The sequence below is a fragment of the Cottoperca gobio genome, chromosome 7 (genome assembly GCF_900634415.1).
Source record: "Cottoperca gobio chromosome 7, fCotGob3.1, whole genome shotgun sequence".
Taxonomy (NCBI): domain Eukaryota; kingdom Metazoa; phylum Chordata; class Actinopteri; order Perciformes; family Bovichtidae; genus Cottoperca; species Cottoperca gobio.
In genome coordinates, this window is record NC_041361.1 from 6923181 (window position 1) to 7035777 (window position 112597).

Consider the following 112597-nt stretch of genomic DNA (forward strand, 5'->3'; position numbering starts at 1 on the left):
TATTACAAGGCGTGATCGCTGGAGCTACTGATGCAGCATAGAGCAGCCAGGCCCTTCCTTCCAGACACTTAAAATGCCCACATGGGGCCAACAGTAATATGTCATTGGAGCTCAGTTTCAACAGGAGGCTTGCAGTCAATGCACTTATGTTTCTGTTTGATGGATTACTGGGCTGCATTATGAGTGGTGGGAGTGGCGGCGAGGTCTTAAGAGGGTTGGTTTAGGGCAATTACATTTAGGATGGGGATGTTCGAAACAACAATTGTTTTTTAGAGGGCTTTGTGCGCCGCGATTATTTCAAGCCGAAAAGAAAAAAAAATTCCACAAAGGCTTATTATGAATCTACATAAAAGGTGTCAAAAAAGTATTTGGCTTAGAAAAATGGAAATAAATATACATTTACATAAGATTAGACACAAAAAACATCAACCTCTAAGAAAGGAATATGTTCTGTTTTTATGATATATACCTTAATACATACATGCAGTCATTTGTGTATTCTTACCTTTCCTATGATGCTGCCAACCTCCTAAAATACAAGATAAAGGCAATTACATACACCAAATATATATTTATAATCCTTCATTATTTATTATTTATATACATTTCTGTTTGATTTATGAGGCGGGGACAAATCTTATGCTTAAGAAAGCCCTGAAGCATGCAATTCATTCATTCATTCGTAAACAATGTGAGCAGGAGGCTGGTACCTTTCCGTGCATGAGCAGTCGTAGTGTGAGGGTCACTCCCAAGCCCCCGTCTGCAAAGTCCTGCTCACAGTTCATAGTGATGTGGGAGTGGCACGCAGGGAGACGCATGAACAAGGCTCATTCGCTGGTCACAGAGTCAAACGAAGGCCAGCGCTCGTCCTTCAGTGTCGCTCTGAGAAAGAAAAGAATAACTTAAGTTCAAATAAATTGTTGGTCATTTCTAACAAATGTCCATTCTGCCAAAGAAATGTGTGAATCAAGTCACAAACATATGCAACAATACACACACACACGCACACATTTTCACTGAACAGTATATGTGCCACGATTAAACTAATGGCCGTGTTCTAGTAAATGTCTCGGAAGCTGCGTGCTCGTACATTATCTAACTGCATGATAATTACGCAGATCAAAGACAAGAAAAATCGAACCCAAAATCAAATATATTTATACATATCTGTGTGAGGTGCTTCTTCATTAGTTTGATTCGATGTAATATTGATGAGGATTCATAACAAAGTCATAAAGTAGACCAGTGTGTGTGCAGGATATTGACCAGGAGCACCAGCAGTGTCAGCGATGTTACATCTCATCAGAGCTTCGGGGTCCTAACAGACGGTGGGTGGCGATCGATGACTAACACACTATCTGTGCGTCTTTCTTAACTGACACGCATTTTCTCTCACAGCGAGTTGAGTAATATGTGAAATTGGATTTTAAAAAAAGGAATAGAAAATGTCCTTTCCACCGCGCCTGGCATGAGTTTCATGCAAAGTTAATCAAATTCCATTTTAATTCAGTTTTCATAAAACTGAAGGTTTTTGGAATTTCTTTGGGGACCTTACTTCTTTCTACTCCATCTCCATCACAGTCAGTCGAAGAGGAAAAAACACTCTTATGGGAAGAATTCATACGCAGACAGCAAATGAGGAGCATCTGTGCTGATCCCAGAATGACAATGTGGCAGCGGCTACGTGCATGTCAATAATGTGACATACGGTATGATGATTAATGTGCGAGTCACCTGGCTCTCAGCATGATGGGTATAATTAGTTCATGGAATCATTTATGTTTCCTCATGATTTATATTTGCTTACATTTGTCAGCGTGGACAGGGGAAGTAGATGGGCTGCATAAATATAGCTACACTGTAGATGCTGTGTGATTAGCAGAACTTAAAACAAGGAGAGTTTCCTTATATCACACTTGACAAATGCTTACAAATGGTTTCAATTAGGGCTACAACTAACTATTGTTTTCTTTTTTTAGTTTCATTCTGTCAGAAAATATAGTCATCCCAGTATCTAGACACAAAAGGGGGAGTCTTTAAACTGAAGCTGCCGGTATACTCTGTCAGAAGTGCTAGTTGGAAGGTCGAATAGCTTTGGAATCCCTCTCAGTAGGGGTTCAACCAACTGGGTTAGGGTTAGCCACGTTTGTTTGGCTTATTTATGTTTGCAGGTGCAGTATTTAGGGATCATAGAAGGGATACATTACCAGGGAACCACAGGTTTTGCAACAAACCAAATCTGGTGGAGATATTTGAACATGTTTATCCTGCTGGATGAATCAGGGAGATTTATAATTTTGGAAACCATGAATGTCTGAACCAAATTTTGAGCCAATCTATCAGGTAAATGTTGAAATATTTCAGTCTGGACCAAAGTGGTGGACGTGAAAAGCGTAGGTAAAAATTGATTATTTTCTATAAATTGACTTGAATCGTGTCAGCTCGGCTTTCAATACTATAATAAAAGGCATTTGATTTGTATTATGCTTTCAGACATTTAAGATATTGGAGGAATTCTTTATCGTCATGGATCATGTTAACCACTCCTTTTCAATAACAAACTCTCCTCTCCTTTTTGACTCATCAAGGCCGCCTGTTTGTTTGCCGAGTGCATTCCAACCAGCCTACAGAGCCACGACCAGCCCACTGCTGCAATCCTACTGACGCCGCCTGGCATATGTTTGTGTCTTTTCTAAATCTACATGCTGTCTATAGATTTGGTGAGCTATGTGAGGAGATCATGTTTAATAAATGGGTGTTATTTTAGATGAGATCCAATTCCTGAGAGACTTGTTGGAGGCAGGTTTATTGCTTTTGTATAGTGCACAAGGCCACCACTGCTTTGCTGATTTATTCATACACTGGATGCTTGCAAAGAGACGTTATAATGCTCACACTCATCCTTCTTAAGATCCTACAGAGCTTGTCTGTCTGTGTGGGCTTCATATTCCCTTCCACGGTAGCAGCACAGTCTGACAAGCCAGCTCGTCAAAAATGTGGAAGTAAGTGGAGCAAAATGTCATTTTGCCGTATTAGATTGCACCAGTTGAAACTTCCTCTCCTTTTTTGAGAGAGATGCTCATTGGATTGACTTACAAAACTATCAGTTAGAAGCTCATCTCCATACAATTTCCATAAACACCCAACAAAGCCCAAGGGATTGACTTGATCAACAAAAAATGGAACATTTTGCTTGCTGTTAGCTACAGATATAAGAGCAAATAATCGTGACTTCAGGCTTGATCGATGCGTCCTGAACACGTGTTATCACAGAGCACATTTGTGCAACCCGTGGGCTAACTTCATTATGTTTAGGCACTGAAGAGCATGGCTAAAATGTTAGTGTTTTATTGCATTATGAGCTAATGGTTGGAGGGATCATTATGTTCTGCTCTGTGGGTTGATAACAAGGCATGTGCTCTGTGTCTGTGTGAGGGCGGAGAGTCTCTGAACTCCACATTTCCAGAATCCCAAGCAGCAGCGTTCCAGGATGAACAGAGCCCCACTGTTCTAAATTAGACCTGGTAACTCAGAACAGGGAATTAGCAAAATGCAGACTGCAGTGCCAGGCTGCCAAAATAGTCAGAACAAGAGAGAGATGCAGCGAGAACATCTACTGTCCTGCTCCTCTCTTACTGACTGTCTGACCTCAGTCCTGCTCTGCCTGACTGAATCCAGTATGCAGGAGTCACTGTCACTTGTTATGAGTCACTGCTTGTATTTATCTTTATATACACTGAATTAAACATGACTTTGTGAAACCAAACGACTGACACAGAAATGAATGGACATAAGAAGTCGTCGGTCTGCTGTTGACTAATTAAAAAAAATGTTTTTACCATTATTAAAGGAGAATAACCGTTTATTGAAGGGCTAGGTGATATGGAGAAGATAAAATATTCAAAATATAAATTCATATCTAGTCATAAAATTAGTGTATGAACGTCACTGATATTGCAACATATTGATGTAAATATGTGGGTCTTGCCAAAACCTACAAAAATAAGACCCGATTCGGTACCGAAAGATGTAATAAACTGGAATTATCTTTTAAGATATCAAGAGATGTTGACTTTTTTGTTATTACTTCCATGAAGCATACATCAAAGAAGTCTCGGATAAAAGCAACCAGCATTCATCCCTTGACAGCCACCAGCAATATTTTGCCATGTTTTCAGGAGCATTGACTCCAGAGAGTCTGTCGAGATGAAAAGGATGTTGTACAACCCGCTTGTCTAGAGAACTGGACACCTGTTCAGAGACAACCATGTCTCTCACACACAACAGACGGCTCTGGGTCGGCTTAGAGGAAATGAAGAAGGAATGAGGACATGCCTGGTCTCCATGGTGAAAGATAGAAACAGGGTTCCCCTCTGCATATAGTACATACAGGGGGTTGGGGGTATTGAGTGTCGATAAACACACAGAGGCAGAGAGGATACGATGTCCCCCGGGTGGGCACATATAGAGCAATAAGTGAGAGGGTGTCAACGTGTGTACACGCGCATGGCAAGGGCAAGAGGTGAGAGACCATTCACACACATAGAGACAGCCACATTCACAGGTCTGTGTGCACCAAAACAAAGCACACCCAAATCCACATACAGCTGCCGGGATGAAAGAAGGAAACAATTCACACACTAACACACACGCACACACCGGCAGAAATGGTCCTGTTGAAACACAAGAGCGAACAAGCTTTGATCTGCCGAGAAGCTCCACAGGAGGCAGATATCTGTCATGAACAAGCTCAAAGTACGGTCATGTTTGAGTACATGGGATGACACAATGAGAGCGTCATTTCCTGAGATGACGATGAAGGAAAAATCACATACAGCGCAAGAGAAGAGTCCTCTATAGGCTCCTCTTCGCTATTGGTCAGCCGGTCGGAGTCGTCTCCTCCAAAATAAAATAAGATCCTCGGTGAACAAGCGTCTGCACACATCCACACAGGAAACACACAAGGGTACCTACACAAACAACCCATTTGGAGCTTCTGTCTATGAATTTGACTACATATTGCAAGAGTATGTGTAGAAGATCTAAAAAAGAGTCTGAATCCTACCCTTTAAGCAGAATTACGACTTTATGCAGAGGCTTCTTGATTAATTAACTCAATTCTACGTGACATAACTATTCGTAGAGTGGCTGCATGTTTGGATAAGCTTTAACAGCATCACAGCCATAAGTCATGCTGGGATTCATCAGTAATATAGCTTTATGAGCCGAGACGCGTAGTGATTCTAACGCAGCTCACTGTATATGCAACATAAAACTCTTATACAAATGAAGCACAATTCAAACCTCCTCTGACACTTTCAGAAATGATATCTTATACTCTATCAGCTGTAGCTACAGTAAACTTCACAGAAAATGAAGAGCTAAATCTCTATTGAATTGAACACTGTATTGACACCAAAACTTATATTTTTCTGGGCCTTTAAGTTTAAGAAACTGTACATATATCCAACATAAGTCAACATCTTTAACACTTGATGTAATTATGTATAAAAAGGTTTCTTCCCCATGGCTGCACTTCTACAATCTCTCCACTCAGATGAGAGAGAAAAAACTAAAGAGAATGGAGGAGAGGGCTTTAGTTGTGAAACAGGAGAGGCTTGAAATTAAAGAGCTGTGTTTCATCTCTCAGCGTGTCTGTCTCAGCTCTGTCACGTATCTTGGGAGGGGTCAGCCCTCGGGGCAGAGGGGACCGTCCTCTCCGATCAGGCCCCAGGCTTCATATGGTGTTAAAGCATAACCGTGTCAGCCTGCAGTGCGAGCCGCCTGTCAACCACAGAGTCCCAGAGAGGGTTATCAGACCCCTGGGCTGCCTGCTGCTCCTGGAGCCAGCTCCACTTCCCTGCAGCCGAAAGGAGACCCACAGTTCACTGCAGCCACTTCACCTAAATGTGGCCTGACTGATAAGATTACCCTAAAGCAGTGTGTTTCTAATCCATAATCTGTCGCCGTTTTAAAGAGTGAATACAACTACAAGATTTCCTGCAGATTGTGTAAACAAATCTGCCGAATTTCAAAGTGTTTTGACTTTTACTGGTGTAGGAATTTCAAACATCTTCCAAAACTGTGTGGGATTTCTGGCTGACATGATGCATTTGGAGCACTATCGAGTTGGGTATTATACGAGGTTCTTATTTATAACAAAATACTGCAATATCTCCCTGATCCCCCCAAACATATTTTTGACTACATCAGAGCTAGAAGTGTCTTATCTTTACACCAAAGCAGATTATTTCTCTCCATCACAGCAGCTGTCATTTCACTTTCAGCAATGAGATGACAGCTCAGACGCCACAGATTATTGACATCAGAAACGGTTGCATTTGCTAAGTCTGTCACATCTCAAACTGGTGTAAATCAATACTTCTTGTCACGCCAATTTACAATCACGTCAATCTGGCTACAGAATCCTCATAATTACGAGTGAATTCAATAGCTAATGAACAGGAGCGTAATTGACACTCCATTATGGCAGTCTACCCTAAGCAATCACTTTCTGTGAGCGTCGGGATGGAGCAGTTTTTAGTTGGCTCTGGCTCAATGGTTATTAATAAGTGTTTACCCTTGAAAGAGCATGGCCACTGTGCGGGAAACATACATTGATCAAGTGTTGTTTTCACAAAGGATCCCATCTCCTCATTAGGTAAACCCGAGCTCCTTCCTCCTTTTCGCATTATTGCCAGCAGGGATGAAAACCACACAAACATACAGATAATGAACCTTACGGGGCCGTGTTTCTGGGCTGTCAATTGTTATCTCCCAAGTGGCTGCTGGTTGTAGACACGGAGTGACTTTAGTTAGCACAGGGACAGTGTGGCACAAGCCCACATGCTGCACACTTTTCATTTGGCTTTCTAAATATCAGTTTAGGGCTGATACTAAGTTTCATTGTCGACTAATCTGCAGATCATTTTTTGAGAATTTGTTTGGTCTGTAAAATATTAGAAAATATTGAAAAATGAGTCTTCAAATTCCTTGTTTTATCAAACAATACCCAAAAGCAAATATTCCAATTAGTATTGTATATGAAAAAGAAATGCAGCAAGTCATCACAGAGATGGAAGGCTTACATAGTTACAGGAACAATTTATCATTTACCGAAATAGTTGCAGATTCATTTTCTGCCGAGCGCATAATTGACTTATCGTTGCAGCTCTATCTCAGTTGCCAACTAGTCTGTTTCACATTATAGATCTCTTAGAGTAAATTTAGGAAAATATCTAACTTGCTTGCTCTTAGTACATCACATGCTGCAGTGCTGTTTGCATTCGATTATACAGTTTGAGTGTTCATCTCTCTGGACTCAACACTGGAATGTTCTGATCATTTGCCTTGCATTAACTTACAATGGCATGCTTCTTATTATTAGAGAGCTTCTATTAGAACCATATATCATTCTGAATGTTTTTTTTTGGCATGGTGGAGAATACACTTTGGCAGGGTATTAACTCTAGCTTTTATCCCATCCCTCTTGCTGGATGAAGGTCACTCTCTCTATCTGCAAAATGACTTTCCTCTCTTCCCTTTCATCCCTGCTTTGCTCCCATCCTCCACTCCAGGGCATGAGTCAGAGAATCTGACACCTCAGAGAGAGGAGAGGGAGAACAGTATAGAGAGAAGGGAGACAAATTGAGAAAGAAAGGGGGAGAGATGGGGACAGTTGCAGGGAAGAGAGACGAGTCGATCGATATTTCAGAGAAACAAGTAACCTGAGAAGATGTGGCCTGGCCCTGCTTCCATGACAAACAAGACACTGTATTAAAAACGTCAATTAAATTAATCAAAGCACAGATGGTACAGAAGTCCTTGCTCCGATTCACTGCATAGTATCCTTCAAAGTGGCGTACACTACAGCTGCAAAGTCATATTGTTTACAGCATCACTACACTTAAGTTAGCTGCGTCGCTGGCGTGTTATTTGGTATACAACAGTACCCGTGCACGTTGAGCTGAAACTACATATTACATAAGCTCCTCAACAAACCGAGCACAAACCCAAAAATAGTGCAGTCCCTGTTAAATATTTCAGGCACTCAGCAGCTGAAGAGGGGGATAAAAGGCTTCTCTCCTTCTTGGTCGCAACACAAAAACAGACACACACACACACTGATGCAGATGGCCCATTGAAAGAAAACCTCAATTTAGTATTTAGTATACTGTAGAGCGAAGCGAATTACTGTCACGAAGGCAGTCTTTTAGTTTACTGGCTTGATATACAGCACTTACTCACAGGACTGGTATACTTAACATACACCTATCCATATTTCTTGACTGAGTTTCTGTATGGTATAAACAGCATGAAAGCAGCTCTCTGAGTCTAACTTCTGAACTAAATAAATCACGCTCATGAGACTCTTTGCGAGACACAAGAGGAGAGTCATGGGGCCTGCTGGGTCAATCTTAGGAGCTTAACACAGAGCTATCTTTTCATAGCGGGGACAGCCTGTGGCTCTGTCAGCCACTGGGTCAGTCTTAAGAACAGCAGCGAGGGTCACATTCTGTTTCAGAAGAAAGGCTCTCCTCATAAGCAGAACAAGAAGGTCTGAAGCAAAGAAAACTACACTGTTCAATCAATAAGTATTCATGTGATTTAGTTTCATGCCATTCTCGTTCTACACAGTTTACTTCCTGGTAAAACATAAGGATACTGAACTGACATCTAATGCAATCGACAAAGCTGGAAAAGAGGGAGTTGAGCCTCAAGAGTCTGTAGTTATTAAATAGTGACAACCACAGGTTAATTACTCAAATGCAGGTTAATTGCTACAGGGGAGTAGTCTGAAATATTGGACAGGAAATTAATTTGTTTCACAACAACACTCCTGTAACAACAACTACTAAATGAATGCCTGAGTGAAGATGATACTGACATGTATGAGTCCAAAAGCACTACAAGTTATTACAGTCGACACAGTTTAGATGAAGAGCACAAAGTAATTTAGGACTAATTTCATATTGACATGATTTAAGTAGTCAAGAGAATAAAACATGTTGTAAGACGTTTTGTCAATTGAAACAGTCCTGCTGCACCGTGTTGTTAATGGAACAATGATTTTAGGAAAGCTCTTCCTCGTCAGTAAAACGTGATTGAATATCCATGATGTCTCTTTGCAGAACTGTTTATGGAGTCAAGCTGCTGCACTGGGCTGCATTTAATTGATGACTGCAAACTAAAACGAAGCATTGTGCCTGTTTTACCCCCAACCCCCCCCCCCCCCTTTACTCTGCAAGAACAGCATTTTAGTAGATGAGAGGGATTATTGGCAGTTTGCAGACGTTGGAGCAGCACGTGTCAGGTCTGGCTTCTGTTATTTATGAAGCCTCTTTGCCCAGGCCTCACTCTGCAGCAGAGATTCAGGTGGGGTTTCATTATTGAAGATGCTCTTCCACTTCTTATTAGATCTCTGGCTCTCAGAATGCATTAAGAAATTGCATTTGGACAGAGAGTCAACGATACACGATGGTCTGTGTCTGTGCCCCCTGGAGTTCCTCAGGCTGATGTGAGAGGCACACACATCTTTTAAATTTTCTGTCCTGTTCCCTTTTTAGGAATAGAGTAGTTGCACTTAAGCAGACGCCTCCATCACCACACACACACACACACACACACACACACACACACACACACACACACACACACACACACACACATACAGGATACAATTATATTCTTTATTGATCTGTGTTATGTAGTTGGGAAGATAAATCTGAATCATGTTCTCCTCCTTCTTCAGTAAAGTAGTCATACAATGAATTACACCTAAATGAATTTCCCCACAAACAGCTTACAATGACATCCTCCCTCCTGTAAGCGATGTGCAATTCTCCAATTGGGTCCTATTTCTCTCCATGTTTGTTTGACTGCTGCACATGCAAGATTCATGAGCCTCTCCAGGCAGCACGAAACATGATTTCCTGAATCAGTCAGCTGGTCCACTATGATCTGCCTTTTTTGTATTGATTCTTTTGTAGTGAAGAGTCTGAAGATTATCGGTCTCATGAATTTCATATGAACCTAAAGTGGATACATTTAGGCCACGATATGCAAAACACGAGTGTTATTAAGTGGACATCATTGATTTTATCCCAGCTATTACAATCTTACAAGAGAAACATTAAGAGAAACATCAAGACTCATTTGTATTGCAGCTTACAGTATGGTAAATTAAGATGGTGACAAGCCTGTTGTACCCTCTGTGCTAAATGAAAAGAATCCTTCTAACGACTAGTGTTTACTAGCTGTGAATGTGGAAATAAACTGTTTGGATTAATAAACACAACTGTCTGTTACAGTGTATTTATTTGACAACTAAACTGCACTTTGTCAAATGTGACTCTGAAATCTAATGGTAGAATTGAGTAATAGCATCACCAAGTAGCATCTGCACTGGGTTTTGGTTTTCATTCGGGTCAGTTTAACGAGACAGTTTTTCTGTCCAGTGTAAGACTAATGTAATTAGGAATCTTGGTGAATAATGGTGCTGTCACACACACTCGCTGCCTCAGCACCAAGCAGGCGCCCACAGTACCGGACTTGTTGAGAATGATCTTTGTGTGTTCAGGACTGGCCTGGCCAACGGGGTCTACTTTCATTATCATAAAGCCGTCAACACACAAAAGCCCAATTGTCTCCTCAGTCTTACTATGTCCCCTGCTCATATGGCAATGTTGTGCCATATGGCTGGATTTAACAACCCAGTCACTTTATGGCTTCATTAATTCAGCTCTATCGTATGAATCTAGCAATAAAGGATAGGATTTCAGTTTATAGTCCATAAGTAAAAACATAGGAGACTGTTGTGATTTTGAAGGACAGTAAGAATTGAAATAGTTAAAAGGGCCTCATTCTAGCTTTAATTCGGTGATTGTAAATTAAGAGCAGTTTGTAGGCTAAAATAAAAATAAATGTCTCTCTGTTTGGTTTAATTCGAGAGATAAGACACTAAATATGACAGTGGATAGCGATCAAGAATATCACCTACTGGATGAAAGCTGTTTGAAGTTGAATAATTAGGAACATTTCGTCCGAAAATGTGACCGAAGATGTGCCACTTACCTGTTCTCATGTAAAAGGTCGCAGGCTGCAGTTGCCACTAAAGTATCCCCATGGATGTGTGTTGTGACCGGTCTTTGTATCCACATAGAGTCCAATGACGCGGACGTGTAGTGCTGACTGTCCTCGCGGTGTGTCAGCAGACTGGAGTGCAGGGTGCCTGTGCGCTGAGGAGGGGAAAGACACGCACACACTGAGAGATGCAGGCGGCGACCACCCCGCTCACCCTGATCAACCACTAACCGAGGCAGCTCGTGGGAGAAAACCGAGTGCTCTCTGGGTAAAAAGTCCTTTTTGGCTCAGTTGCTTTTGAGACTCCAGTAGGATATGTTTGTATCCCCGCCTCGGCCGGTGTGGTGCGATCGTGGCTGTCCCTGCAGGACCTCTACTGGGAGCGCAGCGCGCTTCTCTCTGTGCGTCGCAGATTGACACATTCGGGTTTATTGAGTTTCTGCGTTATGAAATCATAGCAAGACCGGGGAAATTAATTTTGCGGAATCAATCAGACTGTTCAGAAATGTGCGGCATTATCTTGTCTCAATTAATAGTGGGTGCTTTAGTGGAGAAATGGGCTGGGCCTATCGGGGTGCCCATTGACATTTATTGTATTCCAAAATATCACCACTGCTTTTAATATCCTTCACTATATAATTACTATATACCCATGTAACTGCAAGTCACATACCCCACACCTCTTGAGAAATGATCACAGTGTTCAGGCTACTGTTCGGACAACAACACATGAAGGTCTTATACAAATCTTGAGCCATATTTTAAAATGTACGGTGTAAAAATGCATTGGCCTAAAGTCGGCGTTGAAATGTGAAATTGAAGCTCTTGGCATTTTCTTCTGATGTTTATGGTGCTTTTGAGATCTGTAACTTTCTCTCACATAGCGCCATCTAGTGTACTTATCTTGATATTGCGAATGTTCCACAATCACACGTTTCTAGAATAGAAAAAAGGCTTATTCATGGATGGATGTTTTGTAATATTATTCATCATTATTAAATCTTATCCTGCACTGGGTATGAATTGTAATATTCTTGTAAATGATATATCAGTCACAATATAAAGTCAAGGTATCCTTATCAAAGTGGCTGGCATTATTTCCCTTTGAGACATGTTAAACAAACACCATTAAAGGAACATAATGACTTGAATCCGTCTTTTTCACACAAAGCATAAATGTGATGAATTCTCACTTGACATCACTGTACAGGACGACATCTACAGACACTGGTCCCACTGCTTCCTGTGTGAAGGAGGGAGCGTCTGGGTAATTTGAGCATGACATCTCCATCCATTTCACAAATAATCTCTGTTGTTTCTCAGGTGCCTCTCATTCATGGCAAGAGGATGAATGTGGACTTGTCAATAAAAGGCCTCTATTCATCACTGCTTGACATCTTTATTACTGTCTCTGTAAGCTGTTATATTCTGTTGCTTTGTCTGTCAGACTGTGACATTTTCTCCTGGCTGGGAGTCAAAAGAGAACCGAGAGGCTACATAAAGTAAATAAGTAGATATTTACAGCGGATACATTCACGCAGTTTGTTATTGTTAGCTGTTTATTTCCAGAATTTATTATGAGAATTATGACTCAGGGGGCAACTGGGTTTCCGCACACTTATTGAGACGAAAGGGATGAAATGATTTGGTATGATTACTAGAACCCTTACACAGTGCAGTGCCACCAGGCGAATAAAGCCATATTAGACCCTAACCTTGAGGGAAGACACATTATACGATTACGTCTTACATCTATTGATAGGGAAACATTACTTAAAGCAAGCTATAGAATAATAATGTGGCCTGTTATTGTTTAATCAGTCATCTCTATGGGAGCTTCTACATAACTGCACCCTATGAATCAATCACTTAACCATATAAAAGCTTTACCGCATGAATAACTTGCTGTGGTCCATCTGGTCCAGTGTCAAAGTGATATGTTGATTTTCAAACAGTAGGAGGTGCTGTGTCATTTCAAATCCATCTTGCAGAGTGTTTTTGTTTCAAAAAAAAAAAGAAAAGAAAAGAAAAATGCAACCACCACTAGGGGTGTGTGGATCAGTCATGTTGATGTGGCTTTAAAACAGCTAAGGTGCACTGCACTTACACTGCAATACACTTGCCCCATATAAAGTAGGAATATAATAAACACAGTGAGATCTGCACTGAACCACGGCTGGACAAGCTGAGGGAGTGTAGGATTTCTTACAAATCAGATATCCCCTCCTGTGTGTGTGTGTGTGTGTGTGTGTGTGTGTGTGTGTGTGTGTGTGTGTGTGTGTGTGTGTGTGTGTGTGTGTGTGTGTGTGTGTGTGTGGATATTGTAATTGTGTAAAGAATGTAAAGAAGATAGACTTGCATATTCTTTTTGGTTTAATCTTTGGTTTGGAATCAATTTTTATTGACTGAACCACACACCGGGGATATGCATCATGCATTAAGCCTGAAGGGCTCGCATGTGTTTTCACTGTAACGTGATCATCTTCTAAAATCGAGTCGAGCTGGAAATTAGACAGTGATGTCAAATTCACAAAAGCCTTGCTTGTGCTGATTTCAGCCATAGTATGTTCACAGACCCCCCCCCCCCATTTGTTTTGGCAAACACAATATATATCATCCCTGCTTGTCTGAGAGCATTCAAGCTTGACAAATACCTCTCATACTAAATGGCACTGAAACAACGAGAGATGACACAAGGGTGACAGCTACAATTACTCAGCTGTGGAACGTCTCTCTTTTTCTCTCCAATCCTCCCATACATAAACAAACATGGCTTGAAAAACCATTGCATTGGATTTCCCAGCGTTTCTTAACTTTGCCCAAAATGGTGATTGAAGACATATTTTGCTTTTGTCTGCTTCCACAAGCAAGAGCTTCAGAGTAGCTCATAAGAGGAGTAGCCTTTCATTAAAGTTCTGCAGTAGCTTGATCTTCTTGAAAGCTGCAATAGTCTTTGATTACCTCCAAAGCTAAAAATTGTTTTATTGATGTTTACTTCTCAAACATGAAAGAGATTTATTGTACAAACGTAACTATAACTTCCTTTAAACTTCGCATGATGAAGTCTACAGGTGTTTCGATGTCCGCTGTACCGCCTTAAAGAAGGACACAGACCCAGACATAGGATGCTTGCACAGACACATGCACAGTTGATTCCTATATAGTGTGGCATGATTTGCATTTAGATGCAGAATGGGGATGTTTATTCTAAATTACATTTCCATATATCTTCCTTTGAAGATGGCTTTGCTTTGAAGTGAGTATATTATTTTGAACTATGGGTGTGAAGGAGACATTGGATAGTACAGACTGTAGTTGGAATACTAATAGGAGATTTTGTATTAAATAGCTTACAGAACAAGGATTATGTTTGCCATGCTCTTTAAGTGTTGTTCTGTTTTGTATGTACTGGGCACTGAAGACATTGAGCTACCATCTGATACCATATTTCCATTTATTTTCTACAAGTGACCTGAAGTGTGACGTAATCAAATTTCCCATCTTATCCACCTTCATTAATGCTGTTCATACAAATACAGTAATAAAAAACGGAGTGCAGAAAAAGTAATAAATAACCTGCAAAGACAGAGAATGAGCAAACAAATGAAGATGAAATTAAATAAGGGAAATGAAATGACAGTTTAGGAGACAAGGTTAAAGCAGATACATAATCGAGCAGCATTTAAAAAAAGTCTAGTGACAAGCTTCCTCTGTAGATCCACAGGGGGGCTGTTCCTTGTGATTTAAAGGCACTTTTAGTTGTCTGCTTGATATTTGTATCAAAGCTGAGATCACTATCGAAGAAAACCATCCGATATTCATTTCATCATTTAATGTTTTCTAGCTGTCAGTGACTTCATTTGTGTGATGAAGTTCTCTGCTTGGCCAATTACTTAAGCCACTATAATCAATATTCTTATATCAAAAATAATGTGATAATATTCATTCACTCGCAGTGAACCTAGGAAGAATTATTACCTGAATCTGCAGCTCTGCTTACGGAGCTTTACAGAGAGTTTCAGCTCATTGTTTAGCTGTCCGGCTTCAACTTTACTGTTTTGGTTCAAGCTTCCTGCTCTCATAGCCTTGTTTTTAGCTTTAGCAGGCAGTTGTTTTTAGAGTAAACTCTATAAAACCCACTGTACACTACCTGCTCAGCACCAAACAGAAGACAGACACTAGCTAGTGAACACCGTTGAGCACCAAGCAGCTGAAGAGACAGATATTTCCCTCAGGAGTGGGTAAAAGAACAAAGACATAACTTAAAAGAGAGTAAATATTGGATTTAAATTCATCAGTTGGACAGATACACGACTCCAAATTAATGATAATGGTGCCATGTAAATGCTGGATAGACTAATTAAGTAGTTATTTGCTATCTACTTAGAAGTTAATGATGTTGAGCTCTTTCGACAGAATTGAAATAGTGTTGTATTCCTAAGGAATTTGACAGGAGTGATCGCAACTCTTTTTCTGCTTCACAATGGACAAAAATATCAGAATATTGAATATATGAAAATGACAATGTAATCTATTTAAGTCCTTACGTCTTCTGGTTTCTATGGAGCAGCGATGGCCTTCTGGTTACAGAGACAGTGAGATCAAATACCAGCATGGCCAGTAAAATATCGGTAAGAGTTCATTATGAATGCTCTTGCCTCTTGGCTATCATCGATGTATCCTTGAACAAAGCATCAACACAGCGTGAACACAATTTAAAGCTGTAGCTATAACTGTGTGCAATTTGAAACCTCAGTAGATATTCTTTCCTGATTTCTGCAACCATACAGATGATCAAAAGATAATATCTTAATTTAAGGCAGCTTCAATAATTGTCTCCACAGATCTGAGATGACATTGTTTTAAGTGTAATGTGACACCACTTAAACATAATTTAAACCTAAAGATGAGACTTTAAAAGGACCGTTTAAGAGTCTTGTCGATGCAAGACTTCTTGTAATACCTTTCCTAGTTTTATAGAAGAGAAAGATCACAACATCCGTTTCTCTTTCATTAAATAATAATGAGTCTCCTCCTGCACCCAGATAAATGAAGCTCTGTTCAAAACCGTGTTCTAGTTTTATTTGAACCACTTAAAAAAATGGAAATTTCATGCAGGTCCTATTCTAAATTTCTATGATCATGCAGCAAAAACGAATATGTAACTGTTTAATATCTTAATAAAAGGACCTCGGCCTTGGACCTGGATCTTAAGTGCCTTACATTAGTGTGCGTTTAAAAATACTGAGGATGAGATCATGGCAGATGTGAGAGGAAGTGCTCCTCCAGGCTATGTCTCGAGCAAGCCAAAGGATATTGTGTCATTGGCAGGTGCACAAATATGCAATGTAGGCAACTTTATTACGGTATGGTTTCTAGAGTTGTGGTTGGAAACAGCCTGTAGGCAGGAACCTGATCTCATAAGTATGCTGGAAACTGTGGGAAGTCCTCGCATAAATTTCAAAAAAGGTGCAAAAGAGGGAACAAGAACTTTAAACTAGCCTACATGAATAGAAATGAAAATAAGAAAGTGTCTTTTCTTTTTAATTCTTCCCTCAAATGATCTGATTGCTGTAGAGGAAAATATGAAGCAGATTTAATATTGTAGCTCAGTAGTGAATCTTCTCTTTGCATTTTAAACAGAAAAGTGGGAATTTAACTTAACATAACTTACTAATAACTTCCTATCCCAGGGCGCCATCAAAGCTCTTGACGGTAATTTCAGAGACAGGGTTATCTGCTGCGTCTCATGTAACAGGTATGATGAGTAACTTCAAACAGCTTTTGATCTTGAAAAGAGAACCAAGGTGGAGACACAGGTAATGAGACCTGTGCTGGAGCACAATACTGTAATTGTCCACAACACCACAACAGTATGGTAGTACATTTTGCAACTTTGACAAAGTACTGAAAGTTAGCAGTTGAAAGAGAGACTGCATTTGCTGACATAAACATTGAAAGGAATTTGCATACCAATATTTAATTATGAATACATACTTAACATAACATAGCATGACAACATAAGATCAGCAACTGGATAATGAGTTCCTCGTAGTCTATACTTGTTTGTGTCACAATTATTGAAAGCAAAGGACAAACATTTTGTCCCGTGTCAGGCCTCCATCAGTGCCAGTGAAAAAGGCCTGACATCAAGGATAAAGGCTAAATGTTTGGAACTATGCAGCTAACAAAAGGATGTAAACAATTAGCAAGAAACAATCTGTTAGAGACCCGGTTAGCGTGCCAGTTTGTGCCTGTTTCTCTGCCCTGGGCTTTAATTATTGAAACCATTGTTTATTCATCGTTTTTTAACCCTTTGTTGTCCCGCACGGTATGTTGCTGAGCACACGTTCGGTTGCATGCTTTCAACTAGAGGCTAACTAGCATAGCCACTATGCTCAGCTGTTGGGAACTGAGCTGCTGAACTGGGGATTAGTGCTGGGTATTAACCTCAATATTTTTTTGTTATGACCGAAATGTCTCAGTAGCATCGAGTAGAACAATTGCAAGTACTGTCAAGTTGTTTGATCAGATAGTCCACGATTTAAATAAAGCCACTTTATTTCGGCAACATTCCTGTATGTCTGCTAGTGTAACATTTGAGAACTTTGCCTGGAAAAAGTAATGTTTGGCATTAGTGTTGAAACTCAGGTATTGCACCGGCATAAGTATTAAACATTTTCAGACAATACCCAATTCTGCTGGGGATCTATCTCAGAGGCATATTGACTGTGTTGCTGATGGAAGAAAGACTGGTGACCTCCCACTGACTTGTTGTTTAGGATATCAGCGTCATTGCATGGATTATTTTCCATCAGGAAGTCTGAGCCCAGAAGTCTTTCTACAGTAGTATGCTTCCACCCATGTTGTAAATACTCAGAATTTCCAGTTGGAGTACTACAAACAGTTTTGTGTTGGACACTGAGTAACTATACTAATACAAAAGGCTGTGTTGCTTGGAGCTATGCTTGTGTAAAAAAAAAGAAAAAGGAAGCGATGGGTAATTTACATCTGTTAAATTAACAAAAAACAATTCAGGCAGATAAATAGAACACATGCATTGTGATTTACATTCTATAACAGCACATCTTAGCCTGAGGGGATAAAGGAAAACGATCCTTTAGGTTGTGTTTGGTTCCACATGCCTATACACATCCCAGGAATGTGGAGAATGGCGAGCGAGCGACAAGAGATGCCTTGTATTTGTAGGTCTATCTCTTGCCCACCCTGTAGATTAGCCTCTTATCTGTTAAATGAGACGGTGCCGATGGATTTGGATAACAGGACTTTGGCATCGGCACCATGCTCCCTGCACTGAGGGCTCTGCTGTATCACAGAGAGTCCCTGTGCCAGAGCTAAGCGGCACAGACAGCCTTGGACCAAGCAGTGGGTGGATATGGGGAGCCACATAATAGGCAGCTTCAGATGCTGCCATTCCTTCTCCTTGAGCGGAACTGATGTTTTTCTTCTTCTCCTGGTTGGCTCTTATCATAGATATGACCGTAACATGGGATTATGAGTGATACACCCCAGAGTCTAGATTCAATTCACACTTTCCCACATATCACCTGGATGAGTGTGTGGCTGTGATTCCCACCACACACTCATTCCATCTCAGTCTGTGCTGTTATCATGTGACTAGCCAGGCAATAAGGCAGGCTGAAATGCATCCTCCTGCTCTGACTCATGATTTGATCTGACTTGTATTCTCTCTCACCCCTGGGCCGGAATTTATAGGTGGTTTTAAGTGCACACCTGGGACCCGATGTTGGGTCTCCACACTTTTTCCCCATTTCCTTTGCCCCTAAGCCCAGGGCCTCAGACAGATATTAAGTAGGAGTACTGCTCCACAAACTTGGCAACCCATGCAGGCTTACCGAGACAGAGCTGCCTGCCACGTTAGGCGTGAGTGCCAGTCACCGTCAGGTTCAATGGGCGAAACCTGGAGCACATTCCTGAAACATTACACGCTGCTTGCTAGTTAATGTTTGATGTCCGGCAGTCAGTAGGGGCTTGGACTGTGAGCCGTAGGGTTGCTGGTTCACCGACCAGACATAAAAAATGGAGTGTGACTGTTACTTGGAGAGGTGCCAGTTAACCTCCTGCCCTGCTGTGGTGCCCTTGAGCAAGGCACCAGACATCCCCCTTCCCCCATCACTCCCATTGCTCCCCGGGCGCTGTCCTATGAGCTGCCCACTGCTCCTAGTACTAGACTCCTGGTACTAGGATGGGTTAAAAGCAGAGAACAAATGTCACTGTGTGTGCTGTGTGCTCTGCATGTGTGACCATTAAAAAGAGGGTTTCATCCCTCCAAATCTTAAGTCTTAAATAAATCTCTTTAAGCGCAGAGGACAGAAAACTCAGGAAGGTGATGATTATCTAGACCAGAGAGGTAACAATGAACACAGAGTCAGGTTACACTGAACAGGCTTGTCACTCTGTGCAGAAATTTGACTCTCCCAGATTCAAAGGGTCTCATGAATGTCTGAATCAAGTTTCATGACAATCCATCAAATAGTTGTTTGAACAGTTCACTAAAAGCCAAAAATGTTAACCTCATGGTGGCTCGAGAGGAAAAGTCATCAAAGTCAGGAGGCTTCAACCTCTGATGACCACAAATGTCTGAACCAAATTTCATGGAAATCTATCTGATAGTTGTTGAGATATTTCATGCTCCTTGCGTGGCTAAAATGTTTTATATTTAAGTAACATGTCATATCACAGTCCCATCATCGTAATCGTGGCAGTCACTCCATTCAAATTATTCCTTCCAAGAAGAATTACAGTCACGACTAAACGAACTGTTTCAAATGTCATAGCTATTAGACTCATTACTTTAGTTACTAAACTTCCAAATAAGAAATTGATGAGAACCACTAGGTGAATATGGTATTATAGTTCAAATGTGCTAAGGGTTTCGAAGGACTAAAATATATTACTGTGTAATCACATTATAGCTGCTAAAGAGTCACAGTACACGCTATTGAGTATTCAGTAATCAGGTTTTGATTTGATTTCTTCTCTTTATTGGGGTCATCCTGTGGCCATGCCATTTGCTGAATTCTATATTTGCTGATGTCTTCTTGATGCGTTTTATAGTCATTAGGCCTGTTTGTCTCTGATAAGAACACTATTACCCTAGTCACAGAGCGTATTGGGGGCTTTTCCTCAAACTAGCGTTCAGCATAAGGTCTCCTCAAGAGCTGCGTGTTAACCCTTTTATGGAGTGGCCTGATCTGCATGTGGTCGAATGTACTGCTAATGTCCAATCCCCTGTAATTGCCTTCGAGGTCTCTGATGGTGGATTAATTATGCAGAGTAATTTGCAAATTATCAGCTAACTTGCCTCAGCAAGACTTGGATTGGATAAATTTACACTACATGTAGGACATACTTGGTAAATAATTAGTTTTTTTGTATTCTAAATAGGATGTTTTCTCAGAGCAGTAGCTTGCTAACAATCAGTTTCAACATGAACAGCACCAGTGATGATGGTACATCTTGGAAACCCTTAGTTGGGCTGAGCAGCGTGAACAGATAACTGGGGGCAGGCACAAACAGGAACAGTACTCTAGTCTAAAGGCACTGTGCTGAAAGGAAACCCTCCTTCTTCCTGTTCTAATATCAGCTCAGCATAACAAGTGACGGAATAAGCAGACACCCACTGCAGACCAAAACCTAAAGTTACCAGAACAGGTAAATGACGAGTTTCTTAAACGTTCTTTTGAGCGTTTCAATGCTGATTGTGACGAAACGGCTCTGCAAATTACTGTAGCCCTGTGAACGGGGGGTTCAAACAAAAAAAGATATATTACAGATATTCTGAATTATGCTCCTGACAAGAATTGTGAGTGAAAAAGAGAGATCTGCGAGCAAAACATATAAAAAGCAGGAAGTGTTTTTTGTTATTGAGTGAAACCGAGAAGGGTTGTCTAAAGTAATTTACCATTGTGAGAAAGGGGAGATTGGCTTTATTGAGGGTCTCACTACTCAGCCAACCCCCCTCTGTGGTCCAACAGTCCGCTCAGAATAACCCTTCTAATAAGTCACTTGGAAGAAAATGTGGGGAGTCAGCTGATTCGTAATCCGCTCTCCTTCTCGCTCTGTGCTCACACATCAAGAATCAGATTGATATGTGCAATCACATGAAAGCCCCTCTGCGGTGGGGCCATCATGGTCTAGTAGGCCTGCAGGTGTTTTTGTGTATGTGTGTTTTGGCAAAATAAGAACTAGCTGACGCATTTGCAATGGAAATCCCTCATCCATAATATGCCTCAAGTGTAAACAAAAGGACAAGAGAACAGCAACTGCTAGGAAATTTATGTATTCTCCACTGACATTGATACAATTTGCATTTTAAATCTGTGCTGATGGTGTATTCATTAGATTTAGAGATGATTAAGAGCTATAACACAGTTACACAAAGTTTCTCGTTACTCTGAAGGTGTTATGTAATGCGTGAAAGATTAAGATTAAGAAAGTAATCTATGTGATAAATTCTTTACATGTTTATATAAATTACTTTCATCACTTGTGCGTGTTCACTTTGAATAGAACATTAATTTAGATTTCGACTCAATTTCCCATCTATTATCTCAAGTCTACATGCATATACAACATGCATGCTCTTTGTTCATACTGTCGCCTTGCAGGGGTGAACAAAGAGTCAGGGGGATTTGGGTAATTGACAGGTCTGTAAACTATTACAGACAGGTTCCGTTTCTCTAACTTAAAAAATCCTAATCATGCTTGCCAAGGGTTTTATTAGTTATATTGAGGCTTTTTCTTTGTTGCCCTGAACATCCAGTCAATTCTTTCACAGTTTATAGTTTATAATAATGTATGATGATGGCAACACATAAATGGCATCACATATTTCACACAAATATTTTCTGTGGAGTAAAAGCCGTCTAATCTTTTGTTGGCAAAGCGAGTGATAAGAATGCCCATTTCCACGGACACATTTGGCAATATAATGAAATCTGTGATTGTGGTCTGATTTTTTACTGTACTGCTTCCTTTTTCTTCAACACTTGCTCACAGTCTGTACGACTGTTCCTCTTTCTTTAAACTTTTCCTTCCTCTTTCAAGTATTTCTCCCAATAGAGCTCGTGACCTATATTGAAAACAATAATAATGCAGGTTAATACAGTACAGCAGTCATTCATGTAAGCTCACAGAGATATTAACAAAGAAATGTCACCTTCTTTGTATGTGTCTGTACCACCTTAAAAGGGGAAGATATGAAGTCGTCCATTTGAAGAAAAGTAATCTCAAGGAATATTTCTCAGTGCAGAATGTGGGAGAGCAGGACGTGGATTGAAAGGCTGCTCAACAGATTCACAAACCAATACAAACTGTACATTTATGTGACAGATGTAGTTATTATTTACTTTACAGATTAAGATTTTACAAACAATATATATTTGATTTACAACATTTGATCCTGTGCTAAAGATTCAGCTATCCAACAAATAAAAATGTACTTTAAGTACAATTTTCTGATTATACTTTATCATTTTTACTTAAATCTTAAATGTAGGTATTTCACTTTTAACAGATTATTTTACAGAGCGGTATTGATACTTTTACTTAAGTAGAGTACTTCTTCCACCGCCCTATTAAATTACATGTTTTGGAGTTAATATATTAAAGCACGGACTGGATATTAACTAAATATACTTTAACTATATTCATTTACCCTGAACATCCTTGAATGTTCAAACTCTTGAACCTTTAAACAACCACATGCTTGCATCTTGTGACTAATATCACAGTTGCCTTCACTCAGCAGCCTGAATGCACTGATGCAAATGCACATTATTGCCAACTGTGTGCAATACTGTTGTATGATAAGCCTTCTGTGCTAAGATACCCTACGCACCTTGTCAATAAAATCACACAATATTCCTCATCCAGCTGATGTTTGTTTCCTCTGAAGTTTGATTTTCACCTATGACATTATGAGTATTGATATCAAAGTCAATATAGAACCCTTGAGTTGACAAAGCAGCTTGAATTTAGAAAAGAAATGGGATGTAGAAATGTTTTGAAGATAAGATATAATACAAACATCATTTTTAACCTGCAAAAAACAGAAAATAAGTTACTAATTATTTCAGCACAGTTCAACAAATATAACCTTTAGACAATGAATGGTCCACATCTGAACTTTGTGACTTTGACTCCATGTAGCACAGATAGAGGTGTAGGGAGATCTCTTCAGGAATGTATTTACCTTTTGTTATAAAGGACATTAAAGTAAATAGATACGTATCTTCACTGTCTAAGTTTTAAGTTTTTATTACAAGGAATGCTATGAGGTTAGATTTTACGACACCTTTAGGCCATGTGTGTCTTTCAAACTTGCTATTGTGCGTCTTGTGCTTTGTTTAATTCCTTTTGTTGCATTCTGTTCTGTCTCATTTTATTCTGTGCTGAGTTCTTTTTGTTAGATCAAAGTAGGCTCATTCTCTGTAAAGTCCTTTGAGATATACTTGTGATGAAGGGCTCAATATTTTTTGACATGCCATGATTATATCTACGTGAACAAATTAAATTATCTTTCATGTAATGCTTACTGTATTGTGAAATACAAACATAGGTAATGTGTGCGCAGGAAATAAAACCACAAAGGTCCTGGTCATAACTGTTGGCTAATAGTTGCTGGAAAGTCACAGGAGAAGGAAGCAAGTATTAAACTAAATGTATAGTCTAACTGTTTGTCATCTTAATATGAATAAAAACACAAACATAGACACCCATGGTAACCTTTTTACGTCCAAAATGTTAATAGAAATATTATTTCTAGAGTTGTATATTACATTTGTATAACCTTAAAAATGAAAGAATTATGCTTATGTCAAGGTCATAGGTCAAAGTCCTAAAAGTATGTCACCCCACCAGTCTACTTGCATTCATGTCATGAGAATTCAACAGTAAGTAACTTTCTCAATAAAGGTTGTAATATTAAACTGTGTATACAATCGTGAGATTTACCGACACAGTGCATTCCAACACACAAGACTCGAGTGACATTTTATCTTTTCACCTGCATGTCTCCAAATAAAAGGGAGGCGGAGTCATGCTGGCACACACGACTGGCCTCAACCTGTAGACCTGTCTGCGAAGAGGACAGAGGCAGCAAGGGAGGGGTTGCTGCTACCGACATAATTACAATACAGAGCAGTGAACTATCTGTAGACTAACTTAACCAGAGACGTTTCTGTTCCACTCGACTGTGCCCAGATACTCTACTTTCTAAATGCTAGATATCTGTCTGTGGCGTTGAGGGGAAAGCGCATGTTTAATGGCATTTTGGAAGTCTCCGCGGCGCTCTCCGGGTAGAAGAGGAGGCATTACGGCGCGAGTTAGCTAACGTTAGCTCGCTAACAAGGTCAGTTTGAATTGTGTTCTGTCGCTGTTTTAGCAGTAGCATCCTTAAAAATGACACCCTTGTCATCTGTGCAAACTCGACTCATTTACAGAATTAGCTCGGATCCCTGTCCGCTGACAGGACAGGTAACAAGCTATTTTTGTCTTCGGCATTACTCTCTTGACGTTAGCTTGTTAGTTAGCGTCACTCGGTGGCTATCATTGATCAGTCCATTTGCTCTTATTCGACTTTGGTGCTCGACGTTTGAAAGTGATGGAGCTTGCTCACGTTAACACTGCCTTTTTATAGAGGTTATTGTCAAGAAGCAAGCTTTTGTCAGTAACCGCAGCAGTAGCGCAGCCTCACTGAATATTTTGAAAGAGCTAGGCATTTGTGTGGTGGATGCCCCAGCAGCAGCAGCAGCAGCTCGTTGCTTGTTTCCGCCTAGAATAAAACAGGTGCATCTCTGCGCTAGCGACGGACAGATGCAGGATAGCACTTAACGCAGCTAGTTACTGAATTTGCAGCTGTTCGTTTTCAAGAAGTTTTAGAGATTCATATTTTCATAAAGACATAGTTTACTTAGTGTAGGCTGTTAAATGATTTATCAAGGTTGAACGGCGTAGGTGACGTTAACGTTTACAAAGGCCTCGTCTACATACTCCAACTGAAACGGGGGCAACTGAAACGGGCCCGGCAGCTAACGTTTCAGTTGGTTAGCTAACTGTAGCCGTTACACGATAACTGGCTACTAGGACACAAATGTCAATCCTAAAACTTGTTATTACGATAGCAATTATTTTTTTGTTTAATCACCCGATAAAAACGTAATTTGTTGTTATCAACCACAGGGTCTCTTTCGTTGCTGATGTTAAATTGGGAAGGGCTGGTTTAGCCTAACTTACTATTTAGTTAGCGTGGACATGTTTAACCGTAGTTCCAGTAGCTTGGCTTTATCCTTATGTTGTCATATAATATAACGAGTTATAGTATGTGTGGCTAGTAATGTCAGTCATTAGCAGTTGGTCATCTAAATCAGTTTATACGAAATAAGAAAAACAATACATCTTAACGACGGCTAATTTTCAGATATAAATGTCACTTGTTGGGAAGCTTTACAAAGCAGAGATTTAGCGTTGCCATTGTGTTACACTTGAAACTTTACTTTTGCTTCATGCGTTAGATACCCATTGAATCACAGAAAAACCAACAAGAGATTTGTTGACTTCACACACTGTGTTTTGACAGCATCTAGTAGTTTTCCTGTAGCGTTAAACGAGGTGCTCTCGGGTCATCATGCCAAGTTAGACTTTCACTCGGCCAAGGCCGATTTGTGTTTTCTCTCCACATATTTCATTACTTGGTTGAGCAGTGTGTAGAGGGCAACACAAGGGAAACATCCAATTGCAAAGCAAGCTTGTCTTGTGGATATGTTTGTTATTCAGCTCATGCACTATCTAGAGGCTGCTGGATGTGGTACGTCAATTGAATTGGCCCTGAGTGCCACTGTGCATCGGAGGCCTAATTATTTTTGATGATTTTCAAGTTTTAACTACTGTTGAACTGCAGAAAGCATGGAAACCGTGGTTGTAAACTGTTTCGTGCCCTATCAGTAGTGCAGGGCGTCTTTTGTGAAATGGGCTGAAATCATCCACACTCAAGCCTGTGTCATTGTACTGTTTACCATACATAAAAAAAGGGCTCATCACAGTAAGATTTTAAAAGGTGTTCAGTGGGCAATTAAGTTGTATTATACTCAACCCCAATTAAATATTGTATATGACACTTTTATTGAACCTTTGTTTTATCACTTGGATTTTAAAACTACATGTCTTGCATATTTTAGTGAAAGTCCCATATAGCTTAGTTTCAATGCAATTGGAAAATGTCATGATAACAATGAGGCACAATTATCCCCTCTTAGCAATTTGAAATGTGACTAAGGCGTTCATGTTGCTCTCTACTTAGTGTGATTGTGATGAAGTACATGATACACGTTTTTATTTTTATGTTCCAACCAATGCATTTAAGGTCAATCTTATCAACAAAAGGCAACATGGCCTCATCTTAAACTACGTTTTGATTGTTGCCCTTTTTTTTTTAAATGACACATCCTCATTACTATTCTATTATGCACGTGTTTTATTGTAATATTGTTTTGTTCATTTGAACGGTTGGAACACTGCAAATTGACTTATTAAAATGTTTCATATTTCTTAATGCGATGATATTTTGAATTGGATTCTGAATTACTCACACACTGTGAAATGAGAATGTGATATAATCTAGGCCACATTGTGGGGAGCTTACTTTGATGCTCAGATGTTGCTTTCCCCCCCCCCATCCCATCACATGTATGTGGCAATAGCCTGAGGTGAGGCGTGCTCATGCTGAGTTAAATCAAGCTTATAGGTAAAACCTATTTTCATGTTGTTTGTTTTATTTATATATATATATATATATATATATATATATATATATATATATATATATATATATATATATATATATATATATATATATATATATATATATATATATATATATATATATATATATACACATACATACATACATACATACATACATACATACATACATACATACATACATACATACATACATACATACATACACTCGGCTGGCCTTTTGTAGGCCATTGAAGATTCAGCCTTTAAAGAGCTACTGCACTCTTTGAACATTAAAACTAAATAATATGACTGTACTGATGTAACGCATCAATGCTGGTGTTAATATTGACTTGCACATTTATAAAAAAAAAATCAACATTTAATGGGTTGAAAATGGCTCGAAAATGGTTCAACACGCCATCTACTGTTCTAAACCAGCCCTGAACCTTGTAAGGCTAATGCTGGCTGAGTCGACCGTTTGGGACTTATCTTGTCCTTTTTAAAATTGAGTTAAAACAATTATCCAATGGCTGGAGTTGATCTGAGACCTGGGGTGAAGTTAGACTTAAAAGTAAAAGACACCTTTTGGTATTTTGTGTTTGTCCAGGATCTTCAGAGTCGGAAGAAGAGTTGTGCAGGGGGAGTCCCACTGAACTGACTCAGTAGATAAAGATGCCAGATAAGGTGAACGTCTCAACTTGGTTAATGTTTTAGGTGAGACCTGACTCGGTACTCTCTGCCTATTTGCAAAAAGGTGGCAAAATGTTACATTAGCAAAATGGATAACCAGGGTGTTATTACTTTTTCACATTCCAGAGTGACTCTGCTTGTTATATCTTGTGTTTTGAAATGATATTTGTCCATCCAACATTTAAAACGACATACATCATGGTGTAGGGTACAGGAGACTTGTGGGTGTGAATTGATTGTATGTTCTAATTTTCCAAGGTGGCTGTCTAGTAATAAGTTAAATTCTGTGCCAGGAAACCCCCAACATATACCTGCAGTAGATATTGTTCTATAAAATGAAAGCCACATATATAGATTATACAATATGATCTGTTGTATTCTCTTGCATGTATTAGCCTACGTGTTTTGTTTTTATTTATCACCGACTGTAGATGATCTACTGACACAATTGATTTTCCTCGCAACAAATAACTGATTGTAGCTGCCGCTTTTGTATGTAGGTTTTTGTCCAGTGATGAATCATACACTTTCAAATTTTTATCAAAAGCAGTGGGTTGGCTTGTCTCGGTAGCACTGGCTGAGCTGTACACCATTATCGATGTACAGGTTTCTCACTATTGTATGGTCAGATCAGAATAAGGTGGGCAGTTATTGTAAAAGGGAGCGAAGGAGCGAGACTACATGAAACCAAAGTTGCAAAAGTAGCTGTTTGTGGTATGAATTTGGCAGGTTAACAGAAGTCTGAATATTGATTTGCCAGAGATAATTTGAACTACACAATTCATAGTAATGTTGTGCATGATTTTTATTTATTTTTCTAAGTCTGAGTAATCTTTGGTAAAATAAGACTAAAGTAACCAAATATTCAATATGTCTTGACCCTTGGCAAAGGCTATTGTTAAGTATTGTTTGTATCAGGGCCATAAGATTAAAGCCTTAAATTGACACTCATGAATTCTGAGGCCAATGTCTAAAAACAATCTTTGCAACATATGATATAACATTAGAGGCCTGTACAGACTCTGCATGATTTGCCACCGTTACGTCCCAATTCCCACAGAGATTCTGATCACTCCCACCTGCCACAATGTTTTCTATTGAAACTCTTTCTGCCTTTCAGCAGGGAAAATACAGTCGCTCAACTGTTACAAGTCACCTTTTTAGAATGCATGAATTGCAAATGAGCCTTATTAAATGGGTTTTAAAGGTTAAAAAACTGCTTCAGACACTGGGAACTAAAAATGAATGAGAATGTTATGGATTCTGCCTTCATTTATAGATACTTGATGTCATTTCCCACAGGAATGCGTACAAACCAGATGTTTGAATGTCAGACCGAGGCGAGAGCAGCAGTGATAGTGTTGTTTTAATATTATTCCTGTAAAAACAAGTGTATAGATCGATTGTCTGACTAGAGAGTGAGCAACACAGAGAAAGCGAGTGGATAAGTGTGAAAAGCAAACCAATACTATGAAGTGTAGCTTTATTTGCTACTGTATTTAAAGGTATACAGTTCTACTGGAAGACCTTGCATTTTTAAAAAATAATGACCTCGTTTGTTCATTAAACCTGTAGATTTTCCTAAAACGATGAGGTCGAGTATAAGTTTCTGCCTGTATTAGAGTAGATGCATGTATATTTTGTGATTTGAAACTATTTTCTGTTGGTTCCCATGAGATGCCTATCCCATTGCAGTCCAGCCCTCTTTTACTGGCAGTTGCTTGTATGAATCATCCAAATATTGTGGGGGTGAGTTCAAACAGCGTTAAACATCCTTAGAAAGAGGTTTCATATAAATTAACTGATTTCATGATGCAGTGTATTCATCAAAATGTTGGCCAGTCATTGACCTGTATTTTACAGAGATCCTCTGTAAGAAGATGTCTGGGTTTGGAGCATTTTATCAGAGGCAATATTTTTGTTTAAGTTGACGTCACAGCCTTGTGCCAGTCAGGCATTAGGATTCCAGGCAATTGGATGACCCGTCTCTGCCTGTTTCTGAGTGCTACAGGATTGAGGTTGGCCGGGTCGGCACAATGGAGACTCTAATTCCAACCCTAAGGGCACCTAATTAAAACTTACAACCAAGACAAACAACCTTTGACACGCATGCATCTCATGAGAATCGCTATTACTGAAAATGCCATGACAGAAGTGAAGATCAGTAGGGGATCAATTTGTCCTTTTTCTAATCATGTTTATTACTTTGAATACCTCTGCAGAGGAAATATAGTTTATGCTGTTGGCACAGCTAACTAATTGCATCAGTGTTTTCAGTATATGTGTGGTGATATATTAATTTTAATGATTGTCTCTATTTTAAATTATAAGTGGGAAGACAAATGCTGTGTCCAAAATCACTCCTTCCTTCACACATGTACTAGTCCTTTTATATAATATGGAGGACATGGGCATGGAAGTTCAAAGGAGACTGCCTCCCTCCCTCCTCTCTGTATCCAACTACAAACTAGTTTTGCTGTGATGAGATGCAGTCTAACAAATGAAATGCACAATTAAAAATGTGGTTTAAGTCGGTGATCAATAATTCTAGGCATTTATAGATTCAGAGACATTTTAGTTCCTTGATATTGGCAGGGGAAAAATAAGCATGGATTTGCTCTAGTCGATAAAATTGCAAGTCTGCACAAGCAAGTAATCTAGTAGATAAAGTACTAGATGTATGGGGTCTTTTAATGTAATAGGAAAATGTTGCTGTACCATCATACTCTAGTGAAACTATTCTGTAGCACTGTAATACCATTTTCAAACTAGTTTTAGCATGCAATATACATAATGTTGGCAGTATTTGGGTCGGATGATGTATTTAGATCAGAGTATGAATTGGTATCAGCAGAAACTGAACCCTGTAAGCGGTTACACAACTAGTATGTCTGCACTGATGTTTGTTTTTTTCATTCGTCACTTTGTCGCACTCATGTTTGTTTTTGTTTTCTCACGTAGCTGGCTGACATGGCTGTCTAACAGAATGCCAAAGATCTCTTCATGGATCACAGAGGACAACAAAGAGACCACTGCATCTGTGAGCATAGCCAATAACTAGGAAACCTGACCTACAAGCATATCATCAGACTGACGTCAGTGCATGTGGCCTCCTACGTTGTTCATAGACTTCTGTTGGGCAGCCCAAAGGCCTATTGCTATGCACTATAAACGGAAAGACATGAGCTGTGGGGATGCTGGTAGGCGCAGGCTTCTTTCGTGCAGGACTATCCCTCTGGTAATAGGGCTTCTTGTGACCATGGCTCAGGGCGCTGTGCCAGAACAGCAAGGGACACTTGTGGAGATAATATCTGTGGAACTAGAGGCTTCTATGCAGTCCTCTGTGCTCTCTGAGCTCCAGGCTGCAGCATCTTCAGTTGGTGAGGGGCCGCCTACAGCTATCCCAGATTCCTCTGCAAAGAATGGGCCAGTGCACACTGGCATCCCTGACTCCTCTGCAATCGTGGGCCAGGTGTTCCAGTTGAAGGTACCTCCAGGACCTGCCAATGCAACCTGTATTGTCAATGTAAGTAACCTGCAGATGGGACGTAATAGGAACGATTAAATGTTGAGATGAATGTATCAATTTAATGTGGGAAGCATTTGTTATTTTAAATCCCTTTTTATTATGTAATAATATTGTGTTGGGTTAAGGTTGGGGGTATCACAGAGGATGTGTAGAATATCAGTACCTTTTTTAAATTTATTTTTTAAAATAAAAAATCTCTTATGGGGGCTACAGAAAGTTTCTTTGGCTTAAGATAATATATAGTATTTATCCCTTCAGTTTCACTGCTGATTGATCCTGACTTTGGTGCAATTTGTTCCAGTCAGACTTATGAATGAGATGAGATTATTATTGGCCCAAGTGGTGATGCAGAATGATATCCTGTCATGCAGTAATAACTCAAAATGAAGAGTGATGACTCGCATAGTTATTATGAATAGACGCTCACTCTGCTTCCTGTTCAAATTTGTTGAGATATGATAAACTGAATGGAATATGGAGGGGTTTGGGGAGATGGTGAAAGTATTTCTGCTCTTACTCTAAATATTTGACTGGTTTGCGGTCAAATCTATTTATTTTTTCTAGTTCCGGTTTATATCAAACCGTTAAAACACAGGATTATGTGTATGTTAGTGATTGAGTTTTAGTAATTACCAAACATTTCCTATGTAACACTTCACAATCGTTAATATTTACCTTTTTTCTCCGTTTCATATTATTATAAAATTCTTCGTAAAACTAAGTAATTTTAAAACATCACTTGGGTCCTACTAAGTTTACATTTTTTAATTGCTGTGAATTCTCACTTAATGAAATAAGTAATTACTTTTTCCTTTTCTGACTTAACTTGCATCTCAGAAGTATCTCTGTAGTACAAAACAGTAATAGTGTTTCTCTTTTTCCTCCTGTAGCTTACTGAAATGGGAAAGGAGACTTTACCCTCTTGGCTATTTTGGGACAAAGAAAGCTGCATTTTGAGAGGCTTGGCCCTGGAGCAGGATAAAGGTGTGTATCATATCTTGGTGTCTGGAGAGGAGATAATTGAGAAGACTGGCAGCCAAGTGTTCCCCAGCACGGTCTTCTCTATTGAAGTGTACCCAGAAGAACGGGCAGACACTGAGCCAGCCCTGCTCACTCTGCAATCTGATATCAGTGGCATCCAGCCTTTCACCTGTGGCTCTGAGGAGCTTGTCACTGTCCTCACGGTCATCTTGGATGCTGACTTGACAAAGATGGTTGCTGAACAGAGGGTCAACCTACTGGGCGTTATGAGAAAATTCTCTCATGTGCCCCTGGAGCACATGAGGGTGGTCCCTGTTGTCAACAACCGCTTATTTGACATGTCTGCTTTCATGGCTGGACCAGGGAATGCCAAGAAGGTGGTGGAAAATGGGGCCCTACTGTCATGGAAACTGGGATGTGCCCTTGACCAGGGCAGTATCCCTGACATTTACAGTGTCCAATCTTCAGCAAAGGATGGGAACATGTCAGCCAGGCTGGGATACCCAGTGGTTGGCTGGCACATTGTCAACAAAAAGCCCCATGGAGTGAAACGGGTCAGACGGCAGTTGTACAATACTCCTACTCCAGTGCCCTCCCTGCTTCCTCCGACTACTCACCCAGAACCCCCTGTACGTGTTGTTCCCACCCCAACTTCGCCCTCTATTGCCCCAGCAACCGAAAACTCTGCTCCCCCTGTCCGAGGCCCTTTGCCGCTTCCAGTGAAGCCTACTATGAGGGTCAGAGATCAGATAGCCCATACACCTGTGTCTGGACCTCCCCAACCCACAAGAGTACTAGGAACTACAAGCACCATCCCTATTCAGCCAACCATGACCCGGCCTACATTTGTGGAGGCCACTGCTTTGCCAACACCACCAAGCACCACCAAAAGACCCAAACCCCCTGCTACAAGAAAACCTAAGAAACCCAAAACCTCCACCCCAGCTCCCCGGGAACCCAAATCCACCACACCTAAACCGCCGAAGCGTACTACTCCTCTCTCTTTGACTCCAGACTCAAATCAAACCCCAGAAATCCGCAACGCCATTGATCAGGTGAATACATGGGTTGGCACATACTTTGAGGTTAAAATTCCTCCTGATACATTCTTTGACAGGGAGGATGGTACTACTGATAAGCTGCGCTTGACTTTGAAGAGGACCCCCAAAGAACCAGTGAGTGAAACATCTTGGATACAATTCAACAGCACTATCCAGCTTTTGTACGGCCTCCCAGAAGAGCAGCATGAGGGGAAACATGAGTATTTTATGTTGGCCACTGATAAGGGTGGGAAGAGCATCATGGATGCATTTGAGGTTCAAGTCAACCGTTGGTCTACCAATGACAAACCATCAGTTGTGTTTGCAGCTCGTTTCCATGGCGACCCTAAAACATTAAGCAATGATGTACATAAGAAGATTCTTCTGACCAAAAAGTTAGCTTATGCCCTTGGTGATCGCAACAGCAGCACTGTAACCCTTAGAAGCATCACAAGAGGCTCTATTGTGGTGGAATGGACCAACAACAGTCTCCAACAGAGTCCTTGTCCAAAGGACCAGATCACAGTACTCAGCAACAGGATCTCTGATCCCCAAGGGACACCTAAACTGGCCTTCATCAAAGCCATGGAGCCTGACTTCAAACCCATTAACATCTCCATTCGTGGCACCAATAAATGTCAGAGCTACACGTTCATCCCACCAGGAGAGGTGCCAATGCCTGTTCTTCCTACAGCCACACCTTCGCCTGGGACGGGTCGTAGGAGCAGTGATGATGTGTACCTACACACTGTCATTCCTGCTGTAGTGGTAGCTGCCCTGCTGCTCATAGCCGGGATCATTGCCATGGTCTGCTACCGAAAAAAGCGCAAAGGGAAGATGACCATAGAGGAGCAGGCCACTTTCATCAAGAAAGGAGTCCCCATAATATTTGCAGATGAGTTGGATGATTCCAAGTCGCCCCCGTCCTCCAGCATCCCTCTCATCCTTCAGGAAGAAAAGCCCCCACTTCCCCCTCCAGAGTATCCTAACATGGCTGGCCCCCACAGTACCCTGCTTAACCAGGATCTGCTGGAGGATTATTCTGTTTATCAAGATGATGATCCTAATGCACCCCCTTACCAGCCCCCACCACCATTTACTGTCCCCATAGAGGGTAAAGGCTCTCGCCCCAAGAACATGACCTCATACCGGTCACCACCTCCCTATGTGCCTCCCTAACGCACACTATAGCTTTCAGTTTGGAAAGCAAATTTAGGGATGCTTGTTGAAAACTACTACAGGAGTAATTTTACATGTGTTTGATGAAATGGCTTTGACTTTGTAGAGGAGCAGGCAACCATACCCACATATTTGACCATTATGGATAAGACACTGTATTGTACAATTCTACTACTGGCACAGGGAAAATGGATTGGGGGGGAAAGGTTTGTTATTCAGCACTCTCTTTTTTTTTTTTTGTCCATCTGATCTGCTTTTGACTTCTTGCATATTCATTTTTTTTTTTTTTTGTCTGTTTTTGCCAAGAAGAGTCAATTTTATCTTCAATGATGTACTATTTCTATTGTATAGAAAATAATAAAGAAGCAGGAAAGACTGATGCCCGCAGGGCCTTTTGAGCAGATGTCACCATGACAACAGACTTGAGGCTCTCCCTCACAATGTTAATCTTTATGAGTTTCTATATCGCTCTTATCTGTCCTTCGGCTAGGTTTACTAAGATTTTGCACCTGTTATTTCTAGAGGGGAATGAATACAAAAAGCCAAACTGAAAGCATGAAACACTTTATTTACACAAAAATCTGTTTGTTTCTTAGACTTTGATCTCCTTGTTCTCTCCTCTGCTTTGCTCCCTCTTGACAATAACATGCAATCCTTGCACTTATGCAAATTCTTGTTAAACCTTGCACTATGTGTCTTGCACATAATTCAACACAGTGAGTGGTAGTCCAATAAGGAAAAAAGATTGTTTTCTTTTTATATCCTTGAACTCACCATGTGATTCCTCTGGTACTTGATCACAAAGGACAATACACTGAACACGCCTGTTGTAGATGTAGCCTAATTAAGTTACAAAACAAATAATGATTATTTTTTTTTGTTGCTTTTGTTAATGTGTGTGCCACTGAAACCTGCCTGTGAGATGACTGGTTTTGCTGTTGCCAAGGTGATGTCTGTGGTCGCAAGGCAAACCAGTGTGGGGTTGCTGCAACAATGAGTGGGCCAATGGAATGCTGTGGTTCACAGCAGGGTGAGAATTGGCGACATAGTCAATGAGGTAGATCCACCGTCTTATATTGAGTTGGTTTTGTTAGTATGAGGGTGGGTGGGCGGGCTTAGAGTACTGTATTATCACTGCTCTGCCTCTAGGTGTTGCACTGTTCTGTTTAGTGCACTGCCTGTTGTCAGTTCAGATAAGGCATGGGGACAAGGGGATGTACATAATTGTGTGCCTGTGAAATTAAACAACTCCATAATGTTAGTGTTTTATCAGTAAACCTAGTCGGGAAAGGGAGGGCCAGAGTGGGAAATAATTTTATTTTTTAATTGTATGTCTAGATTTATGATCACAATCATGAAAAAAAAAAAAAAAATTACTTTATAGATTGTGAGGGTACAAAAGAACTGTTTATCTGCCCATCACAAAAAATAATGCATTATCTCAATATGATGGGGGGGGGGGGGGGCTGGACAAAGAAACCACAACAATATGTGAATTATGTACATTTCATATCTGATATCACCATAAGAAAAAATGGTTAAAAATCTAATGTTTTTACTGAGTTTTTGATACAGTCTTAAACTTGTTTTTGAAAATATATTAATAAAATGTAATACTATTTGTAAAGCCTCAAAGATGGTATGTCTGAGTGAGTGTGTTTAGTCCCTTTTTTTTATTTAAGAAAATGGAACTGGATTATTCAATATGTCTATCGGTGTACTAAAGGGCTGATGAACACAATTTACCAGATACATTAGAATGCAATATACAGCACATTGAATATATGTTGATGCAATACATGTTTAGATGAGAGATTTAGGTACAGACTTTGAGCTATTTTACAAGTAGGTTTGAAATAACTTAACCCAACTTTGCATTCAAAATGTATTTTGCCATCACAAATCTGATTCCTGTGGCCTTTTTGTTGCCTTGCTTTACAGTATTGTTACATTTATGTTTATAGAAGCAGGCTACAATAGGGAGCTATACACTTTCTGTTAAATAAACCAAATACACAGCAGATATTTTAAGAGAAGTGCTCCCTTTCTGCACCATTGAGGTGGGCAGTTTTTCTTTTTTTGGCTCTGTGCGCCTACATCTCTTAGAGAAATATCAATAACAATGACTAATATCGGCTCTCAAATTCTTTTAGTATAGAGCTTGTGTAATGATGGCTTATTCCAAAAACAGTTGCACTGGTTAGTGACCCACGCTGCCTTGACAAATGTACATTTTCAGTACAAGTTGCAATACAAGACTTTTTGATGTGTTCTTGTGTAGTCCTGAAAGAAACCCTTGAACTGCTATGAACAGATAGCAATAATGTGTATGTGGTGAAAAGTTGCTTTTGGAATTGACACACAAGTGGGTTAAATTACATTTAAATCTCAAATAGAATCACCTATTATCTCCAGACTCCTCTACCATGCCTTATTGCAAAGAGAAAGATATTTGTCTTATTTATTTTTATCACTGACTCAACTTCACTCTTACCAGTCATGTGGTTGTAGTTTTATGTAGAGTGTGAACTCTACTTATTTAATTCCATCATTGTCAGTGCTGTAATTATCTGCCCTGCTCTCATTGGTGCAGTCTTACCAGTTATTATGACACATAATTGGTGATTATGGGGTGGGTTATGTTGCAAATTGAATGTAATAATCATTTCTCAATTAGCCAACAATTTTCTAACTGTGGGCGACTGACTCATTTACATACAAATGAGTGACACTGGACTTTAAACAAAGGAGTGTGATTAAATACAGTTTATGCTGTTTAAAAACATGCAGACTGAAGAACTGCCTTTTCACCCCTTGTTAAATAAATAAGGCATCATTTCAGAGTTGTATTGGCATGGTTACATGGTGTTGGGTACAAACAATATATACAATACATTACAGTAATGACAATGGCACCAGGCAACATAAATTACTTACACAAATGAAGGCTAAGGATAACTTCACCTCGAGCTCTTTGATGGGCATTTTTCACTGTTTCGATGTTTTATTGACAAAACAATTAATCGCGACAATAATCAGAAGCTAACTTGATCATTAAAATAATAATACGATTTAAATAGTATTTGGCAAGAACCTTTCCATAATAGTAATTATGCTGTGATCTCCGTTGTCCTTACAAAGGTTCCCCATCCAAACCGTTTCCTCCTGTAACTTTGCAGAGTCTGATTCAGTATGATAAAGCAGCCACCAACAACGGCAGGATTGAGTGCCTCAGTGTGACACCCTGGCACACAGAGTATGCAGCTGTAGGATGATATTTTATTCTGGGAGCACATGCACGAGTCACTGACCGCTGACAGACAGGAGTCACATCTCGCAATCAGGCAACTGACAGCAGCTCTACGGGGATGAGGATGGAAGAAGGCAAACGCTGTATGTGCCTTTTTCTTGCAGTGCCCTACTGTAAGCTTAAACAACAGTTCAAACTTCACTTTGTTAGGTCAAATGCAACAAATCACCTTTCATTTTAATTGTTAGTTTAATATCGCAGCACAACTTACATACGACTTGAAACAAAGTGACAACTTTGTGCAGAAGTATACAACCTACTGTAGACTTGTAAATCAAATCTACTGCTTATAGAGATATGCTTTCTAATAATACTCTCCTTAAAGGATCAGCTAACATCTACAGCAGCAGTTGAGTAGTTTGAATCTACAAATGGAGTCGAGCTAATCAATAACAGCAGCCAGTAGAAGGTAATGAGGGTGTATCAGAATGTGGAGTGAGTTTATGTGTTGCCAATCTCTCACTTCATCAAGCTCCAACTGCTCTCATTAATAATGTATTGGGAATGAAAGTTAATGTACGCGATGAAAAATGTATAACCTAGTGAGAACCTATTGGAAGAACTGACCTTTTAGTTGTTGATGTGTGTGAGGCACTGCACTTGAAAACTTTTGTGGAAGCTTTTCAGCTCTGCACACAAAACCACCAGTCTAATCTGTGTCGTGGCGTTTTCATTTCTGAAATAAGAGTACACAGAATGCACATGCTTTGCTTTGAGTTGTTCCAAATCCCTTTACAGATTTCTACATATCCACATTTTGTAAAACACCTGCTGTACCTTTTGTTATTTTAGACACTGGCAGAACACTAATCAAAACTGGTGCTTTGTAAGCGCGTTTATAATTCCTGGGGTCATAACAAATTCTAATTATGCCCATATCATCTCAGGCCAAGCTCTCATTGCAAACAGGAGGGTAATTATTTCCTCTGCACAGTATTATTGACACAAACTTTTATCTTGATTAAAAAAAAAAAAAAAAGCATCAGCCTTTGCATGCATCCTCGTGCTTGAGGAGGCGGTAAGGCGATCTGCTACTTAGCAGAGGAAATAGAAAGGACATGATGGTGGGCAGCAGCAGATGATATGGACAACTCAGTAATAGGCCTCATTAGATGCCCAAAGCCAAAGAAATGCGGCACTCTGTTTCCCATTAGGCTGAAAGCACAATGATAAAAGAAAACATCATAATGATGAAGGATAATTGTCAGGGAAGCAAGGGGCATATATTTCATATTTATTATAGGCAATCCATAAAAACTGTTTTGCATAATATTATACATACCATATAGATAATGGAGAATGTGCTCTCGCAGTATGTCTGAATATATATATATATATATATATATATATATATATATACACACATATACACATACATATACATGTATATATATATACATACATATACATAATTATATATGTATATATATGTGTGTATATATATATATGTATATATATATACATGTATATGTATATGTATGTGTATATATATGTATGTATATGTGTATACATATATATATATATACATGTGTGTATATATATATATATATATATATATATATATATACATGTATGTGTATATATATATACATGTATGTGTATATATATATATATGTATATATATATATATATATATATACATAAATATATATACAGGCTGCACCCTATGTTAATGATACACTCAGGTAATAGAGCATGAATTGAAAGTTAACATCAGTGAGTTTTTATTTTTGCATAATCCTGAAATGTAGACATACAGCTTCTAGATCAATTGTACTTTTTGTATGTAAAAATATTAAATGTTTACAAGACCAAACGCAACTCTAAGTTGGGGCATTTTAAAGCAAAAAAGGTATCGGTACTTTTTGTTCTGGTAATAACCCATATTAAACCCAACGGGAAACATTGATCCAAATTTCACAAATGTTGTCTGAATACTGCTAAATTAGCTTAACTAGCATCTCAACATTAGCCCAATGATTAACCAAAAAGCTTGTAGGGACCAAGTATTATATATAATATCTGTTTCAGAAAATATTTGTTAAAATCAAAAACATTATGCGCTTTTTCCTTTTAATTTTGGGAGCTAGCTACAACAACTACTGGTTGTTGTTGTTGTTGTTGTTGTTGTTGTTGTTGTTGTTGTTTGAACCACATTTGATCCACCCAGGACCTCGATCTGTCACCGGAGAGTTAACCTTCAATGGTGAGTAACAATATCACATATTAGATAGATGTAAATGGATTAACTTGGATTAACTGCTTGCATTTTTTTAGCTATTATGTCTATTTCTGTGTCGGTACATTGAGAGCAAAGCAATGTATGTGTTCACATACTTGGCCAATAAAGGGGATTCCGAAGTGTAGCAAGCTTCACAGGAGGTTTAGTAGTAGTGTGGTAATTGTTTGGTGATGCTTTTCTTTCGTTGACATGCTGTGTGTGTACATTATTTTTTCACATATGGCAGAAAGCTGATCCCCACGTGGCAGGTTACAGATTAGGGGGTTTGGCACGTGTAAATTTAGATATCCAGGAAAATGAACACAATTAAATGCATTGTCCTTCAAAGTTGCCAAACAAGTATATATGTGTTCATATTCTCTTGCAGAATTATCAACCACATGATCAAGATGAAGATAAATCCTCACGTATCTATTTCTCCCACCAACAATGACCGCAGCGCCATCTTGTGAAAGAATAAAGTAAGTTCATTTGAATGCTTTGTAAAGGCTGACACAATGAGCTTGCTTGCCCTGAGCGCTGAACAGGAAGTCTATTCAGAAGTACATTTAGTATTATGTCAGTACCGGTTGTACAGATCTTGTATATTATGAGACAAGGTAGAGATAGTACAAGGCTCTGAGGCAGGAGGAAAGAGGAAAAGATGGAGATCGCTGCAGTATCAGTAGATGGCAGTAGCATTACACCATGGCAAAGATACTGAAGTACTTGATAACCATGATATCATAATATCTTTTGTCGAGAAATAGCAAGTAGCCTTAACCTTAGCCCGTGGTAAACACAATTCAAAACTGCCATTATCATTTATCAGATACTGTGTGTATAGGAAACAAGATCCTATTATAAGATACTTGAGTTTATTTATATTCATTACCTTCCAAGTTAACATAACGCCACATGAGAATCAATGAGTATCACTGTTGGCTGCTATTTATTAAACAGTGCATCAGCAAAGAAGTGATCCTCAGTTAATTCCCCCTGATAATAAAATGTGTCGGTCCTCTCTTAAGTCACACTCATAATTAGAAAGAGAGATAAGTTATAACAACTGTGAGACCCCATCATTCAGTCACAGATTTAGAAAGTGTAGACTAATTGCATTTCACTTCTTATCTCATAAATTGGATCCATTCCAGAGCTGGGATGGAAATCCTCGTCTTCAGTGATGGAAGGCGCCGGCTTCCGTGGAAGCGGTGGATTCTCAGAGGCATGACAAAGCTAAGGAAGTTGGGAGGGTTTCATAAGCGAGGGGAGAAAACATGACAGATGCTGCCTTGTGCTGGCTGCTTGCACTGGCAGTTAATGGTGTGAGCAGCATTTTAAGCTTGCTTTAGGGGCCGAGGGCAGCCGCAGACACTTGGCACGTGAGAAGTTATTAGGAACATTTACATGGCTGTGCATTGGAGTGTAGAGGAGAAATGGCAACACTGAGGTCAGGTCCCCCCCCCCCTTCTGTGCTCTAATGTCATGTTGGACCAAGCTTCGCATGAGTTGCAAAGATCACAGCTGAATCAACATGTTGTTCTTGCTCTAAATTATACACAAGGCAGCAGCGGGATCACTGTTACTTTATGCACCGTACAGCATATTCCTCTCGGTGGTGTATGTTTAGCTGGAAAGTCTTTGCCCTCTGTGATTATACGCAGTTCAAACAACACACATCTCAAAATAAAACATGAGGCTTGCTCAGTGTGGGGTTGCTGCACACTATTTCTACCTTTTACTGGCGTCGAGTGATCTGCTAGTCTCATGTTAGCACAGGATGTTTGTGCAGAGCTTTGGTCTCTGCATCGTGCGTGCTCCCCGCTGGCCTGCTGGCCAGATGGGTCAGTGGCTGTGTAGTCGGGGTTTGGCGGTCCCCTTCTGTGCTCTGCGAGGGTCCACTGAGGGGACTGAAACCCCAGAGACCAGAATTATAGAAGCTGGATCACAAGGTAGATAGAGCGCAAGCTGAGCATAGACATTAACACACATATGCATTCAGTGCACACACACACACACACACACACACACACACACACACACACACACGGGTTCATTGAGGAACATACAGGAGTGTTTTACACTCTCCTGGAGAAGACTGGCCCGTCAGAGGTAGGCTAATAATGTTTTACCGATTTAAAAAGGAGCTGAAGACACAAAAAAAATTGTTTTTATTAAATATGCTAAAAGCAGATCTTTTATCATTTGAGACAAGCTGTTCACGAGAGTTACATTACTGAAGTGAGATTTTTCCTGCTATGTCATGTGGAAATTTAGTCAAGTCATCTTCAACTGTTATTGCAGTCCATTAACTCCATTGTGAAGATACATAATTGATGCAGCCTTTGGCTAGAGTTTAATCAAATGGAGAGCGCTCCACACTCCACCGCCAACTGAAAAATGAGACGCACAATCTTCAGCAATGTAGTTTGTGTGGTAAGACCATAATTCACACTTTGAATTGATTTATAATCAGTTGACTGTACACTTCTTGCACAATGCCCAAAGCAAAACTCGTAGCTTTTTTTAAAGGTGGATTTGTGTGGATGATTTATGAGCCTGAATTAGGATCTGTTTCAAGAAGAAAAACTAAATAAAAGCATAACACCAGACAGCTGTTTCTGTGAACAAGTGTGGAATGTGATTTATCTCTGTACCTTTTGGGTTTTAAAATTAATTTAGTCTTTGTTTGATGTGGATATCTATCACTCTTCCTCAACTATTCATTTCCATTTCCATTTCAGTATTTTGTTTTCTCTTTAGGCGTTTACTTTTCTTTGAAATAACTGTGAACTGTTTGTAAATGGAAATGCATTGTTTATGCCATGCTTCTTGAAATTAAGGGCTTAGCTTTCTGGTTACATTTCACAACCAGCCAGCACTTATCTCTGTCAACTCTTGTTTAAAACACAGACGATCTGTCTTGCTTTAAATGTTGTTGGCTTTTGTTTGTGCTGTGAACCTGAGCTGTGAGCCAATGCTCAAAATGTACTACTTTATTTGATACAATCTTCTGAAATTGAGTTGCATCTTTCAAAGCAGCCAAAGCATAACAAATATGCAACATATTCACAAGATGTATGCCGGCGCTAGGTACTTATTTTCTCCATGAATGCATTTTTCTGACAGGGGAAATTGGGGGAAAGCAGCAGATTAGTGCACCTACTCAGCTGCGAATTCTGAAGAGCATTCGTCTCAGTCAGCCGTCTTAATAACACAGCAGTCAATTAAAATCCATGAAGATATGTAATTCTCAAATAATCATTAACTCTGGAAAAGATGGAATAAGAAGTTTGGATATTGGAGAGATGGGAGGGGGAAGACAGAGAGGGAGAAGGCAAGAGAGGTATAACAGTTATTATAGCAGAGGCAACACCGTACTAAATCCCCCAGCCAACGATGAGTGAAGATAAAGGAGGTGACTGAGCTAATTGTGTACTGTCAGAATCCATATCTCCAACGACTGTCAAATGAGCAAATTTCAAATGTATTCTCTCCACCCACTCAACTCCCCCCAGGAGCAAAAGTGGTGAGAGAGAGAGAGAATAAATATCAGGAGACACTAATGTGATGAGAATGATGCCTGGTCTCTTCCGCTGATTAAAAATGCAATAACGCCTTGACAAACACACTCACGCACACACATTCGCTGTGCAGCCTAAGAAAATCAAGGAGTAGGTCTGTGGACCAACAGATAAGAAATGGCACACAGTGACCCACACTAATTTATTGCGTAGAAAAGACACAGCATCTCGTCTCAGCATCTCAGCTCAGAAAATGTGGTTTTGTGGTGTCGCTTTAGATGCTAATTAGTGCCTATGAGAAGATGTGGATGTTATGATTCATGTCCGACCAATGGCCATCTTACTGTACCACTAATTATAGAAATCTTAGTGTCACTATGTGCTGGTTACAGTAACTGGCCTGATTTCGTCAGAGCAGAGCAGATAGAGGAGGGGGAAAAAGAGATGCGGGTAAACAAAAGGCCTCATAAGGAGGTTTTGAGAACAAGATGCAAAGGGAGAAAAAATAAGGGAAGAGTCTTTATCCACCCCACGTTATATCAGGCCTCAGTTGGTCACTGACGGGAAGCAGATAAGGTTTCACTCTGGCTGGAGTTGGATAATTGGACATTTATGGAGAGATAGGAAAGCCCAGGGCCCAGGAGCCATGAAACAGAGCTAATCTAGACTCCGCATCAGTAAATTGTCTGTGAAAGAGCGCATCAGGAGTTCTGACAAGATAAGGAAGGCTTTCTTCAAAGGCGGAGCTGGACCAAAGTGACATGAAAACTCAAGATAGATGAAAGCCTGAGACTGGCACTGAGACACATGTCACATGTGGCGCACGCTAAAATGTGCTTTTTGTAAAGCAGCGTTGTCACCTTGTCATCCAAATTGGGTCAGGCAGACTTGTAATTCTTACACAGTGAGGACACTTTTGACAACTTTATAACTACACAGCTCTTAAGAGTTAGGACTCTTGGCAAGCCAGTGTATATTTTTAAAAGTTGATCAAATCCATTGTTCAACTTCGGTCACTCATAAAAACCTGCGATTGACGGTCCTTAGAGTTTGAAACATTTATTCCTCCTGGTGGAGTGTGCCTTGCGCTCTGTCCACCATGATTAGTTTCCTCGCTTTGATGTTTCCCAGGAAACTGCTGCCTACGGAGCAGGTGCATACTGAGCAGGTGGGCTCTTACGTAGGAGCCTTGAGAGTTTGAAGCTGGAATAAACCTATTTTAAGTAAGTAAAAAAACTTTCCGTGATTAATGTCATGTTTAAATATGTTCTGCATATCAATGCTTGCCTCTCTCAAAGTTTTTTTCTTTATATTAAGATCTAAAATACTATTGCTTGAGTTGTTTACTGTTGCTTTTCTTTTTGCTGAGCTGCAAATCTAAACTCTGTTCAGCCCCTATGATTTCTTGCACACAGACACTGACACAGGCAATTAATTTAGTGGGGGAGAGGCTAGTCTTAATTGGGCATAAGTGGGATTTTGTTTCTTGGCTGTATGCAACAGAAAATGACAGACTGTGCGTATGAGAAGTAAAGACCATCTGGTCCCACAGGAGCTCAGAGAGATGCCAGACAAATGGGAAGAGAAACAACAGAAAACCTGTGTGGGTAAGGATTTTGTTGCCTCTCTTCCCCACTATCTCTCTCTTTCTCACACACACAGGACAGAGGAATCAGCATCTCTTGGTCATATATCATTTACCCATGTAACAGCCTAGAGCAAGATGCTTACCGGGTAAAGAAACAGAAGTCTCTCATGCGTGGCCTATTCACGTTTTATATAATAATCAATACTGAAAATAGTAACATTATGCTTGCAGGCAGGCACAGGAATGACGAGTGGTTAGCTCGTAAAGGCTCGGCCATCAGCAGGACAAATTGATCTGACATGTTATATTATTCATGTAGGGGATTGGTGTTGAGACTTGGAAGGAGCAACAGCGAGAGAGGAACAACGGATGTGACAGAAAAGATCAGAAGGTGAGTAAAGCAGTCAGCTAGTGGGCATCCTCGCCGGGTCTCATCGCCTTCGCATGACAGCACCATTCAGTGAGCTCGCTAATGTGCCCCGTCATGGGGTGAGACAGTAAACGAGCACATGACATTTCCATCGGTTTACAAAAACCCATAAACAACAAAATGTTGAATAATACTTGTACATACAGCAGTGTAAACACGGCGTACTCTCTCGTGCTAGGACACAACACAAACATGCTCACTCATACGCACGCACAAGCACAGAAATAACTAAGATATGCTGTCTGGTTTAATTGTATAAAAGATAACAAAATTATTTTATTACATGTTCATAATTTGACAGATATCACAACATACTTGCATGATTGATCTGATATTAATGTTTCCCACACCATAATTAGGCATAATATACCCAGTACGAAACTATATATAAAACAAACATGCTTGCAGATACAGGAGAGGTCAATTCAACAACAGATTAAAGCCATATTCTGTCATTTATTGAAGTTCAGTTCTGGTAAAGAAAACAAAAGGCAGAAGGATGCTGAAGCTTATTATCATTTTCAGGATTTATTTCTCTTTTTTTTTTGGTTTACATCAAATAGAACAGACATACATTGGCACATGCAAAGTGAACACTTTGTGGTGCTTTTCATTACCATCCAAATCCAATTGAACAAAGACTGGATATTTATTTTTGTACTCCAAACATGAAAATACTCTCAAATATTTACAAAAAATATACTTACAATGCCCATCACTCTAACATAATAATCATCTGGGACTGATTGGAGTTGAATTCAGTAAAACAAAGTACTGTATGTGGCAGAGCTTGCTGTTCAAGGTAATTAAATCAACTGCAAGAAAAAGAGGCACAGAAGAAAATCACTTAAACGATACAAAACAAAAATCAGATAATGGGAACCCCAAGAGAATATGGCTTTAATGACATTTCAAAAGAAAATATCTTGAAAGCAGATCTACTGTCCTTTTTTTTTTTTTTTTTTTTGTGGTTTGTCCTCGTTCACAGTGACCCCTTTTAGCAGGCAAGTTGTTCTCTGTCAGAGACAAGAGGGCCACAACACAAGTTTAAAACCTACAGTTTAGTGAGGCGGACCCAGCCACACTGACCTACAGCTGTGCTAGTCTCTGCCAGGACTCATGTATCATGTCTGGATGAAGGTTGGATGCTATCCACAGTCCTGGAGTGCATAGGTACTGCAGGTGGTGCTGGGATGCCTGCGCTCGCTCTCCTGTCTCTGTCTGTCTTTCTCTGTTCCTCTAGACCTCCCTTCCCTTTTCAAATCACAGATAAAAGGACAAACAGCATTCATTTTCAAGCAGATCAGATCCTGAGGTTGTTGTAACTCACATATGTTTTCTTGGTTGCTTGACCTGAGAACAGAGTAAAAAAGAAAAGATTAAGATTCACTTGCATTGCTGAAACAAAACTAAAAAAGCAGCTTGAGGAAGTAATTAAACATCGACTGCTTTTGTAAACTCGTCCTTCGGTGCTGCGCATCCTTATCACCAGCTGCGTGCAATCAGTTGCAATATTTTCTAGCCCAGTGTATCATTTCAACTCACAATGCCCCTGTGTGCAGCCTTAGTTTCTATTTTCAGATGTTAACTAGTGATAAAAAACACAAACACCACACAAGTGAGCACCGAACAAATGCTAGGGCATGCAATGTGATCCCAGCCTGGATTGCCATGGTAACATATCAGAACGTGGCTGAGTGCCTAGGTGCTGTGCGTGTGTGTGTGTGTGTGTGTGTGTGTGTGTGTGTGTGTGTGTGTGTGTGTGTGTGTGTGTGTGTGTGTGTCCTCCTGTGTATCTATTCTTATGAGAACCAATTTCAGCTTCAAACCTTCAGAGTGAAGGCGTTTCTGCCTCGTCGTGACTTCTGTACAAGGCTGTTTTAGGGTAGTCCTTCAATGTGTGTGTGTGTGTGTGTGTGTGTGTGTGTGCGTGTGTGCGTGTGTGCGTGTGTGTGTGTGTGTGTGTGTGTGTGTGTGCGTGTGTGCGTGTGTGCGTGTGTGTGTGTGTGTGTGTGTGCGTGTGTGTGCGTGCGTGTGTGTGTATGTGTGTGCGCGCGGCGGAGAAGAAGATCTATGTACATTTTCTTAATCACAGACTTTGCTATAAATTCTAATTCTACTGCTTTAATGTTGCTATGGCAACCAGCTCCCATGGGCTATGCAATTAAAGTCGCACCATTTCTTTACAGCTGCATTTTGTAGTCTTAGCCAGCAAGTATGATGAATAAAACATTAGTAAATGTACAACACATTCTTGCCGTTAACCATAAACAGTCTAACATAGTTGTTTTGTGTGTGTGTACGTGTGTGTGTGTGTGTGTGTGTGTGTGTGTGTGTGTGTGTGTGTACTTTGGATTTAGATATCTTCCTACGCTATCTGATTAGCTTATTATTCATCTCCTCCCCAAACTTTTTATTATATTTTGTTCTGCGGTTTTTGTTGGGTTAACTTTTCTTCCCGCAGTACTCCTTGTTCATTAAATTGATCTGAAAAACATCAAGTCTTCCACAAATGCCTGCATTAGTTGATCTATATTGGAAAACACAGTCCATCAGCACAGTGAGGCATTTGAGCATCTCTGATTTGGTCTTTTAGAGGCGTAATCAGGAAGATATTACACCGCATCAGTACCAATGTAAATCTGCAGAACTGCTAATGATCTTAATCCCATAAATCACTCCGAGTCATTTTATACAGGACTGATGGGTCCTAAAAGGGAGGTATTTGGCGCTCTGATGGTTACAGGAATTGATGGACAGTCTCCAGGGATGGTCGAGGCACAGTTCAGGTTTCGGAGCGGTCATGCACATAAATTTGCGATTAATAAATGTCACTTCTTTTGCAGCTAAAAAAGAAGGGCAAGAGGAGGAGAGAGAGTGCTGGGAGGGGAGACGAGGGGAGAAGACATTCATGTAGGAGAGACAGAAGGTGAGAGACACACAGAGCAGATGACACGGTGCACTTTAGGGAGGGCCTTGCATAGACCGCATGCCCAGCTTGGGGACTTTTGATGTGCTGCTGCGACAGATGTTAAGCTTTCACCCTCAATGCAGAGTGAATTTGCTCATTGAGCCACATGGGTGACTGGCAAGGATGTGTTCCTGATCCCCTGATACACTTGCATCAGCTCCCTGATTTATATGTGCGTAACTCACATCTCACATTCAGTCACACACAGATACACACATTGAAAAACGCACGCACAGATGCACACTTATAGTTGTACGCATACACAGGCTTATTCAGCTCCTGACAGATGAGTGTGACAACTGTTGGGTGTTTGGAGAAATTCACAGGAAGATCTGTCATCTCATAGGCGTAATTCAAAGAGAGGGTTGAGGGGCTTGTGCACCTGTGGGTGCCATGATCGCTCTGTGATTAGAAGCGTTGCGGGAGAGGAGGCCTTTGGAGACTGTGATGTGCGATTTGCATGAGCTGTCAATCATCTTTGTGTTCATCCTGTCAACTAGAAAAGAGCAAATCTAAATTCTAAAATCCAGCTTTTCCAGGTTTCTTTTCTCTAAAACCCTTTCGAGTGTTGGTGTTTCTCACCACAAACAAACACTATATTACCTAACTGTGGAAGTATGTAGGCATCCCCACTCACATACTAATACCCAGTATTATCTTTGCTAACAGGATTATGCTTACTGTTTTGGATGAAGGGTGGTATGAGTAACACACAGCCACAGAGACAGATTATCTCCTTCCATTCCCGGCAACAAAGCCGTGCTTCTTAAAATCTTTTCACAGAGCGAGTCCCCCCCCCCCCCCCCCACGCCCATCTTCTTTCATGCTCTCACTGTCATGCACTTGAGCTAAAGGTCTAACCATTTATCAGGGAACCTGAGATAACTAGTTCCATTCTATAGGATATTATACGTACTTTTTACCCAAGTATCCACCAAATTAAATTGCTAGAATGAGATTTTCTAGTACAAGAAAAGAAATATGAGAAAAAATAGAAAGGCATCTTATTCGTCCTTCTTGGGAATATTTGATTTAAAAGCAATAGAAACCTCCATAGCGCAAATATATATGTAGATCTCAGCTCCTGGCTGTCTGGTCTGTATAACACACTGATCTCTATATAAGATTTATTGAGTCATTCTCAATCATGGAACCCATCTGCTATCGGCCCGAGGACGATGAGCCTCTTGGGGCAAAAGCCACTTTTTCAGGCGTAGTCGCCGGCGGATATCCGGGCCAAGACACTGCTCATTGTTTACAGTCAAGTCACGAGAATGGAGTTGGACTTGTAAGACGACTTTTACAACCAGATTGTAAACTAAATGGACAGACTGCGCCCACTGGAACCCACACATGGGTGATATGAGATCCATGTGTGTGATGCTGGCTTAAATAGATTTTATCACGGCCATTTTCACAATTGCTGGAGCATAATTTGGGTTGATCATCGCAGAACGACAAGTGATACATTTAGGTTGTATGTGATCAAACATCAGCTTTCATATTGTGTTTTACACATTATTACCTCAGGGCTTAAACTTTGCCTTCACTACGCTGGGCCGTGTTAGATTTGAAAATAGATAATTATATGTCTATGGAAAAATATATAACTGTCGCAGAGCAAGAATGTCTCTGTATATGTATGTATACAGCTATAAGGAACCCTATATTAGACCTGTAGACCTCCTTTATTAATACAAACCTTTGTTTCCACTGTACTCAGTGAAGTGTCAGCTCAACTCTCATATCACCGTCGCAATCTTTCGGACTAATTTGGCATCTTTTGACAACAATAGGCCTATTAAGCCGTATAAAGCTGTTTAGAGACCTTCGGAGAAACGAGCGTTATTAAGTATAAAAGAAAGGCGTGATGGATATTGCTTTTGTTTTTTAAAGTTGTGCTTTGACTTGGATACAATTACCAGTAAAGGTTCGAGCAGATAATGCATTTCTTCTTGACCTTTTAGTCAACGTTATTGTATCTTTAAAGCAGTGGTATATATTCTGATTACACATGAAACTTGCTCTAAATTTAAATGTGCTTGGTGCATTTGTGTGCAGCTCTGAGGCTTTGTGATTCTTTCACTGGGGCTACTTACTCATGGGGTCAGCAGCAGGGTTCTCACACAGCTCAGTCTTAGCCTCTCCATTGGGCCTCTCGCTGGGTTTCTGGGACAGACGTGACGACATCGTGGCAGCTGTGACCACAGCCTTGAAGCTACGCTTCCTCTTCTGTACGTTCATCTCAGGGTGGAAGATAATAATGTACACCTTGGGCATGTAGAGCATGCCCAGTGCTACTGAGGCACTAAGGTTCATAGAGATGGTCAGGGTGGTTGTTTGAATGTACAGCTGGAAGAAAGCACAGACAGGTAAAAGGTGATTTTAGTACAGACAGCAACAGCATCCTTTCTATGAGATTTGGGCTTTTGTTCAGTGAAGCAGATAAATAAGTAATTCTAAAGCCACATCAAATAAAATGAGATACAAAACAGTTATGATTGCTTAAGTTCTGTGGCCAATTACAGACAGTCACACTGTTGAGCACAGCGATGAGGCAAAACCTAATAATAACCATCGCCTGATAACAGAATATGAGCATCCAGCGAAAAAAGTTCATTGTCCTTGTTTCAACAGTGGAGTTGAGAGAAACTATCTAAAAACGGCCTGCATCATTTCTGTGTGTTTGACTAATATAATACAAAACCTTCTGATAATAACTGATAATTCTATTTATTTGCAAAAAACATGTTTTAATAGTCAAACAATCTCATCAGATACGTTGAGTAGGTGGTGTGCAGTGTGGATATTTGCTCTGTGTGGCTGTGTGGAAAGGAGCAGTCATGCGTACGGTAACATAATCTAGCAGCATTTTATTAAAGCCTGACCTACAGCTACTCACTCAAGTCGAAGACGGTTCAAACGTATTAAGGACAATAGCAGAAGAATCACCATGGCTTGCAAAACGCCCTCACGTGGCCTCCTCGCTACCAGTGCGTCCGCCAGTGCCTAGATTGATAGACTACACTGTCCGTGACATGTTGCAATCTTCTTTTCTTTCCCCTCATATCAGATCGTTCATCTCACCACTCACGCATTCATCGGCCCAATGTTCAGCCGCTGAACCACTCCTTCCACTGCTAACCGTTCCTGTAGCCAGGCGCAATGTCAATCCCTCCTAGAGTAGAGCATAGACTAAGAACACTGCATCTGCAGTTTACAGCAGGTCTACATTGTTCTGCAGCTCTGCATGCAGCCTGTAAAAGGCTCTCACTGTGGTAAGTGGTAACCTCATTCAAAAGACTTCCATTCACAGGAGCCCTACATAGGTATGCTTTCTGAAATGCTTTCTCTATAACATTCCCTTCAGAGGTTACATAACACCTTTCACAACGAGATGTGGTAATTACGAGCTTACATGACCCAGATCCCAGACTTAAGTGAGCACAAATTTTATATTGTGACTTCATCAAAAGGTGGTTATTTCACTAAGCGGTAGGGAAGGCAGTAATTCAGCACACAAGAGTCTCTGTTTTCATTGAAGGGTCTTGGAGAAGAAAGAATCGCTTCAAGAGGGAAAATTATTGTTTCAAGAGCAGATCACCAAAGCCTCCTCGCTAATCTACTGCACTTGAAAGCATTACATGTCACTTATAAATTGCCCGCCACTGGTGATCTGAATGGGGAGAGGATACAATCGCAAACACATTAGCCACCACAGTGTATCTGCAGAGCAGCGAAATGCTCACTGATTCAGCGAGAGGCAGAAATGTCTTCATTTGCATACAGTTTTTCTTGGTAAATAACACGACAAGGGTCATTTATTTCATACAAGACACTCTTTTACAGCCCAGTCCTGGCTTTGTCTTCCAATCTCCATTCTGAAATCTGATATCATCAACATGCCAATACACTCAACCGCTGCTTTCTCTCTCTCTCCATCCCCTCTCTCTGTGGAGCAGCATCAGAGGCAGCGATCTGGCTGGCGCACCATGCATTAATAAGTGTATGAATATCACAATGCCCTCGGTGCACTCTGTTCTGAGCCACTCCAAGCTGGGGGAGAACGGAAATGTTGCACTTTCTCTTGTGTCTGAGCTATGAATTCACAGCGTTTGTGATTAGATATCCGGGCAACCGTTCAAAGCATTGCGAGGAGTACATGTGGGGTCAAATATAATCACCAGAGAATCTCCATCCTGTGCTGTGTTTCCATACTTGGTATTTGGTAACCTGTCTGGTATCCATAGCAACACCACAGAGTTTGGCGTGAGCAACTAAACACGGCTAGAATAAGCTTTTAATGAGATTCTGATACCTCAGACGCTGGCAAAGCTGACCCTATCAGAACTGATTTATTGGCCATGCAGGGGAGTTGATTCTGGAGCAGGCGCACAATGAGTATTAGGTGCTTACTCATACTCATCGCACACAAGCAAACACACACACGGAAAAATGTGTAGATATGTAGGCTTTCACTCCTTGTAGCACAGCTACACATGCGCACATTCACAAACACACCAAACCACATCCTTTTCCTTACTGCCTCTAATCAGCGAGACGGGGTTTTTCTCATTGTGCCTCTCGATGAGCTTGACCCAAATTTGTAGCCCCTCTCATCCACCACTCACATGTTTAGCTTGTCACAGAACATTCATAATTAATTCCTGTTGCTTTAACATTAATAAATACATGAAGTCATTTTCACAACTGCTTGGCAACTCTCTATTTATAGCCGCAGTAATAATTTATTAACGTCCTCATCAAGAATCAAATCAAACGGCTGCTTTTGAATTTTACATCTCACTGACAAGCCGAATGCCAACATCCAGCCACAACAAGCGACACGTCTTCCATTTAGACAAAACGCCGTTGAGAGCAATCCTCATAATTATATCCACCAGGGATATACTTACTGCAAAGGCAATTTAGTTGGGTATAGTTGAGTACTCAAAATGCACACAGCGATAAGGACTTGATTCAGTAAGTGACAATTAGGACGCTCTCTTGCCCTGTTAGAAAATGCCTTCAATAATGGATCCAGGGGATTTGCAGTCTCCTATCAACTACCTGGAAGTCTCCAGTTGTTCTGGGTGCCCTACTTTCTATCTGGGCTCATATCAAGAATAACTCTGTCTGGCATTGTGCCGCAAAGCCCGTTTCTATACTGGAGACACCGCTTTCTGTGTGGACGGTCTTCCCCTCATTTGGACTCTAGCTTGATGCCCAGAAATGGGGAACTCCTGCACGAAGAGAAAGAGGTTGTGACAGATAGAAGCCACTCTTGCATGTGTAAGAGCTGAGAGTCAAACCCAATCTGAGGATCTCGCTATTGACGTTTCCTCGACATGATTTGTTGTAATCCGTTGTTTACACCTGTCTCTATGTCGATACATGTGATATAAATATGGAATGATATGTTCGTTTCTCTAATAATTCATGAAGCGTCTACTGACTGAACAAAAGTTCTACTGGTGGAGCATTTTTGTTCCAACCTTTAGCACCAGGGGGTGAAATCGCATTAACTTAAACAAACCGGGCAATATTTAGAAGAGGAGGAATGTTTTGCTAACGCTTGATGACAAAATGGGGAAAAAGCATCTTTGCAACAGTGATGATAATAATGAGTCAAACTTTACGAATAGTATCTTCATAAGGCGAGGTAAAATCTATTATGTATTATTCATTTATTTAAAAATGATCGCATTGAAGAATAGAAGAGCTACAATAATTAAGAGATGTTTTCACATTACAGATATATATTTTCCCACCTGTAAAAGACATAAAGTAGAAGATTTCATGTCCTCGGTGGAGAGGCGTGCCACGGCCCACAGAGAACCTTGTTGTGTGTGCACTAGACAATAGATGCAGTTTGTGTGTGGCATGTTTTGTAAAACAATGTGGTTGGATAGAGCTGATATGATAATTTCACACAGCTGAGTCAAATTACCTGCTATTTTAATTTGCATAGTTTTTTGTTGATGCCAGATGAGTGGTTTGCCAGTGTTTATTTTAAGTCTGCTGTGTAAATGGCGTATTGGTAAAAATCATTATAAGATTTATTCTATTTATTACATCCGCCAAGGAGGTTTGTTTTCAATTTGGTTTGTGTGTTTGTCAGCAGGATTATGGAAGAAATTCTGGCCCGACTTTTATGAAATATGGTGGATGGATGTAGGATGGGCCAACCCCATTACATTTTGGAACGGATCCAAATTCATTAATTTCTACTTTGCGTCTCTGAATGTTGTAAAGCAGAAATGTCTCCTACTCTCCAGCGTGATAAATAAATCCTCTTCATCTTGATCATTATTTTCAAAATAAAACCTACAATTTTTCTTCTTTCCATTACACTTCACCAGTTTAAGCTTTTTGCCCGCAGTCTGCCGCTGGTGCTATCTGCTCAGATTGAAACAAAAATAAAACAACTGAGGCAGGAGAATTTCACACAAGACGCTAGAGTGTGATAATCCCATTAGGGGAAAATGTAATTTTCTCGGCTGTTATATATATTCACACACTCACAGGCCCAAATGAACATGAACTAACAACACCTATATGCATTATGTTTGCAGAGGTGCCAGTAACGGCATCCCTTAGTAACTATTGTTACTATTGACTATTCTTCACATTTCTATGTCGTCTGATTGTTCAAAGCTGTTTTCAAACAGTGACGCTCAAGGCTCAGAGTTTGTTTCAAAAGTCAGTTGAGGACTGAGGACAGCTGAATTTGGATGCTGGTGACTCTCAGTCATTACCTTGAGAGTGTTGAGCCTTTGACTGAGCACATGCAGGTGCACGGGAGGCGGGAGGACTGCTCTGTGATCTTTTGTTGCTGTTTTCGCATGGCTTCCCTCAACATGAGTTTGAATGGGCGGAGGGGGAGAAGGAGGGGGAGGGGAGTCACAGGTGTGGAAAATATGGGCATCTAAATTGTGTTGAGTTAAAGAAATTCAACTCAGTGCACAGCCACAACGTCTGCTACAATACAATGCAATATAAAGTCAAACAGCTATCAGTGGCAGCTAGCTTCATATCATCCCAGTGTTTTTGATATCTGACAACATAGGGTGAGAGAGATTATTCAAACGTTTAGCTACATCTGCAATTTAAAACAAAATGGTACTTATAAAGTGAAGATTAGGAGTCAAATGCATCACATTGGATCCAATTCAGCCTCTAACAGTTCATTCACATGCACATACAGACACACACAGCATGCATCTCTCATCCATCACCAATAACATCAATATTTTTAGTGACGTATTCATGAAGAGATCTGTGAGATGTTGTGAGGAATGTGTGCTCCTACTGAAAAACGTAAGTATAAGTAAGCTGTAAAAAAGGATAATAAAGGAGAAAGCTTCACGTCACCTTAACTACACTGCAGCTTCTGCAAAGGATGTTATCAAGACATGCAAAGGCACTTCTCACTTGCAGTGGCTAGGGAGTAAGCAGAAATGTGCCCACGAAGGCCATCACACCAGGATGCTGTGGTATGAACTGGAGGTGAGTGCAAGACAGACGCTGGTGTGAAGAAAGAGTTAACTGCATAAAGGGGAAAGATAAACACATTACTGCCTCGCGAGTAACATAATGAACTCCTAATCGCTGCTGAGGGTGTAACTCATCTATGAAATCAGCAGCAAATTGAGATGAGGAAAATCAGTTTCTGATCCATCTCATGCGGTAGCTTAGCAGGAAGGATATTGAACGCTGTGCCTCTCAAAAGGTTAGGAGTAACACTTTCCTGTCAGCGTCGATATTCTGTCAGTGGAAAACTTCCCCTCGACTCCGTCTCGTACACACGACCTGCCAAACAGCACGAGCAGCTCGTGAGTCCAGCCGACGCACGCATCTGTATTCTGCCCAGTGCTCGCCAGATAAGCAATGACTAGCGTGTCGGGTCAAGATGTCATATTCTCAATCAACTCCAGTAGCACCCAATGTTAAATGCTTTGTTGAGTAGAGCGCAGCTGTCAAGAGATGGGATCTGTTGAATCAGACTTCTATTTATCCCCCCAGTTCTCCATGCCTTCTTCCTCCAGAATAATGCATAATAGTATATGTTGAGCCCAAAGCGTGAGAGCTAAGATAATGGGATCTGGAGCTGCCGGCACCCCCATCCGCGTCCTCCTCCGGTATTTCAGGATTCTGGTGCTTAACATCAACCCTTCTTCTGCTTTTCTATTTCGGTCTGGGGTGGTCATAGTGTGGGTTTCCATGCACGTCAGAGCCATGTGAATGTAAAATCAAAAGAAAATGAACCCACAATTTATACAGTCATTGTGTGTGTGTGTGTGTGTGTGTGTGTGTGTGTGTGTGTGTGTGTGTGTGTGTGTGTGTGTGTGTGTGTTCTTTATATACACTTTGTGTTAGTACAAATATGCATGTGCGCATGTGTTTGGACAAGATAAAAACAGGGCCGAAGGAATGAAAGGGAAATTGGTGAGAGGCGGGAGAGACGCAGACAAAGAGAAGGGTGGCGACAAAGAGAGAGAAAGAGAGAGAGAGAAAGCAAAGGAGAAAGAAATGACTCACCTTCTCTGCCGACTGCGCTGTGCCAAAGAAAATCGGGATGAAGGCCAGCCAGACTATACATGTGGTGTACATAGTGAAGCCAATGGGCTTTGCTTCATTGAAGTCTTCTGGTACATCCCTTGTCTTGATGGCGTAGATGGTGCAGGTCACCATCAACAGGATGCTGTAGCCCAACGAGCAGATTATCTGTAGGTCTGTGATGTCACACTTCAGCACGCCACGGGCCAGCATGGGGTTAATGGTTTTCTGCTCATCGTAGTCGATTATGGTGTTCGGAGGGTCGACGGCAAACCACACCAGCACGCCCAGCAGCTGCACGCAGATCAGACTGGAAGTGATGGCAATCTGGGAGGTGGGACTGATGAAGCGAGGGGCCGTGACCGTCTGCTTGCCTTGCTCGAAGATACGATAGATACGGTTGGTCTTGGTGAGCAGCGCGGCGTAGCTGATGCACATGCCCAGGCCTAGGAAGATCCTCCTGAAGGCACACACGGCTATGTCAGGCTTGGCAATCATGAGGAAAGTGATGATGTAACACAGAAAGATGCCAGTTAGCAGCACGTAGCTCAGTTCTCGGCCCGACGCCCGCACGATAGGTGTGTCATTGTAGCGTACGAAGGTTGCCATGACAAAGCTGGTGGCAATGATACCGAGCATGGCCAGGAAGACGGGGATTATTGCCCATGGGGAGTGCCACTCCAGCTTGACAATGGGGATGGGTTGGCAGGCGGTTCTGTTCGGATTGGGCCTCATGTTGTAGGCACAAAGTCTGCAGGAAGTCTCGTCATACTGGTACTGGTAGCCATCACATAGCTCACAGTGCCAGCAGCATGGCATGCCCTTTACCTTCTTCTTCCTCTCTCCAGTTTTGCAGGGCAGACTGCACACAGAGATCGGCACCTCCTGCTCCCCATCTGGCCACTGAAGCTCCTCCAGCTGGTAGAGAGATGACACACAGCACAGGAAGATAGGGTTAGAGATGGAGTGATACGCCAGAGCTACCACTGAATATGAATACTATGCGGATAATGAAAAGTACTTGAATTTTGGGCATGACTTCACAAGTTACATTCTTGCAATGCAGTCTTTGCAACAACAGCTGAAAAATGTAAACGTGGTCCAAAAAACAATTAACCTGATACAGTATAACATCTTTCTTGCCAATTTCAGAGGGATTGCCTTTTCTAATACTTCAAACACCATGGCAACAGAGCTTGTTCAGTGAAATAAAAACAAATAAATGTGAAATGCAAAAGACATTATGTTTTAATACAGAAGCCAGCGAGGTATGAAATGTGTGATGATAAAGAAGGAAAATGAGACTCTGGGATTGCCTCTTTTAGACTTTGCAGAGCTATTTCTATTTATGATCTTGTCATCAATATGAAAAGTGCAGTACACAGGCGCACTGAAGAACTATCTGAAAGTCCAATCCAAAAGAGCCCTGAGGTGTTTCATGTCGGCCTTAAAAAAAAACTAGAAGAAATGTAATTTTTTAGGGCTCTTACATATTTTGTTAGTGCGTAATGTCATAGCACTTTCAGCTGATATTTAGATTTATTTTGAAAGTGTACTGATCCATGGCTTTAAAAGCACCAGAAGATTAATGCTTTTCCAACAGGGCATTTTCACAGCAATATACGGTATGAGCCAAGTAACCAGAATGAATCAGTTGGAGTCCAACAAAGAAAAAGAAACAAATTACACATTCTGGTGATATGATGGTTATGAAACAGATTTTTATTGTCCTCTAAAACTGATTGAATATGACAGATTTAAAAGGTGTTTGAGACAGAGTTTGAAACACTCTTTGAGTGTCGTAGCATTAAACTGTGGAAATGAACAGCAAACCATTTTTGCAGTGTGCTTTGATGTGAAGTGAATTCATGAAAAGGTACCCTGTGGAGACTTAGAGCTCTAATTGCCTCTATGGAGAAATGTCTTTAATGAGTGTGTCACCGTTTTGTTTGTCTCATGTATGTTGACAAGGACCTACGTGCACACACGTGACATGAAACACAGTCCAATGATTTCACACTATTCCACTGATCGTCACTGAATGTGACAAGAAACACAGCAACGATCCAGCTAATCAAAGAAGACTAGAGACCATCTTGCGATGGGATCACACCAGCTGCAAACCCGAATCGGGACAGGTGTGTAAAGTGGCCATAAAAAAAAAGTCATAGTATAGTATGTCATATAAATGTCATAAAAAAGACATAGTACGCCATAAAAACGTCATAAAAAAATGTCATGGAGTGGTGTGCCATTAAAATGTCATAGTATAGACATAGAAAAATGTCATAAAACAAAGTGAGGAGAGCTGTGATGGGAGCTAAGCTATACCAGCTATGACCTAAGGATATTCCACTCTCTACCCAGCCTGCTACTGATATACTACTGATATAGTATGGCATTAAAATGTCATGAAAAATCATAGTATAGAATGCCATAAAATAGTCATTACAAAAGTCATAGTTTAGTATGTCATGAAAAAAAGTCTTGTAAAACAGATGCACGTATGATCACCGTCAACTGCATCTTCCGGCCACCCGGCCAGACCAGCCAGACTAAAAGCCACCAAGGGTGGAGTGACCACCCGAGGAGTAGAGGACTGGAGAGCATGGTATGGGTAGCTAAGTTCTCCAAGCTACTGTAGGACCTAAGGCTACTCCACTCAATACCCAGCCTGCTCATACAGGAAAGAGCGCATGTCTATGGTAGGTTGATTCTCATGTTTCCCCGATGTTGAACATTTTATATTAAGATGCAGGCAATATTATCTACCCAGAGAATTCTACATTGTTTTTGTTGCTGCTGTTTACATTTTCTGCTGATGCAAATTCATAAAATGCACTACAGTTCTTGATTTGTCGTGTCATGTTTTTCTTGTGTACCATAAATGGACTATAACTGCATTTTGTTGTGCAACCTTATGTTGCAGAAGGACAATAAATGATTCTTAAAACATCGAATCCTAGAAATTATAGTATGGCATAGAAATGTCAAGAGAAGGTCATAGTATGCCATACAAAAGTCACAGTAGGCTACAGTATGTCATAAAAATAAAAGTCATAGTGTAGTATGTCCTAAATAATTCATAGTATAATATGTCATATAATACATCATAAAAATGTCATAGTATATATAGTATGTCATAAAAATGAAAGTCAAAGTATCGTATGATACTTGCTTAAAGTTCATTTTAAATTTAAACCTTTGCTGTTGGAGGATTAGTAAAGTAAGTTTTTTTTTCATTGTAAAGTATGACTGTCTGTTACCTGTGCATATGACAATAAATATCTTGAATCTTGACATAAAAAGTCACACATTATGTCATAAAAATAAAATTCAAAGTATCGTATGTCATAAAAATGTCATAAAAAGTCATTAAATAGTATGTCTAGAAAATAAGTCATAATATAGTATGTCATAAAAACATCATGAAATACAAAGTCATAATATACATCATAAATAATTCATAGTATAGGATGTCATCAAAAGTAATAGAATAAGATGTAAAAGGAAATGGCTAATTTGCCCTACTTGCTCACACTATGCCCATCCGAGAAGTTGACCTTCACTTTTGTTTTGTATCTGCATATTTAGCCTGGCTCTGTCATAAAGGTAACAAAATGTCACAATTCTTAAAAAATAAAATATATTTTGGAACACCTTTGTGGTTACAGCGCATGCCACATTAACGCATTCCCGGTTGGACTCCAGCCTTGGGACCTTTGTTGCATGTCATATCTCCTCTCTCCCCTGCCTTTTCTAGTCTCTGTCTGCACACTGTCAAATGAAGTGCTTTACTTTATTTATAGGTAAATTATTTATTTATTTTATACAGATGTGAGCGCACATCAAACCACTAACCAGCTCGTGTAACTCAGAGAAAAAGAAACACCTCCAAGTACAAATATTATCACATACAAAAGGAAATCCAGCTAAGGATACCTACAGCATCGTCCAACTGTGAAAACTGCCAACAATTAAAGATACGCACGCACGCACGCACGCACGCACGCACGCACGCACGCACGCACGCACACACACACACACACACACACACACACACACACACACACACACACTGTGTACCTGTGTTACAAAAGTGTTGTTTCTGTGGTGTCTGGGTAGATTATCATCTGCCATTTATCTAGGGGCATGAAGGTGCCATTTGTTATTTGGACAATGAATGGTGCTCTCTGGAAAACCTCCCGGTTACACAGTGCGGTAACAGTAATGAGACCAACAGCTCTGTTGCCATGGAGACCGGAAGCAAGAATTTTGACACCTTGGACTCGTTTTCATTTGGGGTTTGCTTTAGTTGTTAATTTTACAGTTAATTTGAGTTTTTGTGAGCTGGAACAGCATTAATATTGAACTTTCAATGATCAAAACGTGTATAAGGACGCTCATTACAGGATAACCTTTGAATAAGGTTGCTCGTTATGTGTTACTCAACAAAGTGAAAGCTATTGCATTGGAATATAATTGCACTGTAACAGCATTTGGTTTGTAATCACACTAAAACAGGATGCAGCACAAATCTCAAGCAACAGACGTTGTTACACCTGCGAATTGATCCATCCAATCCATCCGGGAGTTTAATTCTGGTGAACCGGAGAGCCATTATGCAAATGTTAACTCATCTGTATGTAAATGTCATGTTTTCTTTTTGTGTGTGTGTAATCTGAGTTACATAGAAATGTTCAGCTCAGGTTTCATCCTTTCATACAGCTTGGGACAATTTCAGCCATGTTTGCCTTGAAATAAAATAAAACTCATCAGTTGCTTTATTGTCCACATGAATCACCCGAGCCCATTCTCGTGTTGTGACAGTGAGATCTATCATAGTAGCTGCAAACCAACACCTTGCACCTATAAAAGGCAGCTGTCTTCCAGCTCTACACTTAACTTGATATTAGACAACATTTGGCTTGTGGGTAGTTATTTAAAGCTCCCATGAAATGAAAAATACCCATGTTGTTATCCCATGGGTCTAACTATCTTTAAATATGCAAAATTAAAAAGAAATCCTCGCATATTCTTCTATTTAAAATCGCTCAGTTTTAACGAAAGAAAAGCTTTCATGTGATTTATATTGGGTGTATCTTAAATTCCATCTGATAAAATGTGATCATAGATTTAGAGTTTCATCATGTACAGTAAAAACCAGGCGCAGGGAAGCTACATGAGTAACATAAGAGGTGTTTCTTTAGGTGTCAGTTTCCAGCTACATCTTCAGCTGCCAAACACTGAACGTATATGGTTTGACACTTGGGATAAAAACATGTTTTTCTCTTCCACCCACTGACTTCAACGTCAGTCCTCTAAATCTATGCAGTGGGAGAGGAGTGATCTCCAACAATGGAGTAATGTCTGTTTAATGTTCTACTTTCTTACTTTTTAATGTTGAACTCTCATATCAAGCCCTCACTGATGTTTTAGTCAAGCCCTAACATCCTTTCACAGGTGAAAACATGTCAAACCCTTTTTTTAACAGCATACAAAATGTGAAATTACAGAGTTGTATCACCCTTCACGCCGATTTTTAAATATTTCTTTGTCGGTTTAAATGCATGATTTTCTTCTCTTCTTAAAAGCGGCTTTTGACACACTTGACAATGTTTCAATGATGAATATAAATGTGTTTTAAAAAATTAAGTCTAAAAGTAACTTCCTCTAAGACGTTGGAATATGTTTAACGTTTGCCTCACATTAGTAGGAAACTAATCAACTAAAATGTGCATGTTTCTCTGTTGATTGTTGGAGTAAAATATTACGCCTGAAGAATTTGGATAATTTATCTTCTGGGTGGAGAGTAACACTTCCTTTTTTCTTGCTAAATTGCACAAACAGATTCATTTTGCAACCAAAATACACCAATTAGACTGAAAGTAAAACATGTCTGCACCTGAGCTCTCTCCGTATTTGAGATGCAAATAATGTGCACCACCTTGTTATTTAAATCTTTAGAAAACAAGTATTCAGGCTTGTAAATCTTTTTGCATCGCTGATCCCAGACATCCTGTTTAGATACAAGCATTTAAACGAGATTTGGTCTGTCTGCCGTCTGTGTTTCTAGTAATGAGTAAATCGTCATACCCTGAGCTGGAGGTTTTCCACCCATTGTCCTACCACCTTATACTCTGGGGTGGAGGAGTTGGTCATCTGGAACTGGAACAGGTCATAGCGTCCTGGAGCGTCGCCGTTTTTGTTAAACACAACGGAGGTGCCAGCACTGCCTGTACAGAGCGAGAGAGAGAGAGAGAGAGAGAGAGAGTGCAGCAAAAAGGAAAGCAGGATAGAAAAGTGTTAGCTGGTGTGACAGGACACAACACCTCTTCTCATTACAGAAAAACATAAACTTTTAACCCTATGCTTTTCACTGTGCGGTGTCCTACATCTTCAACCTTTACGAGAATCACGTACAGGGAAGCAAGCTCCCTACTGACCAATGCAGCACTTCCTCAACTGCTTCCTATGCGTCATCACGGCTGCCTAAAATGGCCTCTGGAGGAATATATTTTCATATTCCAAACATGCTTATATATATTAACTATCAGCTGTGCTCTCATATCGGAAATTAAAATTAACGCACACCTCCTCAGGTAAGAAGTAATGCATTTCAATCACACAGTGGACAACAACACGAGCTGTAGGGAGGTTAAACAGGTCAGCCAGAGCATCATACGGTCCCCATCTGCTCCCAGTGTGCAGCAGCCTGTCTCAAGCAGAGCCCTGAAGATTTCACTAATTAGCTCAGAGAGGACTGCGGACACCTGAAACATCGTGCATGACAAAAATGAATTTTTGAAAAGTGTATTTGTGCGAGTGTGTGTGTGTGTGTGCATATCACTCAATTACGACTGCAGAGTGTGTGCAAGATAGTGTGTTAATGCAGATGTCAGTCACCATGAAATCTCCCTAGCAGGGGTAAATGTTGAATGGCGTTAATGGGAAAAGATGGTACTACTTTATTTTATACATGAGGTCTGCATTGTTGATGAGGTCATTTTTACCATCCCACATTGCTGAGAGACAATGAACAACTGCTACATGTTACAAGTCTATTCACCTTGGCACTGCATATGGTAGCTCGTAAGCACAAATGGATATACCATTTCTTTTTAAATGGGACAGGGGGGAGTCTGATGACACTTGGCATGGGAATTAAGTACTTTAATAGCTCTGGCTATAAAAAGTGTAGCGAAAGCACCAGGAGCATATGTCCAAAACACTTTTAGGAACATGTTGTCTTTTGTATCTAGAACAGAGCTCGTGGCTTTTGGATGGAAGGCCACTGCACCTTTTCCTTAGCTTTCAGCCAGGAGGGAATTTCATGTCCCTCCAGTTTTTCTTCCAAGGACATTTGTCATTGAGCGTTCTACAAAAGTTTCAGGCCAAAAGACTCTTGTTAAACAAGGAAGACAGAGGTGGCACTAGCGAGAGAAAAAGCCCATTATAGAATATGGGCATTACAAATGTTAGTTTAAAAGACCATTGTGACCAGAAGTGTCCATTTCCATGTTGATGCAGAGCCACAAATCCCTCTCTATCTGCTGTTATGCAAAGAGGCAGCACAGATATTCTACATTAACAATGCAGAAATGGCACCACTGGAGTACATTTCACCCTTCAGTCTTTCTGTTTAAAAGTAGAACAATAACCATAGGTATCCATTTGTCAGCACACTCAAGTGTCCTAGTGAAATCCATCTCAATGTGAAAACCAAACTCAAAACTTGGTGGGTGCCAGTCACCGTCCTGTCACTTCTACTTGCACCAGACAGACAGTAAACTCATTGACAAAGTGAATAAAGATGTTGACAAGGTATTGACTTTTGTAAGCAAAAGCAATGACAGGGATACAGTTCTTACTCTAATCTCCAGCAAAAAAAGAAATACAGCAACACAAACCAGTAAAGTGACATGAGTGATTGGGCACTTGGCGCTCTTCAGCTTTAGAGCAAATAATTAAGCGGTGTCTCTGCGTGTGGAGATAAAAAGACATTAGGAATTCCATTTTTTGTTTTCTATTGCCAGATATTTTCAAGGGAGTAAAATGGTCTGTGTAGGCTCTTCAGTGAGAACGCTGTCTAAGATGAAAGATTTATGCATTTGCATGTGGCTCTGAACTAAGACATGACAAAAAAGTGCACTGCCGCTGTGCCAAGCAGTGTGGGTGGACTGGGGATCCACTGCTGCGTTTCTCTCGCTTCATTATTCTCTCCTCTTCTTTTTTTTTTTGCCTCTCACTCTTCAGCTCTGTGACTCCGGCGCAGTGGGGAGATCAACAAAAGAAGGCTTACACTCCTTTGCTCTCAAACATACATTAACTGTGGCACATACACAGAATAATGTGCGTGGCTCCAGTCTTTAAATGCAATCAGGGGCAGTGAGATATGACTGACGGTGCCACAACAGAAGAACCTCTGCTTGTCAGTTAAAAGGTTTGAGAATATAAAAGCCAGGCAGGAAAGAGTAGAGGAGGTGGAGAAGGCAGCGATCCTATTTTTGTCTCAGGTGAAATGAAGCACTTTGTTTGTCAGAGCCACACGGAGGTAAATGTTGTTCAGAAGCTGAAAATCTCACCAAAAAGTCAGCCTAACCTCAGATGGTTATTGAGATTGGACCCCAGATTTTCGATCCCATGCATGAATCTGCACTCAGTTAAGGTCTCCTTCAAATTTCAGCACTGCACAAGCTATTGCATATATTCTGCTTCTTTAGTTCCACCTTAAAATCCGAGGGCTTCTCGCCTGCTGCCATAGCGACAGCGTTAGAGAGCTTTTTAGCCTTTAGCTCACTGACAGAATTTTTTTTCACATTTGTATACAAGTAATTATAAAGATTTCTTCGCCCTGTTGATTACAACGATCAAAACAGTGTGCATAGGAACACACCTTTAATGGATCAGTATAATTTAAGCGTGTGATGTTAAATAATTGTGGACAGATTCTATATTTTTCTTACAAATCCAGAGAAAAGACCAAACCCAGCAATGAATTAATCATACTAAATACTGTCTGTGTAGCGCATTCCTCTGTGCCAGATTCCTCCATTGCTGTCCAAAAACTATTAAAAACACATCAAAAGTCACATCAGTGCACCAGGTGTTCCTTCATTATGATAAACACGGGCACTGTTGTTCATATCTAATTGATCCCACGCACACCGTCCTTCTGCTGGAAATACTCACGAGCACAGAAATTAAGTACAGCTGAAAATATACCCAAACAAAAGCCTTATGTGGTCGTGTTTGAGTAAGGTTTGCTAAACACTGTAGTGCCCTGCTGTTTAACTAAATGACTGAGCCTTTGAACAATATATAACTATACATTTATGACCCGTTTCAACAGTAGGAATGAATGAGTTTGGGGCAGCCAAATATTATTATACTATAGGGAAGTCAGAAAGTTTTAACAATGAGAAAAATATAGATATACCACCAGCCTGTATCCTTACAGGCCAGTAGAAATGTTCTCGGCTGGTTCCAGACCTCTGAGTCACTGCCCACATGTGTTCTGTGCTGCGTTTGTCTTGTGTAGCATAATGAACCAAACTGAGACTCCATCTCTTTGTACAACCCTTTGTCGCATAATGACAATATATGATCCTTGAACTCTTGAATCTTCAATGTTTTCAGCGATTCAAAAAGGATTGTGTTGTTAGTTGGAAAAAAACAGAGCCATTCAGAGCTTTGTAGGCAGGTTAGTGAAAGGCACGACATCTTCATGGAACAGCTACATTCATGAGAGAAAGTGACTGAAAAACAGGCAAATTAGAGAAATGACAACTCTTAAATGTCTCAGAACGTTGGGAAAAACAAATGCTTTGACTGAAAATGATGAATGACTTTAATTAAGAGAAAACTAAACAAGACAACCTGAAAGAACTGAATCAGCTACCATCACAGAATAATGACGCAGAATAAAATGTCAATTTAGTTTTATTATAAGGCTAGAAGAGTACTACCTCTGTTAATGACTAATTACTAGAAACAGCAGGATTTGATTGGTTTACGTACAGTTGGCTCTTTCTTTGAACACATTTTATGACAAAGTAATCATATGTTGTAGCAAAATGTATTTGAAAGTATTAGCCGACTATCTATAATATGCTTCTGACTCAAAGAAGCAAGATGTTTCTTCTTCCTGCTACTTTTCAGTCATGGAATCTGTATAACTTTGTCTTTATATCTTTAGTGAATCGTTACTACAACATGTCTATCCCAGTACATACACGTACATAGCATCTCACATATGAAACATTGTAGTGCCTGATACTTAAGAAAAGAGACAGTGAGCTGGGTCCACCTCTAAAAGTAGGTCCGTTTTGAGTAGATTACGCAGATTCCTTACTTTAAACAGCTGAATCTGATCTAGAACATTTTGTGAAGACACAATGTACTTCAGAAGAGCCTCTAATGATCACTGGCTGACATATATGCCAGCACATTTGTAGTGACAAAGGTTTCTCTTGTTTTAAACTCGTCTCCCATTTGGCTCTCTTCCTCCACTCACTTCTGCATTTCAGAGCAGTTGTCATTAATAGCTATTTGCCATTAATTGTTAAGTATCTTCCCCATCACGTTCTGTACAGGGCTGAATAATGTAGAGGTTCAAGTACTTGCAGATCAATAATACATAATATTGGCTCAAAATATAACACAGATCCAGAATATGTGGTGGTGTTTTGAGCTATAAATTACATTTAATGCAAATTTTTAATTGTAGCCGGCCACAAGCGACTGCATATGGCACATAACACAGAGGAGGTGGTGTTGACCTTTTTACCAATTTGCACACTTGTTACAGTCTGAAACTCAGAAGCCTCTGGCTCTTATGTCTACAATTTAGATTTTCTCTAAATTGCTTTTTAAATTAACACTTTGGATTGGTGTGGACACAGCAGCTTTGAACAAATACGTGTAGGATAACATAATTAAGTTAAAGGAATAGTTATCACATTTTAAGAAATAACCTTGCTTTTCTTGCCCAGAGTTAGCGGCTTTGAGGTCTCGAAATTATTATTATTATTATTAGAGTTAAATACGCATATTTGCTTTCTTGCCAAGAGTTGGACGAGAAGATCGAAAGCAGTTTCTGGGGCCAAGAGACTGTTAGCTTTCTGCACTGATTAAACAAACAATCTAATATGTTTATTAGTGAGCGACGCTGAGTGTTTCCCCCCGTGTCCAGCCTTTGTGCTCAACTAACCTGTAGTTTTATATCATTTTTATTATTGTGTGAAAGTGTGGAGAAATACATATAAAACAAATCCACCATTCATCCTTCAAAAGAAAAGAGGCAGAAGAATTGTAAATTAAACCACTTCTAGATCTGAGAGGAATCACAGTGAAGACTAATACAACATATCATTGTATTACAGTCGAAGGTTAATCTTTGGGACAACTGGAATAATACTTGTTTGTATTGAATTGAATCTTTATTTAGCATATAGGCATGAGATCAGATCAGTATCAATCTTTTGATCGAAGTCTCCTCATGAAAACAAATAAGCGTCGAACTAATGGCTCATTTAAACTCATGTGTTTGACTCTATTACGTTCCTAGGTGGTTCGTCCATAACGTGATCTGAGTTTCTACATTCTTCAAGTATATTAATGACATAAGTATATATTATTCTAGAGGTTATTCCATTAAAAATGTCCTCCAAAACTCTGAATAAAGTAATACCATTTACTTTTCTCATCCGCACATTGTGTGAGCATCGGATGACTTTTGCAATGCGTCACTCACCATTGAAGCTGGTGTTTCGTATGTACTTCAGCAGAGTCTTTCCATCTGCAGACTCCATTAGTGGACACACGCCAGGATGATCAGGACACAAGTCCCTCTGCATGTTGTGGAGAGCGTGGGCCATGGCGTACACCGCGTCAATCACAAACTGCACCTTCCCTTCCTGCTCGTACTTCGAGTCGGCCCCGATGCGCTCCTTGCCTGAGGGAAGAATAGAAGAGAGGAGGACTTACAGTCAAATACACCATGAGCCATTAGACATTACATCCTCTCAGCACTCCCTATCATCCCCAGCTGCATTTTTATTCCACCATTTAGCATTCGCTGCCAGTGACTTCAATTGTGTTTTTGTAGGAATTACACATAAAGGGACAATGTGGCATAGCAAATAAGAAGAAACATTTAATTCCCACATGGAAAATATCAAGCTGAGCCGTGAGACAAAGCGTTTGTGACAAATACAGCAGGCTCAGATTGAAATACCGAGGTGTGTTACAAAGCAATAGGCTGTAAAAATCGGAGCTCACTAGTCCCATCTGCAAGGTGATCAGCGTGAACTTTAGTAACATCCTCGTCTGCACTGGCTTCCTGCTCTTATATATCCTCATCCCAGTGCACTGCTCTTTCACTATGGACTGCTGTAAAGGTTTTGCTTCATGCTGCTGATGCTCTGCTTGAATACGTAATGTACAACCTCTGCAGGATTTCTCTTCTTGATACAAACGAAAGTAGCTATTTCATTTCGCTGTTAGATTTCCAGGACCGAACATTAAAGAACAAAAACACTCAATAATAATAATAATTATAATCATCATCATCATTATCATCATAATTTCAATATTTAAGCTCCCAGTTAACAAAAAATGTGCCATCAAGGAAATAACTCTGAAGACAATTTTCTCCTCAGCTGCTCATAGCTCACATGGAGAGCTCGTATAAGGATGTGGGAGACTTGCATAAAGGGTCATAAGCATTCTGCGCTGACATTTCAGGTAATTTCTCAGAACTTAACATACATTTTCATCTCACACACAACCTTTCAGCCTTTCAGAGCGCTGTAGATGGTGCTAAATGGACAGTCTTTGAATGCAAACGCCTCCTGGTTACAGATACCAACATTTAAAAGGCATTTTAAAGAGGTTTGTGGGGCTCGCTGAGTGGACGAGCATCTTCTGTCTTTGACGCATGATAAAAGACGGCAAACAGGAGATTATAAAGGAAACAAAATCCTTCAGCAAACAGTAATTTGTGTCACACTGCCATTACCGTCATCACATATGCAAGATTAATACAGCATCCCACATCACAGGCATCCTCCTGGAAGATAATGAATGCAGTGCAATGCCTGTCACACCGATGACAGGCAGAGTTTAGGTAATAAGAGAATGCATCACTGTTAACAACACTATCTATAATGCTATCATAAAGATGGTAATAAAGCAGAATGGGGGCATGAGCAGTATTCACTCAGCTTTCTGTCATTTCCAACCTAAATAAAGTGTACTCTGGCTCTGTGCAGTTAGTACACACGGCACGACTCTGCTGAGCTGTCAAGGTGACTGGGTTAAGGGTAAAGAGAGAGGGAATATGGGATTTAAGAGTTACAGGACATTAGCCACCAGAGCAGACTGTAACTGTAGTATGACTAAGACAGGTAATGCATTACTATTCTAATAATAAACTCTGCCTGTCCTGCACCAGCTGAGTAGAAACACCTGGTGTTAGACTTTCTGGTTGCACTGCAGGCAAGAGGGGTTGAATTAAAACCCAAACAGTCGATCTACAGCTAGTAATGTGAGCAAAAGGTCAAGTTCACATCAACCTGACACAGGAGGATGAACATACGCGTCGTCTATTAGTGTAATACAGAAAGGTTCCTACGTTGTTTGTGTCAAAGGTCGTGTACCTGTGCATTTACGGCTGGTATCCTCTCTCTTCGAGGCACTGAGGAGCCTGCAGTCAAAGTTTTCCTCCCAGAACTCAGCAAACCACACGTTTCTGCGGTTGTTCTCGAGGGTGAGCCCAGTAAAGTATTCATCAAACCCTGGGAGTAGAGGAAAGAGGAGAACGGCTCAGTTCCGGACCAATTATCAACCAATTCAAACATGAAGGAAATGAAGCGAAACTTGCTGCAGCAGTGTCGTGGAGGTGGTGGTGGTGGTGGTGGTGTGATGCTGGCCGCTAGGTGCTGGAAACACACCAGCAAGCACTACCTCTTTAAAAATTGACCACAGTGGTTCCTCTTCCTCTCAAGCCCTATGGAAGTTTAATCACTTCTTTCATCTAGGAAATTACATTAATTAAAAAACAGGATGCATTATAAATAACGCAGTGATTGTAAATGGCACCGCGGCCTGTTGCCGTGGGCTGCGAGGTCCTGCAGGTGCTGAACAGGTTTTTCTTCCCTTCATTAGATACAGTACATTACAATAGAAAAGGATTGAAGGCATGATGTATTCGCTTAACACTCATTTCAACAGGAATTAAGTGTCTGTATGAAGCATTTGCTTGAGGAGAGGTAACTTGCTGCAACAGGAAGAAAAAAAAGCTTGTATGGAAAATTTTGTTCTCTTGTTTGTGCAACTTTACCACTTAATGTGGGTCAGAACTGAGCTGGAACTAAACTTCATGGTAAGATTTATGGTGCAGTAGTTTTTTTTTTTAACCTTTTGTTTCACAAATTTCCTTGAGAACAATCTGAATTGTACATTTTACGGTCTCGTCTGTGTCTCCACCCTCCGTTATCCAGTCATATCAGATGAGTCGTGGGTAGAGGTGATAATGGCTAATCAAAGCTGAGTGACTTTCTTTTCAAAAGATTATCAATGATGCATGGTGGATTAATAATATTCTCGCTGCTTCCAGAGTGTACATTTGTCCTGGCGAGACCTCACCTAATTACGGGAAGCTTCATAAAACTCAGACTTTCAAATTTCCTCGATTGTAATGATGAGTGGTTATCAGGATTGTGACACTGAGCAGAACTTAAAATTAACAGTACATGCTGTGAATAATCTATTTCTGTGGTCAATTTGCACATTTGTACAGTATCATTTCTTCCCTTTTCTTGATGGGGAAGTTTAATCTACAGTTTGAAAGATAAATCTATTCCTAAGCTCCTAAAACAATTGATAATGGTCATTATTATATTTTATTTTGGAGTGAAATCAAAACTTCAGTGCTTAATATTAAAAAACTAAATGAAAAATGTTCTCAGAGCCAATCTTTCAACAATGATACAGCAGAGACCAGAGATACCAATTTGGATTAGAGAATCTTCTAATTTCTTAAGCTTTTTTCAATGTTGATGCTGAAAGGCAGCTGTTTGCCTGCACGTTGACCACATTCACTTTATATGGTGACAATAGATCAATGGGGTTTTTGTTGTGTTTAAAGCTTGTTTTGCTGTCACCAAAAAGCCTGGCAAAAAAACAATTATTACATGTTCAAAGCAGCTGTAATCAATATTTATATATTAACACATCATATGTTTACTTGAGCCAAAACAGATCTAAAAAGGAGATATTGGACTTACATTTTACTGGTAGTGGAAAAAACATGAATTATAATGTTACTCCCCAACTGCTGGATGTGTAAAAAGGTGATAACGTGTCAGTGTTGTGTTCACAGATTGTTTTACGGCTTGTTTTACTGCTCCCCAAGTAACAAAAAGCAATAATTGCATTTCATAGTATTTTAAGAACAACTAAAAGTAAATGCAAATAATTACTCACACACATACTTAGGCTAAAAAGACTACAGAAGGCAATAACTCCTGACAAAATTAAAAGTAAAATAGAAAACAATATGTGGTGAAGCATGCAGTGCGAGTCTCTACGTGTGCGTACCTTCAATGGAGGAGCGTTTGGGCAGTATAGTGACTGCTCCCACCGCTACATCCTCGAGCTGGTGGATCGGGCTGCTCTTGGACCCCCAGCTGTCAGAGCCAATCCACAGGAAATGGCCAACCTGATTGGTCCTCTTGGTGGCATTTAGAACTCCCCTGCAAGGACATCCGTGTGTGTGAATTAGGAGAGAGATCACAGGAGGTGTGTGAAACCTAATATCTATTACACAAAGGCAAAGCTAGTTCTAAGGAGTTGCTTGGACATTACAGCTCTGCCATGTACAGCTCTTCAGTTTATTTCATCAAAGCTGAGAGGAACTATTGTTATGTTGTTTATATATGTGTTGTGGGTTTAAGATAACAGGGAGTTACAATCATTAATATCCATGTCTCCCACTTTCTTTTACATTTCATGAGCATTCATTTTGTAATTTACAGGAACAACATATTTGATTCTTTGTTTGTTTCTTTACATAAGTATCTCCCATGGGGCATTGTAAATGAAACAATATCTCTCTGTTGCTTTGTTGTGATCTGTATTCCCAATTCTCCTCTGAGGCATGTTTGTGTTTGTGTTGTTGGAGGTATGTTTGTGCAGCAGACATCCTGTATGCATGGCACATCTGTGCCTGTAGCCTGTCTTCAGGAGCTGCTACTCAGTGATTAAAGACTTCAACATGGCAAGCCATCAATGTGCCTAAACAACAACAATGAAGCCAGAATGTGCAGCGATCCTCACCGTATGTCTTCTTCAGTGGCAAAGATGACGACTGCCCGCGAGTGCCGTGTTTCCAGCAGTTGTTGGATGGCTTTGTCATAATCCTCCAGCTTGGGGTTGTGGGGAATTTTCAAAGACTGGGCGATGCAGATTCCACCTTTTTAATGGGAGAGGAGTAAGAAATGATAAGGCCTCTGGGACGATCCACCGTTCGCTCACTATTACACACAGATGTGTACACACACACACACACACACACGCCTGGGGTCACAATAGCTGCTTCTTTTCCTATGGAAATCTCAGCCAGATGGAAATAGAAAAACACACAACACAATAGTGATGTTTTGATGATGCTGTCAGGCTTGCTATAGAGTCTAAATGATAGTCTTACAGTGTATGCATTTACATTTTGGCAATGATCTGAAAACCACAGGGGCGTGCAATATAACACTCAAACTGCGCCTGAGCGGACTCCGACAGAGTGAGAGAGTTATAAACATATCTGCAATAACAAATCCAATAATCCACACCAACAGGGTAATAAAGCTACACATTTCATACTATGGATTTGAGAAAATCCAACTGCTTGCCATTGACTTTTCATTTAAAGTCATTATAAAACATCTCTTGTTGGACCCTGAACCAATCAGATAACACGTTTGGCAATAACAAACAAAGAGGATATTAATACTGACAATAAATCATTCTCACACAGGTCACCACTAATGAGTCTGTACAGGATGAAGGGTTACTGATTGCTTCCATGCGTTACTAAATTGTTGCTACACATTGTATTTGGCAGAGTATATTATCACAATTGGCTTTTAGCAGTTTGCTAGATATTGTTGTCTTCAGGGGTTATATTCAAAGACTCATTATCGGATGGAGAAGCAAAATTATCATTTAAAAAAGAAATCCTTTTAAAAGGGTTTTGCTTCACTCTGCCGTAGTAATTATAGGTGTGGAGGACAAGCTAACCTATGAGGCACTTTGGATAAAGATAATATGATCACCTGTGCTATGTGGAGGAACTACTGTAGGCCTAGATTTGTTCTTAGTCAACAGCAAGGCTCTACCCAAACCAATTAAAATGTCTCCCACTCAAGCATTTTAATAGCATACCCAATAACCTTTCCATTTGAGTTTCCCTGAGTAGACAGAGAAATGGAAAGAATCTTCTAATTGCCAGTCTCCTCAGGCTCATTACTTTGGTATAAACAGCTTTTAGCTGGCAGATCACACATCTCAAGGCACAGTTTACTGTGGCATTTCTAAAGGCGGAAGATGGAAAAATGACAACTGCTGAACCTCTTCCTAACTATTCATTATTCAAGTATCAGCCGACAGAATTAGAAATATTTCCTGACACGAGAAAACATTTTGTATGTGCCAAAAGACTTCTGGGATGGCTGCTGTTATCCTCCCTAAGCGGACTAAACATAAAAAAGGGAGATCCTGCAAATGGCCAATCTGTTGCTTAAGGGTTTGTAGGATCCTGTTAAAGTGTAACGTGCTTGGTGTCAATTGTGCGGAGCAGCCAGCCTTGTGGGTCTCCAAGGGACAACAGTAAAGCTCTCTCTCAGCACAGAGATTTCAGTTTAGCTAGAAAGTCTACTGTTTGACACTGTAAACTCTAGCACAGTAAAATATCTTATTCTGGCGTTTTATTGGCACTTTAAGTTATAGGGGGTTGTATGTCTGCAGGTAGGTATCACACATGCATTAATTCCCCAAAACTGTTTTTCACTGAGAACTTAAGTCTAATGTAAATGCAATAACTCTGTTATGACTAAAAAAACAAACCTTGAGGGCTTGTGTGACGAGGTATAACAGTCTTGAACAGAGACATATTATAGGTCACAACAGTCAATAATCCAGACAGAGACCACTAAAGCCACTGATGAAGATAAGAAGCATTTGGAGCAGATCCCATCTTCACAGAGAGAGAGAGAGCAAAGAGCTGAACACGGTGTGGGCTTAAGGCTGCCCTAGAGGCTGCGGACAGACAGTTGTGCAGTGGTGGCTAAATTATTGAAAGCCTGCAGAATACCTCATCTGTCAGTCAGTCCGATGGGCAGTTAGTCAGGGAGGCAGGCATGATGGAAATGCAAGTATCATATCTATACCTCCTGAGAGCTCACCTGTCACTGGAAGGCACGGTGTGGACTTGAAATAGAACCCGGGAAATAATATCTGCATGTCTGTCTTGGCTGGAGATGTATGATGTGAGACAGTTAAATGTCAGGTTCTGGGAGAGGAGAGCGTTTTACTCAAACTTGCGGAAGTGTTATCCAAGAAATACGATTGTATGTCGTACATGCCAACATACAAAATCAGAACTACGTGTCGGATGGTCGAACAGCTTTGGAAACAAAGATCAGTGCTAATAGCTACACGCAGTTACAGTGAAATTATTAGCGTATTCAGAGAGTTGTTCGTGACTGAAGCGCATTTATAAAGAGATGTCCGCTCAAACTCATGTCATGAAAAATAATGAATAAAACGTCCCTATTGTATATGTCATTTTTAAAAATACATGAGAAAGAATGAATGAAAAAGAAGGTTATTATATAAAACGGCAAATAATTTCTTCCCTCTCCACCCTCTCCCAAATCCTGGGCTTACATTTTTCGCTTTCCTCTCTCTCAATTGCCTTCGGGAGGTTTTAATGGAAGTGGCACACTGGCAAGCCCCTCCTGACAAGACCACTGTCTGAGGCTGACTCTCACCCCTAACAACCAATGCATTGGCCTCAAGGACATTTACACTTTGCCACATGGATAATTGCAATCAGACAAAAAAAAGGTCAAATTGAACTCCGCTGCAAAACTTTATAGGCGATGCGAAGTTCATGGAGCAATCAGCGGCCGCGATCCCTTCTTTTTGCAGTCGCCCCTCAAAATGTTAAATTTCTGCTACCATTAGAATTGAGTTTGTGACACTGCACTTTATTAATTTACCTACAGTGTGATCTTACACCAGAGGCCTAATACAAAAACTTATATTCACCGTGAACTGCTACCCTCTGCTCCACATTAGATTAATATATCAAAGACAACTAAATGATCACGATTGCTAAATTCATCAAGCCCTTGGAAGTTCTCAGCTTATCTGTGCAGTGCCATAGGTCATGCACTGCATTAACTACTTCAATTATTCATCCTCAATGCCCTCGTTTCTGAAAATGCACTCCAGGGCGAGGAATCCAGCTTTGCCATTTTGCTTAGTGAAATACAAATCCTTTTAAATTAGAGGCTCCTGATGGATTCGACCCCCAACCCGCCTACTGAACACCCTCCAAACCTAAACCTTCAGGGGATCCATAATGCTGCAATTATATTTATCACCTCGGCAGTCCAAAAGCAGACCCGCTTTCTCCAGTCTCCCTGCCTGAACATGTGGGAGCACATCAAAAGGGGCTGAGATGCGGCTGACATTCATATTCTACATCTGTGTGCCCTTCTACCGTCGGTCTGGGACTTGTTAGGTCATGCAGAAGTATTGTGGTCTATGTTATGTTTTTTACAGATGTGTCAGGCTTCCCACTCCCACTCCTCTCCTACTGCTAAATATCCCCCCCCCCCCACCCCCCCACCCATAGTGTTGGCAACTTGCTGCAATAAATTCCACAGTGATACTTTGTGGGAGGTTTTCCTCAAATGCAAGTCTGCTTATCAAATGGGAAAACAGAACTCCATCGGTCTGGCCTGTGTCCAGACAGACAAAGAAAAATACAAACACGATTCATCATTGCCAGCTTCACCTGGAGCCAGGATGAAGGTGCACACTGGGAACTGTGCCTAAACACGGGGAGAGAAAGTAGAGCGAAGAAAAAAAACAGTAGAGATCAATACCGGCTGACCATGACTCCAGTCTCAGCTTGGGGTAATGGGTAGCCATATTGCATTAGTCCACAAGATGGTTCTCCTTGAAGTGGTGAAGCGAGAATCCTACTAATGCATCTGACATTTCACTGCAACCAAACAGGGCAGCCACAAACAACGTCTCAAGGCCTTACGGATCAACTAGCACGTATGCTGCAACAACAGCAACCAAACATTTGGGTTGTTGTTCCGCAGTTTAGTCATTTCTATGTTTTCATACATCTACTCACACCACGATCTCTTTCCATATTCACTAAGATGTTTGCTTCTTCAATTCAATCCATTCCAGTCTGATCTGGTGCAGAACCGGTTCCTTTGAATGAATCCTGAGAATGTACAGTTCTGCTATTACATAATTAATGTGTTTATTAAAGATAAGATGCCTTGGGTACTGGAGGCTTTTTCTTTAGAGGGAATAATTCCATTTGTATATGAATACAAAATATTGCAAAGTAACTGCAGCTCAGTAGCAGTAGGATGAGTCAACAACAATGGCTTATAATTTCATACTCCTTGTGTAGCTGTTCAAGAGTCATAATAACGGCAGTACTGCTCTTTGCATAAGAAAAAAAAAGAAACAACAGTGAAAACTGCATCTGAGAAAACCAGCTAGAAGAAACTGCGTATGCACAGGATATAGAATGAATCCAACATAAGCTTTAAATCAGGACTTTTCCTGATTTGTTCCTATACAGGCATCCTTCTTTCTCTCTCTCTGTCGATGCAAATTACACGTCCACAAACAGCTTCCTAAAGTTTTAATGAGCGATCACACTGGACACGAATGCACACGGATAAAATATTCATGCATGCTGGACTTCTGATCAGTGCCTGTGAGATATCATTAGCTTTCCTCGTTTTAGAGGTTTCCGTACATTAGAAGAGACAGAGATCACTCCCTGCAGATGTACAGGAAATGGATTGGAATCCTTTGAAGGTTGAGGTGAGAAGCAGCAAAACACTTTCTGCTATTGTGGTGAGTTGCGTGGCTGTGCTGTTATGAATCATGGAGGGGGATTTTTCCAGCCGACGTAACATTCCTCCCCCAAGTGATTATCTAACAAAAATGGAGTCCATATATATATATATATATATATATATATATATATATATATATATATATGTATGTATGTATGTCCTTCAATTTTTCAATTTTCCTGACAACCGTTCATCTAAATCGACTTCATACTTGGTTGAGAACTCAAGGACGTGCAGTGACGAGTGTGAGCTCTTGAGATCTACAAGACATATTTATTATAGTAATGCGTTAAGTGCACACGGTGTAGTGTATTGAGATGAGCTGGGTACAGCTCTCTCCCCGTCGATGTTTGTGTGAGCTTTTGCACCCAAATGACGTGCATACTCTAGCACTGCTACGGGATGCAACTGTGTCATGGCAGGTGCATTGCTCAGGACCAAAGAAAGCGCAGTGTCTCGTGTGGAGTTTATTGGATGAGCGGTTCCTCGAGCTGCAAGCAGCAATACCACAGGCCAAGCAATCACCCCGTTCTGAAGAGGTACCCTTTGAACGAGCACTACACACACAGCAATTGCCAACTTTTGAGCATTAAAAACATTGTTGCAAATCATAATCAGTTCATTCAAACCTACTGGATTGTATTATAAAAATGTATCCGTCCTCATCTTGCAGAAATACTGCAGCAGCAGATTGTAAACCACATGATTTGACAAATATAGCTGACCCATTGTACTGTATAGCAACTGAGTGTCTCTTGGCGACAGCAGTGACTGCTGATTCACATGTACCACCACATGCCAACGACAGCATCAATGTGGAAAGAGCAGGTGAGTCAAGCATGTGAACAATTTTCAGCCCAGTTACAGGCACACCAACACCGTGTCTGAATGCAAATGTACATTGTGAATACTGTCCAGCATCTTTATTCTAACCTCTCTAAACCCAAATGTATACTTAACATCTTAACTGTTAAATCTGATAAAAGGTTTATTGCCACTTTAACAATAACCATTAATGTTGATTAATAAAATGATTAAATATCTTAAACCCCGCTGCTTCATGCACACAACCAGACCAGAGTAGTTTGAACTGACTGACCATCATTACCATCCTCAGAGTCCTGCTCTCTCACTAGCAGGGAGGAAAATTGAAGTTGAGTGAAACAGAAAAGGCAGCGTGTAAAACAAATCATGTCTCCCAAATGACCAGTTTAGACCAGTTCTCTCTCCTCTCTGCCGGCTAAAGAGAAGACGTTATACATTTTCAAACAATTCCTTTTCTGAGTGTGCACACAGCAACAAAAAGAAAACAGCTGAAATGGTCACATACAGTACTTTACAGTGACATGGGTTCAGGCGGTGCTTGTTATTGTGACGGGGCAGCTGTTTCTCCAGTTTCTTCCTCCAGTAACAAATCACAGGTGGACTAAAGCAGCGGTGGCCAAACAGATCAATAATTCATCCACCCAAAACAGATTTTACGATAAATACAATGACTGATCTTACTCTGGTGAATGCAAGGAGATGTTTAAATTATAGAAATACTTTGATTATGATTATAATTCTGTTTAGTGCCAATCACTGATCACATTTCCTTACCTGCTTCTTTGGAGAGTTGTGTGAATGCCTCCACTCCCTTCTCTCCATAGCTGCCCTCTGAGGCGATGGTGGAGACGTAACTCCAGCCCAGGGCTCGGATAATGTCCACCATGGCCTGGGCCTGGAATGAGTCTGGAGGAACCACCCGTGAGAAGAAGTCATAGCGCCTGTCATCACTCAACTCCTGGGGCTGTTGACGCATAGCTGATCTGCGGGATCTTGAGGAGAACAAGTGGGGTCGGGGAGGAGAAGGGAACTTTTACTCATGTGTCGGTGCTATTCTGGTGCAGCATCATGGGTGGTTGCTATAGTAACAAACAGTGAGAAATCCCATTTTTTGAATGGCTGTGTCGTAAATCACTCCCCTGTTTACTATTAGGTGCACTATAATTACTGCCATTTGTTTGAGCATAAAACATATTTATGGACAATATGACCTCAGTTCAGTGTCTATGTCCATGCCAAAATATCAAACAATTGCTTTAACACCAACACAAACATGTTTCACTTCAGTTTCACTTCATATTTGCGTCAGTTTAATGTGGATAAGTTTAAGCTATAATTTAGTTTTACAACTTTTAAATGCATTGTTTAAAGAAGGGGAAGTAAATGTGTAGGCGATGTGGAAATATTGTTCGTCATTTACAAAAATATCCTGTCACAAAGAGTTACAGCATGAATAATTTAAAGCAATACATTTTAATATACATCGTCATGTAGACTTTCCCATGGGTGTCCCATATAAACAAGGATATTTGTCCCATTAATAAATTGAAAGTCTGAATGAAGACACAGGCAGGCGCTGCACATCACTCGCTTCTTCTCACACAAGCAGAGGATGGCTTGCAAAACAAACAAGCAATACATGTTTCATATACTTCACATTACCTTGTCATTTGATCACCTAAGAATATACTCACATTATGTAATGCAATGTTTTTGCAGAGCCTATATTGGGTCTGTTACCTGGACCACCTGCTGTGCTGTCACTTTCTTCTTTTAACATATCAATGAAGACTTACTGCAGAAATGTGGCACTTTTTTATGAACTAGCAGCACAAGCGCTCTTTTACACTTCTCTCCACGCTACAGCATATCAAAATATTCAACTTTCTATTAAATTCAGCTTTCGATTGCATCTCACAATCTTCCTCATACTTGTCATATGATGATAACTGAGCAAACTCCATCTGCTGAGGAAGATAGTGAGATGTGGTTTCTTTCTGTTAAACTACTGTGTCCATAGTCAAGAATGAACTTTGTCGCTCACTTGTTTGATAACTGTGTGGGGAATGTGGAGTTTAATTGTGTTAACTAATAGGCCTAATTGCATAATGTTCCTTTCCTAAAGGAAGCAGCGTAATCACACTTAAAGATTACTATCAACTAACTACTGAGACATACTATCAACTATACAGTGTGGATGTAGATAACCTAAAAGTATCTCATAAGGATATAGAATGACTATATCAATCAAGCTCTTTAGAAAAGTGCAAGATAGTAATTGTTCCTAATGTTCAGGAACCCCCTTAATAGTCTGCAGGTGTTCTTCTTCTTACCCATCTTTAAATTGCTCTAATTCTTTGCAAAGCTAGCAGAATTTTTCTGGAGACAGAAATGTCAATCTGTGAGTTGCTCTGTCCGTCCACTTTATCCTCCACCATTAGTGTCACATTTGTGGTGTTGAATGGATTGCCATGAAATGTCTCCATCAGGATGATTTTGCAATCCGTTAACATTTTCCTCGAGCACCAACACCAGGTCAAAACTGTTCATTCATTCATAACTAAATACTCAGTGTGCTAATTAGCAACGGTTAGCATGCTGAGATGGTGTTCATAGTAAACATTATACCTGCTTTGCATCAGCATGTTAGCATTGACATTGTGAGCATGTTAGCAGGCTGGAGTTAGCATTTAGCACAAGCACTCTTTACAGCCTCAGAGAAACACAGCCATGGTTGGTGTGCCTCTTGTTAGCTAGCTAGCTTTGTTGATCATATATCTGATTGTATCCATCATCAAAAACCAAGTACAAAATCAGTTGATAAAGGGATCTAGTGTGAGGTTGTTCACAATGATGCCTGCTACCTTAACATCTAATCAGAAACTGTGTTTGAGGTTTTGAAACGACAATCACACCTGGTGTCACGTCTGGGATCAAACTGGGTACTTCCCATTAGACAGGTGGATGCACAAACAGGGACATGAAACGTTTTCTCCAGAACCCATTGCAGTACCTCATCACACAGTCTAATCTAGCACTCTATGAATGCTATCCATTTCTGTTAGGGTGATCAAAAGCAGCTGGACACTGGGGAAACATAGGAATGAAGACACGGTGGCTTGCTGATGGGATTGCTTCAACTCACAGAGTGTGAGTTATAGCTTTGACCCACAACTCAAAAGAGGTCAACCGCACCAAAGCTGACAAATTGAGGAGTCAAACTCTAGACGACTCAATAAGTTGCAGTTGCCAAAAAGAAAAAAGAAACAACTACAAAACCAGCAAACACAAAAAAAATCCGTGATGCAATTAAACAAATCCACAGGTGGGAATGCTGCTGTGATGCCACACATTAAATCACTTCAGGGCTGCTTAAATTGAGTGTAGTGGGTCAAAGAGGAATCGCTGCAAAGTAATGGAAAAGCAACAGCAGCAGTGATTTGCATTTAAAAAGACTCTTCTTTTCAAAAAGTGAAGTATCTATTTGAAACGTTTGATAGGGGATTTATTTTAAGAGAGCAGCTGTAGTAATAGTATGCAGTCAAAAGGTGTTATGGGTTTGTTGAATCACGTCCCATCTTTGCTCCAGCTGGGACAGAAAGCTGCTTGAACATTTGTCTCTCTGGAGCTTTTTGCTGCAGGGAACCATTTAAGATGACAATGTCTTTTTACTTTTTCTAAGGCTTGTACCCTGTTGTTATCATTTCTCAACTCCTTATTCTCCAGGAATCTAAAACCTCTTTGTTTTCACACTGCGGTTTTTTAATTACCACTTTGATCTCCAGGTAACAGTGCTAAACCTTTATTGAGAAAATGCGGAGGTCTGAGTATTAAACCTGCCAGAATTAGAAGACAAGGAGATGCTGACTAACTAATACTGATTATAATCTAACACCTTTGTATTTTCTCTCTGGTAGATAATGGGCCACAAATCAAGTGGAATGCAAGTTAGTCATTTAATCTTCTTTATGAAATAAGTGAATTGAATTAAAATCTTCTGAACTTGATTATGTCTTTCTGAGTAGATAACAAGCAACAAAGTTTAGCTTTGCCACTTTACAGTTGCATGACTGATTCCCCAAATGGTTTTAAAAAAAATAAGCTCTTGATGAGATTAAAATCTTTGATAATGCAAAGATAATAAGGCGAGGAAAATTGATATTTTATCAACATTTTAGAATATATTTTCTCTAAATAATTAGCTCCAAATGAAGAAGGGATTATTTTCTCTTCATACTTGATCTTGAATTTGTGTGTCTCACCGTTGCACTGAATTCTCCTTATTTCACTAAGACACTTTAAATCTATAATATGGCATCACACATGACAACATGTTCCAGTGGCAACAAGGTGAAAAGGTGACGGCCGTGCCTGCACACGTTCTGCTTCGACAAATAACCGAGAAACAGATTATGAGTGACCGCGTTCAGGTCAAGAGAGAATGATTAACGATGCCCCCTTTCAGTATAACAATTACCCAAAGCTGATGTCTGGCACCTGTCATCTGCTGTATACATCAAAGTTAGGATTTCAGAGGGTAATCGCCTTGCTTGCTCTTGAATGTATCTGGGCTGACAGGATCGATGGAAGGAAAACACAGAGGTCTGTTATGGGGGACACTGTTTTATTGATTTACCACCACAAAGTGCTGCGGCCGCCCTGAATAAGAATCTGTTGCAGAAGTGTACAGAGGGTTGAGGAAAAAGCAGGCAGGGGTGGGAGGTGGTATGTAGGGGGAGGGTGGTAATCTGCTTACTGACATTAAAGGAGAATTTCAACCTGGGTGTTTAAGAAGAGAGGTGACTAAGCGAGGTTGTGTAAAGGTTACACACGTTCACAGTAAGTGGGAATGCCAGGTGAAGTTAATTAGAGTGCCATGGCCTTTCCGTTGCATTTTCACATACAGCAGTCCACAAGCATCACGGGCAGCTCTAAAGAAAGGTGAGAGACTGTAATGTTGTGCTTTAATCTCCCTGCTCTGCTAATGCAAGGGTGATGCTTCTGCCGAGCTGAGAGCAATCCTTGCAGCTAGCCGTGCTGCTCTGATCCATCTCTTCTCTCGCACGCTCGATGCAGAAAGAAATGTTATTTGAAGAAGAATAGGCAGCATATGGCACAACACGACTCTCAGTTGGAGTAATGGCAACCATCTATCCTTGCCATCTGAGAGGAGGGAAATCTGCACAGAAAACCGAGGGGTACGACAGTCCATGAGGTCTTAAACAAAAACTTAGAAAAAAACAAAGGCCATCTTTCAAACACAGAGCTTTCCAGCTGCAAAGTGAGCTGAAACTCAGAGAGCTGGTCTCTCTGAACAGACTTAAAGAGACTCTGAAAGACATTGAAGCAGACCGCTGTGTCTGTAAATGTTTGAATTAATGTTGTGTGGCCTATCTTGGCCAGGACTCTCTTGAAAAAGAGATTTGTAATCTCAATGAGACCTATCCTGGTCAAATAAAGGTTATAAATAAATAAATACATTTCCATACAAAAGGCAGCATTGAGTAGATGCCATTCAGTGCCAGAAATTAGGAAGAGAGAACTAGAGCGTTGTCCAGACTGGGTTTGGTATCCATTAATCTGAGAGCAACCCTCTAAAACATAGCTGCAAACGAACTGTGAGTGGCAGAGCTGAAATGTTTCCCATGAATGGCTTTAACTGGGGCGAGGGCTGCCAGCCAGTTACTGTTGCAGGAATCCCTGTGCCTCTATTTGCTGCATGATTAGCTTCTAAGTATATCTTGACATCAGTCAGCTCCACTCGGCTGTTTGCACCAATCTCCACGGTGATAGCGGAAATGACAGCAGGTTCTGACAGACCTGACTCTAACCCCATGCTGTCTGTGGCCGGATGCCAATGCACAGATTGTCCTCGTGACACCAGCACAATGACACCCACACACACTGAATGTATGATCCTATGGACTAGCCAAGGAGCCATTTTGAAAGCAATTCAAACACTGCACACCCCTCCCATGATGGAATAAATATTTGCTCACAAAAAACATCCCTAGTCAGAAGATTTATTTGAAGCTACAATGCCCGAGGTTGTAAAACAGCAGCGGTCGATATCCTATAAACAAAATAATACAGTACGATAAACAGGCCACTAAAGATATTGAGCAGTAATTAAGTTTTACATCCTTCCTGCTATATCAAGGCTCAGCAACTATAACATGGGGTGGGGGTCAGGCAGTCATTGGTTTGCATCCAGACAGCAGTGCCATTTGTTAGCAGGGCAGGGGTAATGACTGTGTCCATACATGTAACCCCGGGCTGGGCTTTGGTAATCTCCCTTCACCAGAGCACGGCACTGCCAACACAGCCGTGGAGGCAGGGAGGAAGGGCGGGGAAAACCGACAGCTTTCCCTCCCTCTCTCTGTCACTGTCTCCCCCTCTCTTCCTGCCCATCTGTGTCTCTCACTCAAACTCTCTTTTGTGAAGGCTGCGTTTCATCATTGTGCCCTCACACAACCTGTGACTTTCAGCCTCGCTCCACTGTTCACCGCCCCTCTGTGTTTCAGCCCCGTTGGAGAGAGAGACAGAGACAAGTGAGTCTCATCTTCCTGTGCGTCTCTCCCTCCCTCCATGTCATCTATCTGCATGCAGACAAGCCCACACAGATGATCAGCAGACACTTCCTGCCCAGGGAGGTCCTCGGGCTGCCAGTTTCCCCCCCAATCAGAGACAATCTGCCCTCAGTATTTGCTCGCCTGCCACCCAACTTTCCTGTTCCTTGCTGTCTCTCTTTTCTCCCCCATTTTCAGCATAATTTTCATCTAAACTCTTGCTCATAATAATTACATTGAGGTAGGACTCATTTGAATTAGTAAATACGTTTAGTCAGAAATGTAATTCCTCTTGGATTATGTTTTTTTTTATGGATTTCATCAACAATGTATCTGTGAACATATCCGTAGAAGGTTTGTCAGTACATTTCATTGATGTTCTGCTTGACGCAACTAAATCATGATTATTATTTTTGGTGGTTATGTTTAAGAAACTTAAAGCATTTGGTTAAACTGCCTTAATTGGACAGCGGACAAAGAGCAATGTACTGTATGTCCAATATTAACTCTCTGAGCATAGCTTTATTTTTGGTCCCCATGGCTCAATGTTCATATAAAAACATTGATTATAGCAGCTTTAAGATAAGGGAAAAGTGATGTTCTCAGTTAAATATAGAGAAAGTAATCTCTGACTTGAACATTAGATGAGACAAATTAGTAGTAAGCATTAGTAGATGTGTCACTCCTTTTTAATTCCCTCTCCTCCACGCTTCTCAGCAAGGCAAGCCTCACATCACACTCCTACTACATCTCTCCACAATGTTCTACAAGGACCTTACCTGTGGTGTTTGCAGCAGCTTTTTGCTACAGGACTCGCAAACACCACATTTTCAGAGTTGCCCACACCACTGAACTAGACTTTGTGCTACATGACAGAAAGTTAGGCTTTCATAATCCTTTATCCAATACGACCTTCCACCGTCTCCTTCTTTCCGCCCACTTCCTTTTTGCCAGTCGATTCCCTCACCCTTCGTCTCTCCCTCTCGCACCATGCCAGTCCCCTGGGCAGCTCCAGTGCTCTGTGCTGGGCCTGCAGCTCTTGCATGGCTGCCCTGCCAGAGTGTATTTTAAGACAACCAGCATGTTTCTCCATAGGTACAGAGGCTAGGTATGACTCACAAATCCGATATTTGACCAGGAGAGCCACACAGTAGAGTAGAGCCGAGGCGTGGGAGGAAAGTGTGGATAGCTCACAAAGGGAACCTGACCAACCTCTTTCTTTCCATCTGGTAAACAGACTGCTATTTCAACTCTATTGGTGTTTCAAATAAATTTCCCAACACCAACTAGCTCTCGAAGCCTCATCGGAGAAGAGTCTGTACACCGAGGAGAAGCGCCACATCTATGCAGTGAAGTGTAAAGGTGCGGTTATGAACACATGTCATAGATGAAGCCTAGTACAACGATTTAAGGATCCTGCCTTTCAAACTGACATGACAGTCAAACCTTTATGCTGTCACCCGTGAGACTTATTTTGAACAAATACTGTATCTCATCAAGACACTTTGTAAAGCATCTTTTGACTTAGGCTTCACAAAAAGCGAGGCCCTGCGGAGAACAATGCAGTTCAGCAGAGAAGCCTTGATCATCGTGGTTGTGCGCTATCTCTAGCTGAGACAAAACCTCGACTCACGGTAGGAATAAGACACAGCCCGCAGGTTTATGACTAAGTATTATCAAACGTATTCCTTTATATCCACAGGGTCTCACGTTGCAGATGGCTGTATTGATTCTTTCCGACTGCAAAGTGCATTGGACGCAGCTTTGTTTTCTCTACCGTGTTCTTTTACAGCCTTCACGACTTTATTTTTTTCTCTCTCAGAGAAATATTAAATGTCCATAAACCAATACTGAAATATGCACGCCATTATGCCTCAGGTTGGGAAGAAAAGAATATTCTTTCATGAGAAACGTCCGTTTGGGTTTTGGTAATTGTTGGTGTGTGCAACATCTTTTCATCTCTGCTCTGCCTCACTGCTTTGTCCAGTCCTAATCTGTGGAACTCTGACACATTATTCTCCAAAGACCGAGCATAGGTGCATGTTTTTTTCCCCCCCACCTACACCTGGAGCATGCAGGGTCAGACACTTTCATTGTCAGCCGTGCACCTGCAACACTCTGACCTGCATTGCAATGACTCCCTCTGTACTCTCCCCCATCTCTCCCTGTATAGCTCTCTTTTCAGACTCGACAGAGCATCATCACGAGGCCCATTTCTCCTCTAATAGCGCAGGCGATGCGCGTATGCCTCCTCGATCTTATCTTTCCTCTCTGTCTGCTCCTCACAAAGAATTCTTTAGCAGGGACATATAATTACGAACTGATCACAGCAGTGGAAAATATCACAGATATCCTATCCTATATATAGTTAGGGTTAGTGTCTGAACCCCTTGCCATGCCATGCCATGCACTTGGGGTATTTGTTACCAGTTAAAAACAGCACACTTTAATAGGCAGTTATTTGCATGCCTGTCATTGCTAGCAGTGTAGCCTTGAACCTCTCCAGGGGTTGAGATTACAGTGTTTTATCAGCAAAACCTGTATTCCTAACACATGCCAAATCCACTGTCAGCCTGTATGGATCTGCAGAGAGAAGTTGCAAATGTCACAAGATGCAAAGATGAATACACTTTCCTGCAAAAGCTTCAAACACTAAATGGCTCAAACTAATGTAATGCCTGCTGTGCCGCTACTACGCATTTTGGCAACTGCAATGATTTTCACAGGCGGTTGATGAACTTATGCAGCTGTAGTTTAATTTACGCAGAGCTGAGACTATATGTTCAAGGAAAAGGGCAGAATTAGCTGCTTAAACTGCCATTCACAGCAAGATACTCCCAGTCATCGAGCAGGGCTTTACTGAACTGGCATCGCAACAAAGAACATTAAAATCTATAAAAAGGCAGTACAAATCCAGAAACACTAGAAAAGTAGTTAAAAAGAAATGTATAAACAAATAAAGGAATAAATGAACAAACAAATACAAAAACACGGATAAAACATTCAGAATATAGCGGGATAAAACTACTAGTAGGCACAATCTGAGTACACCAGAGTATACAGCTGATAATAAAAGCGATTTATAAGGCAACCTTGAGTGTGGTTTAAAAGAAAAAAAAAGCATCTCTTCAGGGTAGGGCATTTCACAGTCAGCTATAGGAATATGCTGTTTAGCTGCAGAGGCAGACCTTCCTCCAAGGCTTCATACAAATCTCACCTCCTTCGCTGGGATAGGCAGACTCTAACTGGCCCTAACATTAACTATTTATAATCAGAAGTTCTTAATTGGTAGATGTTGTTGGTGGAAGTATACACACACACAATCTGGGAGGCTCAGTTCAGGGCACTAAAGTCCCTCCTCTGCCTGCAGTCTCTGGTTCCTAGTGGCAAAAGCACAGTCACCTTTCCTCTACTGTCAAGACAGGGGACAGACAGAACAGCCTGCGGATCTCATGTGAATGTGACTCACGAGGAAATAAAAGGTCTGCTGACAGTCAGACCACAGCTATATGTTGCCAATGTGATCTGGATGTCAACAGAAGAGAGACTTTAAATCTTGTATCCAATGTCCAGATGCTAAAATTAAGAATGTATGGAGGTCCCTTAATGGTTCTGAAATTCTGACTGCTGCATTTTTAATGACTTGGATGCTCGAGGCAAGAACATTGAAAGTGAACATTTCACTAAATGTAGAAGCAAATATGTGGTTCTGCTTAGTTTTGCAAATGGTTGTTTTTCCACTTTTTAGTGACATGGTTCTAGGATTGGCAATTTTGGTTGTTGGGCTATGTGTGCAGAGCTTTAATGTGAGATTGTTTTTTTTAAGGCTTTAGGGATGCTCATTTCGCCTGTACACTACCACTTTGGTACAATTATTATGAATTCTCAGGAAGTTTTGTACAGATTGTCCTGAGAAATATCTTGAAATCGACTTTCTTCTACATTAGCCGAGAACGAATACTAATGGTGATCTCCTGACTTTTGCTACAGCGACACTATGAGGTTGACATTTGTGATTCAGGGTGAAATTTCTTATCGGCTGTTGGAAGGCTTGCCATGAAATTGGGTGGAGATATTTATGTCGCCCTCAGGATGAATCGTAATAACTTTGCAATCCCGTCTTTTCATCTAGCGCCATCATTAGGTCAAAACATGTACCGTAATGTGTCCAATTAATTAATGTAAGACAAAATAATGACATTGGCATCAGCCTTTCTTTGTGTATAGTGCTAATTAGTAAATGTTAACATGTGAAAGTGCTAAACTAAGATGGTGAACTCTCTAACCAGCACAATGTTAGCATTGTGAGCATGTTGACACTAGCATTGAGTTCAGCCTCACAGAGCCCATAGCACTGTAGAAACGTGTCTTGTCTTGTCTTTAAAAAGGAGCACGCCAGTGGTTTTGCAAGTTTTAGCCCGTTTACTACAAATCATGTGCACTTTATATCACAACTTACCATCTAGCAGAACAGGCTGCTGTGCTTTAGACACTTTAAAGAAAGTCTTCTTTACAATTACAGACATCTGTTTTCTGTACAATATAAAAATATATTGGAAGAATCTTGAATCTGCTCTTTAACTGCATTAACCAACAATAATAATGTAAAATAAGGCACACTGTCATGTAACCTTTGACATATTTAATTACACAACTACTACTCAACATTATACTGCTAAGCAAGCAGTGGAGTATAAAGACAGGTAGCTGTTGTATAGTTGTATAACCTTTAGGTAAAAATTGTTAGAGTCTCCGTGTGTCTGTTATCTTCCCCTCGACTCACTCGGATGAAAATGATCCAGTCGTGACCTAGCCCCCCCTGAGTTCTCCGCTCTGCTTTGTGCTGCAGGTGTAGTGCATCACAGAGGTCAACTGACCAGGTAGTCCTCTCAGCAACACACAGTCAGAACAATGGACAATTGTCCAGTCAGTGAGCACAAGAAGCTTTTCCCAGTACCATACTGAACAACCTGCCAACTCCGTATGAACTGGACAGTTTTTCAGAGAGCTTTGCTTTGTAAACAGACTCATTCTCACTGAGATCATGATTCATCATAGCAAGTGTCTCGACTAATGGGCCGAGAAGATTTATGTGTAATGTGTTTTTGTGACACGCATATTTCACATAACTTCTACTCGTAGAGAGACAAAAGTGTCAGAAGGCAGCACACTGACATGTATTTCAGAGCCAGAGTCAGAGATGCACAACAGACGCCAGATCAGACAATTACCCTCAGACGAGTTAACCAGCCGAAACAGGAATAGGCCCCGTCGAAAACAATGGAACTGTCACACACCGCTACTGAAGGCTTATCTTTATTTTCAACAAGAGCACTAACATGCGTCTTTCCCAAAACAACTCATGTGGATATCAAGTCTGCTCAAAATACAATCTGTCAAATGAGCTGAAATAAGACAAAAACAATTCCTTAGAAGATCTGAGACCCAGGCTTTTTAAACGTGTTGCTTCATTGAACATCCAAAATAATAGAAATGTGCCGATTTATTTCCCTGAAGTATTTCATATGTCAGTTATATTAAGTAGAAATTGTATAACAGATTGTGTGGATTGAAGCTAAACCTATGAACACAGAAGCAAGAAGGTATTCTGTGAACTGCATATGGCCTAAACAGATTTTAAAATGGTCATCAGAGTGTGACACTGTACACAAAATGAATCGAAGTCTTGTGGTAAACTAAAGTCCTCAACGCCACCTGTCGTATGACCAACAGAGTGGGTGAATTCAAGTGCCTTGTGTTTATTTATTAATTAATTCTATGTTCATTAGAGCTGATTCAAACACACACACACACACACACACACACACACACACACACACACACACACACACACACACACAAAACAGAAGTGTATTGCTTAGGAGGATATTGTATTAACACACATCCATACCCTGGAGGCTTTAGTCTAACGTTAACCACAACATGCCTAACCGCAACCCTAACCCCGACCTCAAGCTAACTCTAAGGGAAGCCGTAACCAAACACTAAATATATAATGGTTAACCTTGTGGGCGCCAGCTTCTCTTTTTTTTTTATCTCAGGAGAATTGAGTGCTCGTAATGATAAATGTAAGTATACACACACACACACAGGTTGACACACACACACGCTTGTTATACACTTGCCTTGGCTGAAGCTTGATTTATAGTTGTACATTAAGGGGGTTATTGCATGTAGCTGCCGAGGCTTCGCTATAGGCTATGCTGTATCTGACATGTGCCTCTTCAAAAATGTAGCAATATATTAGTTATATGGAAATAACATGTGGGGATGGCAAGACCTGTGATAAGTCAGTTTGGGCTTGGGTTTGCGTTTGTGATGCTGGTGGAGACTGCTGATAGTGAAGACTCAGTAGCCTTCTTCACTAACAAACATCTAGCAAAGACAAAACCCCCGCTCTCCATCACAGAACATAATGGAACGTACGCTGCACAGGGACTAGTCGCCTGTTCAGCAATGAGTCATGCTGAAATAGGCCTTTAACCTGGAAGTAAGTATGTGCGTAGCCCCACTGTCGCTCTATATCACAAAGTAAATGAAAGAATGTGAACAACAGTTACTGTGGGGAATACAAAGCAAGATGTGGTCTGACCACGTACAATACATCTGTCCAGTGCCATAAACCGATGAAATCTGACGCTAAATTATAAATCAAAACCTACGCTGGAGGCCTCTATAGCAGCGCTTCTGTTAACCCCTTGGGGTCAAGCATAAATCTGGCTTTACATTAATTCTCTGTAACCACTACGTGCCTAGCCCAACCCTTACTCTCGCCTTAACTAGAAACCAAATCACAGCCCTGAGATGGTTAACCTTGTGAGGTCAAGTCCCCATAATGTGAATATGTTAACATATTTTTGTCCCAACAACGTGACTAATACAGATACACACATACAGGAAAACCTTCAGCCATAATATGAAAACTAGACCAAAGATGACGGCGGTATTTAATCAGGATCGTAAAAGAAAACGTATTTATCCCTCCTTAATATGATGTACATCTTAGAATCGTATCCACTGGCAGGAGTGCAGGAGAAAGATGTTCGACTGGCTGATGCATACACATGGTTTTGCTTCCCAAATGCCTGAGTATATTTACTGGCAAATATTGTCCTTCGACCTCCAGGTAGAGAGCGCTTGACAGCTCTATGCATAATCCATTGATAAATGACATGCTATTGATCCTCCTAGCCCCGTTGAGGGCCATATGCGAGTGCTCCAACGCGAATAAGGCAGTTCAAAAACACTATTTTGTCAACAATAGCTCCCGTCCGCTAGTCAATTTTAGTTTAAGCAACCCTATTTGAAAGTAAAGAGCTTCCCTAATTTGCAAAAACGTCAATGGTGATTGAGGTCTTCCCCCAAAATCAATGTGACTGTCACATGCAGGCGTTCAGAGAGAACTTGAAATCTCACAGGATTTGCATCTGAAAACAGTTATCCTGTCAACTGATGTATGCTCTGGCTGCTGCGGTATACTTTTAAAGCTCAAAGGAGCAAAGACACTGGTATATGTTGAAACAGAACTCGCACACGACTGCACAGCCAACTTGGGGGGAAAAACATACTCGCCGAACCTCATCTCGAGGGAAATACTGACAAAATGAAATTGAAGCTAATGAAACAGCAAAAGTTCCATTTTTTCATTTCATGTAAAATCAACAGGTATATTAGCATAACTACCCGAGGCCAACGCTGCACTCTAATAATTTAGTCTCCCTATAAAAGGTCCACACTGTGCTGGCTGATATAATGGTTATATATTACTATGTGTTGTTAGCAACTGTTATAGTGTTCCCTCAGGCTCTCCTGTAATAATACAACTGAAGGACAAGGAATGAATCCCGATGACAGTTTATTATGTATACTGTGAGCACACTGGACCCTGACATCCCTGAGATCCAAAAGTACACACGGACACACACGTATTGAAACACACACACACACACACACATATATAAACACATATCTTGAATTTAACATATTTTATATGGATCAATTCCCTTATACTGAAAGTAACTAATTACATTTACTACTATTACTTCTACTAGTACTGTATTAAAGTATACCATTTTGATCTACTCCATTTTCTGCTACTTAAAAGTTCAACTTCACAACATTTCAGAAGGAAATATTGTGTTTTGACGTCACTATTTACTTTAAGGTTTTGATTACCAGCTGACTGATAAAGATTTTACACACAAAACATATAATCATCTTATATTCTTTTTGTCATAGATTAAAGTAGCAAGCAAAATGTAAAGTATTTGAAATTAGCTCGACTAGTTATAACAGTAAAATGCTTTTCTAATTATCTACTATATACTTCTTCCACCGATGTCCGCCTGAGATTTGTGTTTTCAACCTAAAACAAGGGCTGTGAATGGAATTTTGATTGGAGTGCTGACTATATTAATTAAACAATAACATACTTCAAATAATCAACAAAAAATAGAAAACCGGGGAACACAAATGTAAAACGATTGTATATGCATGGCTCGATACCTCTAGAGGTAACTGAGAAAACACAGTGTAGCAGAAGGACCATTGTGTTTTCTCTTCCCTCTCTCGCAGCTCTGCTGGCGTGCGGTGACTCCCCGTCTACTTCTGCTCCTCAGTGGCATGCCTTTCTACATTACAGCCCTCACACGTATCCAGTCTAAACAGAGCCGCGTGCCGCCAGCCTCCAGAGACGCCAAGACAGCTAATGTTAGCAGTGCACCTCGTTGGGAGCACAATACACAAAACCTATTGTGATTTAAGTGTAGTGTTGCATTAGCATTGTTGCATGCATGTGGCTGTTACCCTTAACTGTGTGACTTGTGTGATTTAGACATTGGACATTTGTTTGTATCCATGTGCAGAGCTTGAATATGAAGCTGTTGTTCTGTTAGCCATGATGGTGGTGGTGTGGCTTTAGGCAGCTGTTCCCAACCTTTTTTCCTTGAAGCCCCCCCCCCCCCTATTTGTATCCATCTATTTTCATATTTTATAATGTCAGTGGATAGTTTTGATAGTGCCAACTGCTTTTTCCTCTCAAAGAATCCCTGACCTTTACCAATAGTTTTTATTTTTCTGGTGTCGTTTCATTTTGCTTGGCTTCATGCTGTCTGAAGCTAGCTTCTAGATATAGCTTTACTTTACTTTTGATACTGATGAGTCTTCAGCACTTTTACGTTTCTTAGACATTTTGTTTTATTCATAAAATAAAAATAGTGATGCTCTGACTGCAAGCAAAATCAAGGTGAGCTGCAAACTATCTGACCGGACAGAAGTGATTGAGAGCGCTGGCCAAAGAGGTTGAGAGGTCACAAAGGTGTGGCCTACAAAGTCCACTATTTCGCCCCACTAAACAGGACCCAGGTTGGGAACCACTGCTTTTAGGAATGGCGGTGTCGTTCTGTCAGTCTTTCACTTTGGTCCAGATTGAATAGCCATGACATGTAGTGCAGCTATTCGTTGTCCCCAGAGGATGAATCCTCCTGACTTTTTCATCCAGCGCCACCACGAGGTTGACGCACGTTTGTAGTTTTTAAGAGACATTTCTCGATGACCATGACTTCAGCATGCTGCTAACATTCTCAACTAAGATGTTGAGTATAAAGTTGCCATTTATAGCATGTTACCATGGTGACGTTAGCATTTAGCTCAAAGTATCACGGTGCCTAAGTACAGCGTCACAGAGCTCCTCTTAGTTTTGTTACCTTCTGTTGCTCCTTTTCATAAAAAATGCAACATCTTTTATGTGTTGCAAGGGGATTCTCCCTGACAACCAGATCCACAGGATTAGTCTTAAGTGCAATATAATTTCTTAGGTGCAATGTGATTTCAGAGCCGGGTGGGGAAAGTGTAGAGAAAGCAATAAAACAGAGAATACAGCACAGATCCCAGGTCTAAGAAGAACCACGACAATATTACTCCTTTTGAAGCAGCAGTCATTCTCACAGGCAGCACTGAAGGCAGACGTTTAACAAATGCACTTAACTCATTTAGCAGGATTTGAGGAACTGTGAGATAAGAGGAATGCGCCTAGTAAAAACAGATCATATTTAAAAGGCACATTTCTTATTGATCTATACAGACGTTTCATGCTCGTATGAGGTTTTCTATCATGAACACAGACTTATGTTATTTAGCCATATATCACAGAAGTCTGCTATGTCTGTGACTTTGTAATTCAGGCTCTGTCCAGAAGGTTGCGTAGATCAGACTAGTGCGCTTATACAACTACAAAAACAACAACTACAATTAGCCCTCCTATAATGCCTTCCAGCCCACATCGTTTACTGCTGGAGCAACGGGGACATTTTTCCTTTTAGGAAGGATGAGTGAGAGGCCGACCAACAGCCAGCAGAGACCTCCTCGTGCTTCTCCACTCATCCCCGTAAGAGGATCGGACGTAATGGGGTTTCCTCTTCTCTGGCTCCTTCTGCTCACCAGATAAACTGCAGAAAACTTCCAACAAAGTCTAAGAGTGCTATTCTTGTCACACTTTACAGTCATACTGACAATACGTTTTGAAAGAACGTTGGTGTGACCTCAATGTGAGCAGAGATAAGCTTTTAAGCAGGTGCCTTCTTCTCCCGCCTCCCATGCTGTGGCAGAAAATGGGGGTAATAGCCTGACTCCCATGTCAAGCTGCTGCAATTGTCAAGCAGACTGCAAACCCATGTGAAGGATGGCACTTCATTTAAGATACTGAAACAATATTTACCAGCTCTAAGTGCCATCATAACACAAAAACAAACTATGTTTGAAAACAAATGACGGATGGAACATAAGTGTACCGGCTGTGTTTTCATTGATAAACATTTATTCATATAGCACGCCATTATGTTGCGGAATAATAAAGTGCACCATCCCCCCCCCCCCCCCCACACACACACACACACGCCTGTGGGAATAGCCAAGACCTTAATATCAGGTGTGTATGGTTTCATTTATTGTCCTCGTGGCAGGCTGCTGACCTAATGACCTCATGTCAGGCGAAATGACAACTTGTTTGACATAGGGATATTTTATTCATTCTATTAATATTGCATACGTTGCTCACACTGCGTCGTGTTTGTGTGCGCATATATATACCTGCTCCACTGAACATGAGAGCAACAGCACTCAATATGGTGAAAAGGATGAGAGTTTGAAGAAAAAAAAGCAGGCTCTCTGTGTGGTTATCAGTTTAATTAATACCTTTGCCGGTCTGACTCTTCCTGGAGTACAAATTGTGCTCTGAAAACAATTAGAAGTCATGGAGTAGCATTTTGCAAACATCCCAACCCAAATACAAAAATAATGGCGTTTTCTTTTCCGTCTGTATTTCATTCTATTCCAACATCAAAACTAAGCACGTTGTCACTTAATCCTGGCGCTCAGACTCGGAGCACTGCTGCAATTCAGTCCAACCAGATCCCTTCAATTAAATGCATTGATTTGCATCCCAGTGTCACTACCGTGCTCGTACTCAAATTCGCTTCTTGTCATTAATTGATCTCGCCTTGTTCCTGCGAGATGTCAAGACTCACCTTCCTGCAGCCAATTTCAAAGAGCAGGCGGGATTGACCTCCCCCCTTAGGTAAGTATTGATTGTGTGTATCCTTGTTTCTATAACTGCATGCCTAAATAACATAAGCAGAAGAAGAAGATTCATGTCCATTAGTGCAGGGATAGTGAAAGAAGTAATCAATAACTCAACTTGTGAAATGCCGTGCTAACACCTGCATGTTATGCTTCCTAACTCTTCCCATATTATTTCCTGCTCTTTTCACACAGCATGCGAGTACATTTCACCTTGCCACCTTGTCTGAACAGACCACATGTCAGCATCTGATTAAATGTCTGGAATAAAAACCAGCAGGGCTCTCAGTCTCAAGGAGCAGAGATGAGGATTGGAGTATAGATAATGTATTTAATATATCCACGGGACTATTAAAAGTGTTACATATACATTTAAAGTTCCTCAGTCCTCTCTACTTACGGTTTATTCTATCATCATTTATATTCTATCGTATTACTTTTATAAGGCGGTATAATGTTTATCCTTGCTATAACACTTTTAAAAGTGATATGTAAAAAGGTTGATTTACTTTATACTTTTATTTCACATTCAATACTGTAGTTCTGTAGGTTTTGGTAGTTATTTATAACTGTTGATGTATCATTTTGATTAACAACATCCATTGTTTCTACAAAACCAGCATGACTCACCAAAGTCCTTCAGGAATGTGTGTTATTTGTGGGGGGGGGGAGAGTGTTATTAAACCATAAATCAAATGTATCATTGTTTTGAAAGATTAGACCTTCTTTTGGAAAGTTTTGTATTCAATGTTTGTTTATGCATTCTGCATGAAAACAGCGAGACAAAAAAAACCCCTTCACAGTCTTCTTTCATTCTACAAGGACGTGGCAATGTTTCAAACAGATTGTCTCCCCCGGGGCCTCGGGTGCTGTACTTCTTGAGGTTATGTTGATGTGATATTCACAGGTACCCAGTAATCATTCCTACTAGTGTCATCACAGCTCATCTATAAATACAAGCATGCTCACAACTCTAACCTGATGTCATGTCCATGTAGAATCAAAGGAACATTGGGAACAAGACAGAAGTATGTGGGTTAAAAACTATATGCACTTTTGTCTCAACAATCGATTAAATGATACAGTTTGTCTCTCGGTTTGTTTCTATTTGAGTATTGGGCCAGAAAGAAACTTAAATCAAAAGCTCATGGAAAGTAAGACAGAGTAGACTCACATGACTCTATAATATTCAGTAATTCCCTTGTTCTATTGTGAATATTTCACAACTCCACAGAGATACTGTAGATGGTGGAGGTTTGTCGGTTTATTAACAATTCAGCCAATTTTCTCTTATTAAGTAAAGCCAAGCCTACCTGACTTTTCTCTTTGCTCTACCAGAAATAAGAGTTATCTAACTAACTGCGCAATAACACAATACATATATAAAATAAATAATAAGTATAATAGCTCTTATATGATGCCTTAGCTTGGATAGATGTGTCAAGTTAGATGAGAAAATGGAAATACTTTCTTGGCTATGTGTCACATACTTGTTATAAAGTTAGAATGTCCTGAGAAGGGTCTGTGTCACACTGTGAATGAATAAAAGCCAATTAGGAAGTGATGGAGAGAGAATACAAGAGCCAAAGTCACTGGTGTGGATCGTGAAATATCCATGAGACAATTGTGTTTTCATTCTTTCAGCAATGGGAATGGAGCTCTTTGTATGCATAAATATATTGATGTGTGTGTCTATCTTATCCTATGGCGCAGACTTGACATACCAACCGTGTCCCCATGATGCGGCTGAAACCAGTGCTAGAGATGTGACTAATTCTCGTGTGCTATTGCATGCATCAATGTACAAATGGCAACAGTGTTTTCGAAAGCAAACATAATTAACCTCTGCCATTTTGTGCCACTTTGAGGGCTTGTTATGTAACACACAGACACTCACTCACTCACTCACTCACTCACTCACTCACTCACTCACTCACACACAGCCTTCATATTCCTTTGGCGTCTGTCTTTACCACTGTCTGCGGAATAGATCACACTGCAAGGCTTCAATCTCCTTCAAATCAATCACAGGGATGATTCTGTGAAAAAAGGAGAGATAAAAAGCCGACTGAAGCCTGTCAGGGCTATGAGAGCAGAGGACGTCAATGCGTCACTTAGACAGCCAGTCTGAAGGGGCCGCTTCCCCAGACAGGAGGACAAGACGGAGTTCACCTGCATTCAAGTACAAAGTTTTGCCTCTGTCTTTGAGAAAAGAGATGGACAGAGAATTGCGAGCTGCACTCCCTGATGTAAATGTCATCTGGATAAAAATCTATTTCATGACACATTCAAGAGGCCAGGCCTTACAAATGGACAAAGTTGCCGGGTCATTTCGACTACAGTGTCGTTCTCCCCGAGAGTGACTGGGTGCTCTTGAGGTAGACAGTGAGGATTGGATGATTTTTCAAAAAAGGTGCTCCTGGTAACAATTCAAAAGTTTTACTGATTGATTTTTTTTCTTCCTCCTGTGGCATTGTTGCTTCTCATTTCCAACACAGCATGAAAGGCAGCGAAATAAAAACATCTTACCGGCAAATCGGCCTCACCATGGCAACAATATTGATCAACCCTCCTAGGTCCTCAGAAAAATCTATCCCTCATGTCAATTTCCCAGCATTAACAGTTCAGCAGCTACTCATGTCGCGAATAGACAGCCATGATATTTGGCGTATGGCAGTAAAAATCTACAATCACCATTTAGCTACCCTGATGATTCACTTATCGCAGGGGCGAGACACACAACGACCCGATGATATTCCCTGAGAACAAAGGGGGTAGCAGGCTAGGAGGAAAGACCAGAGAGAGGTCATTGTCCAAAAGCTCCATGTGTAAAGATTTAACTTCAAAGTCCATTAGACTGCTCAGTTGAGGACCACATCCTATAATCAAACGGAATTCAAATTGACAAGGACAAGACATTGAACACTTTCTACAGAGCCCACTTTTGCTTTGATTTGAAAAGAAGATTGGATTCAATCATAACTGAACAGGTGTTATAATCAAGCTTTTCATGCTTTTGAATGGAATCATTTGATACTTAATGGATTGCAGTTGCAAACAATCCCTGAAGCTTGTAATGGCTGCCACACACTAACCAAATGCTGCACAACTAATGAGGGTAAATGGGCTGGGAGCTCTCATTTCTGGTAAGTATTGATTATAGAGTATCATGTGGCCTTACATTTAATTCATCATCGTTTATTATCAGCACTATCATCACCACTGGCTTTAAAAAAAATAAGTGTGCTGAAGGGCAAACGGCTTCAGACTGGTGTGTATTGTATGTGCAGATTTGACTGTGGTGCTTGAATCCATCTTTCTGGCCATGCTTAAAGGGAAGAAATGCAGAGTGTCGGACGGAGCGTCACGACAACTGCTTAATCTAGATTCCTCAAGCTTGAGAACCAGTGCAACATCGCACATGGACTGCACCTACACTCCCATCGCTTTATACTTACAGACATGCTGGTACACCTTGTGTGAGGAGAAAAGAGGAGAGTAAAATAAATAAATCATCTCTCTCTACGTAAACCCCCTGAATTTCCCAATTCCACACATGTTACACAGCTCGCATGCACCAAAACAAAAAGAAGGAAATCTTACAACAATTAGCAAACTGGATGTTTCAAAGTATCACTGGAGCATTTTACCAACTTGGATAATAAAACATTTATTTGTTAACTCAGCCTACAAAGAGTGAAGAGGAGCCGAAGCCAGGCTGAAGGATGCGGTCGGGACCATCAGTCTAAATGTCCAGCCAATGGATCCGAAAGGATAACTGCTGTGTAAAGTGTTGCATGTGTAAGTGTGTATTTGTGTGGGTGGGAAAAGAAAAAGAAAAGGGGGAGGGGGGGCTAAAAGCATGTTAAGTACTTTGATGGTCTTACAGTTGTGGTTAAACAGCTACGTACAGCCAGGCCCCATGGTTTGTCTAATTGAACGGAAACACAACACAAGATGACAAAACTGTGAGTTACAATCGGCAACACCAAATCATTAGCACCATGACTGCAGCCCTGACGATCCGCACCGCTGTCCTCGCACGAGAACAACTGTATGAAAGTCTTCACATGGTATTTCATGTAATTAGACATTTTGCTATGGAGATGCGTTTTAAATAATTCATCTGCTGGATTGGTGCCCTGCTGTGTTCCCCATTCCACTGCAGCACCAGCAGTGGGCAGACACTATCAGTCGACTCTCAACCAACAGGGATAGAGATGTGTTCTCGTGAACTAAGCTAACTCATTTTGAAATTAGAAGTGCAAATTTATTTCATTTACATGCAGCTATCAAGCTCAATTAAAAACGCAAAGACTTTGAAACAAACTCATTTCGAAGAAGGGCCCCCCCCCCCCCCCCGTAGATACAAGCAAGTCAACGCCAGCATAAATCAAGGCTTTCAGGTTCAAAACAATTCATAAAAAAGCCTGCGGTCTCTCTGCACAAGAGGCTCATATAATCATGTGCAATCACATGAAGCAGGCCTGTTATTCTCAGGAGGGGGTTGTTGAGTTTGGGTGTGATTGTGTCAGGCTGTCAGTGCCCACTCATCCACACTCCGGAGTGAGACTGGAACAGACGGGAGCTGTTCTTTCACCACCACCGGGGACAAGCAACAGCACGCTCAGCTGTCTCATCCACACAGTGTGGCGGAGGGGAAGCCACCCAACTCACTTTGCCTTCATTTGGTTTCAATATGTTTTATATGGAGAGAGGTCTAAATGAAAATTTCTCATAACATGTATCAAATAAAAAATGGATAAAATGCACAACTATAGGCTATCTGATATTTTCTGAAAAGCAGCAGATCTTTCCCTGTGAGATAAGTCTTGCTGTTGTTACTCCTCCCGTTACTGAGTGGGTATCAATGAGGAACAACACTCCTCCACGAAAAACGGATTCTTACCAGATTCTTGCAGGCACTGTATCTGTATCTGTCAGCAAAACACTATTTTAAAGCCATAAAACTATCGCTCACGCTCAAAGACTTGCCTGAAAGAGGCGTAGGATGTTGGCAACCATAATCGATACTGAGCTCGCCGAGGCTCCGATGACTCCCACCACTTTTTCAGGCTTGACAAACACCGGTGGCTCCCCGTTAGTGCATCTCACGTCGGAGGTGTCCTTCGTGATCAGGGCTTGAACGAAAGTTAAAGATTGCTCCAGTGCGTAGGTATCCCTCGAACAAGTCTCCAGCACCCGGGCGCCTAAGGTGATGTTGGGTAGGAGTTGATCGTCCTGGTTAATTTGGTCCAAAGCGTACATCATGGCCTCAAGCCGCTGGATGCCGTTCTCCTTTTTGAGGTCCCCGCACGGCGTGCCGTCGGCCCCTCTGGCGTGCACCGGGAAGAGTCCACCGAGGGTCAGGAGCCCCTCAGTCCGAATTGAATGGGGCGCATACGTCTCCTGAGGCAGCGCGAAATCTACCACAGTCCTCATGAGCAAAAACGCTCTCCATATAGTGCTCAGCTTCACGCACAAACCAGGACCAGCCATGATCAACTTTTAAGTAAAGATGGAGTCTGCAATGCGCCGAAGATAGAACCAGAGAGGCGAAGAAGTTTGTTAAAACGAACCCATTGTTGTCAGCAAGGAGGAGATTCAACAAGCTGGGCTGAAGAACCAAGACGCAGTAGATGGCTCAGACAAACTGCGCCCATCGCTTTGCTGCCAGGAGTGAGCGGTGCAGCTTGTTGAATAGTGAAGCTCCTGACGGTAATACAGTTCCCTCGGAAAGAGACGCTTCATCCATTAGTCAGAAAATACCAGTAATAGAAGATGACCACCCGCCGCTGATGAACTGGCCTTTTTTTTATTTTCTCTTTACAATTTATGCTGAATCCAAAAGCTTGAAATGCAGTAAAGCCGCTGCTGAGAATCTTCACAACCTAAAGCTGAAATTCTACCAAATAATATATCGGGAATTATTAGGAATTATCTCTCAGAATTAATACTTAGATGTTAGGACCGGCAGAAGTGGGTGACATTCTTCTCTCTCACACCAACTCCACGGGAGCGCAAGGGCTGGCTCGGTGGGCTGTGGTGTCTGTTTCCCAGGGGTGCGTATCATCTCCACAGTCTCCAAAAAAAAAAACAGAAGGAAAGAAAACGAGTAGTAGCCTATGTGCTCAGATGAGGAGAAGACCAAGAAAAATCCTGCTAATTAAAGCCCCGGCTCATTCTCAGTCTCCGCAACCGCTCGCATTTATACAAAATGAATGAGTCACAGCGAGGAATTCACTGTGTGCGCCGAGTTTTCAGCCCCCATTCCTTGCGACACGTCATTCAGCTGGCTAGGAAGAAGAAAAGAAGAAGAAGAAGAGAGTAGCATCACTTCGTGTCAAGGTTTTCAGGAAGTTGTCTGCAGACAGTTCAACGAAAAGGTAAACAAGGCGAACAAATGGACTTATAGACTTGAAGACAATTGTTCCTCATAGTGTCTCTCAGTGCGCATGAATCTCTTTCTCCCTCTACCTCCCCCCTCCCTCTATTAATTTTATCAAACACTCACACACACACAAACACACGCGAAAGTCGGAGAGTGTTTTTTTCCCCTCTTTGCTTTTGATGTTGACGGTGGCAGGGATGAAACAGATCTGTGGCATTAAGAAAACACCCGCCTACTAAAAAAGTGCCTTTCCTGAAATAGTTTTGGATTCATTACTAATGCACCTTTAAAACGGAGGAGGGGGGGGGGTGGCAGACACGTTTGGAGGGGTCCAGGCTGGTCTCCCAGGCAACCCTTCTTCAGAAGACACTCCTGATTCATCCTATGCACACACACACAACACACACACACACACACACACACACACACACACACACACACACACACACACACACACACACACACACACACACACACACGCATCATGCTGGTATGCATGCTGGCATGATGGTGAATAATAATAAATAACCACACCTTAAAAGCGAGGAAATCTCACATCTTCCTACAAAACACTATAATCGCCAAACTATTTAATTGCACAGAATTAATTTTACAAACAAGCAGATTATGTTCATTTGCATTCTGTCGGCATGGATTAGTCAGGGACTCACTTGGCAATTTGGGGCATTAAATAAAAAAGGTACTTTCTGTGTAAAATTAAAATCTCATATAATAAATAAACAAACATTGTTAAGCTTCAATAATGACCGCTGTTTTCTTTCAGTGTGTTACAGTGTGAGAAGAGGTGCCAACACTCTGTAGATACATCAATTATTGTATAAGCCTTCGTCTTCAAGTAACCTTAGAAACAGACCACTTATACATCCCCAGCTACAACAATAGCAAACACAGGAATGTTGTTGTTGAGAAATCAACAGCAGCACTCTGGGAAACCCTCAAACAGGAAAAAGTAAACGGATTATAGGATGAGTCAGTTAAGTTGCCTTATCATTGGCTAATAAACAGTCTCTGAGAGTTGCTTTATCGTGAAAATTATTATGAGACATAGAATCCCATTTTATGAACATGTTCGTTCCATTCGTTTCTGTTCAATTAAAAGATTAGAAAAGGCGATGTAGCTCTAATTGAAACATGTCCTATTGACATTACGGGCTTGGATGGACACATTTCTAATTAATTCAATTGAATAGAGATTAATTCAAGCCTAATCCTACCCATGTAGTGTATTTATCTCCATTAGCCGCGTTGATTTTGCATGAATATCTTTCAACATGCAAATCGTGCATGTCCAACTCCAAGCCTGTCAATGTGCTTTTGGGTGCACAAACTGCAAGTCAGGGCCAAAATTCATGAGCTGCACCAAAAATACATTTAAGGACACTGTGTGGGAACTGCTAGGAAATGACTGCTGAGGAGAGAAATAAGACAAGAGGGAGGCAGATGGCCTCCTACACTATGAGCGCACTGAGACAGGCAGGCAGGCCTGGAAAAATGCAGCAACAGCCCCTACAAATGACACCCTGAGAGACTGGTGTCGCTACGCACAACACTAATTCCACTGCTCGGACTCTGCGGTGAGAGCCTGACACCCACTTACACTGTCAACGGAAAGGTTACTTTTGAAAAATGGGGCCCTCACCGTGATTTAATTTACTGACTAACCCCAAGAAGAGGGGTCTTTTCCCCCAGGCAGTCTGAGTGATTTAAACTGAGATTACACTTGGGTTGGGATCTTCTCTCTTTCTCCTTCCTTACTTCCTTACTTCCTTACTTTCACGCAGACACACTCAGATAATATCCATTTCCATTTCATCCTGGGATGAAGAAGCAACATGCAAGGATGAGTGTGAATGTATTCAGGAAGAGGTTTATGTTCAATACATAGCTGACCAAACAAACAAAACACAGCAATGGTTTCCATATGCCGGGGGTGCACTACATTTCACTGCATCCCACTAGATGAATTACTATGAGAGACCACAGCTTTCGTTTTTTCCAAGCATTCAATAACACGTCTGCTTGATGCAGTCTTCTTCAAGCAATTACAGGGCTGGCTCTGTCTGCTCCTTTAAGAAACGAAGACTAAGCGAACAATAAAAAGTCAACCTTCAGGACAAGAGGCAATAAGGTTTCCTTTCGGGCTGACACTGGGCACAATGGGGTCTGTCTATCAAATTAATTAACCTGGACAACTCTTTAATTCCCGGACTTAAATGAAAGGGCCATCGTCTCCACAGGAAAGAAATAACTCCAGAGCAGGAGGTAATTGCATGTCGGGGTGATTTGTTTGAAAGCATGCAGGCCACCAGCCTCGTTTGGAGTCATGCATATTCTGGGGTGAAGTGTTAATGTTAGATCAATGTTGGGGCAATGTTAGATTAGCAACATGAAGGTCACTGAACTGCCGGGACTCAATGTCTAATTTTGCACCATCTGCTTTGGAATAATAAAATCAGGCTATCTGCACTTTTCTTCATCACTGTAAGCAGAATCCGCTCCTGTGAGGAAGAGAAGAAAAAAAGGAAACGTATTGTAATTCCACAGGCACGCTTGTATGGGAAGACAAATTCTTACCTCTTCTGCTGTTTATGCCAAAGACAAAGCAGGTGCACTGCAGCTAGGACGATAGACTCTCCACGCTCTCAATTATCATTGTAATCCATCTGTCATACCAGCTCCCTTCTAATTATGTCACTGTAAAGTTGCTGCTGTGAGCCCAGTGCCCATTCACACTCTGAAATGTGAAAGATAGACAGATAATGCACAAGTGGCCACCGGAATACATAACTGCAGGGGTAGCTTGGTAACAGGAAGTTTTTTGTCCCCTGGTTATCTTTAAAAACGCATGTGTTATATATGACAATGAGTTTGTGTAGATACACAGACACGCATGCAACCTTTGAGAGCAGCAAGCTAACGGGAGAAAAAGGAAAGCCAAAGCAATATTAACCGCAGACTGCTGCTACTCTTTTTTGAAACAGATGTTACAAGTGTGTGCTCGTGATTAGGAGCCTGCCTTTATATACGACAGTAACAGACCCACAGATGCTGACCTTTTCACCCACACAGCCCTGGAATCTTCCAGAGACCCTATTAGTGGGTGACTGGGACTTTGTTTTGATGGCTAACCTCATGGTCCGCTGGTCTTATGTGATAAGTGGGTGCAGCTGTGTTAGTTAGCCAGGAGGACTTCAGCCACACATTTGATTGTGATAGCAAATGCCTTTCGCCTTCTATCTGTTAATTAGCTGACCTTCTGAACAGCTCTGGACCAGTGTGAATTATTGTATCACGGTGTCTTCATGGTACATTGTGCATCGTCCTTTTATTATTATTATTTTTTTTTACAGGGAATCCAGTTAGTCCAGAGACAGAAATCAGGAAAAAGATAAAAACCTGCACATCAGGACATTTTCTTCAGCACAATGTGTGCAGCTCAAGTGTTTTGAGCTACGATTAACATTTCTATTCAACAAAGGTTTGCTTTTGTTTTGATTCCCGTCTCCGTGGTAAATATTGTGCAGCAATATAGGCATGTTGTAGAAATGCAGACTTTAGATCCAAATATAGTGTAGCTCTGCTCTCCTGATGTGACATGAAGGAGAGCGAGACTGAACTCCAAGAGAGGCCAAATGTCGGCGTGTTTAAACAAACCCATTTGCGAAGATTAAAACAATCTTGATGTTAATGAAGACGCCAACACTGAGACACTGCACATACTGCAGATGGACATCATAACCTCATCATCCCTTTCACTTTGGCAGGCAAGCCTCTTAGTTAGTTATTCATTTCAATTTATGTTCTGGCAGCTGGTCACATACCACCACGGTGACTTAGTGTCTCATGTATTTGTATTGCACAAGCCTTACTTCAAAGTATTTCATTTTTCTAAAATGCTCATTGTGTCATTGCATGCAAATGAGCTCATTCTTCCATTTCTCACGTGAACTTTACACTTGGAAAGTGTTGAAAGTGTGTGAGTGGATTATGCCTGTGCTGCTTGAATTAACTGCAGTGCTGTTTGTGTAGCAAATAACATATTTTTTTCTTTTTAAGCAACTCATTACCATATGGAGCTGCTAGCAAGGACTGCGGTGGAGGGCAGGCCTACTTATTTCAGATAAGTGCCCCTGCAGTCTTTACCACAGTTTGAAAAGCATTCACAAAAAGGTACACACACACACACACACACACACACACACACACACACACACACACACACACACACACACACGTGCGCACACACATTGTGAACAAGAATTAGCTGACTGCTTTCCGCTGCGCAATTCATCACACACATGAAACAATCGCTCTCACGCATTAAGTGGAAATTAACTCTGTTACAAATTACCACACATAGTGATCACATGAGGTGGAACAATGAATCATTACCTTTATGTGTAAAAGACATCCGCTAGAATCAACGCGTATGGCCGCTGCCTCATACACTGTATGTCACCTCCTTTAGCTGGAGGCCATACTCAATTAAAATAGGTTCAAGTTAAACCGCTCCCCATTTTGACCATGTGCAAGCCTGAAGAGCGTGCAGTCTTACAGTAATCCCCTGGGTTTATCTGTTCAGTGAGCTCAGTGCTTCCGTGTCCCCCGGTAGCCCTGCTGTCCCTCAGCCACGGTCTGTCGCCCTTTGGGCTCCCCATGGCCCAGTGGTCCCATAGGAGTACCGTGGCTGGAACTGTGGGTCACAAAAGCTGCCTATTCCCCACGGTCGCCCCACTGTCGGCACATTGGGTGCTTTTTTGAGTCATCCCAGCTGCTCTCTCGCATATAGAGGGAGAGTTAAGGATAGGAAATGCAATGCAGGGGTTACAATAGTCATGGCTTGCTTCGGAGTCACGTCCAAGTCAGGAGGCCTATCCCTAAGTGACATCTCCTGCTGAGAAATCACTGCTCAAAGTGAAAGAGAGTAGCAGGGAGCATACTGCCTTTACAGAGTTTTGAGGGAGGAATGATTTTGTATTGTAGAATTTAATGGGTGCCCGACAGTGCCGAGTGAAAGTGAGCCCTGTCGACACAGGGCACAGTACAATACAGACAGAGCGGAATGGGACTTCTTATGGTTGCTCTGGGATTGAATAAAGCCCAGTTCATTTGCTACATATCACATTTTGTTACATGGTTTCCGACAATTCCTCATATTTCATTATTGGAGCTGGCAATGGTCGTTTTATATCCCTCCTATTTCCTCCACCTTTCAGCTCGCTTTAAGCTCCTCCGTGTCATGGTGGTGATTTTTTTTCCCCCCCCTTTTGGAGTTTCTCCCTTTTTGCTTTCAAGCTGAAAATCAAATCTATAAATCAAAGGCAATGGGAGAAAATACACAGGGACTTGAAGGGCATTTAAATCCTTTCAGAGATCCCAAAGCTTCAGAGAGAGAGAGAAATAAACAGGAAATTAAAATGGAGCTGGAAATGGTAGCAATGCCTCTTTTCAAGGGATTGAAACCAGGTGTATTTCTTAATGCTTCTCCCTGCTTTATATTCTGCTCTGTTGGGAATGGATTCACCCTCGTCTCCCTGATTAATTCCGTTGAAAAGGGAAAGGAATTAAGTCTTTGAGAAATGCCAAAGAATCCCAACAGATTCTTTTTTTGCTGAATTGTTTTTGAGTCCCCAAAAGAACTCGTCATGGTTAATGTGCAAACACCTTCCAGTTGCCACAGTGCGCTCATATTGTATCCCATATGGGCTCAGTCTTTCACTGTATGTCATCAGGTTGAACATACCCTGCAACTACCTCTGCTCACCTGGCCGTGTGTATGACTGAAACATTGTTGTTGCACAAAGTGGTAGGCTGACCTTCAGATTGAACTTTATTTGCATAAAAGCCTATGATTAGACGAAGTGTGCACCACTGAGAAAACTCATTTGTTCGAGCTCGACAAGCAGTGACCACATCTATGAATGAGTGAGCGGCCGCAATTTACCACTAATAGCTCAAACCTGTGAGAGGGGCACGGCAGAGCTTTTAGCTTAATGCAAACATACTCACAATAGTGATATTCAGTAGACAATGTTTACATGTGTACGCTGTACATTTGCTAAATAGCACTATACACAAAGTGCAGCTGCGACTCATCAGAATGTCATCACCAACGTTATTAAAATGCATCTTTATGAGGACATGAATGTCTGTATCATATTTCAAGGCAATCCATCCAAAAGCTTTTGAGACATTTCACTTAAAACCACAAATGTCAACCTCATGGTGGCGCTACAGCAAAAGTCAGGGGATATATTGTTTTGGGACGATGCATGGACTGCATGAAATTTGATAACAATTCATCCAAATATTGTTTAGATATATCAGTGTGGATCAAAGTATTGGACAGACTGCAGATAATACCATCCCTACAGTCATGCCGCAAGCGCATCAGCTCAGAAAGGCATGGAACAGAATACACGGACATGTGAATGACACATTCAGATGAATTTATATATATATATATATATATATATATATCATTTATACATTTGTGTAGAGGAGGAGAAGTGTATGTATTTCCTGACAGCATCTTGGCAGAATTGTAATGAAAACAGAGCCTATTACCTACACATTAATCACACTTTCCTTGATCACCTATGTAATACTATTGATTAACACCCGATAGATCTTTCCACATAATGTCAACACTAGTGTTCATATTGAACATTAATTTCAGGCATAGTTTCTTAATCAAAGACGTGAGGCAGGAGGCCAACGGTGCACAAATACAAATAGATTTACTGCTTGTGGTGCACAGATCGATATCTTTTTCTTTATAGTCTTGAGTTGATGTGTGAAGGAGAAATCCGAAACTCAAACATAATCACATCAAAAGGACTGTTGTATGAAAAATGATACGTCTGGTCCTTTTCTTCGATAGACTCCCGTACAATAAATTGCACACCATCAAACTGAGGTTATCAATCACAGCACTCTGAGGCGAAGGCAGGAATGAGAGGCATGCTTTCTTTTTAAGTGGAGGCTTACGATTGAACCTCAGGCACTAGAGTCCATAAATCGCAGCATCAATTATTAACCTAAATCTGTTTTAATGTGCCAAAAGAAACCCCAGTGGGCAGGCTAATGCAACTTGCAGGAAACGAAGAGAACAGATAAAATGACCAGTGTGGCCAGAGTCAGCCCCCTTTTACGTTAGGGCGGGTCTAGAGTGCAGGAAAGCATCAAAGACGAGCCCATCCTGTCAGACCTTAGGGGCCATCAGGAGCCATATTAGCAGCTAAATAATAGAGAATTCCAATCATTTGAGAATGGAAATATGCTGGTGAGCCTTGATGACATAATTGATGAAGGCTTCAGAGACACGACGGTGCAAAAGGGAGATGCCAAGTCCAAGCAAAGCAACAACATCCCCCGTTCACTTGCCAGATGCTTTTAGAAAACGCGTGTCGAAGTTCACAAGGTGATACAAGTGATTTGAAAGTGCAGTGAAAGTAAACAGCAAACCATTAGGAGACAACCTCAGCAATCACAATGTAGCTGCAGGGATGTGGGTATATCATGATCACGGGCTGAGACCAAAAGCAAACAGAAATCCATTCCCTTCAGGGTCAGTAATTTTCTGCACAGTTCATTTTGCAGTAAATGTTTTTTCCAGCATTTTATTAACCTGTTCAAGACGCTCGCATTACATGCAGCAGTACACTGATTGCAAAACATCTCAACGAAGCGCTTTGTATGAAGGCTGTTGTGAGGAGAATTCGGGTAAACACCATTATCTATTATTAATCTCCCATATGAAATCCAATCACAAACGTAGGTGAAGAAGCAGGTTAATGGAGGATGCTTAAGCTTCAAAAAGAACAAATTGTACAAACTGAATACTATTTGCCTCCTTTATCACAGGGAAATTCAAGTTGAGGCACGGTTGACGTTTCCCTTGCTTCCACTTTTTATTATTTAATTATTCATCGTGTTTTCTGAGGGGGGGAAAAAAGGGCATGCTGATACGGGAGCAGGTCCTAATTTTGAAAAGTGGGTGCTTGCCAGTATGCCGTAGTAACCCAGTAGCCTCCACTCTGTGTACAACGATGAAAAACATGCAACTGTTCCTGATTTTCACACATTCAAACATGGATGGGGCAAAATCTACCAGTGCAACCCATCAAGGCAGTCAGTGGTGTTTGTTCTTACTTAGTTAAGCAATCGGCTTTATTTCTTTCCCAGTGATCACTGGGGAGGCTCTCCGGGAAGCACTCAGATCTCTTCCTTCATCTGACAGAGGAGAGAAGAGCAGTGTGCCAGATGAACACTGAAGCTGTCTTATTAGTGCTTAACTCTCCTGCTCAGGCCTTCAGATTGACAGGGGAAAAAAGAAAAAAGTGTTCATGCAGGCTGTGCCATAAACAGTGGCAGTGATAAATATCCGCTGTCCCTTCCAACATGACTCACTTGTCCGAGTTTCAGCTTTACTGCACACAAAAGGAGGCTGGAGCAGCGCAACCATACACTGCTGCTAAATCTTTATCAGATTACAGCTAATAGATGCACTCTATAAAATAGCTTATATTACCCGGGAGGGAGTTGAAGCGGAACACAGTTCAGCACCAAATAGTGAATAATGAGCATGATTCTATAAAAGCACACACTGGCATTGATACAGGTAAAAAGCCATACAAGCCCTCATTACTCTTCAAATGGAGGGCCCATTCAGGTCGTTTTATGTAGGTTTCAGTTTCTTACTCCTTCCCCTCACAGTCTCCTGTCTTTAAAGTGGCCACTCCAGAACCACCAGTAAAAACAGACCTGCCTGTGGGGGTCAGGTTTGTCTTTGGTCTGCAGTGAAGGAGGTGGAGGGTGCGAGTTCTGCAGAGAATGTACCCGAGACAATAGATGCAAGAGAATTATTATGGAGCCTGAAAGTATTGTACAGAAATCCATATTCACATTATAGACATTATATTTTCTGTGACTCAACTGGCTTTGTAACACTTCAACAGTGGAGTGGGATGTATTTAGATCCTTCAAAGTCAAAAGTAACAATTATGCAATAAAGAAATACTGCATTGCAAATAAAAGTCCCACATTGAAAAAGTATTTTTTCTTTACAGAAAATTGCTATTATTTAAGTATCAGAAGTAAATGTAGTGCACAAAAACAG

General features: G+C 40.8%; 3 protein-coding genes across 7 annotated transcripts in view; 1 reads left to right on the forward strand and 2 right to left on the reverse strand.

The window, feature by feature from the left end:
* LOC115011138 (poly(rC)-binding protein 4-like) overlaps positions 1-11434 on the reverse strand; it is a 32461-nt gene extending 21027 nt beyond the window's left edge. The window contains exons 1-3 of one of the 3 annotated variants that reach the window (XM_029436117.1): positions 11074-11434; positions 711-882; positions 506-529 (exon numbers count right to left, since the gene is read on the reverse strand). In XM_029436117.1, coding sequence (XP_029291977.1) covers positions 506-529; positions 711-818 — 132 coding nt within the window. In that variant the 5' untranslated portion in view covers positions 819-882; positions 11074-11434. Of the gene's footprint in view, positions 1-505; positions 530-710; positions 883-11073 lie in introns of those variants that run through there. The other 2 variants (XM_029436116.1, XM_029436118.1) reach the window with 2 other exon arrangements.
* Positions 11435-24219: 12785 nt separating this feature from the next.
* LOC115011386 (dystroglycan-like) lies at positions 24220-35380 on the forward strand. Of its 3 annotated transcripts, none has more exons than XM_029436547.1 (4): positions 24220-24478; positions 27476-27582; positions 30520-31084; positions 31978-35380. In XM_029436547.1, exons 3-4 carry the CDS (start codon positions 30662-30664, stop codon positions 34285-34287), a joined length of 2733 nt encoding a protein of 910 aa, XP_029292407.1. In that variant the 5' UTR covers positions 24220-24478; positions 27476-27582; positions 30520-30661; the 3' UTR covers positions 34288-35380. The 3 variants fall into 3 exon arrangements, with proteins under 3 accessions (XP_029292407.1, XP_029292406.1, XP_029292405.1); XM_029436546.1 differs by having other exon boundaries at positions 27476-27552; XM_029436545.1 differs by lacking the exon at positions 27476-27582.
* A 10927-nt stretch (positions 35381-46307) lies between these two features.
* Positions 46308-103147, reverse strand: LOC115011220 (metabotropic glutamate receptor 7-like). The gene is given in 11 exon segments (XM_029436276.1): positions 46308-46716; positions 50434-50686; positions 56876-57811; positions 62990-63129; positions 68649-68849; positions 70555-70692; positions 72497-72651; positions 73235-73370; positions 79675-79861; positions 79863-79892; positions 102060-103147. Coding segments are annotated over 11 exon segments (2730 nt in total). The 5' UTR covers positions 102564-103147; the 3' UTR covers positions 46308-46666.
* Positions 103148-112597: the final 9450 nt, after the last annotated feature.

Bases quoted from the DNA above. Each gene is read 5' to 3' on its own strand.
- LOC115011386 (XM_029436547.1), top strand. From the start codon at position 30,662: ATGTGGCCTCCTACGTTGTTCATAGACTTCTGTTGGGCAGCCCAAAGG. The intron at 31,085-31,977 runs GTAAGTAACCTG...TTCCTCCTGTAG, and splicing joins ATGCAACCTGTATTGTCAAT to CTTACTGAAATGGGAAAGGA.